This window comes from Macaca nemestrina, chromosome 6, assembly GCF_043159975.1.
Source record: "Macaca nemestrina isolate mMacNem1 chromosome 6, mMacNem.hap1, whole genome shotgun sequence".
Classification (NCBI taxonomy): Eukaryota; Metazoa; Chordata; class Mammalia; order Primates; family Cercopithecidae; genus Macaca; species Macaca nemestrina.
Window position 1 is genome coordinate 148,356,069 of NC_092130.1, and position 144,179 is coordinate 148,500,247.

At 40.7% G+C, this 144,179-nt stretch overlaps 1 protein-coding gene across 3 annotated transcripts; it reads left to right on the forward strand.

Moving 5' to 3' along the window:
- Positions 1-27,661: 27,661 nt before the first annotated feature.
- Positions 27,662-115,810, forward strand: LOC105473024 (zinc finger RNA binding protein). Of its 3 annotated transcripts, XM_011726588.3 has the most exons (20): positions 27,662-27,807; positions 28,099-28,198; positions 52,724-53,006; positions 55,027-55,171; positions 57,238-57,456; positions 64,955-65,202; positions 67,889-68,080; positions 68,592-68,883; positions 71,848-72,044; positions 74,712-74,831; positions 76,718-76,863; positions 81,965-82,127; positions 83,722-83,927; positions 84,698-84,848; positions 86,737-86,878; positions 92,239-92,336; positions 93,195-93,290; positions 105,665-105,776; positions 105,894-105,991; positions 114,209-115,810. In XM_011726588.3, the coding sequence occupies exons 1-20, from the start codon at positions 27,771-27,773 to the stop codon at positions 114,386-114,388; spliced, it is 3,225 nt and encodes a 1,074-aa protein (XP_011724890.1). In that variant the 5' UTR covers positions 27,662-27,770; the 3' UTR covers positions 114,389-115,810. The 3 variants fall into 3 exon arrangements, 2 of the variants coding, with proteins under 2 accessions (XP_011724890.1, XP_070955156.1); XR_011625097.1 differs by lacking the exon at positions 92,239-92,336; XM_071099055.1 differs by lacking the exon at positions 67,889-68,080.
- The last annotated feature ends 28,369 nt before the right edge of the window (positions 115,811-144,179 follow it).

Sequence of the window (144,179 nt, forward strand, 5' to 3'; positions counted from 1 at the left end):
CCAGGATGTCACTTCTGTTGTGTGGGAAGAGCAAAATTGGGATGAAGATTTGTTAGCATTTAAAGTTTTCAACTTATCTTTTCAGCGAACTACTAAGTTTTTAAATGAAGTCTTTCACAGTTGCTAGGGTAGAAATGGTCACTTGCAAATCAAATTGTGCTGCCATATCTTAATTTTTAAAATCTTTCCAATTATAGGGAATGTATAACTTACACAAAAGTAGACCAAATGGTACAATAAGTCCCCCGCACCATATTCATTATCTAACCTGCAAGACCATCAATCCATCAATCCATCAATCCATGGGACAATCCTGCCCCAACCAAACCCTCACCCACTTCTTCTCCTCCCAAACTATTTTGAAGTAAATTTCAGACATGGCATCACTTCATCCATGAATATGTGAGTATGTTTCTCTAAAAGACTAGGTATTTTTGGTTTTATTCGTTTGTTTTTAGAAGACCTGGCTATATTGTCCTGGCAGGTCTTGAACTCCTGGGCTCAAACAATCCTCCTGCCTCAGCTCCCAAGTAGCTGGGACTACAGGCATGCGCCACCATGCCTGGCTAAGATTAGTTTTTAAAATGTAACCACATACAGGCCTCCCCTGGCCTCAATTCCACCACTTTTAACCCTTGTTTTGAACAGTAAAGAGTATATGCAGGCTGGGCATGGTGGCTCATGCCCATAATCCCAGCATCTTGGGAGGCTGAGACGGGTGGATCATTTGAGGTCAGGAGTTCAACACCAGCTTGACCTAAGTGGCAAAAACCCATCTCTACTAAAAATATAAAAATTAGCCAGGCATGGTGGTGCACACCTGTAATCTCAGCTGCTCAGGAGGCTGAGGCATGAGAATCGCTTGAACCTGGGGGCGGAGGCTGCAGGGAGCAGTGATCGTGCCACTGCAGTCCAGCCTGGGTGACAGAGTGAGACTCTGTCTCAAAAAACAAGCAAACAAACAAACATATAATGGATTATTATTTAGCCTTTAAAAAAAAGTATAAAATCCTACAACATGTTACAATATGAATGAAACTTGAGGATATTATGCTAAGTGAAATAAGTCAGTCAGAGAAGGACAAATACTGCATGATTCCACTGCAGTGGTATTTTTAAATAGTCAAATTCATAGAATCAAAGAGTGGAATGGTGGTTGCCAAGGGCTGGGAGAAGGGAAATAAGGAGTTGCTAATCAACAAACAGAAAGTTTCAGCTAAGCAAGGTAAATAAGTTCTACAGATCTGCTATACAATTTTTTCCTTATAGTTAATTGCACTGTACATTTAAATATTTGTTAAAGAGAGTAGATCTCATGTTGTGTTCTTACCACAATAAAATCAAATTTTTTAAGAAGGATTTGCTGGGCCAGGTGCGATGGCTCATGCCTGTAATCCCAGTACTTCGGGAGGCCAAGACGGTTGGATCACCTGAGGTCAGGAGTTTGAGACTAGCCTGGCCAACGTGGTGAAACCACATCTCTACTAAAAATATAAAAATTAGCTAAGCATGGTGGTGGGAGGCTGTAATCCCAGCTACTTGGGAGGCTGAGGCAGGAGAATAGCTTGAACCCAGAAGATGGAGGTTGCAGTGTGCTGAGATCATGCCATTGCACTCCAGCCTGGGCAACAAGAGCAAGACTCCGTCTCAAAAAAAAAGAAGAAGACGGATTTGTTGTACAAGTTCATTGCGGGATTCTGAAGGAGTCTATGATTCTCATTATCAACCTGGTGTTAGAAGTCCTACATGACACCTCCAAAAGGAAAGCTGAAGATAAATGAAGGCTATACAAAATCACGTCTCCACGTAATCATGTGCTCACACCCTGACTCTTTGACATGCCCTCCTACTCTCCACCCGTACAATGTGCCTGTATCTGTCTCTTTGACTTCTGTTGCCTTTTTGATTGTGAGCCTTCGCTCAAAGAGTCTGCTTCAGGGTCTGTGTTTATCTGTCTGGCTTATATGAGAGGTAATGCCAATATTTAAATTGCCAACATTTAAATACCCGCTCTGTCTCTTTAAATTGCTGTGTTACCTGGGGCAAGTGCCTTAAACTTTCTGCACGTTAGCTTCCTCATCTGTAAAATGAGATAGTAACTCCCATAATGGAGTTATTAGGAGGATTAAATAAGATGGCACATGTAAAGTGATTAGAACAGGCTTGGCACAACAGTAGTTGTTGTTTTTTTATTAAAATATATACAAGGGAAAAGACTTTGTTTCCACTGCTCTATACTCTGTGGAGCTGTTGCAGTCATCAGTGGCCCTGAATTGCAGCCTCTTGGTCTTGTGGCTGTGCATTGCACATTTTCAGGTAGCTTCCCTTGGAGGACTGGATTTCCACACTGCTAAGTCCCCGGGCTGGTTCCTTATCCATTACACCCAGTTAGTTGGGCATCTTCACTGGGAGAAGAGATGCATGAACGCTTGCCTGTTCCCTGCTCAGCTGTGGGCCCTGAGGTCCTTTCTTAGCAGGCTAAGCTGACCTTGACCAAGAAGGGAGGTGCAATAGGCACACCTGAGGCACCACAGTGGGGATCTGGAATCAGTCAGGTTGCTGGGGGCGTAATGTCTGCTATGCTTGAACTTCTCAAAACCCTGAGCCACAGGAACGTGCCACCCTCCAAACCTCTAGGTTCTACCTCTGTTTCCCATTGCTGGTCTGGGCCAGGAGTTCTCCAGTCCACAGGCCCGGTTTGTGTTTGTCATCTTGCCCTGCTCTCTCTGGCCCAAAGGGTCTCTGCTCAGTCTTCCTCTAAAGGCTTTATTGGTTTTTCCTTTCACATTTAAATCTGTAATCTACCTGAAATTGATCATGTCTCTAGTTTGAATATTCTGCAGAGAATTGAAGTGACAATGGTTGGCATTCGTTCATTAGGCAATGGTGTCTGTCCAGACTGTTCCTCCAGGACCTGCTTTCTTACCCTGAAGAGCTGACTTTGTTCCTGCCCAATTCCAAGCCTGATCCCCCAGCATTCCCACTAAGTCTAGGCTCTCTATGTTCTCCCCTATAATCTCCTGTTTATAACATCAGCCAGAATTGGTTTCCATTCCTTGCAACCAAAGATCCCTAATTTTTATACCCCCAGAAAAGTGGATGGCTCAGCTCTAGCTGTCTTGGGTGAAGGTGCTGGAAAGAAAGACCTATTGGGATATCAAAGGAGTAAGTACATAAATTACTATTGGTAAAACTTAATTTGTCATATTTACTTCCTTTATGCAGGAGACTAGAAACATCCATCCTCAGGCTTTGCTTAGAAATTGGACAACATGGGTAGCCATGAAGTCATTCATGCTGGAGACACGGGGCATAGGCAGACAAAGGTTGCATGCATGGGGTATTCAGGAATCTGCCAGTAGGCTCTTATATATCTTCACAGATTCTAGATTATTTGAAATAAATCAAGTCTTGTTATGACAGAAGCAATGCCCTACCCATGCTCAGCCTGCCCCATAATGTCTGAGATGATCAAGGGCACCATTTGTGGACAGAGTCCATTAATCAGGAATCTCAAGCTCTGGAAATCTCTGAGGGAGAATGTGGGGGGGACCTTCTGGCTCTCAGGTCTGGGTGACTAGTGACATGTAATTTCACCATTACTAAGATTATCATAAGCATATCTTTTGTGTCCCTTGCAACCAACATAATTCCCAGGTTGCTACCCAAGCTGAGACTACCCAATCACCCCACAAAGAAATGGCAGATGTTGTTTTATTGGCTACTTGGCAACTGTTATGGACTGAATGTTTGTGTCCACTACAATTCATATATTGAAGGCCTAATCCCAGATATGATGATAATTGCAGATGGAGCCTTTTAGATGTAATTAAGGATCCAGAGCCTTAACCAAAAATTGAACCCTGCCAGACCTTGATCTTGAACTTTTCAACCTCTAGAACTGTGAGAAAATAAATGCCTGTTGTTTAAGCCACTCCATCTACGGGGCTTTGTTATGGCCAGCCCAAGCTAAGGTGCAGCCATCCCCTTTCTTTCCTAACAGCATCCTAATTTGGTAATGGTTGAAACCCCTGGCAACAGAACCCCAGGGAGAAATAGTGATTTGTCTAAGGCAATCATCATATTACCTCCTATTCCCCTTTTTCAGCAACAGGTTTAGGAGGAGGCATGTCAACCAGTCATAGTCAATGGAACCCAAAAGAAAGTTGGCTAGGGATAAAAAGCCATTAAAAGTCCTTTTTCCTCTGCTCCTTGCTCCTTCGTTTCTCTTGTGCAATTGGAACTGCAGCAGCCATCTCATGGCAAGGAAGTAACACATGAGAAGAAAAGCTAATATCCTGATGATGGTGAGGCCGAGAGTGCTTAACAACATTAGTGACCCATTCAACCAACCTTGGGGCTGCACATTGAATATGCAATAAATGTTCTTATTGTTCAGACTTGCTAGTCAGCTTTCTATTGCAACCTCACTGATAAAGGAATGCACCAGACTTCTCCTAGGCAGGCTGAATACCAAAAGGCCTTTATCCAATGTAAGGCTATACCATTTCTCTAGGCCCAAGATACAGCTTCTTGGCAAGTGTTTCCTTCTACATTGGAGGCAGAATCCCCTAATGGTTAAAAACTACAGTTTTGGAATCAGATGCCTGGGTTCAAATACTGGCTCTTTAGCTTATCAACTATGTGACCCTGATAATATTAGTTAACCGCTCTGTGCCTCAGTATCTTCATGAAAACCTTTCCCCCTGCCCCCACCAAGACAGAGTTTCGCTTTTGTCACCCAGGCTGGAGTGCAGTGGCACGATCTCGGCTCACTGCAACCTCCACATCCCAGGTTCAAGCGATTCTCTTGCCTCAGCTTCCCCAGTAGCTGGGATTACAGGAGCCCACCACCACACCTGGCTAATTTTTTGTATTTTTAGTAGAGATGGGGTTTCGCCATGTTGGCCAGGCTGGTCTCGAACTCCTGACCTCAGGTGATCCACCTACCTCGGCCTCCCGAAGTGCTGGAATTACAGGCGTAAGCCATCGCACCTGGCCAAAACCTTATAAACATCAAACGTGTGTTTATCATGGTCTGAGCCTAGAATCCAAGTCAGCATTGACATACAAACACAAAGTCTATTTGCCAAGTTTTAAGAATAATAATAGTATCTACCTTGTAAGGTTGTTCTGAGAATTAAATAACTCCTGTAAAATGCATAGCACTGGGTTGGTATACAGCCTAGCATATAATAATCACTCAAATGTTAGCTATATCCCATGACAGAAGATGAGGTACAAGGTCTCCAGTATTTAGTGGACAATAATGTCCAGCATGGATTCCAACCCTTGATTGTACAAATTGAGAAATCAATGGAGCCTTCTGCTCTAGTACATCTTTTTTTTTTTTTTCTTTTTGAGATGGAGTTTCATTTTTGTTGCCCAGGCTGGAGTGCAACGGCGCAATCTCGGCTCACCGCAACCTCCGTCTCCTGGGTTCAAGTGATTCTCCTGCCTCAGCCTCCCAAGTGCTAGGATTACAGGCATAAGCCGCCGCGCCAGGCCACTTTTTTTTTTTTTTTTTTTAAGATGGAATCTAACTCACCTAGGCTGGAGTGCAGTAGTGCAATCTCAGCTCACTGCAACCTCCGCCTCCTGGGTTTATGTGATTCTCCTGCCTCAGCCCCACTAGTAGCTGAGATTACAAGCATGCACCACCACGCCCAGGTAGTTTTTGTATTTTTAATAGAGATGGGGCTTCTCCAGTCTGGTCTCAAACTCCTGAGATCCTCCCACCTTGGCCTCCCAAAGTGCTGGCATTACAGGTGTGAGCCACTGTGCTTGGACCTGCTCTCAAACATCTGAGGAGTCTTATTTACAAAGGAAGTGAAAGCTCAAGGTAAAGATAGGAATATAGTTTGAAACATTCAGGCATAATTTCCACCTGTTTGTCCAGGAACATTACCCACCTCTTCTGATAGGTCAGTCACCAACCACAAATGTTCATTAAGCTGAGACTCTGGGGAGCCTAATTTGGAACAGATCTACAGTACAATGAGTAGAGAGGCCTTGAAGACCTGAGAGAGTTGGCTCAAATTATCAGGCCCATCAAATTACCTTGATGGCCATGGATCATCTAGGGTTTCATGAATGCAAACATAAATGGCTTATAGCCTGGAAGTTATCCTCTATATTGATGGTTCTTGACCAAAGTGACAGCACCTCCTAGAGGAATGTTGGAAATTTGTGGTGTTATTTTTGGTTGTCACAGTGACACTATTAGCATTTGATGGTCAGGGGCCATGAGTGTTAGACATCCTACAATGCACAGGACAGTCTTGCAAGACAACGGATTGTCCTACATCCCCCACGACTTTATAATATCAAAATGGACATTCATGTATAAGTAAGATATGTTTTTAACAATCTGAGCCTAGAATCTAAGTCTGCTTTGACATATAAACACAAAGTATTTTTACCCAGTTTTAACATACTCTAGATTTAAAAGGGATGTCATTATTGTATAAATGGAAGGGTGATTGTACTGTACTCTGTTTACCACTTTTAGCACATATTGTTTTACCACTTCAAAAAAATCACATCATCACTATCACTATGTAATTAAGAGCCTTCAGCCGGGTGCAGTGGCTCACACCTGTAATCCCAGCACTTAGGGAGGCCAAGGCGGGCAGATCACCTGAGGTCAGAAGTTCGAGACCAGCCTAACCAACATGGAGAAACCCTGTCTCTACTAAAAACACAAAATTAGCCGGCGTGGTGGCTCATGCCTGTAATTCCAGCTACCCAGGAGGCCAAGGCAGGAGAATCACTTGACCCTGGGAGGCAGAGGTTGCGGTGAGCTGAGATCGCGCCATTGCACTCCAGCCTGGACAACAAGAGCGAAACTCTGTCTCTGTCAAAAAAAGAGACAGAGTTTTGAGATGGAGTCTCACTCTGTCTCTCTGTCTCCCAGGCTGGAGTGCGGTGGCGCAATCTTGGCTCACCACAACCTCTACCTCCCAGATTCAAGCAATTCTCCTGACTCAGCCTCCCAAGTAGCTGGGATTACAGATGCCCGCCACCATGCCTGGCTAATTTTTATATTTTTAGTAGAGATGTGGGTTTCACCATATTGGCCAGGCTGGTCTTGAACTCTTGACCTCAGGTGATCCACCCACCTCAGGCTCCCAAAGTGCTGGGATTACAGGCATAAGCCACCATGGCCGGCCAGGGCTGTTTCTTTTTAAGTAAGCTTTAGGATGAAGTAAACACACATACAGAGAAATACACAAATCATGAGTGACTATTTAATGAATTTCTGTAAATTACCCATTTCTTACCCAATTTAGACATTTATAAATTAAATGTTATAAGTTACCCATCTCCTCGGTTGGACCCTAATATTATCATCCCCTTTCCAGCCACTTCCCACCCACTATCCTGACTTAAAACAACAGAGATTAATTTTGCTTAACTTTAGAACTTCATGTAAATAACCATCCATAATCTTTACTTATGTCTGGCTTATTTTTTTTTTTTTTGGCTGAACATTATATTTGCAAGAATCATCCATGCTGTTGCATGTAACAGTAATTCATTCATTTTCGTTGCCGATAATATTCTATTTTATGAAGAGAATAGCTTATTCATTTGACTATTGATGAATGTGTTAAGCTGTTTTCACATTGCTGTAAAGATACTACCTGAGGCCAGGCACAGTGGCTCATGCCTGTAATCTCAGCACTTTGGGAGGCCAAAGCTGGCGGGTCACTTGAGGTCAGAAATTCGAGACCAGCCTGGCCAATGTGGTGAAACCCTGTCTCTGATAAAAACACAAAAATTAGCCGGGTGTGGTGGTGCACACCTGTAATCCCAGCTGCTCGGAGGCTGAGGCACGAGAATTGCGTAAATCTGGGAAGTGGAGGTGGAGGTTGCAGTGAGCCAAGATCGCGCCACTGCACTCCAGCCTGGGCAACAGAGAGAGACTCCATCTCAAAAAAAAAAAAAAAAAAAAAAAAAAAAAGACTACCTGAGACTGGGTAATTCATAAACAAAAGAGGTTTAATTGACTTACAGTTCCACATGGCTGGGGAAGTCTCAGGAAACTTACAATTATGGCAGAAGGCAACAGGAAGTAAGCACCTTCTTTACAAGGTGGCAGGAGAGAGAGTGCGCTCAGGGGGAAACTGCCACATTTAAAACCATCAGATCTGGTGAGAACTCCCTCACTCTCACAAGAATGGCATGGGGAAACCACCCCATGATCCAATCACCTCCCACCAGGCAGCTCCCTCGACACATGGGGATTACAATTTGAGATGAGATTTGGTTGGGGACACCGAGCCAAACTGTGTCAATGAACATTTTGGTAGTTTCCAATTTTGAACTGATAGGAAGAGTTGCTCCCATGAATGTTTGTGCACTTATCCTTTGGTAAACATATATACACATTTCTGAGATAGACCCGAGAGTAGAATTGCTGGATCGTAAGTATGCACTGCTGAGCTTTAATGGACTCTGCCAAAGAGTTTTCCAGTGGTTGAAACAATTGGCACTCCCACCCCAGTAATAACTTGTTCCACACTTTTGTATTTAGACATTTAAATGTTTTTTTTTTCTAACACCATGTCATAAAGAATATTGTCTAAGTGACTTTGAGATGTTGCTATGTGAAACTACGAAGGTGGGAGTATGGCCACCCCAGCATAGAGTTCCTGTTCCACATCATGTATGAACGTACTCAAGGTTGGGTGCCACTTAGTGGAATTGGTGGCAAGTTCTAGGAGAAAGGCCTTGGCTGAGTCACAGCCAAGCCCAGCAGTCAGCTCTGGGGCTCTGTCTCATACAGAGGATGATTCACTCCATGCCCCTCCTGGTAGAAGGAGAGGTTGTTCAAGTGCTCCTTGCCTTCAGCCCAGTCAAGGCAGCTGGAGTAAGGCAGGGCTGAGTGTGCACAAGTGGAGGAGTCTGGAGTAGGCAGAGGAAAGGGAAATGAGGGGGCTGTCTGACAGCTAGAAAGCAGATTCAAGGTAGGTGGGAGTGGGGGAAGCTAGGGTACAATGACTATATTTCTAAGATGTATGCAAACCACACGTACTCAGAACTAGGTTTTTATTGAAAACTTGTTCATCATACAGGGAAAACGTTTCCCTAACCATCACAAAAGGGCACATAATGAAAAAATAAAGTCTTTTTTACCTCTTAGATTCACAGTTCTCCAGGCTGTTTCCCCTAAGACAGGCACAGTCCCTCCAGAAGCAGTCTGTATTTACACAAGCGTAAACACAGGTATCTTCAATAAGTTATTCAATTTCTTTAGGTGTCTTAGTCCCTTTTGTACTGTTATAACATAATATCACAAACTGGCTAATTTATTATAATGAGCAGAAATGTATTGGCTCACAGTTCTGAAGGCTGGGAAGTCCAAGATCAAGGTGCTGGCATCTGGGCTTCTTGCTGCGCCATCAAATGGTGGAAGGCAGTGTGCAAAGAGAAACTGTGTCTTCACATGGTAGAAATGTGGAAGAGAGAGAATCCACTCCCACAGGCTTTTTTTTATAGTGGCATTAATCTATTTATGAGGGTGGAGCCCTCAGGTGGGCTTAAACACCTCCGATTAGGCCCTACCTCCCTATACTGTTGCCTTGGGGATTAAGTTTCCAACACATGAGTTTTAGAAGGGACAAAAACTGGGCTTCAGCATCCTTATCCTTAGAATGATGAGGCTGGGCAGGACATTTCCCAAACTTACTTCCTGGTACGAATCACTTGGGAGGACTTGTTTAACATGTGATTTTTCCAACCAAAAGCCCTGGGATTCTGATTTAGTGAAAATGCAGTGGGATTTAGGAATTTGTATAATTGGAAGAATCTCTAGGTGATTATTATTATTAGGAATTTGGAGAAACACTGGATTTAGAGAGTCTCTAACAGTTAAAAATTTTCAAAAGCCTGTAATATTCTGCCCTTTAGAAATCCTAATGTGATATTATGTTGTAGAAATCAGAACTAATGAAGAAAGAAGAAAGGTGCCTTTATGGGAACATAGTAAAATGACTGAAAGCCATCATGTGGGCCCTTTTCCTGTAACAGTGGGGAATGTTGGCCCCTCTCCTTGGTCTTGTTGCTTCTGCATGCATGGAAGTTTGTAATGGTGATTTAGTTTGCTCTGATGACATGGACTCAAGGAAAGGAGCATCTTTTCCGGGCAATTCAGTGAAGATTAGAGAGACTGGATCAGTCCGGAGAGGAATGTACGGGACTTCTTCTATAAAAGCTGGGAAGTAAATGGAGATGGCTACAGACAACACAAGGCAGTTAAAGCCTTCCCCAGGGTTTGACTGGGTTTTAATCCAAATCTCAGCTTGAATGGATAACGTGACCCAAACACTTGGAACTTAGGACTAGAAATGTAGCCCACTACAAAAGGACTTCTTACAGCTGAAAAATCTCTCAAGTAGTGCAAACAATCTCTCACGTAGATGCATTCATTTCCCTACATGGACTGTACCTTTTGTAGGGCCTTCCCTGGCTTGAGTGTGTTTGTGGGCACAGGAACACATGTGTGCATGTGCACATCTGCATGCATGTGTATGCAGGCTGTGTTAGGCCATTCTTATGTTGCGATAAAGAAATACCTAAGCCTAGGTTATTTACAAAGAAAAGAGGTTTAACTGGCTGATGCTTCTGCAGGCTGTACAAGAAGTGTGGTGCTGGCACCTGCTTCTTGTAAGGCCCTCAGGAAGCTTTCAATCATGGTGGAAGGCAAAGGGGGAGCAGGCATGTCACATGGCGAGGGCAGGAGCAAGAGAGGGAGCAGGGAGGTGCCACACACTTTTAAACAACCAGATTTCGTGATAACTCCCCATCGTCAGGATAGCACCAAGCCACTCATGAAGGATCTGTCCCCATGACCCAAACACCTCCCACCAGGCTCCACCTCTGATATGGTTTGACTCTATGTCCCCACCCAAACCTCATCTTGAATTGTAATCCCTATGTGTCAGGGGAACCTGGTGGGAGGTGATTAAATCATGGGGCAGTTTCTCCCATGATGTTCTCCTGATAGTGAGGGAGTTATCATGAGATCTGATGGTTTAAAAGTAGTTTCCCCTGCTCTTTCTCTCTGTCCTGCTACCATGTAAGACGTGCCTTGCTTCCCCTTCACCTTCCGCCATGATTTTAAGTTTTCTGAGGCCTCTCCAGCCATGTGGAACTGTGAGTCAATTAAACCTCTTTCCTTTATAAATTACCCACTCTCAGACAGTTCTTTATAGCAGTATGAAAATGAACTAATACAGAAAATTGGTACTGGGATAGTGGGGTACTGCTATAAGGATAACCTGAAAATGTCAAAGTGACTTTGGAACTGGGTAAGAAAGAGGCAGAGGTTGGAACAGTTTGGAGGGCTTGGAAGAAGATAGGAAGATGCAGGAAAGTTTGGAATGTCCTAGAGACTTGTTGAATGGTTTTGACCAAAATACTGATAGTGATATGGAAGTCCAGGCTGAGGTTGTCTCAGATAGAGATGAGAAATTTATTGGGAACTGGAGCAAAGGTCACTCTTGCCATGCTTTAGCAAAAAGACTGGTGGCATTTTGCCACTTCCCTAGAGATCTGTGGAACATTGTTTTTTGTTTGTTTGTTTTGTTTTGAGACAAAGTCTTGCCCTGTCACCCAGGCTGGAGCACAGTGGCCCAATCTCAGCAAACTGCACCCTCTGCTTCCCAGTTTCAAGCTATTCTCCTGCCTCAGTCTCCTGCATAGCTAGGATTACAGGCGTGCACCACCACACCTGGCTAATTTTTTGTATTTTTAGTAGAGACAGGGTTTTGCCATATTGGTCAGGCTGCTCTCAAACTCCCAGCCTCAAGTGATCCACCTGCCTAAGCCTCCCAAATTGCTGGGTTTACAGGCATGAGCCACCATGCCCAGTCAAGATCTGTGAAACTTTGAACTTAAGAGAGATGATTTAGGGTATCTGGCAGAAGAAATTTTTTTTTCTTTTTCTTTTTTTTTTTTTTTTTTTTTTTTTGAGACAGAGTTTCGCTCTTGTTGCCCAGGCTGAAGTGCAATGGTGTGATCTCAGCTCACTGCAACCTCTGCCTCCCAGGTTCAATCAATTCTCCTGTCTCAGCCTCCTGAGTAGCTGGAATTATAGGCGCCCACCACTCCACCCAGCTAATTTTTTGTATTTTTAGCAGAGACGGGGTTTCACCACGTTGGCCAGGCTGGTCTTGAACTCCTGACCTCAGGTGATCTGCCCACCTCAACCTCTCAAAGTGCTGGGATTACAGGCATAACCCACCACTCCTGGCCAATTTAGGGTATCTGGCAGAAGAATTTCTAAGCAGCAAAGCATTCAAGAGATAACCTGGCTGATTCTGAAAGCATTCAGTCATATGTGTTCACAGAGAGTTTATCTGAAACTGAAACTTATGTTTAAAAGGGAAGCAGAGCATAAATGTTTGGAAAATTTGCAGCCTGACCATGTGGTAGAAAAGAAAAACACATTTTTCTGGGAAGAAATTCAAGCTGGCTGCAGAAATTTGCATAAGCAAGGAGGAGTCGAATGTTAATAGCCAAGACAATGGGGAAAATGTCTCCAGGGCATGTCAGAGACCTTCACAACAGCCCCACCCACATGCCTGGAAGCTTAGGAGGGAAAAATGGTTTCCTGGGCCACGGCTTGGCCCTGCTGCTCTGGGCAGACTCAGGACTTGGTACCCTGGGTCCTAGCTGCTCTAGCTCCAGCAGTGGCTAAAAGGGATCAAGGTACAGTTTGGGCTGTTGCTTCAGAGGGTACAAGCCCCAAGCCTTGGCAGCTTCCACATGGTATTGGGCCTGCAGGTGTGCAGAAATCAAGAGCTGAGGCTTGGCAGCCTCTGCTTAGATTTCAGAGGATTTATGGAAATGCCTGGATGTCCAGGCAGAAGTCTGCTGCAGGGTCAAAGCCTTCATGGAGGACCTCCACTAGTGCAATGCAGAGGGAAAATGTGGGATTGGAACCCCCACATAGAGTCCCCAGTGGGGCACTGCCTACTAGAGCTGTGAGAAGAGAGCTGCCGTCCTGCAGACCCCAGACTGGTAGATCCACCAAAGCTTGCACTGTGGGCCTGGAAAAGCTGTGGGCACACAATGCCAGCCCATGAAAGCAGCCACAGGAGCTATACCCTGCAGAGTCACAGGGGTGAAGCTGCCCAAGGCCTTGGGGACCCACCCCTTGCATCGGGTGCCCTGGATGTGAGACATGAAGCCAAAGGAGATCATTTCAGAGCTTTAAGATTTTGTGACTGCCCCATCAGGTTTCAGAATTGTAGGGGGCCTGTGGCCCCTTTGTTTCGGCCAATTTCTCTCATTTGGAACAGGAACATTTACCCAATGCCTGTGCCCCCATTGTATCTAGGAAGTAACTAACTTGTTTTTTGTTTTACCGGCTCATAGTGGAAAGGGCTTGCCTTGTCTCAGATGAGACTTTGGACTTTGACTTTTGGGTTAATGCTAGAATAAGTTAAGACTCTGGGGGACTGTTGGGAAGGTATGACTGGTTTTGAAATGTGAAAAGGACATGAGATTTGAGAGAGACCACAGGTGGAATGATATGGTTTGGCTCTGTGTCCCCACTCAAACCTCATCTGCAGTTGTAATCCCCACATGTTGTGCGTGTTGAGGGAGGGACCTGGTGGAAGGTGATTGGTTTCCCCCATGCCATTCTCATGATAGTGAGGGAGTTCTCAAAAGATCTGATGGTTTAAATGTGGCAGTTTCTCCTGCTGTCTCTCTCCTGTCACCATGTAAGATGTGCCTTGCTTCCCCTTCGCCTTCCACCATGATTGTAAGTTTCCTGAAGCCTCCCCAGCCATGCAGAACTGTGATTCAATTAAACCTCTTTCCTGTATAAATTACCCAGTCTCAGGCAGTTCTTCATAACAGTGTGAAAACAGACTAATACAACCTCCAACATTGGGGATTACATTTCCACATGAGAATTTTTTTTTTTTTTTTTTAAGATGGAGTCAGCCTGTCCCAGGCTGGAGTGCAGTGGCACGATCTCAACTCACTGCAAGCTCCACCTCCTGGGTTCACGCCATTCTCCTGCCTCAGCCTCCCGAGTAACTGGGACTACAGGCGCCCGCCACCACACCCGGCCAATTTTTTTGTATTTTTAGTAGAGACAGGGTTTCACTGTGTTAATCAGGATGGTCTCGATCTCCTGACCTCGTGATCTGCCTGCCTCGACCTCCCAAAGTGCTGGGATTACAGGTGTTAGCCAACACACCCAGCCCCATGAGATTTTGAGGAGACAAACATCCAAACTGTTTCACAAGCTAATTTCCACGATCATTACTGAAAGATTCTTGTATTTTTACTTAGTTTTGGTGGTGTTGGGGGAAGGCAGGGTGCAGGCTCTAAAGAACCAGCATCTATTTTTTCTGTTATTCCTGACATAAAGAGGAAGAAGGGCACTTAATTTAAGTTTATTTTGCCAAGTTGGGAGTTGTTATTACTCACACTGATCATCAATAATAAATACATATGATGAAATGAAATGGCTTTGGACTGGAAATCAGATATGTCTTGATGTGGCACTGCCACTAAGGAGCTATGTGACCTTAAGCAAGTAACTTACATCTCTAGACCTGATTCCTTGTGTAAATAATGAAAGTGTAGATTAGGTGGTACCTGATTTTGCTTATTCTAAGGTGTACTTTTTTCACATTTTAATATTTCTAAACTTGGGATGTATCTTATAATCAATGGGTGTCTCACAACAATTATTGGCAGACTTTTCTTCTTGGCTGCCTTTACAATCTACAGCATATTAGATTCAATTAAATACTCTACTTAGCTCTCTGAGTAGCTACATAATAAAGCCTTACGTTTGCGCATTAATATAATACTCAGCCGTCTTCCAGTTATGTTCTAAATACTCATTCATGTATTTCTAGAGGACCCCAGATTGGTGGTTTTCAACTTTGGCTTCCCAGAGAAAAGGTGAGCTGATTCTTAGAAAGGAAGTGTCACTTACCTGGCAGGCAGAAAGGAATGAACAGAAGAGGCAAAAGGAGGAAATAGGCGGGAAGTCACAAAGATGTAGAAAAACAAGGCACATTTGGAAAATGTCAAGTGTCTTGTATGGCTGGACAACAGAGTACACATTGCTAGCTAGCAGATGAGGCTTTAGGAGGACATAGGAACCAGATTGCAAGGGTGCTGGGTAACATCCTAAAAAGTTTGGATTTTTATCCTCAGGGTTAAGGGTGCTGAAGGTTTATAAACAACGAGGAAATCTATCTGGATTCACATTTGAAGTTCAGGAAAATCACTCTGGTGGTATGGTAGATTGTCATTTAAAAGGGTGAGGGAGGCCAGGCGCGGTGGCTCACGCTTGCAATCCCAGCACTTTGGGAGGCCGAGGCGGGTGGATCACAAGGTCCGGAGATTGAGACCATCCTGGCTAACATGGTGAAACCCTGTCTCTACTAAAAATACTAAAAAATTAGCCGGGCAGGGTGGTGGGTGCCTGTAGTACCAGCTACTTAGGAGGCTGAAGCAGGAGAATGGTGTGAACCCGGGAGGCGGAGCTTGCAGTGAGCCGAGATCGCGCCACTGCACTCCAGCCTGAACAACAGAGCGAGACTCCGTCTCAAAAAAAAAAAAAAAAAAAATGGTGAGGGAAATAAGATGAGTTAAGAGGTTATTGACATATTCAGATGAGAAATGATGACAGCTTTAACTGCCAACTGGTAGGAAAATGAAGGAGAAGAAATGAAGCTGAAAGATATTCATAGAATGTTGACCAAAGAGATGCAGAATATGAGGGAGGGATCAAGGATGATTTCCAAGGCCAAGCATGGGGGCTCACGCCTATAATCCCGTCACTTTGGGAGGTTGAGGTAGGAGGATCACTTGAGCCCAGGAGTTTCAGACCAGCCTGGACAACCTAGGGAGACCCTGTCTCTGCAAAAAAATTAAAAAATTAGCCGAGCATGGTGGCTGCACCTGTGGTCCCAGCTACTTGGGAGACTGAGATGGGAGGATGGCTTGACTCTGGGAAGTCAAGGCTGCAGGAAGTCCTGTTCACACCATTGCACTGCACTCTACTCCAGCCTAAGTGACAAAGACGGACCCTGTCTCCACCAAAAAAAAAAAAAAAAAGGAAAAAAGAAGTATAATTCCCGGGTTTCTGGACTAGCTGCCTAAATGAACAACAGTGCCATATAAAGTTGGGGCCTTGAGAAGAGGGTTTGAAAGGCCAGAGGAGTTGTGTTTTGCTTATGTTGATTTCGGGGTGCCTGAGAGAAATATGCAATTGAAGATGTTCACAAAATAAGTGAAAAATAAGTCTAGGTCTCAAACAAGTTTAACTCTTACGACATCTTTAGGTAAAAATACTTCTATTTATTTGCTCCTCAAAATCCACTTTTCACCATTCTCCACCCTTCTCTGTGTCCTGGGAGGCTGAATTGTATGGATTACAGAGGCTTCTTGTTAAGGTTGGCCAATCTGGAGCCCTGGCAGATCAGAGAGAGAGAGAAAGAGAGAGGAGAGTCAGCTTGAGGTATTTATTGTCTCCTGTCTCCCTCCCTCCCAGGTCAACAGCTCCTGTCTGGTGGCCTTCTCCACACAGCTCTCTCTCAAGAGTTCCTCAACTTATCCCTTCCCTTGATCGTTTAGGCCAAATTGCCCAATTTGAATATACTTTCTGTTTCCTTTTGGGGTCCTGGTTAGTACAGTATAATGTACCAGAAGCGGCTAAGGAAGAAGAAATGGAAAAATAAATTGGTTTGCACACATATTTAAGAAGTGCATGGCACTTCACCTTACCCAGGGGAACAGGAACATGAAGAGTGCCAGGCATTCAATGGTATCACAGTTTCTCACATATGACTGGTGGGTGATATGAGATGAAGCGAAGGGGTAGGACAAGGCATTGGGAAATCAACTGACTCCAACTGAGAAAATACGTTGTCATTCAGAAATCTTCAATGGCAGTTTTGATGAAGTCCCCCATCTCCTATGAGGTCACAGGGAAAGAATGGCTGAAGATCAGCTTTAGGGCCTAACGGTTAATGGTAAGAGTTGCAGAGTTTCAGCACTAATTAAAAGCTGAATGTTGACAAGTGTTTAACTAAGTCTAGGACACCAGTGGGGAAAGAGTGGAACCTTGAGACATGGGATGGGATGGGCCCTATGGGAAGAGATAATCAAGGCTAAGAATTCTGAACCCCAAGTCCCCCACACCACCCTTGGTTTCAGAGCCAGCCTTCCCTGCACAAAAGCCCTTTAATGCTATATTTTGGGACTGCTGCCTTATGAGCCAATGCCTCTTCTGAGGACCCACATCCACACACCTTATTGCTTCAAGGCACAGGGCTTGGTGGACATGTTTGGATTTTTAAAAAATCCTTCGGCCAGGCACAGTGGCTCATGCCTGTAATCCTAGCACTTTGGGAGGCTGAGGCTGGTGGATCATCTGAGGTCAGGAATTTGAGACCAGCCTGTCAACATGGCAAAACTTCATCTCTACCAAAACTACAAAAATGAGCTAGGCATGGTGGCACATGCCTGTAATCCCAGCTACTTGGGAGGCTGAGGCTGAGGCAGGAGAATAGTTTGAACCTGGGAGACGGGGGTTGCAGTGAGCTGAAATCGCACCATTATACTCCAGCCTGGGCAACAAGAGCGAAACTCCATCTCAAAAAAAAAAAAAAAAAAAAAAAAAAATTTTTGTCTCTCCCCTCCCTCTGATCTTTGGATTTTTGATGTAATATGGACCATATTTGGGCATGCTGCTCTAATGCACTTAGTGGGCAACTCATAAGGCTACAGATTTTGAGTGTAGTCAGTTAAACAAAGACTCTGAAGCAAGTCCAGGCTGTCATCCCAGCTTCCCTGTCACTGGGCTTTATAACCCAAGGATACAGTGGTCCTGGAAATTTCTGTGTCAGCCAAAAATGCTATACGTAGCCCCTAGCATGCCCCAACAGGAAAATCAAACACAAATCCCTAAGGTTTTGGAATTGGAGGACCATGTCTGCCAATGAATATTCTTCCACTTGAAAAGTAGCTTTTAAGAGGGTCCTGAGCCCTTGTAGAGACTTAACACCTGAATCTGGGACCCCATGTGCCTATGAAAACTGCCCATCATGAACTGAATATTCATGATGGGTAGTTAACTCACGTCCATCAAATCATATAATTAAACATGTACAGTAGCATTCCAAATAGAAGTGATCATGTATGAGACCAGACTGGAACAGTCCAGAAGGCACCATAAACTATCACAAGCAGGTGGCCCAGAAGCCCATGGTAGCTGTTCCTTGTACCTTCCTCCAGCCATCCTTACACCCTCATGGGGAGTTCCCTGTGGCCAGTTAATGAAAGAGGCAGACAAGGAAGAATCAAGAGCCTCCATCATTGATCAATCTGCATGGCATGTTGGTATGAGCTGAAATTAGACAACGGCTACCTTACTGCTCCACTCAAGGGGGCCCTGAAATATAGTGGTAAACGACAGGGTTGGGGGAGGACACTTTATTATCTACTTCATGTGTAAATAAAGACAGGCTGAGTACGGATTTGTACTTACAAATGGGGACTGGCTGGTGGGTTGTTTACTGATCAGTACCTGGGAAAGAATTAGGCTAGAAAATTGTGACAATAAGATCTGGAGGGTGGAAATACATGAATGGACCTTTCAGAATGGTCACAGAATGTGGAGCTATGTCTTACATATCTTAGGCCCTCAAACCTAAGAATATGTCATCTTACATGGCAGAAGGAACTTCGCAGATGTGACTAAGGATTTGAGATGGGAAGAGTATCCTAGATTATCCAGGTAGACCCAATGCAATCACAAGGATCCTTTTTTTTTTTTTTTTTTTTTTTCCAAGACACAGTCTCCCTCTGTCATCCAGGCAGGAGTGCAGTTGATGCAATCATAGCTCACTGCAGTCTCAAACTCCCAGGCTCAAGCAATCCTCCCACCTCAGTCTCCCATGTAGCTGGGACCACAGGCACATGCCACCATGCCAGGCTAGTTTTTTACTTTTTGTAGAGGCAAGATCTCACTATGTTGCTCTGGCTGGTCTTGAACTCCTGGGTTTAAGTGATCCTCCCGCCTCCGCCTCCCAAAGTGCTAGGATTACAGGCATGAGCCACTGTGCCTGGCCACAAGGATCCTTATAAGAAGAAGACAGGATTGTCAGAATCAGAGAGAGATTTGAAGATGCTATACTGCTAGCTTTAAAGAAAGGTTCATGGCTGAGCGCACTGGCTCACACCTGTAATGCCAGCACTTTGGGAGGCCAAGGCAGGTGGATCACCTGAGGTCAGGAGTTCAAGACCAGTCTGACCAACATGGTGAAACCCTGTCTCTACTAAAAATACAAAAAATTAGCCGGGCTTGGTGGCAGGCACCTGTAATCCCAGCTACTCAGGAGGCAGAGGTAGGAGAATTGCTTGAACCTGGGAGACGGAAGTTGCAGTGAGTGGAGATTGCGCCACTGCACTCCAGCCTGGGCAACAGAGCAATAGTCCATCTCAAAAATAAATAAATAAATAAATAAATAAATAAATAAATAAATAAGAGTTCATGAGCCAAGGAAGGTAGGCGATCTCTATAAGCTAGAAAAAACAAACAGACAAACATGCATCCCTGGGAGCAATTTGTTTGTTTGTTTGTTTTCCTGTTTTTTGAGATGGAGTCTCACTGTGTTGCCCAGGCTAGAGTGCAGTGGCACAGTCTCGGCTCACTGCAGCCTCCACTTCTCAGGTTCGAGCAATTCTCCTTGCCTCAGCCTCCTGAGTAGCTGGGATTACAGGCACCCACCACCACACCTGGCTAATTTTTGTATTTTTAGTAGAGAGGGGGTTTCTTCATGTTGGGCAGGGCTGGTCTTCAACTCTTGACCTCAAGTGATCCACGCCCCCCACCCCTCAGCTTCCCAAAGTGCTGGGATTACAGTGAGTCACCGTGCCCAGCCCCTGTTGCCAATTTGATTTTAGCCCAGTGAGGCTTCTAAACTACAAAATTGTAAGATAATAAATGTGTGCAGTTTCAAGCCAGGAATTCCGTGGTGATCTTTCACAGCAGCGATACGAAACTCATATGCCATGTAAATGCCCAACAGAGAGTGTTCCCAGTGGAGGGGGCACTCCATCAATCAGGTGGGCAGACGATTTGTTTTACAGATGGCAGTCAGCCTTCATTTTTTTCTCAATTAGCAATAATCGCTCCTCCGATAAACCCCATTGTCTATGATACTGCCACTGCATAAAGCTAGCCTTTTTTATTTTTTATTTTTATTTTTTTGAGACAGAGTCTCATTCTGTTGCCCAGGCTGGAGTGTAGTGGTATAATCTCTGCTCATTGCAATCTCTGCCTCCTGGGTTCAAGCAATTCTCATGCCTCAGCCTCCCAAGTAGCTGGAATTACAGGCATGCACCACCATGCCTGGCAGATTTTTAGTATTTTTTGTAGAGATGGGGTTTCACCATATTGGTCAGGTTGGTCTCAAACTCCTGGCCTCAAGTGATCTGCCCACCTTGGCCTCGCAAAGTGAGGTAGGATTACAGGTGTGAGCCACCACGCCTGGCTGCAGTCAGCCTTTTAAAAACAATTTTATTTTAAATAGAGACAGGGTCTCACTCTGTTGCCCAGGCTGGTCTTGAACTCCTCGGCTCAAGTGATCCACCCTCCTTGGCCTCCCGAAGCATTGGGATTACAGCTGAGCCACCATGCCTAGCAACAATCAGCCTTTTTCCCCAGCCACCTTGGTGCTAGCCTGATGGGTTCATGTACAAAATATGTATTTAGTTTTTAATCCTCTTGTCAAATTATGAAGTTAGTACTATTATTATTTTTCCTGTTTTGTAGATGAGACCAGGGCATGAGAAGGTTAAGTAAATTGGCCAAAGTCATATTGTCAGTAAGTAGTAAAACCAGGATTTGAACATAGGTCATCTGACTCTAGTACTATATTATCCAATATGGTAGCTGCTAGCCATGTATGGGTTTTTAAAATTAAATTGAATTAAAATTTAGTTGCTGTCACACTAGCCCCATTTCAAGTGTTCAATAGCTACATATGGCCAGTGGTTACCACATTGCACAGCGCAGAGAGAACATTTCTATCTTTGAAGAAAGTTCTATCGGATAGTGTTGATCTAGAGTGTGGGCTTTAAACCAATATGTTCTTCAGCATCTCCCATTGATAATCATATCAAACTCTAAATCAGGTCACAGTGTGGCTGAGACTCTTTTCCAAGCTACTAAACAGCTACTCCTATGGCTGCTTTGAGTCCTGTAGGTTCTTCAGGTTCCTATGAATATGTTACTGACACAAAGAAACCCTTATAACATTGGTGTTGGGGGTTCAAGCTTGGCAGCAAATAGCATGTGCTAGAATGTCAAGGGAGCTCCAAGGACTAAAATAGGTTGGCATCTGCATTTGTGCCTGGTACCATGTCAGATGGTACTTGGGGGAGGCAGAAGAAAGATATTAAAGACCTATATCATAAAACCGTTGCCCTCAAAATGTGGACACAAGACTAACTTCATTCATCCCCAAAATATTTATTAAGTGCACACTGTGTTCTAGGAATGGTTCTCTCTTTTTAATATTTTATTTTTTGACACAGCATCTCACCCTGTCACTCAGGCTGGAGTGCAGTGGCATGATCTTGGCTCACTCCAACCTCCACCTCCCAGGTTCAGGGGATCCTCTCACCTCAGCCTCCTGTAGCTGGGACTACAGGTGTGTGCCATCATGATCAGCTAGTCTTTGTATTTTCTGTAGAGACAGGGTTTCGCTATGTTGTCCAGGCTGGTCTCAAACTCCTGAGCTCAAGTGATCGGCCCATCTCGGCTTCCCAAAGTGCTGAGATTACAGGCATGAGCCACCATGCCCAGCCAGAATGGTTCTCGGCATTGGAAATTCACTGGCAGATAAAACAGACGTGGTTCCTGACTCTGTGGAGTTTATGTCCTTTCCTGGGGGAAGAGAGATATTGAGTAAGAAATGACCAGTCTGATGAGTGTTACAAAATGGGAACTATAGGATGCCTTGGAATGAAATAATTAAAGAGCCAATAATGTAAGTGCTCTAGGAGTTCATAAATGAAAAATAGCCATGTGCACTAAAACTGGAAACACAAAGGTGACTCCAGTGACCCACCAGTAATAGGACATGTTCTTACTTTAGGCAAGTGTGAATCTTCACAAGATTTTTAGCAGGGTAATGACATGTTCAGAAGTGTTTCAGGGAAGCAGTATGTCGCAAAGGTCAGGCATTCTGGAAACAGGTAGGTATAGTTTAAATCCTACATTTGCCACTTATTACCCTTGTGAACTCACTTTCACTATCTCTAAATGGGATAATCATAATAGTACCTACCTTGTAGGTTTTTGTAAAGAATAAATGAGACAATGCATTATAATGTACACTGTTATTACTACTACTTTTTTTGTTGTTGTTGTTACAGAGTCTCACTCTGTCGCCCAGGTTGGAGTACAGTGGCACAATCTTGGCTCACTGCAACCTCTGCCTCCTGGGTTGGAGCAATTCTCCTGCCTCAGCTTCCTGAGTAGCTGGGATTACAGGTGTGCGCCACCATGCCAGGCTAATTTTTGTATTTTTAGTAGAGATGGGGTTTTTCACCATGTTGGCCAGGCTGGTCTTGAACTACTGACCTCAGGTGATCCACCCTCTTCAGCCTCACAGAGCACTGCGATTACGGGCATGAGCCACCGTGCCCGGCCTTATTTATTTATTTTTTTAATCTTAGATCCTTGATCATTGTGTAGAGGATAGATTTGAGAGGATTAGATTCTTGGGAAGAGAGACCAATTAGTGGGCTGTTGAAGTAGACTTTGGCAAGAGATGAACTAGAGTGGTGGTTGTAGAGAGGAAAAGAATGTCAGATATTCAGAGAGTTTGGGGGAAAAAGGTATACCAGCAATTCCACTCCTAGGGATATACTCATGAGGACTGAAAACATCTGTCCACACAAAAACTTGTGTATCAATGTTCATAGTAACGTTATTCATAATAGCCCAATAATGGAAGCATCCCAAACATCCACCAACTTATGAATGAATAAATAAAATGTGGTATATCCAAACAATGGACAATGAAATTTGAAAACACTGAAAGAAGCCAGACACAAAAGGCCACATTATTGTATGATTCCATTTATATGTCCAGGATAGACAAATCCATAGAGAGACAAAGTAATTTTGCGGTTGTTAAGCATTGGGAAGAGGTAGAAATGGGGAGTGAGGGCTAACGGGTACAGGATTTATTATGAGATGATGAAAATGTGCTTACAATGAGCCAGGCTCTGATCTAAGAGCTTTACATCTAGGAAGTCTTTAACCCCTACCAACGATCCCCTGATGAAGATACTACTTTTACATCTCTATTTACAGAGGAAGAAGAAAAATGAAACAGAGAGATTGTGGCTGAGGTCACAGAGCAGAAAGTCACAGAGTGTGGATTTGAAGTCAGGTGTGTCCAGCTTTAGAGTCCTTGCTCTTATTCACCTCACTATACTCCTCTTGGTATAGAGTAGCTAGTATCATATCCTTTCTGGCTAATTTATCTGTATTTTATCAAGGTATTTCAGGATACCACACCTTGACTCAAAGGTGTGACAGAAGACAACTATTACAGATGTATTTTTGGTGAGTTTAGGGGCTGGCTTTCTCAGGCTAGCTCTACCTTGTGGCTAATTGACTGCCAATGACATTTCCTAGTTTACCTTCAGATCCTAATTGAGGTTCATAATTATGACTCTGAGGCACTACAGGTTCTTGAACTACCTTCTGAATCATGAAAGAAAGATTAAACTATGGGCAGCATGGTTCATTCATTCCATAAGTACTTACTGGGTGCCTACCACCAGGCACCCAATATTGGCAACCTGCCCTCATGAAGCTTATAGTTTGATGAGAGAGAGAAATATATATTAATCATATAATCACACAGTAAGTATAAGATTGCAACTGTGACAAGGACAACTAAGAAGAGATGTCTGCTGCTCTGAGAGCATAACAAGGGTTTGACCCATCAAGGTCACAAGGGGTTGACTGAGTTGTGATCCCCAAGAATGAGGGTAAACCAGGTAAAGGGAAGAAGGGAGAACATTGTAGGCAGGGAGAACATGCAAAGCCCCCTGGTGGGATGGAGCATGGTGAACAGGAGGCCAAGGTAGCTGCGATAGAGTGAACAAGGAGGAAGATGCTGAAAACACAGGTGAGCCAGGCCACAGGGTCTTGTGGGCCACATGGAAGAATTTGCTTTATCCTGGGAGATGAAAGCACAGAGGATTTGATCAGATTTGCATACCGAATCAGTTCTGGACATGAAGGATGACAATCCCTATGATAATCGGTTGCCTCTGGTCAAGTATTTCATCTTTAATTGTTGACCCAGAAGACTATATACAGCCATGTTGCCCACACCAGGAACTCTAGAACATAAACTCTTCCAGGGCAGAGCCACCTACTTTTGACTTGTAGGTGTGGCTTGCACAGGGCATTCACTTACTAGAAGGCTGATTTTAAAAGACTGACAATTGGCCTGGCATGGTGGCTCACACCTGTACTCCCAGCACTTTGGGAGGCCAAGGTGGGCAGATCACTTGAGGTCAGGAGTTTGAGAACAGCCTGGCCAACATGATGAAACCCTTCTCTACTAAAAATACAAAAATTAACTGGGTGTGGTGGCGCATGCCTGTAGTCCCAGCTACTTGGGAGGCTGAGGCAGGAGAACTGCTTGATCTTGAGAGGGGGAGTTTGTAGAAAGCTGAGATCGCGCCATTGCACTTCAGCCTGGGTGACAAAGCAAGACTCTATCTCAAATAAATAAATAAATAAATAAATAAATAAATAAATAAAGGACTGACAATCATCTAGCCTAGTTCTTTTTACATCAAAAAGCTAGGTGTTAGGCCAGGCATGGTGGCTCACTCTTACCAGTAATCCCAGCACATTGGGAGGCCGAGGTAAGCAGATCGCCTGAGCTCAGGAGCTGGAGACCAGCCTGGGCAATGTGGCGAAACTCCATCTCTACAAAAAATACAAAAATTAGCTGGGCATGGTGGCGTGTGCCTGTAGTCCCAGCTACTTGGGAGGCTGAGGTGGGAGGATTGCTTGAGCCCAGGAGGTTGAGGCTGCATTGAGCTGAGATCGCAACACTGCACTCACCCTGGGCGACAGAGTAAAATCCTATCTCAAAACAAAAAAGCTAGATGTCTTACATAAACGCTGCCTCATTTAAACCCCACCAGAGTCCCGTCAGGAAGATGTTATTGTTATTCTTGCCGTATGGGTTTAGATAGGTTAAATAACATGTTCAGGTTATTCCACTACTAGATGCCCAGGAAAAATACTCAAGACCCCTCCAAAACTCCTTCCTTAAAGAAGCCCAAGTCAGGGGCAAGTAGGCACTGTACTGAAAGGCTGTTTCTACCGGCTGCATCTTTGAGAGTGCTATTGTAAATAATTTTCACTACTGCCACACCTACTTTGACCCCTAAGAACCAGGAGAGAGGCCCCATCTTCCTCTTTCTAGTTATGTGCTTGCTCACTGGGGTGTGCCAGCAGCACGCCGGCCTCCAAAGGCCTGCCAAGCAACCAAGCATAAAACTGGCCTACACAGACTCTTTTTAGGCAAGTAATTAACACCTGTCTTTTCTCCTCCAGTTTTATTCAAATAGCCTAGTAATAGAGCCGGTTCATCAAAGCAGTTACAGTCAGTGTCTTGAAGCTTGACTGCTCAACGAAGTTCAACGCAAAGTACCTTTAAAATACAGTTCTAATGTCCTACGTGTAGGAGATATTTCTTCCAAGCAACATCCCTGGAGCACAAATAACTTTTGCCTGGGAAAATATCAGTATTCTCAAAAATAATGACACTGACTTTTCTCCAAGGTTCTACATTTTCTCTTTTTGAAATGAATAACAGGACAAATCAGACAGGTTCTGAGAGCCTGTACTTTTGTAGGAGGCGTGGGGAGCAAGGTTGGCACAAGAAAGAATTGAGGCATTGTTTCTGCTCTGGCACAAGAAAGTAGGACAAAGCCCTGAATTTCATGGGTAGGTTCTGATTCACCCTTTGCATTTCTTTTTCTTTTTTTTTTTCTTTTCCTTCTTTTTTGGTTTTGGTTTTTTTTTTTGTTGTTTTGTTTTGTTTTGTTTTTTTGAGACGGAATCTCACTCTGTCGCCCAGGATGGAGTGCAGTGGTGCGATCTCGGCTTACTGTAATCTCCACCTCCCGGGTTCAAGCGATTCTCCCGCCTCAGCCTTCTGAGTAGCTGGGGACTACAGGCGCGACGTTTTTTTTGTTGTTTTTTGTTTTTTTTCTTTTCTGAAACCGAGTTTCACCATGTTGGCCACTGACCTCACCTTGTGATCCACCCACTTCGGCCTCCCAAAGTGCTGGGATTACAGGTGTGAGCCACAGCGCCCGGCCAGCATTTATTTTTAACGTTCATATCCAACAATGAGGAGAGATGAGGAGCAGGGAGTCGGGGGGATGGGCATGGAGAAGGTAAGGAAGAGGTGAAATGCAGGCAGTGGGTATGCATTGATGGAAGACACGAAACAGAGAAGGCCAGAGAAACTAAACCATCAGAAGAGGAACTGGAAGAGGAAAGAGAATGGTTGAAAATGAACTGAGAAACTAAAGGAAAAACAGCGAGAAAACAGAGGGAAAGAAGAAATGCTTACATGGGAGCAAGTACTGTTATGTCCTTACCATGAAAGATCTGGCACGTGATCTGGTCTCGCTCTCACTTGACTCCAGCCAGACTGATCTCACTCTTGAACATTCCTGCATCTGGACCCTTCCAGCTGCCGCTCTTCCTGCAGGCATCTCCCAGGCCTGTCCTTCTTCCTTCAAGTGGTCTCCTTAACCACACTCTACATGAAATAGCACCTCCCTTATCCTTATTTTCCTTACTCTGCTTTATTTATGCTTGAAGCTCCAGTCACCATCAGACAGACTTTCTGTGTTTTGGCTACTGGCTGTTGTCTGACATATACCCGCTCCTAGAACGTAAACTCCACGGGAACAGGGACTTTGTTTTATTCCCTGCGGTATATCCAGCACCTACAACAGTGAATGACACCCTGTTGGGTGACCGATATACGCCGGATGGCTCAGGGCGTGGGTGCAGGTCGGGGAAAGGGTATAGCAAGAGGTGTGTCCGGGAGGGATGTTTGGGGTGTGCTTTTAGTCCAACAAAAAAGCACTTTCCATCCTTTTTCTATTTCTCTCCTCTCCTTCTCCCTCCCTCCGCACTTCAGAGGTTGGAGAAAAGCTGTGGGAAAGCAGGAAATAAGGAAAAATCCTAAATTGTCCAGCTCGAATTCCAATGAAAAATTCATGAGCGAGGAAGACAGGGAGACAGAGAATAAATGCACACGCAAAACTGAAGGAAACCAGTGGAAAGTAAGGAAAAAGGCGACAGACGTCACTCTCTCTGGTCACGCTCCCCGACTCCCCCGAGGCCGGGCGAGGCGCTCCTGGCACGCGCCCCAGTCGCCCGGCGGCCTCGCGGCGTCAGCACCACTTCAGAGAGGGCCAGGCCCCTCTTCCCCCGCGGGCTTACCCGCACCCGCACCGCCTAGGCCCCAGCAGCACGCGCCCAGGGCAGCCGCGAAGTCGGCGGGGACTACAGCTCCCAGGATGCCGAGCACGGGTGCGCCTGCGCAGTGCGGCCGGAGGCGGCGGTCTGTTCTCCGCTGAGGAGGAGCGGGGCAGAGGAGGGAGGCAGCGGGTGAGAGTTCAGAGTTCAGCAGCAGCAGCCCGAGCCCATGATTCCCATATGCCCTGTAGTTTCTTTTACCTATGGTGAGTCTAATGTGGCCCGCGAGGCCTCTGCCCGGCCCCCTCCCTGGCCCCGGGCAGCGGGGAGGCGCGGGGGTTGGGGCAGGCTCCGGGGAGGAGGCGGCGGCCGCCACCCGGGCGTGCGAGTGAGTGAGGGAGTGCGAGGCGGGAGGGGGAGGCGGCGCGGCCGCGGCCCAGGCCCCGCCAGGGCTGCTCTCACGGCGCCTCTCTCTCTCTCCCTGCGCTCCCTCGGCGTCTCGGCTTCTCTGCGTCTCTCCTCCCGCCATGGGACCCGACTCTCTGTGCCCGCCGCAGTGCCCAGCCGGCTGGGGGAAGATGCCAAAATGGCGACCGGCAACTACTTTGGATTCACCCACAGCGGGGCGGCGGCGGCGGCGGCTGCGGCCCAATATAGGTAACGGCACCCTGCCTTCTCCCTGCTCGCCCCTTGCTCGCCCCTCGGCCCTGATCCGGTCGACGCGACGCCCCCGCGTCCGCCCCCGGCCAGCCCAGAGCCCCGGCCCGCTGCAGGCCTGGCCCGGCCCAGCCCCGCGGCCTCTCCCGCGCAGCCCCGCCTTGCCCGGCTCGGCCCACGGCAGGGAGCGGCCCCCAGTAGGGGGGAGGTAGAGACGGCGGAGGTGTAGGGACGTGGAGGCCGCAGGGCCCTTCGGCGGCCCCTTAACTAAAATGGCCTCCTGCGGCCGCCGAGCGGAGCCGCCACCGCCGCCCGGCAGGCCCCCCGGTCCCCGCCTCCGCGCGTCCAGCCCCCACCTCCCATCTTCTTCCCACTTGGAGAATGGAGAGGGTGGCCGAAGGGACCTCACGGGGAGTGCCGTGTCGCAGGTCCACTGGCTTCTCCTGCGACGCTTCTCTGCGTCGTCGCCTGGTGCTTCAACCCCCGGAGCCCAGATAACGTGTCGTTGTCTCGGGTACCTTCTCCTCCGTCTTGGGGCTTCTTCCCCAGACGCTCCATTGCTAGCGAGTCCTGCTGACAAACTGCGGGTGTCACTGCTTTCATCGGGTTCCTTTAGTTTTTCCTGCAACGAGAGAGATTCACATACCAACCACCTGTACATTGTGTAGTTCTTAGACTGGAAAAGATGTGCGAAGTTTCTAGTGCTGGTAAATGAGTGCACAGCCTTGTTTGAGCTATGGAGTTTAGGCCCCAGGTGGGCCTGTCATTCTCCTTGCGGGGGTCTTTCCCCTGCGGGGAATGATGGGGAGGGAAGAAGATGAAAGTGAGATTGTACTGAGTCATTGTAATGCACCGGATGAAATCCCTACCTTAAGGGAAGCTCTCATTTCTGAAGTCTGTAGTTCGTTATACATCTTATCAAAGACAAACACATACACAACGCTGGATTTTTAAATTGTTACTTTTGAGTCAGTCTGAGACTTTTGGTTCAGGCCATAAGCGCACACGGCTCCTGCGTGATGTGCCTTTTATGTATATTAGATGTTGGTTAAACCCAGGCAGTTTTTTTCATCTGATTTTTTCAGGAGGCACATTGTTTAATGGAAAGGGCATCATTGGGAGCCAGAAGACCCGAGTTCAGTCTCTTTTGCTCTTGATTTTTTGTTGTTGTTGTTGTTGTTGTTGTTGAATAAATAATTTTTCTTACAGAGAAAGGGTATATCTTGAACTCTTGGGCTCAAGTCCTGCCTCAGTCTCCCAAAGTGCTAGGATTATAGGCATGAGCCACCACACCTGGCCTCTTTTGTTCTTGATTTTATGACGTTGGGAACATCATATAGTTGGGTTTTCATTTTCATATTCTGTAAAACGAGATGCTGGGCAAACTATCTTTTTGGGCTGAAACTTGTGGTTTTGAGAAACCAAGTTACTGTATTCCATGGCATCCTAAGATGCCATTTGTTGTAAAAGGTACCATTATTGTATGTATGTACTACTAAAAAAAAAAAATGCTGCCACTTAAGACACTGCTTGAGACTCCATTAAGAGATGTCAAAATGTATAAATGTGCATCATATTGGTGAAACTAGCTTTTACTAATTGTTTAATGCTATGTGGCATTTTACAAGTGTTTTTTCATGAGGCCTGCATTCCAGAAAAAGCACCGAGATGACAAATTATAGCAAAATCTTGGAGCATTTCAAGTATTCGCAAATCTTTTGCTTATAGTTTTTGATAATTAAACAACTGAAAAAGTTTCAGCTACTTTGATGAAACTTTTTAGGGCTTTTTAAAAATTCAACAGCTTTTGGGGTACAAGTGGTTTTTGGTTACATGGATGAATTATATAGTGGTGAATTCTGAGATTTTAGTAGGGCTAATAATTTTCAAGGAGAGAAAAAAACTATCTTTTTCTGAGAAGAAATAGCTAATCAGCATCTGTGCCATAAATCTGCTGGCAAGTACTAGTGTTCCACCTAGAAAATATTGTATTTAACCACTAAAATTTTACTTGTTTTACTCAGGTTTTTTCTGTTTTCCTAATATAGGCTGAGTGATAAGATTTGTTGGATTACTAACTTTATTTACTGTAAAGTGGTGGGTTCTTTGTGGCACTTCTGAAATATTTTTTTTCCTAAATGTAGACCTACAGATAGAAATGAAGGAAGGAAATGCTGATTTAAAGATAATAATTTTTTGATAAAGTATGTGATTGTTTTATCCCAATATAGGGAACGGTGACAGAATTTGTTTCTAATAATTTTTTTTTTTTGGCCTTGAAACTCAAAAGTTTAACAACAGTCCAGGTTACTAAATAGATTAAATGTACATCTGATGAGAAAAGACTGGTCTTTTGACATTACTTATATTGCTAAAACTTAGACTCTCTTGTACATAAGGACTTCTGTATAAACATAGTACATGAAAATATCGTTTGCATTTAATGGCAAGAAACCAGGCCCAATAATACTGGGAATTTTGGCAAGGAAGATGAATAAATAACATTAATAACAAAAGCACATGCACAAAGTATGGTGGTGATGCTAATATTTCTTCTGGCTGGAAATAATTATAATGGAACTTTTAGAGATGGAAGACTGAGGTCTGCTGTACTAATATTTTTTCAAATTTGAAGGATCTCAAACTCAGGAAAACCTTAAGTACAATTCACGCCTGAAAACATATGAAGATTTTTTTTTTTTTCCAGTCAAATTTGGATAGAAAATAGAGTATTCATGAAGGGCCAACTTCTTGTATTCGCAGGTTCCACAGGGCCTACTGTGGGACTTTATGTATGGAGTTTTGTATACATAGCGGTCCTGGAACCAATGCCCTGCTTATATTGAGGGATGACTGTATTTATGTGTGAATGATGTGATTTAATTGCTTCACCTATCACTGAATACAGATAAAGTAAACATCCTACACCTAAATGTAATTCCAGAGGCCAGGCGCAGTGGCTCACGCTCATAATCCCAGCACATTGGGAGGCTAAGGCAGGTGGATCACCAAAGGTCAGGAGTACGAGACCAGCCTGACCAACATGGCGAAACCTGGTCTCTACTACTAAAAATATGAAAGTTAGCTGGGTATGGTGGCAGATGCCTGTAATCCCAGCTACTCCAGAGGTTGAGGCAGGAGAATCGCTTGAACCCAGGAGGTGGAGGTTGCAGTGAGCCAAGATTGCCGCCATTACACTCTGGCTGGGTGACAGAGACAGACTCCATCTCAAAATAAAATAAAGTAAAAGTAATTCCAGCTCTTAGTTTTCTTGATTACAGCTCTGTAAGGTATTTGATTAAATTTATTTTAGATTTAGACTTTTTAGCTTGTTATATTTGAAATTCATAATGGCACACTAAAGATCAGGTTCTTGAAGATGTTATAAAGAACTGTAATAGTGAATTTGTCAAGTATGGCTACTGGTAACTTGTAGATTAGTTACCATGTTTTTCATTTGTGTTAATGCACATTAGACAATTTTGTGGTAAGCATTTCTCAGTCTTTGTGTTCTAAGTCCCATAAACTATGGAATGTTTTTTTTTCCCTATTCTGTATTTTTTGGTTTTTTTGTTTTTGTTTTTGAGACAGAGCCTCGCTCTGTCACCCAGGCTGTAGTGCAATGGTGCGATCTTGGCTCACTGCAACCTCTGCCTCTCAGATTCAAGTGATTCTCCTGCCTCAGCCTCCTGGGTAGCTGGGATTACAGGCATGCGCCACCACGCCTCACTAGTTTGTGTATTTTTAGTAGAGACAGAGTTTCACCATGTTGGCCAGGCTGGTCTCAAACTCCCAACCTCAGGTGCTCTGCCTGCCTCAGCCTCCCAAAGTGCTGGTATTACAGGCATGAGCCACCGTGCCTAGCCTTGTTTTGTATTTTTTTAAGTCAAGTAAATACGCCAGTTAAGTATGTTTACATGTGTACGTTTCTGATAGTGTATTAATTTGAGGGTACACAGGAGAAAGCAGATTTCAGACGTGGTGAAAATGTAAGGATGGCTTCATGGCCAGAAGGGTTAGGTAAATAACCTGTTAGAGTAGAGTACCTTTTTTGTTTGAGGAAATGTACTTACATAAATCTAGTTTTATTTTTAAATAAATCTTGGGGAAAAAACTATTATGACAGTTCTAAGGACTTTAGGGTAGCAAAGAATATGAGGAAAGATAATTCTCAGCAGAAAAAACTTCCTAATAATTTCATAGGATCAAAAATCATTTTTTCAAGTTCTTCATTGACAATGATAGAGAAGTTCTGATAGGAATTCTTCAGGTTTTGAGGAGAATTTGTGGCATATAATACATTTATAAAAGCGTATGTAATAAACATTATAAAATAATCCCATTATATCCCACCATTAATGGGACATTAACCCATTTCTTTGAGGGTGTTTTTTTTTTTTTTTTTTTTAAAGACATGGTCTTGCTCTCTCACCTAGGCTGCAGTGTAGTGGTGATAATAGCTCACTGCAGCTTGGAACCCCTGAGCTCAAATGATCCTCCTGTGATGGGCTTCCAAGGTGCTGGAATTACAGGTGTGAGCCACTATGCCCAGCCTCGTTGAGAGTTGTAAACAGCCACTTTTTCTTTACTTATACTTTAGAAAAACCTTGGACATAGCAGTAAGTAGATTTTGACTATTGCTGGACCTTAAGCATCTGCCAGTCAAAAGAAGGCATCTCATCTAAGGATTTTGAGATGTCTTAGGGACTTCTGTTCCTAAAGGAGGTGATAACTTGGGTAGGCTAACAGTAGCTTGGATAGGCTGATAAGCTAATGAGTTTTCCTTTTTTCCTTTTTCTTTTTTCCTTTTTATTTGAATGTAGTGTTAAGAATATTGTGTCTTGAATTTAGGAAAGAGTAAAAGTAACACTAGTAAGGCAGAAAAGGATTAAACACTGAGAAAGTTAAAAAACCAGGTGAACAGGTTTTTGAAACCAACCTTGGTGATGGAAATTTACTGGCTTTACAAAAAAAAGAAATACTGCAACGGCTAATAACATCAATCCTTCCATTGTTGAATCAGAGACCTTAGGATGTATACTGCATGGATAAGCTAGAAATAAGATAATTTTCTTTCCAAAAGGATTGTTACTATTACACTGATGATATAATGGCTATTACTCTTAATAGAGTAGGGTGAGCCAGAATATCGGTGTATAGAATAGGTATCTGCTTGAGTATGCTTTTGTAAACTGCCTTGTAGTACACTATGAACAAAAGGACATAACTTTGGAACTAGATAGTTCGAATCCCCAGCTCCATCCCTTCAGGCACCCTCAACTTCTCTAAGACTTGGTTTCCTCACCTAACTTGACTTAAGTTTAAATATAAAATTTTCTAGCCTAGTGCCTGATTATCAGTAGGCATTCCTACCAATACTGTTTCTGGTAGAGATTTAAGTAATAATAATTTAAGGGTTTTAGAAGGATTCCTTGGTTAATATCTATCATATATTTATGTAGAGAGTTTCATAATCTCACAGTAAAATGTTTTAAAAGTAAAACATTTGGGTCGGGCGTGGTGGCTCATCCCTGTAATCCCAGCACTTTGGGAGGCGAGGCGGGTAGATCACAAGGTCAGGAGATTGAGACCATCCTGGCTAACACGGTGAAAACCCATCTCTACTAAAAATACAAAAAAATTAGCCAGATGTCATGGTGGGTGCCTGTAGTACCAGCTCCTGGGGAGGCTGAGGCAGGAGAATGGCATGAACCCAGGAGGCGGAGCTTGCAGTGAGCCGAGATCACGCCACTGCACTCCAGCCTGGGCAACAGAGCAAGACTCCGTCTCAAAAAAAAAAAAAGTAAAACATTTGTAGTCCTCATTACTAATAGAAAAAGAAGGAAAGTTTCTATTTACAGGTAACATGATTTTTACGCTTGTCAGGCAAAAATGTGAGAACTAGTAAGAGTACAGCAAATTTTCTGGATCTACTATGATCAGGCAAAGGCCAGGTGCGGTGGATCACTCCTGTAATCCCAGCACTTTGGGAGGCCGAGGTGGGCGGATCACCTGAGGTCGGGAGTTTAAGACCAGCCTGACCAACATGGAGAAACCCTGTTTCTACTAAAACCACAAAATTAGGCAGGCGTGGTGGTGCATGCCTGTAATCCCAGCTTCTCGGGAGGCTGAGGCAGGAGAATCGCTTGAGAGCCAAGATCGCACTATTGCACTCCAGCCTGGGCGACAAGAGTAAAACTCCGTCTCAAAAGAAAAAAAAAAAAGAAAGAAAGAGGTAAAGTCAGTAGCATTCTTGTTTCATCAATATTGAATTAGATGGCCGGGCGCGGTGGCTCAAGCCTGTAATCCCAGCACTGTGGGAGGCCGAGACGGGCGGATCACAAGGTCAGGAGATCGAGACCATCCTGGCTAACACGGTGAAACCCCGTCTCTACTAAAAAATACAAAAACCTAGCCGGATGAGGTGGCGGGCGTCTGTAGTCCCAGCTACTCGGGAGGCTGAGGCAGGAGAATGGCGTGAACCCGGGAGGCGGAGCTTGCAGTGAGCTGAGATCCGGTCACTGCACTCCAGTCTGGGCGACAAAGCGAGACTCTGTCTCAACAAAAAAAAAAAAAATTGAATTAGATTATTAAATTTCAAATAAGTCCTGTTTATGTATAGCCACCAAACCTATTCGGTAAGCAGGAATAAAACAAATGAGATATTCAAAACACAGAGGAGAAAATGCAATAGGATAAAAAAGTCATAAAAGATGACAAAGATGGACTGTGTTCATGAGTGAAAAACCAATGCCATCAAATTATTATCTCCTAATCTCTGTATATTTAGTGTTACTCCAATAAAAATCTCATAGGATTTTTGCTATAACTTGATAAAGGGATTTTAATGTATATAGTGAGGAGAGTGATCAGCTAAAAATATCATGAAGGTCTTGCAAAAATAAGGAAGGACTTGTAATATCAGATACCAAAATATTATTAATAGAAAAATGTGCTATTGGTACAGGGATAGACAAATAGATCATTGAATTAAAGTAGACATCCCAGAGATAGACATGCTTATATAGGTAGTTGGATTAGAATATATATCTAATATATATCTGTTTAAATAGATATGTATATTTAAAAAAAATCAGCTGCATTATTACTCAGAGACATAGATCATCAGGTTAATCAAAAGACCATTCAGGCTTTTAAATGTTGTAATTGATGAAGTATATTAGAATTATTTGGATGGATCTTTAGTCTGCTTATTAAAGGTACTTGTCTATTAATTGTCCATGACACCACTCTGTCAGAATACAGGATTAGAGTGATTGTTCTGAGTGTATCATTTCTTAGTATTTCATGAAAGCCATGTACAGTACAGCTTTTATTCATACAAAGATAAAATGAATGAAATAAACTTTGGGCTTTTTTGTTTTATTTGAATATTAGTCTTGTATATTAAAGTGCATTTGTAGGGAGTAATTCACTTATTTAATATTTTATGAGCATCTACAATATGCATAGTCCCTGCTCTCAGGGAGTTTATACTTCTGGGGTATGAGGGTGGAGACAGATGCATCTACAAATAACTACGCCATTATAATAAAGTTTAATGAAATACTAAAATGGGAAATTGGAGGATTTTGACTATGGAGTTTGAGGTAGACTTCGTGTTCTTTCATTCTGAAAATCAAGGGAATGTCATTTTAGACAAAGGAAAAGTATTGAGCCAAGACAAATATCTGGATTGCGTGATATACTAGAGACTGGTTTGGCTCTGAAGTCAGACTACCAGAGCTGAATCTGGCTCCTCCTATTACCTGCCATGTGACCTTGGGCAAACAGTCTCTTGTTAGTTTTTTGTCTATAAATTGAAGATAATAAATTTTCTTTGCCTCATAGGAAAACTGCACATGTAGGAGGATAGTTCAATGAAATGTCGTAAACCCAATGTACCTGTGTAACTTGCACTTAAAAACAAAAACAGAACATTATCAGTATCCCAGTAGGTTTTTACATTCTCCATTGTATTGTTTTGAGGATTCAGTATTATTTGTAAAGCGGACCTGGCAGTGACTCACACCTGTAACCCTAGCACTTTGGTTGGCCTAGGCAGGAGGATTTTAATCCCAGGAGTTTGAGACTAGTGTAAACAGCAAAGCAAGACTCCGTCTCTATTATTAATAAAAGAAAGAAGAGAAGAAAACATTATTTTTGAAGTGTTCAGAACAGTATCTGGCATATATTATATCCCCACCATTATTCAGTAGGTGGCTGGTGAATATGGATGAAACCAGAGAAAGTACAGTGCCTGGCATATATCAAGCATTCAGTAGACATGTTTTGAATTATTTATAGAAAATAATACAACTGTGGGGCCGGGCACGGTGGTTCACACCTGTAATACCAGCACTTTGGGAGGCTGAGGCAGGCGGATCACAAGGTCAGAAGATCGAGACCATCCTGGCTGACACGGTGAAAGCATGTCTCTACTAAAAATACAAAAAAAAAAAATTAGGCAGGTGTGGTGGCGGGCTCCTGTAGTCCCAGCTACTACGGAGACTGAGGCAGGAGAATGGTATGAACCAGGGAGGTGGAGCTTGCAATGAGCCGAGATTGCACCACTGCACTCCAGCCTGGGCGACAGAGCGAGACTCCGTCTCAAAAAAAAAAAAAAAAAAAGGAATTCAACTGTGGTTACCAGCTTTAAGGTAGGACCAGGGAAAGAAAGAAATACTTGGTGAACAGAGAGCCAGGAAAATTGAGGGTCATGAAAACCAAAAGATGATAGCGAGGTCATCAGCTTTAGAGATGCTGGATTAGGGATTTAGTACGGTTACCAAATTACTGGTGTAATTTTAATGAGTAGCCTTTATAGGGAAACTAGAATCTCATCACTTGGAGCTACAGAAAAAATAGCATAAAATTTTACTTAAAATAAGTTTGTAGTCTAGTGTTCACATAGATACTTAAGAATTCCAGAGGTCACATGGGCTTAAAGTATTGGGAAGCACTGTGATTGAAATCAATCAAATGAAAATAAATTTTTGGAATTCATATTTCTGGGAAAAGCTATAGTATAAAATACACTACTAGTACGGTAGTCAGCATTAAATGGGCAAGGCATGTGTTTGAAAATAGATTTGAAGAAATATGACACTTTTTTTTATGGGAAAAACAATAAAACTGTTCAAACAATAACCATGTAGATGAAAGCAAAGAGTGCTGTGATTTATGAAAGTGGCTTTATAGCTTCTCTTACTTCCCCAATCCTGCCCATTCCCAGACCGTTTTATGCTATAAGCATAATGGTCTCTATGAAATGTAAATTTAATGATAACAGTCTTCTGTTTAAGTTACTATCAGAATATCTGGTTATCCTAGTTTTATAATTAGAAGTCTGTAATGCTTCACCCACATTTATGAAATTCACACACATCTGAAAATATTCGTAGTAAGCTTTTAAAATCTTGACAGTAAAAACTAAATTGACAGGTTAGCTTTTTTCCCATCTCACTCAGTGTGAATATTCATACCTTTCCTTGAAGAAATGTTAATACTTTTGAGAAATGATGAAGGATTTGTTTTTCGTGAGTATAAAAAGTTAAAGAGGTTGGATGTGGTGGTTCATGCCTATAATCCCAGCATTTTGGGAGGCTGATGTGGGTGGATTGCTTGAGCCCAGGAATTCAAGACCAGCCTGACCTCAAGCAATCCACCCGCCTTTCCAAAAGTTAGCCCCTTATCATGGTATACGCTTGTGGTCCCTGCTACTCAGAGGCTGAGGCAGAGCATCACTGGAGCCTGGGGAGGTCGAGGCTGCAGTGAGCCTTGATCAAGCCACTGCACTCCAGCCTGGGTGACAGAGTGAAACCCTATCTTTAAAAAAGAAAGAAGGAAAGTTATAGAGCACTTCATTTTAATTAATTTATGGTATCCGTCAGGGTTTATTGTACCCAATCAATAGTTAGTTTCTTTTTTGAGTAGTTCTAGTTACAAGAATTGACATTTCATGACCTTTATTCTTTCTTAGAGGCCTTCCAAAGAGCAAAGAAAACATTCCCCTTCTTTTTCAAAATGGAATAAAATTCATCCTATCTAACAAGATTTACATCATGGGATCTTAAACATTTTGCTGTTTTATCATTCTATGAATTATTTCCTCTATCACGTATTCCCAACTATGTTAAAGACAAATATAATTGGAAAATGAAAGAATGTTGGAATCACCTACAAGGGTGGTACAGTAGTGAAATAACTGGATGATACTGCATTGCCCAAGTATCATATCTTCTTTCAAGAAGCTAAGAAGAAAGTAGAGATACTAATTTCGTAGCTGGCTTTTAGTTTTCCTTCAACACAGTTGAGAGTGCAGAATTGTTCATTCTCTGCCCATACCAGCAAAGAAGAAAGTTGACACAGGAAGATGTTTCCCAGTTATCAGATATCATAAGATGAATGCCAAAAGCACCACTCTAGACTAATGATAATGTTGAAATTGTGTAAGCAAAAAATCTCGGTCTGCAAGTCTTCAGCTGATAATGTTCTACATGAATTTTTCAAACTCAATCAATAAATAATATATTTCTAAGGAATAAAAAAGAAATATGCCATTCTCATTCAGTTCGTCATTCACTAGAAGGGACTTCGTTATATAATATAATTGTGACAAGAACCAGAACATCCTATTTTGCTAAGCAGATACTTGGCAGAATTCTTTCATCTTTTTGTTGTTGTTTTGAGACAAGGATCTCGAACTCTAGCCCACGCTGGAGTGCAGTGGCACAATCTTGGCTCACTGCAGACCTCTGCCTCCCAGGCGCAAGTGATCCTCCCTCCTCAGCCTCCAAGCATGTGCCACCATACCCAGCTTATTTTTGTAGAGATGGGGTTTTTGCCATGTTGCCCAGGTTGGTCTCAAGCTCTTGGATTTAAGCAATCCGCCTGCTTGGCCTCCCAAAGTGCTGGGATTACAGGCCTGAACCACCATGCCTGGTGAATTCTTTCATCTTTTGTGAAGTTTGTGGAGTAAAATATACTTGATATGGTTCATTAGTGGACAAGTGCTGAAAACAGATGCTTTATACAAAAGTGATTGGAAAAAAGTAGTTGGTGTAGAAATGAGTTATTAGATTAAACATTCCAAATCTAAAATTGAAAACGTTTTGCAGTTATGGAGTAAAGAAGATGGTCATCTCTTTAACAAAATATGAGCCATCGGACGTTTCAGAAAAAAATTTTTATGTATTGTATTTTGACCCTGCAAGTGCAGGAAGAAGAACCAGAGGTAATGATGAACTGCAATAGAACATGTTAGAGATACATTTCAAATCTGGAGTCAGCATTTGTGAGATGGGCGTGTTCCAAGTTTGTGCATCAAAATTGAGCATTTAGCTGTGTTTAGAGAACATGGTCCATATACCTTTGAAATCAGGGCAATATGGAATAAAAATTTGGGCTTACTATAATTTTTTAACTACTGTAATTATTTATAAAAGTTTCTAATTTTCATTATGCTTTATTTTAATGGAAATTATTTGTTAAATGACTGTAATTAAAATAACTTGAAAGATCCAGTAGACGCAGATGGGAAATGGTGATAGCTGTCTCTCCTGGTGAGTTAAAGATCACAAGAAAATTAAGAACTTTCATACGACATTTAACCACCTCCCTCTCTTGTGGTCTACCATTCTCGTGAGTTGGTAGGAATTATAGGATAAGCTATCTTATTCTAGTTTTTAAGAAGAAAGCAAGCGACAGGGCACAGTGGTTCATGTCTGTAATCCCAGGACTTTGGGAGGCTGAGATGAGAAGATTACTTGAAGCTCGGGAGTTTGAGACCAGCCTCGGCAGCATAGCGAGACCTCATCTCTACAAAAAAAAAAAAATTAGCCAGGCATGGTGGAGTGCACCTGTGGTCCCAGCTACTTAGAAGGCTGAGTTAGGAGGATCACTTGAGCTGGGGATGAGGGTGCAGTGAGCTGTGATTGCACCACTGCACTCCTTCCTGGGCAACAGAGTGAAAAAATAAAATGAAGAAATGGAGCCTAAATTTAAATTTCTTCTAAAATTCTATGGTAATAAAATTATTATTATTATAACGTTGTAAAGATAATGGGAGCATGACATTACAATATCAAGAATAAGGAATAGCCAGGTGCTGTGGCTCACACCTGTAATCCCAACACTTTGGGAGACTGAAGGGAGAGGATTACTTGAGCTCAGGAGTTTGAGACCAGCAATATATAAAGAACTCTGAAAACTCAGCAAAAGTCAAATAACCCAGTTTAAAAATTGGCAAAAGACTTAAATAGAAACTTTACCAAAAATGACATACAGATGACCAAAAGGCATATGAAAAGACGCTCAACATCACTAATTATCAGAGAAATGCAAATCAAAACCACAATGAGCCATCACCTCACATTTAGTGAGCTATCACCTACATTATAGTAAACCCAAATTTTTATTCTGTATTGCCCTGAAGGATAAATGAACCATGTTCTCTAAATACAACTAACTGCTCAACTTTGATGCACAAACTTGCAGTGGTGCAATCACAGCTCACTGCACTCTCAACATCCCCAGCTCAACATAGCGAGACCCCCATCTCTACAAAAAATTACCCGGGTTTGATGGCAGGTGCCTGTGGTCCCAGCTACTCAGGAGGCTGAGGTGGGTGGATCACTTGAACATGGGAGGTTGAGGCTGCAGTGAGCCACTTTTATACCACTGCCCTCCAGCCTGGGTGACAAAGTGAGACCCTGTGTCAAAAAAAAAAAAAAATTGCTGGGCATGGTGGCACACATGTGTAGTCCCAGCTACTACTCAGAAGGCTGAGGTGGGAAGATCACCTGAGTCCAGTCTGCAGTGAGCCATGATCTTGCCACTGCAGTTACTGGGTAACAGTAAACCCTGTTGCATTAAAAACAAACAAAAAAAGGAATAATTAAAATTGCTTTGTCTTTGGGGTGATTCTGTGAGGAAGTTTGTCTTTTTTTTTTTTTTTCAATGTTACACCAAATTTAAAGACATTTAAATGTCAGTAATTTCGTAGATACGTAAAATGTCACAATTTGACCTAGAAAAGTCCAACACTGTTGAGCATTAAACTTGGACTAAAGGGAAGGTCAGATTGTGTTTTGTGTGCCATGAAAAAGAAAGAAATGTTTTATCAGTTACTTTGCTGTTTTACCCAAAATTGAAACATGCACACACACAGTATGTTTTCTAAGGTACGAAAAGCACATCTAATATGAGTAACAGAAGCTGTCTGTGTTTTCTTCAGATTTTTCCCACTTCATTCTTTATAACTGCAGAAATACAGTATTCTGTTTCTGCCTGGTAGTGGTTCCTCTAGAAATTTAACATGACTGTTTCACTTAGTCTAAAGTTAGTCATTAGTTTTATTCCCCTAACCAATAGACTTAAAATGCCTTAAACTTGATCAGTCCTCCTGATTTTGTGCTCTTGTTATATGATAGCTCAGATTTTTTTTTAAACCCCATGACCAATTACTGTTGGACACAATTATTTGTTTTATATAGTGATTATTTGTTTTATCAGTGATTATTTAAGTTTACCTTCATATTTACCACTCTTTTTGCTCAACATTCATTCATTCTGAAATCATTTTTATTCTTAATTAAATCTTTGAGAATTTCCATTAGCGTGAGTCTAAAAAACAGGTTTTTCTCTTTTTATCTTTTTTTGAGACAAGGTCTCACTGTGTTGCCCAGGCTGGAGTACAATGGTGCAATTTCAGCTCACTGCAGCTTCAACCTCCCGGACTTAAGCAATTCTCCCACCTCAGACCCCTGAGTAGCTAGGATGACAGGCAAGCCACCATGCCTGGCTAATTTTTGTATTTTTTAGTAGACAGAGTGTCACTGTGATGCCCAGGCTGGTCTCAAACTCCTGGACTCAAGAGATCTGCCTGCAATAGCCTCCCAAAGTACTGGATTACAGGTGTGAGACAACACAACCAGCCTGAGATTTTTTTTCTTAATCTTAAAATATCTTTGATTCTCCCTCTTGGAATAGTCATCACTTAATCTCTGTAGGCAGTTTTTTCCCTCTGGCTGCTTATAAGAGTGTTTCTTTATCTTTCATGTTTATGGTTTCATTTAGATATATCTTAGTGTGAATTCTCGTTTGCTAGGGTTTCTTGGGGCTCCTGAATCTGAACATTGTTATCTTTCATTAATTTTAGGGAATCTCTGACATTCTTTTTCTATATTCTCTCCTAGTCTTTCTCTCCATTTGTAATTCCAATTAGATGTAAGTTACCACTTTTTATTTTATCTTGCAAGTATTTTAGCCTCTTCAATATTTTTCATCTCTTCCTCTCTTTCTGCATTCTGGGTAACTTTTACAGATAATTTTCTCATTCACCAGTTTATTGCCAGCCATGTTTAATTAGTTATGCAATAACCTTTCTGAGTTTCTGACTATAATTTGTCAGTTGATTTAGTTTTAGAAGTTCATTTGGTTGTTTTTGACCCATCCATCTTGTTCCTTAGTCTGAGTTTTGACAATCTCTTTTACTTCAAGTGTGCTTACATTTTGTATCCAGTAATTCTAATGCCTGTGGTCTTAAAAAATTTTTTTTAATTCTGTAAATTTTTGCTTATAGTAGTGTATTTCGCTTGGGTTTTATCGTGATTTTTTTTTTTTTTTTTTTTTGAAATAGGGTCTCGTTCTGTCACCTAGGCTACATCCCAGTCAGCATCACCCAGGCTACACCACCCATGATTGCAGTGGTGCAGTCGTGGCTCACTGCAGCCTCAACCTCCTGGGCTCAAGCAGTTCTCCTGCCTCAGCCTTCAGGACCCCACCATACCTGGCTAATTAAGACCAAAAAAAATTTTTTTTAAAGGCAGGGCCTCCCTTTATTGACTAGCCTAGTGTCAAACTCCTGGCCTCAAGCGATTCTCCCCCTTTGACCTCCCAAAATGCCAGGGTTACAAGCATGAGCTACTGCGCCCGGCCTCTTAGGATTTTTTCGATTGAGGTTTCCTGTTTGTTGGGATGTTATTTGCAGCATTTGCAGAATAATATGTATTTTGTGCCACCTGGAAGCACTGTTAGCCTAGAGTTACACAGGTTGAGTATTTTCGGGTTAGACTTGCTCAGCGGGTAAGTGTAATGCAAATATTCCAAAATCAGAAACGTCTGGTCCCATGCATTTCAGATAGTAGATAGTCAGTCTGAATTAAACTAACTTCTTGGTTGGGAATTTGCCTGGTCAGATAATGTAAATTCTAGAGCCCAAACCTAGGGAAAGACTGTCTTGTACCTAAGAACTGTCAGGAAAGTCTTTTCTCTTCTTTACCCATGCCTGGCTAATTTTTGTATTTTTTAGTAGAGACAGGGTTTTACCGTGTCTTGTGCCTAAGAACTGTCAGGAAAGTCTTTTCTGTTCCTTACCCAGAGCCAAGACTGAGCTAGGAAAAAGTTTCCTTACAGTTCTCTCTTAAAGATGGAAGAAGAGCACAATGGCTCAAGCCTGTAATCCCAGCAATTTGGGAGGCCGAAGCAGGCGGATCACAAGGTCAGGAGATCGAGACAGTCCTGACTAACACGATGAAACCCCATGTCTACTAAAAATATAAAAAAATTAGCTGGGCGTGGTGGAGGGTCCCAGCTACTCAGGAGGCTGAGGCAGGAGAATGGCGTGAACCCGGGAGGCGGAGCTTGCAGTGAGCTGAGATTGTGACACTGGACTCCAGCCTGGGTGACAGAGCAAGACTTCGTCTCAAAAAAAAAAAAAGATGGAAGAAGACTTTTTTCTAATTCACTTACTGTGGTGGTTCGTTTGGGAGCCCCAAAGTTCTAAACTGTTGCTTCCCCAATTCTTCCATGTCTCTGCTGACACAGAAAGTGATATTTGTACGGTAGCTTGCTGTACAAACTGAGATTGGAGCCTTGGATAAGGGATATTGCAGCTGCAGGCAACAGAATCGGGGCCTCCCTCAGGTCACTCATGCACTGTGCATTCTCCCTGAGAACTAACACCAACATCTGGTGGGAATCTTTGCTTTTGTACTACTCAGAGTGTGGTAGGCAGAGTGATGCTGCTCTGTGACTTCTCTTGTTACTGCCTCATAAAAGGTATTTGTAGGATAATGTAAGTCAACCAATTGCTAAACATACTGTAATTGTTTGTTTTGAGACAGAGTCTCCCTCTTCACTCAGGTTGAAGTGTAGTGGTGCAGTCACAGCTCACTGAAGTCTCGAACTCCTCCTAGGCTCAAGTGATCCTCCTGTCTCAGCCTGTTGAGTAGCTGGGACTATAGGCATGTACCTACATGGTAGGCTAATTTCTTTTTTTTGAGACAGAATCTCGCTCTGTCGCCCAGGCTGGAGTGCAGTGGCGCGATCTTGGCTCACTGCAACCTTTGCCTCCTGGGTTCAAGCGATTCTCCTGCCTCAGCACCCCGAGTAGCCGGGACTACAGGCATGTGCCACCATGCCTGGCTAATTTTTGTATTTTTAGTGGAGACAGGGTTTCACCATGTTGGCCAGACTGGTCTCGAACTCCTGACTTCTGGTGATCAGCCCACCTTGGCCTCCCACAGTGCTGGGATTATAGGTATGAACCACTGCACTTGGCCACACAGAGGTTTTTAATTTTGATGTAGTCTCATTTGTCTATTTTAAATTTTTTGCCTGTGCTTTTGGTGTCACATCCAATAAATCATTGCCAAATTTAATGTCATGAAGCTTTTTCCCCTGTGTTTTCTACTGAGTTGTATTGTATAGTTTTAGCTTTTACATTTAGATCTTTCATCCATTTTGAGTTAGTTTTTGTATATTTTGTGAGGTGAAGCTCCAGCTTTTTTCCTTTTCATGTGGATATCCAGTTTCCTAACACCATTTGTTGAGAAGACAACTCATTGAATGGTCTTGGCATCCTTGTCAAAAATTATTTGACTGTATATGCAAGGCTGTATATCTGGGTCCTCTGTTATATTTCATTGGTCTATATGTCTGTATGTCAGTACCACACTGTTTTGATTATTATAGTTTGAAATTAGCGAGTGTGAGACTTCCAACTTTGTTCTAATATTTTAAGGTTGTTTTGGCTATTAGGGGTCTCCTGAGATTCCACAGGAATTTTAGGATAGATTTCTTTTCTGGCAAAAAAAAAAAAAATCACTGGGATTTTTATAGGAATTGCATTGAATCTTTAGATCACTTTGGGTAGTATTAACATCTTAACAGTAGTTTGCCTTCTAATCCATAAACATGGGATGTCTTTCCATTTATTTGTGTCTTTAAATCTTTCAGCAGTGTTTTGTAGTTTTTAATATACACATTTTTCAACTCCTTGGCTAGGTTTATTCATAAGGTTTTTTGTTTTGTTTTGTTTTGTTCATTTTTCTTTTCTTTTCCTTGTTTTGTTTTGGTTTTTTTTTTGGGGGGGGGGGGGTTTGTTTGTTTTTTGAGACAGAGTCTTGCTGTGTTGCCCAGACTGGCATGATCACAGCCAGCTGCAGCCCTGACCTCCTGGGCTCAAGTAATCCTCCCATCTCAGCCACCCAAGTAGCTGGGACTACATGCACGTGTCGTCATGCCCTACTAATTTTTTTTTGTATTTTTTGTACAGATGAGGTCTCACTATATTGTCCTCCCACCATAGCCTCCGAAAGTGCTAGGATTACAGGCGTGAGCCAGCCACAGTGCCTGGCCCAAGTTTTTTATTCTTTTTGATGCTATTGTAAGTGGAATTGTTTTCTTAATTGCCTGTGTATTGTTAACGTATAGGAATGCAACTGATTTTTGTATCCTATAACTTTGCTTATTTCATTTATTAGTTCTAACAGTTTTTTGTGGAGTGTTTAGTGTTGTCCATGTATAAAATGATGTCGTTTGTGAACAAATGGCTTGATCTTTTCAATTAGGATGCCCTTTTTTTTTTTGAAAGAGTGTTTCTTTGTTGTCCAAGCTGGAGTGCAGTGGCACAATCTCAGCTCACTGCAACCTCTGCCCCCTCGGTTTTTAAGCAGTTCTCATGCTTCAGCCTCCCAAGTAGCTGGGGCTACAGGTACATGCCAGCATATGTGGCTAATTTATTGTATTTTTATTAGAGACGGGGTTTCATTGAGTTGGCCAGGCTGGTCTCGAACTCCTGGACTGAAGTGATCCACCTGCCTTGGCCTCCCAAAGCGCCGTGATTACAGGCATGAGCCACCAGCACCTGGCCTAATTTGGATGCCTTTTGTTTTTCCTGCCTTATTGTTTTGGCTGGAACTTAAGTACTATGTTGAATAGAAGCAGTAAAAGCATGCAGCTTTGTCTTCTTCCTGATCTTAGAGGGAAAGCTTTCAGTGTGTCATCACTGAGTGTGAGGTTAGCTATGGGCTTTTCATAGTTTTTATTATATTGAGGTTACTTCCTTCAGTTCCTAGTTGGTTGAAGTTTTTTTGTTTGTTTGTTTTTAATCGTAAAAGGATGTTGACTCTTGTCAAGTGCTATTGAGATGATACTTGGGTTTTGTCCTTCATTTTATTAATGTGTACTACATTGATTTATATGTTGAACTTGTCACCATATTTTAAACTGTTCAAGAAAACAAGTGTTGTAGGGAGTGGATGTGATGGATAAGAGCACATACACACTGGGGCCACACTGCTTAGGTTCTGGCTTTTGCTCTGCCACTTACTAGTGGTTTCATGATATCTTGGGTTTAGATTAAATAATTTTCTGCTAGGTTTCTATTAATTATAAACCTTACTTTGCTGTAATTAGTAGTTTTTATCAATGAATTAAGCAATTTCATTTTCCTGTTGCAGGATAGAAACTTTTTGTGTAAAGGGATAATAAATAGATATCAAGAAAATGAATGGTGAATAACCATTATAGACTCCAGGTTAATGGTCTGCATCATGGAATGAAGATTCTCAAACTTTTGGGTTTCAGGATTCCTATAGCACTTCTAATTATTCAGAACCCCAGAGTTTTTGTTTATTTGGGTTATATCGATATTTACTGTATTAGAATTAGGCTTGGCGCAGTGGCTCACGCCTGTAATCCCAGCACTTTGGGAAGCCGAGGCGGGTGGATCACCTGAGGTCAGGAATTTGAGACCAGCCTGGCCAATGTGATGAAATCTGTCTCTACTAAAAATACAAAAATTAGCCAGAAGGTGGCAGCTGCCTGTAATCCCAGTTACTCAGGTGGCTGAGGCAGGGAGCACTGCTTGAACCCAGGAGGCGAAGGTTGCAGTGAGCTGAGATTGTGCCACTGCACTCCAGCCTGGGCAACAGAGTGAGATTCTGACTCAAAAAGAAAGAATAAAACTATTATACATTAAACAAAAATATGCTTATGAAAAATTAGTTTCAAAAACAGATGAGAGGCATTGTTTTACATTTTTACAAATCTTTTTAATGTGTTAAATTAAGAATATTGATTCTAAAAATTTGCTTTTGCATTCAGACTGTTGCAGTAAATTATATACGAAGGCAGCGTCGCTTCACACCAGTGTATAATTAAAAAGAGAACAACCTTGTGTGGACCTCCTGAAAGAGTCTCAGGAACCCTTAGGGGGGTCCCTGGATCACATTGAAAACCACTGTTGTATACAAGTTAAAAACTCTGACTTTCAAAGCATTCTGGTTTTATTTCTTTTGGTACTAACCTCCACATCACTGAATAGTATTCCTCTTTTGCTATTTTGTAATTTATCAACTTTATGCATATATTTTTATTTCCTACAATCACAGTTTAGGACTACATTGCATATGCTCTCTTCTCATTTCTTCTCTTCCCAAATTCAGACTATGTCTGTTAATTTAGACAGTATACTCCATTTCTAGTTCCATCAAAGCTAGACAGTATATCAGTACTCTGTACTTTTTAATAATTCTTGAAACTCTTGTGCTTCACTTCTCTTTCCCTACTTCACTCCCCAACTTAATGTATACTCTTATTTGTGATAACGTTTACATTATGTTCTATAATCATAGTTTATCTTCTCTAATTTAGATTGATTCTAAAACTTTACAGCAAAAAGTTTTATCAGTAGTAGTTATTGTGGAGCCTAGTACCATTCTATGATTATGATTTCTAATGTGTTCCATTTTACAATCCTATACCGCTTATTATAAAATCTTCCTAGGCTCAAGTTCAAATGGATTTTTTCCTTTTTTTCATACCATACTGATTACTTAACTATAAAGGCTTTTATTGGGATCATGTCTTTCTTGAGCAGTTTACATTTCCTGAATTCATTCATTACCTTTTTTTTCTTAATCATGTTGTCATTTATTAAAATTTGTCTTAGCCGGGCGAGGTGGCGGGCGCCTGTAGTCCCAGCTACTCGGGAGGCTGAGGCCAGAGAATGGCGTGAACCCGGGAGGCGGAGCTTGCAGTGAGCTGAGATCCGGCCACTGCACTCCTGCCTGGGCGACAGAGCGAGACTCCGTCTTAAAAAAAAAAAAAGAAAAATTTTGTCTAGGCTCCCTGTCTACTGGCTCTGTGCCCAGTCCCCTGTTTTTCTGGATATCTTTCTCTGAGAGGCTTCTGTCATTCCTCTAATTCCAGTCTATACTCACTGCTCTCTGGGCCTGCTGCCACAGCTGCTGACCTAGGCTTTCATCTTTTTGCAGGATCCCGTGTTTTCTTGGTTTACTTTTTGTTTTAGATGGGATACATCTTCAGGTAGCTTGCTAAGAAAAGATGTTATAGTAGGTAAACTCCTTCCATCCTTGAATGGTTAAAAAAATCTTTATTCTGCCTCCATAGTTTGGCTGGGTACAAAATTCTACATTAGTAATCATTTTCCCTTGAATTTTGAAGATAATACCTTGTCTTCTAGCTCTAGTGTTACCAGTAAGAAGTCTAATTTTCATTTAGTTGCTGGTGCCCAGTTTTTCCCTCTCTGGAGACAGGATATTTTTGTCTTGAAAAGTAAAATACTATGTCTCTAGGTTTAGTTTTTTCACTCTGTTTTGCTCTCTGTGAGCTTTTTGAATTTGAAAACATGGTTCCCCTCAGGAGTGGGAAATTTTATTTCTTAATTTTTTTGATCTGTTTTTTCTTTTCTATCATTCCTTCAGGCTGGACATTGGGCCTCCTAGACTTATCCTTTCTTTTACATTTTTCATATATTTATCTTGTCAATTTCCCAACTTTATCTTCTCTTCTAGGTAGTATAAAGTTCTTGTTTTATAGATACAAATTTGAGTTTTCGAAAATTCTCATCTGTTGCCTTCATGTGTTCATTTCCCACATGGTCATTGTTGCTTGTTTTGGCAGTTTATAATAGGCTTTCTTCAGATATGTGGTGATTTGTGTTGTCTGTTGATTTTTAAAAACTTTTTTTAAATTTAAAAAAAATTTTTTGAGACAGGGGTCTCACTCTGTTGTCCAGGCTGGAGTGCATTGGTGTGATCTCAGCTCACTGCAACCTCTGCCTCCTGGGCTTAAGTGATCCTCCTGCCTCAGCCACCCAAATACCTGGGACTACAGATGCATGCCACCACACGCAGCTGATTTTTGTATTTTTTGTAGAGATGGAGTCTCAAACTGTGTTGCCAAGTCTGGTCTCAAACTCTAGATCCAGCCTTTTTGGCCTCCCAGAGTGCTGGGATTACAGGTATTCCGTGGCCAACTTGACTGTTATTTTTTTAAGCAATAAGATTGCCTGGAAGTCTTGGAAGTCTTATTTTTTGTAGTGAGTCCCTGGCTCACTGTTTTGTTTGTTTGTTTGTTTGTTTGTTTGTAAATAGGTAAGGAGCTGGCCATTTCTTGAGTAAGAATGTAGGGTGTGTGTACTCTGTAATAATTGCTTTACATACTTTGTTTTCCTGTTTCTCCTCAGGGAAAGTACTCTTCCATTTATATCTGACGCTTGAAGTGTTTCTTGGCTTCTTTTTCTTTTTCTTTTCTTTTTTCTTTTTTTTTTTTTTTTTTTTTTTGAGACAGGTTGTACTCTGTCATCCAGGCTAGAGTGCAGAGGCACAATCATGGTTTACTGCAGCCTCAACCTCCTCTGCTCAAGTGATCCTCCCACCTCAGCCTTCTGACTAGCTAGGACTACAGGCACACACTACCATGTGTGGCTAATTTTTAAAAAATTTTCTGTAGAGATGGGGTCTTTCTACATTGCCCAGGCTGGTCTCAAACTCCTGACTTCAAGCAGTCCTCCTGCCTTGGCCTCCCAAAGTGCTGGGATTACAGGTGTCAGCTACCGTGCTCAGCCTTTCTCATGCTTTTGGTAGAAGATAAGGTTCCAGTCCAGATAATGAGTAGGGACCTGGCTATACAGAGCAGAGTTAGACAATGCCAGAGATGTGTAAATAGCAATTGCTAAATCCACTGGCATCTTTTTCATATGGTTCCTGGGACTGGTGACTGTATAATTTATTGTTCAAACTGAGACACATAGGAGAGTGAAAAGTGCTAAAAGTAATAATTCCACCAGCAGTAGGCATTAACCAGAACATACAGTCATTCCTTCTTGAGTCTATGGACATTTAGGGTGAGGATCAGAGGCAGTATAAGAAATTGCCTGCCTGCCTAGTTGACTCAACATTCGCATCCTATTCCCACCTGCTTTTTGTCTAATAGGACATGTTTTGGAGACAGATACTAAATAAGGAGCAGTGGGATGAATAGAAAGTCTTTTATATAACCAAAATTACTCTTGAGTGGTATAGTCTGGATGTATTTAATCTTATCCTATTAGTAAATGTTAAATACACGTTTCACAGACCTGTTGTATTTAAAAAAATTTTTTTTTCAGTTCTAGGAATTTGAAAAAGTGTGACATGTTACTGTCATTTTCATACGGATACGGAGTTGTTCCTAGAAAATGTTATTCCCAAACAAGTTTTTCACTGTTTTAATGTAAACTTTTCTTTTCCTGTCATATTGGCATATATGTAGAAAGTGTTAGTTTTATATCAAAATATGGAAACCTCATCCAGATAGAAATTATACGAGTTTCTTTGGACTCTGTTCTAAGTTTTTTTGTTTTTTGTTTTTTGTTTTCTTTTTCATATTGGACTGAAATCTGCCACCCTGTAACTTCCAACTATTGGTTCTAGTTCTGTTCTCTGGAGCAGCATGGAGTAAGTGTCTTCTATTAGAAGGCATCTATCACCTTTTCTAGACTGAATTTCTCCAGGTGTCCTCCCCTTTTTATATGAAGTTAAAATCCATATTTCTGACCTTCACATTGATTCCCTTTGGAATCTTCTAATCTAATATAAACATCCTAGTTTATCAGTGTTTTCCATAATACAGTTAAAATATAGCCCCAAATTTTAATTCTATACTGTATTTCTATGGCACTATGCACACCAGTGCAGAATACCTTGCACTGTAGCCCGTTAATCAGAGACTGAGTTAATTAGTGTAGCTTCAACATTTTTTTTTCTTTTTCTTAGCTATTCTCAGTTGTCGGCTCATGCTAAAATGTGGTCAGCTAAAACCTACCAGCTAAATAACTGTTGGGGCTGTCCTTTTTCTAGTAGGTGTTTCTGCCTTAGTAATATAGCTTTATCAAGTGGAATTGAGTGTATTATTCAGAAAACCTAGAACAAGAAATACACTTTTATATGTTAACGTCTGTAGGCCTTTGGTTTTAGTGATACAGGCTTTCAATTTAAAAGTTAAAATAAACATATTGCTCTAAGAACTTTAGCTAGAAATTCATTTGATTGCTGTTTTGGAAAATGTTTTTGTCTTTGAGGTTTAAATGGTTTTAATTGCAAAGCATCTGACTTATGTCTTCTTTTACAAAGCATGCTATTATATTTTTAGAAGTAACTTTGTATAATGAAATGCTCCCTGTAAGCTGGAACATGTATCTAAAATAATAGATATTCCATTGTAGGTTTTGTACCCTAGAACAGGACTTCTCAACCCTCAACACTATTGACATACTTTAAATAACTCTTTGTTATGCACGGCTGTCCTGTGCATTGTAGGATGTGTAACAGTATCCCTGGCCTCTATCCACTAGATGCCAGTAGCTCACATATCACCACTACCTCTGCAGTTTGATCATCCAGAATATATGCAGATATGGCCATACGTCCCCTGGGGGGAAAATTCCCCCAGTTGAATACCACTGTCCTAAAGCAACAGAAGTATTTTTTTAAACAGCTAGTCAGTAGTTTCTACCTTAAATTTCTTCTGTAATTGGGCTAGAATAGAATATTTTTCTTACAGTTTCTTTGTAGAGATTTGTAAAACTACAACATAATAAAGAACTTTACATGTAACGAACACCGAAGTTCCTAATTTGGTCAGTTTTTTCTTTTCTTCCTATTACTGTTTTTTATTCTAGTTTTTAATTCCTATTAATGTGATACAATCTATGATCTGAAATGTGTGACTATATAATGTATTGAGATTAAAGAATGAAAATTACAGAACAGTAATAAATATGATATTGAATAGGAAGTTTATTGAGTTCAAATACTTGACCTTTTGTGGTCCAAGATTAAATTACTTAAAAATGTGCTTTTTATTTCAGTTGATAAATAGCTTTTAATTGAAGTTGATTAACTCCTGGATATTAAAATTGTATTATATTTATTCTTGTACTCCACAATGTAGCCAGCAGCCAGCTTCGGGTGTAGCCTATTCTCATCCAACTACAGTTGCTAGCTACACTGTCCATCAGGCTCCAGTAGCTGCTCACACAGTTACTGCCGCCTATGCACCAGCAGCCGCCACAGTTGCAGTTGCCAGGCCTGCTCCAGTAGCTGTTGCAGCTGCTGCAACAGCTGCTGCTTATGGAGGCTACCCCACTGCACACACAGCAACTGACTACGGTTATACTCAGAGACAACAAGAAGCACCACCACCACCACCCCCAGCTACTACACAAAACTACCAGGTAAGAAAACTACTAGTTTTGGTAGCCTTATCGTGCGGGTTTCTTTGTCCTCAGTGTATAATGTAATGCCCTAGCCATTGCTTCTCAAACTCGGGGCTTCCAAAATACGCATGTACTGATAGAGAAAAGTAAATGAGTATTCCTTGGTAGTTTGGGGACATACCAACCATTAAGATTCCTTGCTGACCTGGCGCGGTGGCTCACACCTATAATCCCAGTACTTTGGGAGGCTGAGGCGGGCGGATCATCTGAGGTGAAGAGTTCAAGACCGGCGTGTCCAACATGACAAAACCCCATCTCTACTAAAAATACAAAAATTAGCCAGGTGCAGTGGTGCACACCTATAGTCCCAGCTACTCGGGAGACCGCAGCACGAGAATCGCTTGAATCCAGGAGGCAGAGGATACAGTGAGCCAAGATCATGCCATTGTATTCCAGCCTGGGCGACAGAGCAAGACCCTGTCTCAAGAAAAAAATATATATATTCCTGGCAATGAGCTTTGTATTAATAATCCTTCTTCCCACCCCCCGTCTATTTGACTCTATTATTTATAGCTGTCTGTTAAAAACTTTTACATTAATTGCTAATTAAATATTTCATAGTTTACCCCACGTTTGTTTGTTTGTTACTGTTTTAACTGAAGACATAGAAAAGATTCCCTTGTTTGTATTAGGGCATTATTCATCTGGAACACAGGTATGTCTCCTATTTTGAGAATATTTTGAGAACAGGACAAACATATTACATAGTTTCTTCTTGAAACTTAGCAAAGGTGGAAATTCTGTCCCCTTTACATTTATCCTGTAAAGATGTTCTTTTTTAATACACATTATAACAAAAATTGATCATGCTCTTATTCATCCAGTTGCCTCTTATTCAGTCTTATAGGAATTCTACATTCTCTTTATTATGTTTGAAAACAGTACTAGATTACTACTTGCTTTAATCTGTTTTTTTGCTTGTTTGCTTTCAGGATCTGTTTTTTAAACTTTGGTCTTTCTGAACTTTCCCTGGTTTTGCTATATTCTTTCTAAAGCATAGGAATTTATGCAGTAAAAAAAAAAAATTGAAATGTAAATCAACCATATTAGTATTTGCTATTAATTTTAGGCAGGTTACTAAATGAAATTCCTTTTGAGGTGTGATTGTTTATGCTCAGAGACAGAATATAATAAATTTTGTTGTTTTTAATAGTGTCTGTGAAACCCAGTGTTTTCTGGGCCCTGCCTGCTTCTTCAGCCATTTCACCTACATACCTTTCTACCCCTCTTTACTTCATGAACTGCCAGAATTCACTCAGCTCACCTTGATCTTTCTTGAAAAAGAAATACTGAAAAGAAAGCTGGAGCAATTACAAAGCTTAGTAATGCAAGTGTTCTTTTGTAGTATTGTGGGATCCATCTTTAAGGCAAAACTGCCATACATTTTTTAATAAAATTAATTTTTTCTTAAGTATTATTTTGAAATGTTTTGGTGATTGTTCTGATTGTAAAAGTTAAATGTGCTGCTTGAAATGCTTTTGATATTATTATTTTTTTTTTTCTTTTTTTTGAGACAGAATCTTGCTCTGTTGCCCAGGCTGGAGTGCAGTGGTGTGATCTCAGCCCACTGCAAGCTCCATCTCCCGGGTTCCTGCCATTCTCCTACCTCAGCCTCCCAAGCAGCTGGGACTACAGGCGCCTGCCACCACGCCCTGCTAATTTTTTGTATTTTTAGTAGAGATGGGGTTTCACCGTGTTAGCCTGGATGGTCTTGATCTGCTGACCTTGTGATCTGCCTGCTTTGGCCTCCCAAAGTGCTGGGATTACAGGCTTGACCCACCGCGCCCGGCCTTGATATTATTTTAATGAAGTACAAAATGAATCTTCTGTGTATTTAATTTGATTATTTTATGTTTAGGTCTGTCATGAAACTACGTATTTAGTGTTTTGTTTTCCTTTATTGCACTTTTATACAGTAAGTATATTTTTTCCTTCCTCTTGTCTCATAGCAAGATTTTCTTTCATTCCTTTTCTTTAGGATTCATACTCATATGTAAGGTCCACAGCTCCTGCTGTAGCTTATGATAGTAAGCAATACTACCAACAACCAACAGCAACTGCTGCTGCTGTAGCTGCCGCTGCCCAACCTCAGCCTTCTGTTGCTGAAACTTACTATCAGACAGGTGGGTTTTCTTAACTACATAGTTTCTTTGTAAACTATTGAAGTATATGACTTACTGTATTTTTTAATGAAGATAAGCTTTTGAGTGCATCTAAATTCGTATCACATCATCTTAGGAGGCAGGTTCTAGACATGTCCTACTAAATGCCTTAGAGTCACAATTCATAATCATGCCTTTCTCTCCTGGAAATGTACTCCATTTCTGGACTTTCAGCCCACAATTCCATTCCTGCTGAAATAAGGTGTACAAAAGAAGCTGTGATAACTTCTGAACACATTTTTATCTTTGCCAGAAATGCCCAGAATATATGATATTGCCAACAAACAGCCTTAGTAACCAGTGGAGACTCTTTAATGGGCCCATATTTTTAATTAATCTTCCTCTGATCTCTAATGACGGTTGGTTCTGTTATCAGCCACCAATCATGTTAAATACAGTATCTAGAATGGTTCAAATCTAGGAAGCGTTTTGTTTGCAAAGAAACTTGCGTATTTATAGACGTTAAAAGATGGATTTTTTTGAGAGAGAGAGATTTGATAATTTTTAAAACAAAGCTTTTGAAAAGCGGGCAATTCCTTCAATTTTTTTTTCCAAAGCTGTGAGGGTGTGGGTGGAGCCTTGGCTTGGAAGAGTAGAATTGGCTTCCAGTACTGGCTTTACTGCTAATGTGGGCAAGTGATTTTTTTCACCTCTTATATCTCTGTTATCTTATCTGTAAATTTTAACATGTTTTGAATTATAGTGACTCTCTGACTATTCCTGCGGTCTCTCTCTCTCTCTTTTTTTTTTTTTTTTGAGGTGGAGTTTTACTCTTGTCGCCTAGGCTGGAGTGCAATGGTGCGATCTTGGTTCACCGCAACCTCGGCCTTCTGGGCTCACATAGTTCTCCTGCCTCAGCCTCCTGAGTAGCTGGGATTACAGGCCTGAGCCACCGTGCCCGGCCTTGTGGTCTCTTCTCTATTGATTTCTGTGTATAATAATCTATAGTAAACTTCCTGTTGAATTACCAAGCTTAAGTTGTGCTTGAGTGCTGAATTATCTAAGAGAAGATCTTGATTTAGTCTAACTCTGGTATTGACTGTGACTTTTGTAAGTTATTTAGCTCTTGGATATTAGTGTCATCTCTATAAAGTATTATCTTTTTGTGTTACGTGGATCAAATTTCATAAGCAGGTAAGTTCTGCTTGAGATAAAAAATTCTACTTCGGAGGCTGAGGTGGGAGGATTGCTTGAGTCCAGGAGTTTGAAGTTGCAGTGAGCCATGATCACACCATCATAGTTCAGCCTGGGCAACAGAGTGGGACCCTGTCTCAAAAAAAAAAAAAAGTTCTAAGGTACCTTTACTTAACTGAACATAAAATGAGCTTAGCCCCTTGATTTTGGGCCTTTTTCATAAATAACATTTATGTCTAGTGATCATTTACAAGTGATTATTAATTTAGTGATAAGCCTTCTAAGACTCTTTCAGAATATACATTGTTTTGAGTATGTCAGGCAGCAAAGAAGTTCGACAGACATCAGTGGCAGCCATTTAGGAATAGCTGCATTCAAGTTACTGACATTTGAAAAATTATATAGTTCCTTATTAGATTGTAGTTCACTATGGAAAAATCAGTAAAAATGCAGTGAATGGTATATGAACAAATTTCATATGATTAAACATTGAAGTTTTCACTGTGAATTGAAATATGTACATTGTAACTCATTCTATCCTGTTTCCAGTGTTAAACCTAACTGAAGTAGACTGACTAGCGCGCGCACACACACACACATGCCTTTTCAGAAAACCTTGTTTACTGGTAACAGTGCTATTTCAGTTGTACATTTTGCCAAAATAATCATTTTGGAAATACATAGAAAGCATTTGGCAGAAGATAGTATATTAATTTATATATTCTGTTCGTATTGGTAATAAGAGTTTTATACCTTTTGCTAAGGAGAAATTGCTGGCATAAAATTTATAGTTAATGATGGTTGTACCTATTCTTTCCAGCTTTTAAGGATACTGGTACAGTAAATATAGTGGCTTGCTCTTCTAATTTTCTGGTGTCTCTTTCCCACTTCAGCCCCTAAAGCAGGTTATAGCCAAGGTGCAACTCAGTATACTCAAGCCCAGCAAACTCGACAAGTGACAGCCATAAAACCAGCCACACCAAGTCCAGCTACTACTACTTTCTCCATCTATCCTGTATCCTCCACCGTACAGCCAGTAGCAGCTGCGGCTACTGTGGTGCCATCCTATACTCAGAGTGCTACTTACAGTACCACCGCAGTTACTTATTCTGGTAAGACTGATAAACTGTGTTTAAATGAGTAAACAAATTAGGAAGAGACTTAGTAGAAACTCTCTTGTCTATGAAATTACCTTACTCCCAATAATAGAAATTAAATTAATTGATAGACATAAATATAGGTACATAATGTGACTGTACTGTAAATTGTATGCTTTTTTGGGGGGGTGGGGGTAAGAGAAGATCTTAGAATAATATAAATTGTTCTTGGGGAGTTTAAAGCTCATTATGAGTATGAGTCTTGGGCTTAGCATTGCAATTAAAGGAAGTAACACTCAGTGTTCTACAGGATTGTTTCCTGCTTTTCCAAATGAAATTGAAAACTCAAGGTTAATACCCAGAGAATACCACAGACAAATTATTTGTTTATTTTGGCCCTCGAAGAGCTATTTCTTTATTATCAGAAATAATTCATCATGGAAATGTTGGGTAGCCCTTTCTAAACATCCATAAGATGGTGGTTATGTAACACACCTCTCTTGGAAGAACAGAGTAGCTTTATTTTTCTTCAATAATTATATATTTCTCCCAGAAAGGTACAATGGCTAAAACCTTATTGTGTCCACTGCTGTTGCCAATTTCTAGCTGAGGAAGTTTGCATTATCACAGTGATTAAGATCACACATTGCCTTTTTTTGTAGACACTCAGCTTTTGTATTCCTCCCAGAAGATATGCTGTGAATGACTTTTTTATTTCTCAGGGATTTTTTATCTCTTACTCTAGGGTGCTAGGGATACATTGATGAATTAGGCATGCATGGAGTGTTTGGGAACTGCAGTTCATTGTGGCTGGAATACAGGATATACATGGGGTAAATATCAGTAGATGAGGTTAGAAGTGTCAGTATGTAAAGCCATGTGTGCTCTGTTATGGTGTGTGTCTTTATCTTGTGGGCAGAAAGCAGAGGCTATATTAAGAAATGGAGCGGTGTGAGCAGATTTGTAAGTTAACCAGACAACCACGTGGAAATGAATTGAATGAGGAGACATTATCGTCTGAGAACTCTGGCTGGAGTGGTGAATGATGATGCTCATCATTCACCAGTATGAATGATGGTAGAAAGACATTTTATAATCTATTAAAGGCATAGTAGAGGAGATTCCTTATTTAGGAAAGAAATCTTTTGTTAAGATCTCAAGAAAATACTGAATTTATTATTCCTAGATCTGTCATTTAAGATTTCTCGGCCGGGCACGGTGGTTTACGCCTGTAATCCCAGCACTTTGGGAGGCTGAGATGGGTGGATCATGAGGTCAGGAGATCGAGACCATTCTGGCTAACACAGTGAAACCCCATCTCTACTTAAAAAAAAAAAAAAAAATAGAAAAAATTAGCTGGATGTGGTGGCGGGCGCCTGTAATCCCAGCTACTCGGGAAGCTGAGGCAGGAGAATGGCGTGAACCCAGGAGGCGGAGCTTGCAGTGGGCCAAGGCGCCACTGCACTCCAGCCTAGGCAACAGAGCAAGACTATGTCTCAAAAAAAAAAAAAAAAAGATTTCTCAGATACGACTTATCTGTCTCTTCCTTTTTGGTTGACTAGTTATAATTGTAACTAGGATTATATTATTACAATGAAATCTGATTCGACACTTTTTTTTTTAAATGTCCACATTAGCTTCAACAAAATAGGAAGTTCCAGAGTAGCCTTTCCTATTCATTGTTTCTCTCTCACAAGTGCTTCCTTTCCTTTCTCTTTTCTCTCTCTGGTTGCTTATACAGTATGAAGATAGTTTTTATTTACATAAGTAGTATGTTATTATTTAAAAATTAGAAACTGTATTTTTTTAGAAAGAGAAAAAATGTTAAACCACTAGATTTCTACTTCTAGACACTAATTGTCATTAACGTTTTAGTGCATATCTCTGTCTACTTTCCTTCCATGGAATATACATGTATAAATAACGGTTTATAAAAATGCATTTTTCTTATACGTGCTATTCTGTAAACTGCTTTATTGTTACTGTGATTGCCTTTCATGTCACTAAGTATAGATATATACCTTTAATTAATGTTTTTTTCCCAACTTTTTATATCAGGTTTTTATTTTTATTTTTTTATTTTATTTTATTATTTTTTTTTTTTTGAGGTAGAGTCTCACTCTGTCGCCTAGGCTGGAGTGCAGTGGCGCAAGCTCAGCTCACTGCAACCTCCGCCTCTCGGATTTAAGTGATTCTTCTGCCTCAGCCTCCCAAGTAGCTGGGACTATAGGCGTGCGCCACCACGCCTGGCTAATTTTTGTATTTTTAGTAGAGACAGGGTTTCACCATGTTGGCCAGGCTGGTCTGGAACTCCTAACCTCAAGTGATCCACCCTTCTCGGCCTCACAAAGTGCTGGGATTACAGTACAGTCATGAGCCACCATGCCCGCCCCAGAAAATTTTAATTCTGCAGAAAAGTGGGAAAAAAAAGTTCCAATAACTACTTTTTATGCCATTCACCTAGGTTCACCAATTAATAATTTTTCAAATTTGCTTTATCTCTTCTTTCTCTTAAAGGCTATTTTCAAATGGCTCAGCAATATGTTTTATAAGCAATATGCTTTACAAGTTGTAGATGACATGGTACTTTGCCCTGAACTCTTCAGAAGGTATTTCTCAAGAATAAGGACATTCTTTTTATGTAGCCACAATGGCAACGTTATGAAAAGGAATTGAACGTGGATACTATACTGTTTAATACATAAATTTATCCAGTTGTCCAAAAATGTATTTTATGGCTGGGCTTTGTATGTATTTGGTGTATGTATGTATGTGCTTGTGCTTTATTTTGAAATTTAGAATCCAGTCAAGGATCATGGATTGTATTTGGTTGCCATTCTTTGTTAGTTTGCTTTAATGTAGAATAGTTCATTATTTTTATCTTGTCTCTCATGGTAGTGACATTTTTGAAGTGTTCAGGCCAGTTGTCTTGTAGAATGTCCCATATCTGGATTTATCTGATGATTTATGTTTAGATTCAGGTAACTTTTTAGACAAGAAAATTACTTGACCAGCCTTCCATTTCATCACATCAGAAGCATGTAATAAGTAATGTTCGTTTATTCCTTATTGATGCTGGCTTTACTGGTTAAAGCTGTGCCTATCAGATCTCTCCGTTACAAAGATACCTTTTTCCTTTGTAATGAACAAGTAATCTGTGGGCCTGTTGCTCAACTGTCTTTCACCCTGTGGTGGTAGATCCTTTGAAAACTGAACGAGTTTCTACAGTGGTAGTTGCAAAACCCTTTCACATTGATTCTTAGGCATTCTTCTCTAGAGTCCCCTCCTTCTACTACTTTTGTTGTTGTTACTATGAACTTGCTCATTTTTATTCAATGTACAGTCGTCCCTTATATCGATGGGAGATTGGTTCCAGAGCCCCGATTAATACCAAAATTTGTGGATGCCTTTCAAGTCCCATATATAAAATGACATAATATTTATCTCTAACATACATCCTCTTAAATATGTTAAATTATCTCTAGATTACTTACAATACCTAATACCATGTAAGTGCTATATAAATGGTTGTTAAGCTGTACTGAATTTAAGTAGCTGGGATTACAGGCATGTACCACCATACCTGGCTCATTTTTGTATTTTTAGTAGAGATAGGGTTTTGCCGTGGTGGCCAGACTGGTCTCAAACTCCTGACTTCAGGTGATCCACCTACCTCGGCCTCTCAAAAGTGACAGGATTACAGGGATGAGCCACCGTACCAGCCTCCAAATATTTTCGGTTCATGGTTGATTGAATCCATGATCGCTGAACCGATGGATACAGAGAGCAACTATATTATAATCTGTTACTCTCATTTCTCTCTTTGAGGCTCACACAGTTTTAAAGTGGGATCCACTCAAACCAGCTCCTGAGTCTTTTTGACATACTCTCATTCTTCTTTGAGCACATCTTTTCTTTTTGCCACTGAGGGTTATTACAGATACACTTTGAGCTTTCCCTGCCCTAGAGTCACAGTCAGCCATGTCACAAAGGAGCCATGACTTCTTGTAAATGCCAGGAGTATTTAGAAACGATTCTAATGGTCACAAAGTATTTTATTGTATGGATGTAATATATTTTAAAGTGTGTATTTGAGGACATTTAGTTGTATATGAGACAGAAACTGGAAACAGCACTAGGTAGAACATCCTTACATGTAAAGATTTGTACATTTGCCCACTTGTTTCCCTAGGATAAATTTCTAGTTGTGGAACTGTTAAAGAGTATCTGCTTTTTAAAGACTATGTGATACACAGTCCAGAGTTGCCAAATCAGAGAAACCATTGTTAAGGCTTCTGAGTTCTATATCTGCAATTTTTGGCAGCTACAATTTTGGTCAGCTATTCTCTTTATCTTAATAAAATGAGTTCTAGAATATTGCTACCTACTAAATGATGACTTGTAGCATGATGAATTTACTACTGAAATGTTGTTTTTTGTTGGTTTGTTTCTGGTATCATACATTTAGAAGCTATATGCCAGCTATTCTAATATCATAGCTTACTAATGGATTTTTTTTTTTTTTTTTTTTTTTTTTTTGAGACTACGTCTCATTCCATCACCCAGGCTAGAGTGCAGTGGCACCATCCAGCTCACTGCAACCTCCACCTCAAGCAATTCTCCCACCTCAGCCTCCCAGATAACTGGGACTGCAGACATGAGCCACCATGCCTGGTTAATTTTTTATTTTTGTATTTTTTGTAGAGATGGAGTTTTGCCATGTTGTACAGGCTGGTCTTGAACTCCTGAGCTCAAACAGTCTGCCCACCTCAGCCTCTCAAAGTGTTGGGATTACAGGTGTGAGCCACCACACCTGGCCTTGATAAACATTTTTAATGAAAGTACTTTTTTTTTTTTTTTTTTGGAGACAGTGTCTTGCTCTGTCACCCAGGCTTGGAGTAGAGTGGCACAATCGCAGCTTACTGCAACCGCCACCTCCTGCGCTCAAATGATCCATCCCGCCTCAGTGCACGCCACCACACCGGGCTAATTTTTTGTATTTTTAGTTGAGATGGGGTTTCACCACACTGCCTAGACTGGTCTTGAACTCCTGGGCTCAAGTGATCCACAAGCCTGGCCTAGTAAAAGTACTTTTTAAATGACACTATTTTAGTTTTCAAAAATTGTGCTTTTACTTAATTTATAGACACAGATTTCTTTTTTTTTTCTTTGAGACAGGGTCTCATTCTGTCACCCAGGCTAGAGTACAGTGGCACTATCATGGTTTACCGCAGCCTCAACCTCCTACCTCAGCCACCTGAGTAGCTGAGACTACAGACGCACAACCGCGCTTGGCTAATTTTTGTATTTCTTTGTGGAGATGGGGTTTCGCCATGTTGCCCAGGCCAGACACAGCCTTATATTTGTTTTCCTACAATGCTTTTTACAGGAAACGTACATTTGTTTGCCAATAGTTATAGGAGAATTTAAGATGCCCTTTAACAGAGTTCCAGAATCTTTAGCCCACCTTTCAGTACATGCTTTGATTTATTTTTACAGCCAAGTAGTAAGTTACAATTAAACTTGACTTTTATTAGTTTTAAACTACCTATGTGCAAGTAGAGATTATTTTATGAATATTAAGCTTAACTTGGTGATTTTTATGGTTAAGTTAGCTCAGTGTTTAAAGGATTCTCCAATTTCTAAACCCGACTTTTCTCATATTTAAGGATAGTGATACTTGCCTTATAGATCTGTTCTAAAAACTACATTGTGTCTGGCACACTGCTTCCTGTATTGTGAACTCTTGATTTAAAAAAAAAAAAAAAACTAGAAGACCTGTTCTTTCAGCACTGTTGGCCTCTATTGTCCTTATTCTGCTTCATGTTTTCTTAATACATAATTCATAAAGTTACATTTCTGTGGCATTTGTGTAGTTTCTATATAGAAGAACTGAAGTCATTTGGAAAATGTCTGTTATAAATTTTTTATGTAAAAATCATGATCCTACTTGGTAATAAACCTAAAAACATCTTTATTATTTGTAATTGGACAATTTTGTGGTATTTCTCTATAGTAAATTTTAAACTATACATGTTTTTGCCTGTAAGTTTGAAAACATTTGGCTGTGAGCTTATGTTCTTTTATCACATTCGTAAGTAACAGAGGACATTTGTAGGACTGCCCAGTAGAGTTTATTGGTTTATAGAAATTTTCCTTTAAGCAATTATGTCAATTGCTTTCTCAGTTTTATCTGATCATGTATATGCTTTATCATTGATAGCTACCTGTTTCTATTTTCATTTCAGATGTTTTCTTGTCTATTACCACACTTTCTGTCTTAAAACTTTATATACTGCAATTCTGGTTTTCCATGCATTTTAGTTCCTACCATTCCAATTTATTTTTCCTTCCCTATGTGTATAGACATACTGGAGTTAGGGAGTCCTAAGTCTTTCAGTATTGCAGTCTGCATTTGAGAGACCAAAAAGTTTAGTTCTCTGTAAGCAGTTCTTCTGTGCTATTCTGTCAACTAGGGATCTCTCTCAAGCTTTATATCACTCTTTGCCCATCCATTACCACTTAAAGGAATAAGGAAACTTAACTGAAATATGGTGAATAGGCAGTCTACCAAATTTCCAGAGATCTTAGTTTAGAAATGGTCAGTTTACCAGTTTTCAGGATAGGCTTATAATGTAAAATCCACAGCTTTCAAATTTAAAATGTTCACAGATTTAAAAATCTGTAAATCACTGAACATAAACAACATGTATGCATTATATAAATAGCTTGCATAATGTACTTATTCAGTAGAGTCTCTGAACAATGGAAATGGGTAGAATTCATACATTTAACCAGAAAACACAGTGCTTTTTCATCTTTTGGAAGATGAGAACCATTGTGTTGGTCCCTAATTCCTAAATCTTTTAACAGTTGTTCTATATTTTCATCTGAACTTCAGTTCCACATCACAAACTTCTGCTAAACTTTATTTACCTTGCCTCCCCAGACTAGCGTCTGTCAGCTTCTTGGTTCTAGCAGTTGCGCAACCCATCAGTTGATCTCTGGGGCTCCAGATTTTAGTGTCATATTTGTATGTTTTCCTCTTCTTTTATCTCGTTTGTCCTCTTAGCTACCAAGCATGTCGAATCTTACTTTGATGAGTTTTTGTTTTTCCTATCTAGTATCCTACTTCAGATTCTTCCTCAAATCCAACACTTCCTAAATTTTGTTCACAGGATTTTATTCGGGGACATACTACCAGATTCTGTAAACAGACAAGTTTGTGAAACACACTATCACATCTCTCCAATTAAACTATAAGCTTCTTCAAGGCAGGGACCAAATTTGACACTGTCTTTATACCTCTATAACACCTGGCATGTGTTGAGTAAATACTAGTTGATTACTTTCTTAGAAGGAAAATAAGCTTTTTTCTGGTTCTGTGAGATATACGTTTGTTAATATGCGCATGTAAATCTATCTTTATTGGCAGGATTAATTTAAATTTGTACATTTTAACTTGTCCTCCTATAAGTATGTAACATAATTTTTGTTTGATTTCATTTGTAAGGTACATCTTATTCAGGTTATGAAGCAGCAGTGTATTCAGCTGCATCCTCCTACTATCAACAGCAGCAGCAGCAACAGAAGCAGGCAGCAGCAGCAGCTGCTGCTGCTGCTGCAACAGCTGCCTGGACAGGGACCACCTTTACTAAAAAAGCACCATTCCAAAATAAACAACTGAAACCAAAACAGCCTCCCAAACCACCACAGATTCACTACTGTGATGTTTGTAAGATCAGCTGTGCTGGACCACAGGTACTTACGTTGTATGTTTTACCTTGAGTCTTCAGGGGTTATTAAGTGTAGTTGGTATTTTAACTCCTGAGCCTACAAAGAGGTTTACATTTTTTCTTGTTAGCTTTTAGCCAATGCATCTTTTAAAAGTTACTTGTATTGTGGCATGAGAATTTTCAGGAAAAAAAAAAAAACTGTAAAGATGATTGTGAATGTAAATGATAAATAGGCAAATTGAGCTTTTTTTCCGGAAGGAGACTTTGCTCTTTAAAATTTAAATTTAGTTTAAAAGTTTTGTAGTCAGATTGCGACTTGGGTAAGATTGAATTTTTATTTCATTTCATTTTTAGCATCTATAACTTACTTGCCAGAGCTTTTATTCAAAATTCTTCAACTTAATATAATGGGTTACTGATAATCTATAATTTTCAGTATTGCATTTCTAATGAGACTGACTTTGATACATACTTTATGGCATGTTACTTTTTTCTGTAATCTCTTTCATAAGGAGAGTAGGAACTTCGGGAACAAGGAAGGTGTAAGGAAGCGTGTTTTTCAAAAATACCAACTAATGAGGCATGTAAATGTAAAACCCTTATTCCTTTTTCGGTGCTGTATTGTTTCTGGTTGCTAAACGTTAAAATGGATGATTATGACATGATTCTATTTATTAAGATTAATGGATTCAACTCCCAGCCTTATTATTATGCTTAAGAGTGTTATTTTTATATTAAAATTTGGTAAACAGCTTGGCAGATAAAAGGCATGTTATTTGGAAACAACTAATTTTGACTCTCTACTAGTTTCTCCCAAGTTATATCCGTCTCTCATTTGCCCTACCTATGTAACATGTTTTTAACTTTACTGGATTAATTTTCTCTACTTCTGAATTTTGGGGAGTATTTTCAGTTACTAACATTCCCTGTGTTATACCAAATTACAGAACATTTTAATATATGTGGCTAGATATATAAAACCCTCTTTTCCCCTGTTTTGAGTATGGCAGGAAATAGTTTTGTTGTGGATTACATGGTTGGCAGGAGGTGATGGGAGGCAGGTGTGGCACAGGTGGGAAATGTTTGCAGGGACCTGTAAACATGAAAGGGAACAAGAATGGTGGGCGATCTTAGTATTTAAGGAGCATTTCCTACTCTGTGTTGACTGTTCAGAGGGGTTAGTGTCATGAGTGCCAGACTCGGACATAAGAAATTTATTACCTGGCTTATATGAAAGTATACAACGTGACACTTGGGTGATAGGTTAACAGCAGCAGGTGGAATGAGTGTATATGAGGCTGGCTGTTTTTGCTGTGCTGGGTGGTTACAAAAAGAACAGGCCACAGGTATTTCTGCAAGTCATCAGTGCCTTAAGGGGGTGGTTAATGAACCTTAGCGAAAAATGTCATTGAGATTGAATTAGAGTTCTAGATGTATACATAAGAAGGAAAAGAGTAAGTTGATTCAGCTTTTGGGGGCCAAGATTGCAGTCCTGGCTCTGCCACTAAGTTTGTAACCTTGGGCAATTTAGAGACCTGAACTTCTTTGGGCTTTTATTTCCTCGCTTTTCTGTAACAAGGACTTGCCTAAATAATTGAGGCTTAGACTGCTTGGTGGAGCTATTTCAGGCCACCGCAGATAATGAAAGGAAAGTCCCATCCAGCTCTGAAATTGTATGATGAACATATAATTTTATGCTAATTATTTGTCAGTTTACAACTGTCTTTTAAGAGGCAGTTTTAAAAAAGAGAGTTTGAGACCAGCCTGGGCAACATGGCAAAATCCCATCTTTACCAAAAATATGAAAAATGAGCTAGGCATGGTGGCAGGCACCTGTGGTCCCAGCTACTCAGGAGTCTAAGGTGGGAGGATCACATGAGCCTGGGAGGCAGAGATTGCAGTGACCCAAGATTGTGCCACTGCACTCAAGCCTGTGTAACAGAGTGAGACACATCTCAAAAATAAATAAATAAATAAATGTATGAGGGAGGAACCATTTGGTCCTACTCACGAAATGTCTAGTTGTTCTTACTAATTTCCTCTCATTTTAATTAACTGCCTTCCTCAATCATCTGCATTCACAATGATTTTTAATATATAATTTCACTATTTTATTGGCTAATATTGCTATAATACTATTTTTGCTTTCAAGTGTGTACAATATTGGCCCTTATGTATTTTAAATAAGCTTTCTTTTAGGGGTCATGGATTCTAATACAGATTCTATGTCAAAACGTATTCTGAATTAGAAAAGTCAGTTTTATAAACATAGCTGTTTGTAAAGAATCTTGTTACCATACAGTAACTTTTCCTTTCTTCTAATGATACAGGCACATCTCCCCCGCCTCATCTTAACCCTGTGACTAAATATAATTTCTTTATGGAATGATCACCGTCTATTATCATTCTCTGTCCAACATTTATATAAGCAACAAAAGATAAATTTTTAAAACTGAAAACCGTTGCCTTATATTATGGCTATGTATGAAGGTACTTTGTAACTCAGTGTTAGATAATATTCTTGATAAACAAGATACAGAGAACCATAAATATGTCACATATATAAGGAATGCCACATGCCCTTTTTCAATTTAAATTTGTTTTGGTCTCATTTTTAAACGAGTATTAGAGATTTCTTGAGAATTGAATAATCTTAAATTATGTATAAAGAAAATTAGTGAAGCAAAATGTTTGCTTTTTATTTGAAACAGACTTATAAAGAACATTTAGAAGGACAGAAACATAAAAAAAAAGAAGCTGCATTGAAAGCCTCACAAAATACCAGCAGCAGCAACAATTCTACTCGTGGGACTCAAAATCAGCTACGTTGTGAGCTCTGCGATGTGTCTTGTACAGGAGCAGATGCATATGCTGCCCACATTCGTGGTGCTAAGCATCAGAAAGTAGGTGTTTTTTTCCCACACACCCTTATGTCTTGATTCTGTTATCTTTTACTTTTTCAAAGGGAGTTAGGTAAAGGTAACTTCAAATTTTGAAAACTTTTAAGTGCATTATAAGCCTTGCTTATGTGCTAATAATACCTAAAGGTGACACCAAATAATCATTGCTAAAAGAGGGAAAGACTGGAGACCTTTCTTTAAATTGAACTAAACCATTTATTTCACTAACTGGGAATTGTCATGTGATTATTTTTAATGTAGCCAAGTCTGTTCATCTTTCTCTGCCTCCGTTTCCTCACCTAATAGTAGATGGAATATGTATCCATATTTGCTTCACAGAGATTACCTTGAAGGTAATGAGTTTTGTATATGTGTGTATATACAAAAACATATAGCAGAAAAAATACAACAAAGAAAAGCATGGTTTAGATTTTCATTTTATAATGTTCCAGGCAGACTTTTCAAAATCTACTATTTGAGTTTCCTGACAAATAAGTGTGCTTTTGTTTTATAGGTGGTTAAGTTACACACAAAACTTGGTAAACCCATTCCGTCAACAGAACCAAACGTTGTTAGCCAAGCTGCTTCTTCAACAGCTGTATCTGCTTCAAAGCCGACTGCCTCTCCTTCAAGCATTGCAGCAAACAATTGTACTGTGAATACATCATCAATTGCAACATCTTCAATGAAGGGTCTTACGACTACAGGAAACTCGTCTCTTAATAGCACATCTAACACTAAAGTATCAGCAGTGCCTACGAATATGGCTGCCAAGAAAACATCTACCCCCAAAATAAATTTTGTTGGCAAGTACTGATATTCTCTGTCCCTGCTGACTCTGTCAAAGTGGTGTTTCTCTATTGCAGCACTAACGCTTGTGCCTGTGTTCTTGGACCTGTCTCCTCCCTTCTCTCTGGGACCTTGTTTCTTCATATATCTGCCTCGTGTGTGTGTATTTTTAATATTTAGTCTATCGTCTACTGGTTTCTTCCCTTCAGTCATACAGATACATCTGTGTCTTAATCTAGTCATTTAAAAAAAAAAAAGATCTGCACACACAAAGACCCTTTCCCATTTCTGTAATCTTAAGGTAACCTGATTGGTTTTTTTGTTTGTTTGTTTGTTTGTTTAATTTTTGAGACAGAGCCCCCACTCTGTCACCAAGGCTGGAGTGCAGTAGCATGATCTTGGCTCACTGCAGCCTCAATCTCCAGGGCTCAAGTGATCCGCCCACCTCAGCCTCGTGAGTAGCTGTGACTATAGGCGTGCACCACCACACACAGCCAATTTTTTTTTTTTTTTTTTTGGTAGAGATGAGGTTTCACTATGTAGCCCAGACTGATCTCGAATTCTCCTGAGCTCAAGTGAGCTGCCCGCCTCAACTTCCAAAGTGCTTGGGTTATAAGCATGTACCACAACCCATGGCCCTGATTTTTTGTCTGCTTCTGTACTTCCTGCCCAATCCTCAGTCTGCTGTAGTGTTTCTACTCTACCTTTTTCTGAAGGTGCTTTCAGTAGTCACCAAAAACCTAATTGCCAATCCAGTGGCCAGTTCTCAGTTTCATCCTAGTGTCTCTCCTAATACTTGACACAGTTGACTGCTGTACCTTTAGGCTTAAGATACATCTCTGTCTCTCAATTATATGTCCACCCACCCCTTTCTCAGTTTTTGTTATTGGTTCTCCTGCCTATGTGTTCATTAAATGGTAGTGTTACTAAGATTATAACCCTGGCCCGCGTCTCACTGTTCGCCAGTCTTAATGGGTGATCTCATTCATTCCCATGTGGGCAGTGACTTTTAAATCTTTCCGGTGAATTCAAAACCCCCACCTGAGTTGGACAGCCACATTTTAAATATTCCCTGGTCATCTTCTGTATGGCTGTGTAGATGCCTCCCGGTGTGTCTCATTCTAACCCATTAATTCATAAGAAGAGTACCATGAAATAATGTCATAAAATTGTCGATTTCTCAAGTGGAAAATTCACTAACATTATTTCTTCGTATTTATTGCCTCCTCCAGCTGTTTACCTAGTCGTCTTGTTTCTATCTCTATAGTATTTCTACAAAACCTGTCTTTTTCATTGCCATTACCTTGTTTTTTAGGCCTTAAAAGTCTCCTTGGAGCTTTATTTCTTACTGTACCCAATCTCAACATGTTCTCCACACTCTTGTTATTTTATTAAAATACGTGTCTATTGTGTTAGTCTTCAGCTCAGCAGCCTTCCACTGTGATAGGATAAAATCTGTAGTCCTTATTTGTCATATAAGGCCCATCATTACCTGACCCGTGCCTACCTTTCCAGCCTCATAACTCATCCCTTCTACCTATGTAGTAATTCATATTGAATTACTGGCTCTTCCTTGAGTTTAGCATAGCCTTTTTCACACCATGTTGCTGTGCTTTTATGTACATGCTATTTTTTTCTTTTTAAACATCGTTCTTTTCTTTCTGACCAGTTCATATTCATTCTTCTTTCAAATCCCAGTTCAAATATCACACCCTTTGTGAAACCTTTCCTTACTGGATCATGTAAAAGGGCGGTGGCTCCTTTCTTCTAAATTTCCACAGTATTCAGTCCATACTTATTGTAGTGCTTATCACATTGTATTATCGTTATTTGTATCGTCCCGTAAATTGGACACTGGAAAGGCAGCTACATTGTCTTCTCTTTGCTGTATTACCAGAACTTAGTGCAGTATCCAGATTGTCATAGATACTTAAGAATATTTTTGAAAGAAAAGTTTAAAAGTAGGAGATTCACAATTAACATGGTATTCTCTTAGACAGTTAACTTGAAGTGTTAAGTTTAATTGATGATAAAAATGAAAACTATCGTTTATAGTCACTTCTGCGTCAGTTTCTGAGGTTCTTCATACTTTCAGTTTAGAACAATAATAGAAAATCTTTTGTAAATAACTCTTAGTGTAAATTTATGTCTCATTTCAGTAGACAATAAGTTAGAGGAAATAAACAATGATAAAACCTAAATTGGTTCTATTTCCTTCCCTAGTGGGAAACTTTATTTGGACTAAGTTTGCAAAGAGATCTAATCATTGAACTTACCTTTTTTTAATTTTTCTAAATTGTAGGGCATGACCTAGACATTACCCCCGACTTTTTTTGGAGACAGGGTCTGTCCAGGTCTGGAGTGCAGTAATGCGATCTCAGCTCACTGCAACCTCTGCCTCTTAGGCTCAAGCAGTCCTCCCATCTCAGCCCCACAAGTAGCTAGGACTACAGGCGTGCACCATTGCGTCCAGCTAATTTTTGTAGTGACCAGGTTTTCCATGTTGCCCAGGCTGGTCTCAAACTTCTGGGCTCAAACTCCTGGGCTCAAGTGATCCTCCTACCTCTGCCTCCCACAGTGCTGGGATCATAGGGCATAAGTCACCACACCCAACTGGAAGTTAGCATTTTTTAAAGGAATAAATACTACTCATTTCAGTCATTTGCCAAGAAACTCGGGCTACAAACATGAATTAGGCTTAGTCCTTACCATTTCAGGTACTTGCTATTCATTTTGAGGGGGAATGAGGAAGGTGTTGGGTGTTCCAAGATGGAAAAGAGAAAAATTCAGAAATGTATTTCACTAATAGGGTAAAAAAAAGCCAAGTAGTTTATGTAGTTCTTCAAAATTCTCATCTGTTGTATGTCAGATAGGAGTTTTGACTATTAGCAGAAAAGAACTTTATCTGAAGTTTTCGTCTTATCAGGTATATATGTTTATACGAAATTAAAATTTGTTATAACTTTTTGATGCTTTTCTAGGTGGTAATAAGCTGCAGTCAACAGGAAATAAAACAGAAGACATAAAAGGAACTGAATGTGTTAAAAGTACTCCTGTCACTTCTGCTGTGCAGATTCCTGAAGTAAAGCAAGACACAGTGTCAGAACCAGTCACACCTGCATCTCTTGCTGCCTTACAGAGTGATGTGCAGCCAGTGGGCCATGATTATGTGGAGGAGGTAATTGATTTGAGAATACCATTGCTGTGAAATTGGATAAAGGGAAGAAGTGCGTTACAAGTGTGTGTTACACATAAAAGTGAATATACTTTATTTTAGATTTAGCTTACTTAATGAAAGGATATTAAAGGAATCTTTGTTACAAGAAAGCATGTCCTGGGCCGGGCGCGGTGGCTCAAGCCTGTAATCCCAGCACTTTGGGAGGCCGAGACGGGCGGATCACGAGGTCAGGAGATCGAGACCATCCTGGCTGACATGGTGAAACCCCATCTCTACTAAAAAATACAAAAAACTAGCCGGGCGAGGTGGCGGGCGCCTGTAGTCCCAGCTACTCAGGAGGCTGAGGCAGGAGAATGGCGTGAACCCGGGAGGCAGAGCTTGCAGTGAGCCGAGATCTGGCCACTGCACTCCAGCCTGGGCGGCAGAGCGAGACTCCGTCTCAAAAAAAAAAAAAAAAAAAAAAGAAAGCATGTCCTTTAAGCCTGGCTAAGTGACATCACAATGATTTTTTTTTTGCTAACTTTTGTATTATTTTCCCTGTATATTGTCACTGTGGTGTGTAAAGTAACTTTCTATTTACTAGCAAGCATTCTTGTAATACATCCTTCAACTATCATAAAAGTTTAAAAGTTCTGAGAAGCAAAAATGTTGATGAAGAGAACCAATACATTTATTTTTGAATAGTCAGTTTTGTGATAAAATTAAGTTTGCTGATTTAACAGAATATATTCATTTGGTTTCTCAAGTGGAGTAGAAGACTGTTGCTGTTTTACAGGTAAAGTAAACTCAGTAAAATAAAGGAGTGAAGGGATATCAGAGCAGACTGGATAAATACCTGCTGTTAGCAGAAAGACATATATTGGCATATGACTACTATTTACTTTGACTTTAGAGCATATATATCTTTTGAGCTTCAGTGTCGATATCTATAAAATTGGAATATTCCTTAACAAAGTTGTGAAGAGTAGATGCCATGGTATCTGGCATCTAGGAAGGGTTTTGTTTTTGTTTTTGTTTTTTGTTTGTTTGTTTTGAGACTTGTCGCTCAGGCTGGAGTGCAGTGACACAGTCATGGCTCACTGCACCTTACCTCCTGGGTTCAAGCAACTTTCCTGCCTCAGCCTCCCAAGTAGCTGGGATTACAGGTGCATGCCACCACCCCCAGCTGATTTTTGTGTTTTTTTTTTAGTTGGTGGGGTTTCACTATGTTGGCCAGGCTGGTCTTGAACTCCTGACCTCATGATCCACCCTCCCCGGCCTCCCAAAGTGCTGTGATTACAGGCGTGAGCTGCTGCACCTGGCCTAGTAGGTTTTAAATAAATATTTGTTCTTGCATCCTTTTTCCTATCAAGAAAAATTATATATTGATGGCCAGGCACTGTGGCTCACACCTGTAATTGTTGCACTTTGGGAGGCCAAGGTGGGTGGATCACTTGAGGCCAGGAGTTCAAGGCCAGTGGTTGTGCACCCCTGTAATCCTAACTACTCAGGAGGCTGAGGCACAAGAATCACTTGAACCTGGGAGATGGAGGTTGCAGTGAGCCGAGATCACACAACTGTACTCCAACCTGGGCGACAGAGTGAGACTCTGTATCACAAAAAAGAAAAGAAAACAAGAAAAAGAAAAATTGTATATTGAATTCTTTGTTTACAAGGTGGACAGCTGGGTTATGGGATTTATAAGTAGTTCAGAAATAATTCTGACTTTTAAGTTTCATCTCTTACAGGAGTAAGATTTGGTTATCTCAAAAAAGCTCTCAACCAAAACACCTTAATTTTTTATGATACTGTTTAATCCTAAACTTCAGAGAATTACACTCAGAACATTTCTTAAAGCTTGCACAATTTGAACTTAATATTCATAATAGAGTTCATAGTAAGACTCAAGTTTACTTGTCCTCCTATAACTGTTCAGTTAGAAAAAAATTCATCTTAATTTTCCATAAAGTTACATACTATAAAACCTTGGGCTTTGAGAAATTTTGTATACCAAAATAATGCTACTAATCATCTTTATCTTCATTTTCAAGAACAGTACTTGGCCAGCAGCAATTATTCAGTAACTATTAGAAAATTTAAGGCATCTGGCTACATTTAAATGTGAATGCTTACATATAGACAAAAATATTAAATTGAAAGATAGTTATAAGAGCCAATATATGCTACCACATCTTGCATACTAAAATTCCAACTTTTCATTCCCATTTCTACAGTTTCTATCCTTTTAAAAAGTAATAGACCAGGCGCGGTGGCTCATGCTTGTAATCCCAGCACTTTGGGAGGCCAAGGTGAGCGGATCACGAGGTCAGGAGTTTGAGACCAGCCTGGCCAACATAGTGAAACCCTGTCTCTACTAAAAATAAAAAAAAAATTAGCTGGGCATGGTGGTACATGCCTGTAATCCCAGCTACTCGGGTGTCTGAGGCGGGAGAATCGCTTGAACCCAGGAGGCTGAGGTTGCAGTGAGCTGAGATCAAACCACTGCACTCCAGCATGGGTGACAGAGCAAGACTCCGTCTTGGGGAAAAAAAACAAAGTAGTAGACATTGCCACTTCTTTCTAACTGTGTACACAGCTTCATCAAATAATATGTGGGGGTTTATGAATGATATCATCTTCAACTATGACATTCCTGTTTTGATTCTTGAATTTTTTTTCCATGCCAAGGTACGAAACGATGAAGGAAAAGTAATTCGCTTCCATTGTAAATTATGTGAGTGCAGCTTTAATGATCCCAATGCTAAGGAGATGCACTTAAAAGGGCGAAGACACAGACTTCAATATAAAGTGAGTAAAATTTAAGCTATTACCTTCTTTAAAAAAAGAAAAAAAAAGAGCATTTTATATGCAAAATAAAGCATCTAAACACAACTTGCCAAGTCCATGATGTCCCATTCTAAGATTAGCATGTCATGTTGACAGACTCAGATGGATATTTGGTTTTTATTTATCCATTTTTATACTTAAATAAGAATAACATTCTCATCAGTTTTAGTAATTGTGGCAAAACTGAAGCATTGCCTGGACCAAGCAATCATATAAAGATAATTAATTCACATAAAATGTTTGAAAAAAGTCTCAACTCTTTATCCACCTTCTTCATCTTGGTACAATTCCCACCAAAATGAACTTCGAGATGAGTTGATATGTTGGAAAATCCCTTCACTTATCTTAGCATAGGAATTCTTCATTGAATACACTTCAAATGTTAAGATAAATCAGATACTGTATTTGAAGTTTTTTTTTTTATTTTGAGACGGAGTCTCGCTCTGTAGCCAAGGCTGGAGTGCAGTGGCATGATCTCGGCTCACTGTAGCCTCTGCCTCCTGGGTCCCTGTTCAGGCAATTCTCCTGCTTCAGCCTCCCGAGTAGCTGGGATTTACAGGCATGTTCCCCCAGGCCCAGCTAATTTTTGTATTTTTAGTAGAGATGGGGTTTCGCCATGTTGGCCAGTTTAGCTTGAACTCCTGACCTCATGATCCACCCTCCTTGGCCTCCCAAAGTGCTGGGATTACATGCGTGAGCCACTGTGCCCGGCCTGTATTTGAAGTTTTTAACTAGGCTGGATTAATGTACTAGATCCATGTTTTCTGTTTTAAACACAGAGGAGGTGAAAATTAAAACATTGTAAAAGGGTAGTGCTTAAATATGAAAAGAAACTTTTTAACCCCAACATAGACATTTAGAGTCATCTGTTTATAAACAGTTACAGTTGACCCTTGAACAACATGGAGGGCAGGGACCCCTCATGCAGTCATAAATTTGCCTATAACTTTTTTTTTTTTTTTTTTGAGATGGGGCCTTGCTCTGATGCCCAGGCTGGAGTACAGTGACATGAACATGGCTTACTGCAACCTCCCGGGCTCCAGGGATCCTCCCACCGCAGCCTCCCAAGTAGCTGGGTCTACAGCACGTGCCACCATGCCTGGCTAACTTTTGTATTTTTCTAGAGAGGAGGTTTCACAATGTTGGCCAGGCTAGTCTCAAACTCCTGGCCTCAAATGATCTGCCTGCCTTGGCCTCCCAAAGTGCTGAGATTCCAGGCTGCTTATAACTTTTGACTCCCTAAAAACTTCTAAAAACCTACTGTTGACCAGAAGCCTTACTGATAGAGTTATTGTTATATTAATACATATTTGGTATGTCATGTGTATATCATATGTACTGTATTCTTAAAGTGAGCTAGAGAAAAGAAAATGTTATTAAGAAAATCAGTGAAAAAATATATTTACTATTCATTAACTGGAAGTGGGTCATCATATAAAGGTCTTCATCCTCATCATCTTCAAGTTGAGTAGGCTGAGGAAGAAGAGGGTTGGTCTTACTCTCTCAGGGGAGGCAGAGGCAGAAGAAACTCAGCAGCATAGATCTAAGTGTACTCATACACTTCAAACCCTTGTTGTTCAAGTGTTAAATGTAAAGTAAAATTAAATATCCATTAGTCTTTCTAAGGATTTCATGACTTTTTGTTTGTCAGCACTAAGTTACATAATTTTTATTAATGTATTTTGAATCTTTGATTCACCTTAATTATATTGATTTTACTCTGTAGTGAAACTAAAACTGAAACTAAAAGCCTCCATGATTAAAGAATATGTGTAATTGTATGATTAAAAATACACGTAGATTGTTTCGGGGCTGCTATTTTTTTAATGTCTTATTTGTATTAATAGAAAAAAGTAAATCCAGATTTGCAAGTAGAAGTAAAGCCTAGTATTCGAGCAAGAAAGATTCAAGAAGAGAAAATGAGGAAGCAAATGCAGAAGGAGGAGTACTGGCGAAGGCGAGAAGAAGAGGAGCGTTGGAGAATGGAAATGAGGTAATACGTTTAACTTTTGATAGCCTCGTAAGTGGTTCAACCTTTCCTAAAAACTTAGCCATTCTGGGGATATGACTCCCATTCAAAGCAATCCAGATTTATTTACTTTCAATTTTCACTCAAGAAAGATCCTAGGTCTGGGAAAGACATACATTAAAATTGTTACTGGCTATACTAATATTTTACTGTGACCTTGGTATTAGAGTTACATGTTTAATTGGCATCTTTTATAAATTAAACATATGAAGAAATATTTCATTTTATAAGTAAGTGCTTCGGTTTCAAACAAGCAAAACAGACATACGTTACCTGATAGAAATATAAGATTTGATAGATTCTACACATTAATAATGTCCATTAAGAAGCTTTAGTGGTTATAGGGAAGGAGAATTGAGAAAACATATTTCAAATATTTGTTTTTATATATATATATACACATATTAAAAGATATAAAATAAATGTTAAGTTTTATTGAAATATATCTTCTAAACTTATACAGTTACAGAGTTGTGCAACAATCACCACAATCAATTTAAGACAGTTCATCACCCTCAAAAGAAATCACAAACCCATTAACAGTAATTCTCCATGTGTCCCCCATACCTAGTATCTCCCCCAGCCCCAGCCCTAGACAACCTCTAACCTTTCTGTCTCTGTAGATTTGCCTATTCTGGAGATTTCATATAAATGGAGTCATATTAGGTTAATGCAAAAGTAATCGCGGTTTGTGCCAAATGGCGATTTGAATTAATAAATTCATTTGGTACAAACCGCGATTACTTTTGCATCAGCTTAATGCAGTCTTTTGTGTCTGGCATCGTTCACTTAGCATAATGTTTTCATGGTTCATCCAGATCGTGGCATGTATCAGTATTCCATTTTCTTTTATGACTAAATGATGCTGAATAATACATCCTTATGTACCACATTTTGTGTTTTTGTTCATTAGTTGATGGACATGGAACTTGTTTCCACATTTTGGCTATTATGAATATTGCCACTGTGAATATTTTTGTACAACTTTTAAAATACAGTTTTAGCAGAAACATACCGTATACATATTTTCATAATCCATTTTTTTCATTTACATATCTTCAACTTTAAAACTAAATTTGGATTTTGTTTTTCATGAGGACATAGTATTTTTTGTGCATATGTAAAATTTTCTTTATAACCAGTCCTTCCTGTTATTGTTTAGATATTTAGGTAGTTTCCAGTATTTCCTTATTATAATTATTAATATATTGACCCTCCTTGAGGCAGTTTTTTGTTTCTTTCACCAAGTATGTGAACCTATTGAGGCGATATCAGTGCATACATTGTTGTTAGTTGCTGCTGATAATAGAATATTGGAAATATAAATGTTTGAAGGATACTCACCTGTCTGCCTATACTGGATAGCATAACTCAGTGGTTCTCAAACTTTTTGGTCTCAGGATCCTTTATCCTCAGTTATCAAGGACTCCAAAGAGTCCTTATGTGGGTTGTATCTGTCAAGACTTACTGTATTAAAAATTAAAACTGGCTGGGCACAGTTGCTCATGCCTGTAATCCCAGCATTTTGGGAGGGTGAAGCCGGGTGGGTCACCTGAGGTCGGGAGTTCAAGACCAGCCTGACCAACATGGAGAAATTCCCGTCTCTACTAAAAATACAAAATTAGCCAGCCGTGGTGGTGCATGCCTGTAATCCCAGCTACTCAGGAAGCTGAGGCAGGAGACTCGCTTGAACCCAGGAGGAGGAAGTTGTGGTGAGGTGAGATCACGCCATTGTACTCCAGCCTGGGCAACAAGAGCGAAACTCCGTCTCAAAAAAACAAAATTAAAAACTAAGAAATTTAAATATTTATTAATTCATTTTAAAATGACGTTTTATTTTTTGAAATATGGTTACATGTATATTTGTTTAAATATTACATGAAATAAATCAAGAAAATACAGTAAAAAAATTAATAACTATTTCTTCCACAGAATAGTAGAAAGAGTTACGCTGTTTTCCATTTTTATACATCTCTTTAATGTCTAGTTTTAGCGAAGGCAGCAAGATTCTCATGTTTGCTTTTGTGTTCATATGTGGTGAATAACACATGTTGCCTCTGGATAATTTCACTGTACACTTTGAGAATGAAAAAGCAAATACGTGTCTTAGTATTTATTATGAAAATATGAAAATAATTTTTTTTTAAAAAAAACAGAGTCTCACTCTTGCCCAGGCTGGAGTGCAATGGCACGATCTTGGCTCACTGCACCCTCTACCTCCTGGGTTTAAGTGATTCTCTTGCCTCAGCCTCCCAAGTAGTTGGGATTACAGGCACCTGCCACCACACCTGGCTGATTTTTGCATTTTTAGTAGGGATGGGGTTTCACCAGGTTGACCAGGCTGGTCTCAAACTCCTAGCCTCAAGTGATCTGCCCGCCTCGGTCTCCCAAAGTGCTGGAATTACGTGTATGAGCCACCACACCTGGCCTTATTGTAAAAATAATTTCAACCCCATGGATCTCCTGAAAGGGTCTCAGGGACCACTGGAGCCCTGGATCGCACCTAGAGAACCCCTGCTACAGCTTAATAAAATCTCTACCAATTAAATGTGATAGCCGTTTTGTTTCACTTTGAATTGTTTTCATGCTTGGCTGTTTATACTTCTTTTGTGGTAAATTGCTTGTTTTTTTCTTTTTTTTTTCTTTTTTGAGACGGAGTCTCGCTCTGTAGCCCAGGCTGGAGTGCAGTGGCCGGATCTCAGCTCACTGCAAGCTCCGCCTCCCGGGTTCACGCCATTCTCCGGCCTCAGCCTCCCGAGTAGCTGGGACTACAGGCGCCCGCCACCTCGCCCGGCTATTTTTTGTATTTCTTAGTAGAGACGGGGTTTCACCGTGTTAGCCAGGATGGTCTCAATCTCCTGACCTCGTGATCCGCCCATCTCGGCCTCCCAAAGTGCTGGGATTACAGGCTTGAGCCACCGCGCCCGGCCGCTTGTTTTTTTCTTACCTGTTGATTTGTACAGACATTTCTTACATTGTTATTAATCCTTTTTTATAGGTTACCTTTAAATAGTTTTTACTATTATGTATGTGTTGGTTTTGATTTTTATACATTTATCAGTTTTGTCCTTTATGAAGTTTCTGCCTTTGTAACATATTGGAAATTCTCCTCTATAGCTAGATTATACAGTGCTTTCCTCTTTCACCGATAATATCAACTATTTATTAAGCATCCACAATGTGCCAGGAACTGTATTAGGTAGTAAGCACAAATTGGTAAACAATGGATAAAGGTCCCTGCCCTCATTTGACTTAAACGTTGTTAGCAACAACAGTAAACTATTAGAAACTGGAATGCATAGGATTTTCCAGAACCTTTAAGCTATTTCATTCATTTTTTCCTCAAAACCTAAATAGCATAGATAGAAGAATGGTTTCTGTCAGTCCATAGTTGGTTGATCCTAAAAAGCACTGCTGGCTGGGCACGGTGGCTCACTGCCTGTAATCCCAGCACTTCGGGAGGCCAAGGCAGGCAATCACTTGAGCCCAGGAGTTTGAGACCAGCCTAGGCAACATGCAAGACCCCATCTCTACAAAAAATAGGAAAATTAGCCAGGCATGGTGGTGCACGCCTGTATTCCTATCTGCTTGGGAGGCTGAGGTGGGAGGATCACCTAATCGTGGGAGGTCAAGGCTGTAGAGACCGGTGATCATGCCACTCACTGCACTGGGCAACAGAGTGGGACTCTGCCAATTTAAGAAAGAAAAAAAAAAGCACTGCTTATTCCCAACCTGAGGAAATTGGTAATTTCTTTAATGGTACTCAGGAAGCACACTTGTTTCTTTTGTTTTAACAGATTACTTTGTAGTCAAACCTTAACCTAATTGTTAACAGAATTTGCTGTGGACACATGGTTTCCCTTGGGAATTATTGGTATCCTAGTTTGAAGTTGAAAGTGAGGAAAGAACTGGAAGGGCAGAGGGGAGGAGATTGTAAAAAAAAAAAAAAAAAAGAATAGATTCTACAAATGTTGGTCAGTAAAGAAGAGGCTATACACTAGCTCCTCACATTCTGAGTTCAGCTCAGAGGTGTTATATTTGGTATGCATAGTATTTTGTAATCTGAACCAGCAATCATGAAGTTTCACAAAAATCCTGGTGACCTCAGCAATACAGCCTGTACAGCAGTCCCCCCTTGTCCAAGGGGGTTACGTTCCAAGACCTCCAGTGGATACCGAAAATTGCACGTTGTACCAAACCCTGTATATACTATATGTTTTCCATCTGATAACAGTGATAGCTACTAAAGAACTCATAGGCTAGTAGGGTGTATACTGTGTGGATATGCTGGACAAAGGGATGATTCACAGGTGGGATGGAGCCGGACAACACAAGATTTCATCACACTGCTCAAAATGGCACAAGATTTAAAACCTATGAATCGTTTTTTTCTGGAGCGTTCTGTTCAATATTTGTATGCCGTGGTTGACCATAGGTAACTGAAACCACAGCGATGAGGATGGTGGGGACTATTTTATTCCCTTATGGCAACAATTAATAGGAGCTGAGTTGCAGCAGCTATTATCTCTAGCCAGAACATGCTCTTTCTATTTTACCATAATTCCGAACACCCTTAATTGTCCCCAACAATGAGACTGACTATGATTTGCCATTTATTACTGCCTTGCACTGTTTTTCTTCATAGTAGAGACATAGGAAAGAGCATGTTTCTTTGAGGACATGAAGAAAATTCCCAAATGTGATATGTGCACTTCAGGTCATTTACTCACAGTGTTGGCCTGCCTCCTTTAGGTGGCATTGGGTTTCCAGTTCATACTTAAAGCAGGAGAGAGACTATAAGAAACTGAGGTTTTTGATGCCTGTTCTTTTTACTTTTTCCTCAGGCTGAAATTTTCTTCGGCTTTTCTCTTTGTTCTCTCATGCTCTCTTTTCTCTTTCATTTACTTTGCAATGAAAGCAAACATGGAAAATTAGATATATTTGGGAAGAAATTTTAGCTAGGCTGATGTGGGTGGGGTTTTTTATTGCTTTTTATTGTCACTGTTGATGCAAGTTCTTGGGCTGTATTTTTCCTCATATGCTTATAATGTCATTTATGTTTCAGACGTTATGAAGAGGACATGTACTGGAGAAGAATGGAGGAAGAACAGCATCATTGGGATGATCGCCGCCGAATGCCTGATGGAGGTTATCCTCATGGTCCTCCAGGCCCATTAGGCCTTCTGGGAGTCCGACCAGGCATGCCTCCTCAGCCTCAGGGGCCTGCAGTGAGTATCCACATTGGTGATATAAGGGGTGAAAGTTTGACTGGTTCAGCATTAGAAGAAAACAATTTTGGAGGGGCTAATTTTTAGACTTAATAATCTTGTAATCTTGACAGTTTTTTTGAGACAGAGTCTTGCTCTGTCGCCCAGGCTGGAGTGCAATGGTGTGATCTCGGCTCACTGCATGCAACCTGCACTTCCCAGGTTCAAGCAATTCTCCTGCCTCAACCTCCCAAGTAACTGGGATTACAGGTGCTGACCACCACACCTGGCTAATTTTTGTATTTTTAGTGGAGACAGAGTTTCACCATGTTGGCCAGGCTGGTCTTGAACTCCTGAGCTCAGGAGATCGATCCACCTGGGCCTCCCAAAATTCTGGGATTACAGGCATGAGCCACTGCACCCAGCTTGATACAAGTTTTTAATGTGATTTAGGATCTTTCCTCCATTTTTTACAGGAAGGAAATATATGTTTCCTGTGTCTTCTGTATAAGGACCTCATAGAATTTCTGGGAATCTTTCTTATTTTCAGTATATGCTAAATGGGAACAGAGCTTTTTATGCCAACTGTTCTTTCACATGAGACTCTTGCCTTTGGTTTTCCTTACATTAGCAGGAACAACTAATTTTTTTTCTTGTTTCTTTTCTTATTTTTCCTCTGGAGTGCAGTGGCATGATCATAGCTCACCGCAGCCTCAGCTTCCCGAGTAGCTGGGACACAGGCATGAGTTGCTATACCTGTCAGGAACAACTGATGTCAAAGGCAACTGCTTTGTCTTTAGAGTTATTCTTACTGGTCTGGGTGCAGTGGCTCATGCCTATAACCCCAGTCTACTTTGGGAAGACCAAGGTAAAAGGATGGCTTGATGCCAGAAGTTCAAGACTAGCCTGGGCAACATGGTGAGACCCAGTGTCTATTTTTAATAAAAAGAAATGTATTCTTATTTTTCCATTACCAGTGGCTTAGAATCTTTTTTTCCTTCTTCCAGTTTTGACCATCTAAAACCTACTACTTCTAAATTGAGTGAAAAATAAGGGATAGATAAAATGGTTTAAGATAAGCCCCAGAGTTGATGTTATTAAGACTGTAGGAAAAATCTGCATCTTGAGAGTTTGTGTTGTACAGAAGCTGGGTAAAAGGGACATCTTGTGTAAGTTCAGTCTACCAAAAACAAGATTTGTTTCTCTGTAGAGCAGTTACAAGAAAAAAGTAGACTTCTCTTCTTTAACCTATTCTCATTTATCTTTGCTCAGAGGGTTGACAGTTGTAAGACTTGAACTACTAAAAGCAAAGTTTCAGAATCACTGGTTTTTAAAGTTGTGTAAAGAGCAGTTTCATAGCTTTAGGTTTATATGTATTATAATGTTACTTGTTTTGAGGCAAAGGCAAAGTGGGTATACATGCATGCATGCATACATACATATAGTCTTGATGGTATAACTTTCCATAGTTTGCATTTTCGTTTTTACTGAAATGGAAAAAGAAGATAAAACCTTTCTTATTGAGAAGATACAACAAATATGTATAGTTGAAAAATACCATTTGCTTTTGCTCAGGAAACATTTTTTTAAATTGAGCAACTTTGTTTCTCTGCAGCCCTTACGTCGTCCTGACTCATCTGATGACCGTTATGTAATGACAAAACATGCCACCATTTATCCAACTGAAGAAGAGTTACAGGCAGTTCAGAAAATTGTTTCTATTACTGAACGTGCTTTAAAACTGGTTTCAGACAGTTTGTCTGAACATGAGAAGAACAAGAACAAAGAGGGAGATGATAAGAAAGAGGGAGGTAAAGACAGGTGTGTTTTGAAAGTTATTTACCATGTCTATAATTTTGTTTTTTCTTATGTGGACTTCTTACATTTGAAATATAGCTTATGACTGATAACTCTGGTGTGAGTTCTATGTATTTTAGCCATGCCTGTGTTAGATATTTCGTGTATTCAGCTGCTGCTTGCAAAAATAGAAATACACAGTTCCATGAACACATGTGGTCTCTAAACTTGTAATTGTACTCATTTTAAGTTTATATAAACTATTTTGAGTATTTCAAAGCAGCCATTATAGTTTTACAGTTGTATTCAGCTGCGATTTTTCTGTTTTGATTTATTTGTTGCTTCTGCCCCACACTCAGTCTTTGTTTTAATAACTATTCCCTTAAAGCACTGACTGTAAAGCATGAGTAAGCCTAAGCTTTAGCAATGTCTGTATATCAAGTTTGCATTATTAGCTGTAGCTTTTTATTTTCCTTTTACCATTTGAAAATATTTTTGTATTACATTAAACATGGCTCTTATTATTCTGACTTGTGAAATAAGAAACAGAAGTGTTAATGTCCATTGCTTTGCAGTTATCTTTCTGTAAAGAACTTAGCTCTTTTTTTTTTTTTTTTTTTTAATCCACATTGCTTAAATGAAGTATAGTTCTAAAAATGCTGGATGTCTTTCTATTGCAGTTGATGGAAATTTTAATGGTATAAAAGTTATTTCACTTACTATTGTATGTTTACAGAATATTATGCTTCTGGTTAAGCAGAAAAATATCATAATATAATTTTATTTTACTGCAGAGCTTTGAAAGGAGTTTTGCGAGTGGGAGTATTGGCAAAAGGATTACTTCTCCGAGGAGATAGAAATGTCAACCTTGTTTTGCTGTGCTCAGAGAAACCTTCAAAGACATTATTAAGCCGTATTGCAGAAAACCTACCCAAACAGCTTGCTGTAAGTATTATGGAAATGTTAATTTTTACCCCTTGTCTGGTTCAGAAGTTTTTGGCAGGACTGACTGTGCTTCAGTTTAAACCTAAGCCAGCCTTTAAAATTTTGGCTTGACTTTCTGTATTGAGTTTTTTTGTTGGATTGTGCAAACTGATGAAACTATTTTCTACTTCATCTTTTTTAGGTTTTATAGTGATTGTATTTGGCATGAAGCCATCTTGCTGATATATTTAAAAATGTAAAATTGCAGCAAATGCCTTCCTTTTCTTGTTCTTTTTCCAAGACTTGGATCATAAGAAGGCAGTTGTTAGGACAAAGTGATTTTAAAAATAAAATCCCATGTGTAGCAAGGTTAAATTTTTTAAATTCATGGACCTCTTGTCTATTTGAATGCTTTTAATAAAATATAGTAACTAAAGTAGTCTTTCTGATTTGAATTTCCTCAGTTATATTGTGAATATTTTCAGTTTTCTGCATGTTTATAATGGTAGGAAATACTTCTCTTGTCTCCATCCAGCAAAACATGGCAATGCAAAACTAATAGAATATTTTATTTGGGTCCTACAAAAGCAAACTTTTTGTTAAGCTTAAATTTACAAAAATTTTATATATTAGTCTTGTCAGAATGAGATTTAAAGTAGTGATTCCTTTAATAATTGAGGGTATAAAACTTGCAATTTAATGAAGCATTCTAAATTCAAGGAATCAAATTTCATTGGTAATGTGTGTTCTGCAGTAGTGAATTAGAACAGTACCTTACTGTAGCAGAGCAGCCTATGACAAAAGGGACAGTGAAGCACACTATTAAACTTAAAACTCTGACAACTCTGGCACTTGCTGTTGCTTGTTTTATATTACTATTATTCCAGATGGGAAATTTTTTATTGTAGATGAGTCTTTTTTTAAATTATCAGGAGCCAGCAGCATTGGCTTTGTTGTGTGTTACTTCGTACTCCTGTTGAGGCTGCTAGGGCAATGAAGGGGGAAAAGAAAAGGTTTGGAGGCCTTGGAAGAATCATAGAATTTGCGATAAACATCTTGATCCTAATTGTGGTGCTTAGTAAAATTGCAAACCAGGGAATATATCATAACTAAATAACTAACAGCCAGTTAAGCTAGAAGTGAAATACTCTTCAAGTGGATAAGCAAGTGAACTAAAATTAATTTTTAGTTAATACTTACATAATACTATATTAAGTGCTTTATATAGTTGATTCATTTAATCTTCCAGCCACCCTATAGGTTAGGTACAATTATTTTCTCCATCTTACAGAAATAGATGCAGGGTAGTTAAATAATTTGTCTGTCATCGCATCACTGGTAAACTATTAGAACTAGGATTTAAACTTAGATACTATACTGTAAATACTGTATGTAGTTTTTGTAGAGTCTTCATTTGTTCATATAAAATGGAGCTTATGTGTCTACCAAATTACAGCAAATCCTGGTTTTTCTGGATATTGATTGACTGAGACTTTCTGCTCCCTGATAAAATGAGGATTTCACAGAAAAGGTACAATATGGCAATAGTTAAATTGTAGCTCCTTTTAAGGTCAGGTAGCTATTTTAGCTTCATTCAAATTATGCAAATATGTTATAAATATGACAGTGTTGCTTTTATCCAAGAATTTATCATCTAAGACATACGTATGTACAAATAACTCACAATAAAAACAATGGTAAATATTCAACACAGCATTCTGAAAGTTGAAAGTAAGACTAATAATACTGGCATGTATGGCAGGGCTTCCTAGAAGGAGCAGTATATGATCTAGTCCTCATATAGAATGGTTAGGCTAGTGAGAGAGTGAAAGAGCCATAATGAAACTGCTTTTGTTTGTTAATACAACAGATCCAATCCAATTTGTTTCTTATAATCTTCATTACACAGGTTATAAGCCCTGAGAAGTATGACATAAAATGTGCTGTATCTGAAGCGGCAATAATTTTGAATTCATGTGTGGAACCCAAAATGCAAGTCACTATCACCCTGACATCTCCAATTATTCGAGAAGAGAACATGAGGGAAGGAGGTTGGAAAGCCATTAAACTTTTTACTTTCTATTAACTTTTTTTTTAATTTATCTACTCTTTAAGATGGTATTAAGCCCTAGAAGGCAACATGCTGGCATTACATGTGAATTTGATAGATTTGACTTATTTAGCAACCGGTTTTGCCTAAGTTAATTTCCCACAGAGTAAATGCTCTTTTTAGTGATGTATTTTTATATAAAACACTATGGTATGATTGATTTTCTTGATTTCTTTCTTTTCTTGCTAACCTCAGATTTCTGGAAAAAAACTTCAAAATTATTTTTACTGGCATAGTCAATGCATGAAAAAATGGTTTTAAAATGTTGCTAGTGACTAGGGGGACACAACTTTAACTTGGCATTAAGAAGTTTTTGCTCTTGCCTTGCCTTACAAAAAAGACAAGAGTTTTCACAAACGAAATTGGCTAAGTATTCATAACACATGTTTTTAAGAGGCATTTTTAGATATGTGATAGTGGATTTGGCTTGTCCTGTGGTAAATATTTCTAGTTCTCTGAGGTTGCTCTTTGGCGTGGAGCACTTTCATAAATGCAGAACATCCTAATGCAGGAGGATTTGGACATTTGACCCTAATATCACACTTGAGATACTGAAAAATAAACTGTAAATGTAGATAGTGAGTCACAGCACAATTCAAGGTTTTTAAACTTAATTTACAACTATAGAATATGAAATCCTGCTGGTGCCAGCAATGTTGCTTTAGGGACTATTCTGTAACATTTTCAGAGCTTCAAAAGCTTTTAAGCTGAAAAGCATGATCAGTGTCTGCAGTATGTTGGTTCTGTTGTTTTATGGGTCAGATAAAATTTACTTTGTTTCCTTTCATGTTTTTATACATCTTGTTGAGTATGGAGTAACAGTCTACACTAATATTTCTTTGTGATACAGGTTGAGGAGGAAGAGGGTACTACATACTTAATATTAAAATTAATTTGTATAAAATAGCATCAGTAGTCTCTCAATTACTGTTTCTTTAAATTTGTTTTCTTAGAGCAATTTTTTTAAGACACTGGGCTTTTCACAACCCAGGAAAAGAACATTTTACCAAAAATGCCATTGGGAGATGTCTAATTTTACATACTTTGCATGTATACCATAATCAGATGATATTTATATCTTAAGCTTTGCATCTTAAATGAGTTTTGTGTAAAGGATTTTCTTATGTGAACATGAGTTTCTACTCAAGGTCTGGCCATGGGTGTCGCTGGAGAGACAGTTCCTGAGTCAATCTGGTCAGGTCATATACAGCATATGGGATTTGATAAAACTAATATGACATATTATAAATGTTGCTATATTTAGTGTAAAATTATAACCATTTAACTTTATTTCAGAATACATTTTGTTCAGTTATATTTATACTTAATTAAATTTGTACAGTATCAAGCCATTTTATGTTGTAAAAGTCTAAAGTGAATAGTATCATATTTGCAGTAAATTATTTGATAACCTATCCCTTCTAAAGGAAACAAAATTATATTTTTGTCTGACCCAGACTTGAGTTAGAATTATTGTTCTGAATTTCGTAAATATGACGAGGAAAATGGTCAGTCCAAAATGGAGAGATTTTGCTTCAAGACACTGAGCTGAAAAGTTGGATGTGTCAAAGTGTAGAAACATTGATAGTGTTCCTTGCTGCAGATAACTGCAGTAAACCATGTCTTTAGCTTCATTATGAAGATTGCTTCTTTCTTGCTGCAGAATAACGGTATGTATTCTCTCTCACTGCAGCTCCCAATGCTCTGTGTCTTAAAATCATTTAAAGCCTATAGCTTGCTTTGGGGAGTTAGTACAGGGGTTAAGGAAGGCTTTGCCGGAAGAACAATTGTGAATCATGAGAGTTACTACTTGCGCATTGTGTGGTAGCTTCTTTAATGCATAATGGTCCTTTTTAATACCAAAAATTATTTAATAAAGGAAATGATTACATTGTCCAAATAACTGTTAAACGCATGACAGATCTGTTTTATGATACTGTGTTTGACAGTTAAACATTAAGTAAACATTTAATTGACTTTAAGTTTGAAATGTTCAGAATGCTCTAACCCTTGCTACAGAATCTTTTCTGCAGCAAGTTAAGTATTGTGTGTGTTTTTTCCCACCTGTAGCTTATCAGGCCCGGTCCAAAGCCTTCTAACAGAGGGGATTGATCCTGTCAGGGGTTGCTGCCAAGACATCGGAAGGATTTTTGACCAAGGTTTTCAAAAGCTCAGTGTCACATCTGCCATTTGATAAAGGAGGGATTTTGGATGCAGAGCCTGGCATTTATTGTCCTTTGTGTGACTGTTTTGTTTGTTTTGTCTTCGTCTCTTCTAGAATTGAGCAGTGTTCACACTAGTTTTTAAATGGTTGAGTGGGTTATATATTTTACATGACCATGTTAATTTGAATTAATATATTCCCATTAACGTTTAATCATAAAATAGTGTGGACACAGCATGTCTTCTAATTGGTGATTAACCCCTTAAAATCTGTGAAATACATTCATGTAGAACAAGAATTAGCATTTTGTTTTTATAAATTAACTGGTTTTTGTTTTGCTTTGTTAACTGGGTGTTAGGCAACAAATATGATTTTAGCAGAATATATCTAAGGGGTTAATCTACTTGAAATAGAAAATGGGTACAAAAATCCACACTAAATTTAACAAAAATTTTCTACTTATAGCTGTAATTTGTTTTTAAATTGCAATAGGTATTAGCTGGGCGTGGTGGCAGGCGCCTGTAATCCCAGCTACTCGAGAGGCTGAGGCAGGAGAATTGCTTGAACCCGGGAGGTGTAGGTTGCAGTGAGCCGAGATCATGCCATTGCACTCTGGCCTGGGCGACAAGAGTGAAACTCCATCTCAAAGAAAAAAAATTGCAATAGGTGTCTTGGCATCTTTGAATTTATATCATGGATTAAAATTTCCAAAGTTATGAATGCTTATGTGCAAAACAAAATTTTCTTGCATATTGGAGGAAATAAAATTGTGAATTAACATTAGAAATTTAGAAACATTTTAGAAAGAGATTGCACATTGTCACCTATTTGTATTCTAGCTTTAGCAAATGTAAGTAAATAAGGGACATAGAAAGAGGTCCTTTAGCATGTTATGCTACTGCTTTGGGGAAGTCAGCTTTTTCTTTTTTGTGTGTGAGGGATTTTGTTTTGTTTTGCTTTGTTTTGTTTTGTTTTTGAGACAGTTGCTCTGTCACCCAGGCTGGAGTGCAGCAGCACAATCTCGGCTCACTGCAACCTCCACCTCCCAGATTCAAGCAATTCTCATGCCTCAGCCTCCCAAGTAGCTGAATAGCTGGGACCACAGGCACATGCCATCACGCCCAGCTAATTTTTGTATTTTTGAGTAGAGATGGAGTTTCACCATGTTGGCCAGACTAGTCTCGAACTCCTGACCTCAGATGATCCACTTGCCTCAGCCTCCTAAAGTGCTAGGATTACAGGTGTGAGCCACTGCGCCTGGCCTTTTTTTCTTTTTTAAAACTTCATAGTTAGCTGTGCTTTCTTATGTCCCTTTTCCTTATCTATTCCTAACAGAATAGTTCAGTTCTTATGTTCAGGTTATTTCTAGGTTCAATAGTTGGTCTTACAAGTTTTGAAAGTACTAATATTTTTGTCTTGATAGCTTCTTTTTAGCACCAAATTCCTCTTTTAGTGTTTATTCTCAAAATGCCACACAGTTTTCCTTGATTATCTGTAAGTCTTTCCTCTAAATATATCTTCTGAAAAATCTGTGGACACAGATTTTCATCTGATTACTTGAGGAGTAAAAAACTAAGAAAAAGAAACCTTAGAGAATGGAATTCTGTCAGTTTCAAAATATGTTTTTTATATGTCATCTACTCAAAATAAGAACAAGTTATCTTTTAAGATACCTGAATGCTTATAATGAGGTATGAGTAACTTGACCAGAACTGCAACTAGTACTCTTAAGATAATTCACTTTTTCTTCCTTTTATCATGCATTTTTTCTTTTGTCCATATTCATTTTATATACTCAATTATTAAACTGTATTCTAAACGCCTCATAATTTCCAAAGGACTATTATATTTAATAGATAATATAATTTTTCTATACTGAGAAAATATTCATACTATTTAAATCACTGAGAGCTGTGAGTTAGATTGGAATAATTGCCATTTCCTTATTAATAGCTTGATTAGCAGATTTGCTGTTAATATACACATTTTACAGATGTTTAGATGGATATAAAGATAGCCCTTTGTCTACTTTTATGAATGACTTATTAATGTAAAGTTAACTTCTTGTCCTGGTTTAGTTTCATATATTCTCAAGTTTTGTGTAGCTCATTTATGTTTTAATTAGCTTAAAGACCCTACACATCTATCATCACAGGATGCTGTTTGTTGCATCTTTTCCACTCTTAATTCTGTTTAACCATGCTAGTTCCTATTCCCTGTTCTGCTTGCCTATTGTTTCTCTTCTATCATTTTTTGAAATACTTTATGGGAACTTTAAATTTTAAAGGGCATTTCATACTCTGATAACTAAAATTTTCCTGTGGAAGGGAGAGCGTTAAACTTTTAGAAATGCCTGTTTTGGGCCGGGCGCAGTGGCTCACGCCTGTAATCCTAGCACTTTGGGAGGCCGAGGCGGGCGGATCACTTGAGGTCAGGAGTTAAAAAACAGCCTGGCCAACATGGTGAAACCTCGTCTCTATTAAAAATACAAAAAATTAGCCAGGTGTGGTGGTGCACACCTGTAATCCCAGCTACTTGGGAGGCTGAGACAGGAGAATCGCTTGAACCCAGGAGGCAGAGATTGCAATGATCTGAGATTGTGCACTCCAGCCTGGGCAACAGAGCGACACTCTGTTTCAAAAAAAAAAAGAAATGCCTCTTTTGGGTTCTTCATTTTTTTCTGTAACTACAACTATTAAGCATTCTGTATTTATCATCAGTTCTTTGTTATATTAGCTCCAGAATAACTTAGGACCATTTAGAGTACTGAACAAACTCAGTAGTTTATTGTACATTCTCATTTATTAAGGTGGATTTTTGTGTTCCCTCTTGTCTTGTTGTCTTTGTGCTAGTGCACTGTGTCCAGTAATCTTCCCTTCAGATTTCGTTTTGGTGGGTAGGGTTTATATTTCCAGAAATTGTTTATTATATTACTAAATTAAGAGTTTAAGTTAACCTTTCTTTTGTTCCTCATATTGGATTATGTAAATTTGTTGAAAATATCTCCGTGGGTATATTAAAGTGCTGACAAGCTCTCAAATGGCTCATGTGACACTGATGCTACCTTAAGGAAGTGTCTTGCTCACCTGGTCAAACACCCATTCCTCACTGCATTTTGCCAATTCAATCCATTTTAGATGTAACCTCGGGTATGGTGAAAGACCCACCGGACGTCTTGGACAGGCAAAAATGCCTTGACGCTCTGGCTGCTCTACGCCACGCTAAGTGGTTCCAGGTTCGGAACATCATTTTACTTTTTTCTTGTAGCCTTATGAGAGAGTAGTTCAGTACAACATGTTTAACTGTGCTTAAACATTTCAAAAGACTGCCCAAGCGATACTATTTTAAATACCAGAAAATATGTTAACATAGAAAGCTGGGTATGATGATCTGCATATTGCAGTTATTATTAATTTGACAATGAACCTAGGTTTGGGGAATGTTTTGTAGTTGGGGTTTTTTTATTTTTTATTTTTAGTGGCTATATTTAAAGTTGACTTGTTTAGGAACATCACATGTTTGTGTATATATATTATATTCCATAAGGCTGCAGATTAACTTTGCTTTAAATAATGGAATATGTGTTTAAAGCTTTGTGTATAGTTTTAAGATTTTTTTCCCCCTCTTTCTCTAAGTTAATAAGTGTAGGGAGTGAAAGGTGAGGAAGCAGCTGTTTGGTTTAGTGACTTTGCAGTCATGCAAAGGCACAGAAGGGAAACCAAACAGATTTCCTTAACCTTTCAGTCCCTAGACAAACTTTTTAGCTCTTTACTTTTTCTTTTATTTCTCATGTAGGTAGACTTTTTTTTTTTAAGTTTACTGTTTTAAATGAACACAGGTCAAGGTTCACAGGGGATCAAGAAATATTATTCTTGTATAATCTGTTTACTTTGACCTAAATACCAGCTTTTAAATACTAACCCTGGCATAAAATACTGCTGTAAATGGCAGCTCATTGAACCCAATTTTAAGTGTGATTGTTTTTGTTTTTATCTGAGCTTCCATTGAACGGTGGTATTTTAACTTTTTTTCATCAAGGGATATATTCAGTATTTCTAAGATTAATTCAATTGGTTTTTGTGTTGCTCTCAAGGCTAGAGCTAATGGTCTGCAGTCCTGTGTGATTATCATACGCATTCTTCGAGACCTCTGTCAGCGAGTTCCAACTTGGTCTGATTTTCCAAGCTGGGTAAGTAGTATGTAACTGTATAGTATAAAAACATATAGGAAATAATTCTGCAGTTTTTATCCTCTCAGTTTACATATGATTATCAGCCTTATTTGCATTTACTAAATATAGTTTTTCTCTTCGGATGAAAAGTCCTGGGGGAGTCTTAGAATGTTTAATTTTCTCAAATGTGATAAAGATTTTCATTGATGCTTCTTTTTGTGTTTTTTTCTTTTTGCTGTTTTCACAGTATTTTTTTAAAATATTACAGCATTTATTAGTTGGTTTTTACATATAATATACAAATGTATAAAGAAGACTGAAAAACTTAATCATCTTATGCAGGGACATTTTTAAAAATAGTTTATGTGGTTGGGAACTGTAAAAATTCAGAAATATATATAATTCAAAAATAATACAAAAAAATAGGAAATTCAGTAACACAGAAAGCTACAAAATAACCAAAAAACTTATTTAAAGGCAGATTATCTTAATCTCCTGTGATTTCTTCTAGGAGAAAAAAGTTATACCTATTACAGTATATATTTCTATCTTTATGTACACTACCTTTAGAAACTCTGATTCCTGAAGAGCAAGAATTCAGATAGGGATTCATAAAAAAAAAAAAAAAAAAAACAACCTATTGACTCCATAGTTGAATTAATGAGAGTGAATAGGCAAGATTACCTTAGTTCTCTCTCTCTTTTTTTAATCTCTTTTAACACAAGCATGGCCTTGCTATCACAGTTTAAAACTGTAGTTTAAAACTTTTAACAAAGCTCATCTTAGAGTTCTTTGAAAAGGCAGTCACATCTACTACATTCTTTCTATGGACATGCCCTACTCTATGGACATGCCATATTTTATTTAACTTATATTCATTTGATAGACATTTGGGTTTACAATCTTTTGCTATTAAATCCTTATTATACCTCATTGTATATATTGTCAAGCTTTTGAGGGCGAAATAAATTGCTAGGGCTGAAATTTCAAGGTCAAAGAACATGTACTAATTCTTCACCAGAAGGTTGGGTCATTGAAAATTTCAAAAAACTATTAGACTGATTATATTCTTTACACTCTCATAGGTCTGGGATATTATCACACTTCTTAGTTAACAATATGATAGGCAAAATATGGTGTTCGCCAAGCACAGTGGCACACGCCTGTAATCCCAACACTTTGGGAGGCCGAGTCGGGTGGATCACTGAGGTCAGGAGTTCAAGACTAGCCTGACCAACATAGTGAAACTCCATCTCTACTAATAATACAATTAGCTGGGCATGGTGGCAGGTGCCTGTAATCCCAGCTACTCGGGAGGCTGAGGCAAGAGAATTGCTTGAACTCAAAGGGCAGAGGTTGCAGTGAGCCGAGGTCACACCACTGCACTCCAGCCTGGGCGACAGAGTGAGACTCTGTCTCAAAAAAAAAACTAATTTAAAAACTATGGATAGATAGATCAAAGATCAACCAGTCGTGGTCTAGTGGCTCATGCTTGTAATCCCATTATTTGAGAGGCCCGAGGCAGGAGGATCACTTGAGTCCAGGAGTTGGAGACCAGCCTGGACAACAGGGTAAAACCCTTTCTCTAGAAAAGATGCAAAAATTAGCCAGGCATGGTAGCATGTGCTTGTGGTTTCAGCTACTGGAGAGACTGAAGTGGGAAGATCTGTTGAGCCCAGGTCAAGTCTACAGTGAGCCGTGACTGTGTGAGGGCACTCCAGCCTGGGTGACAGAATGAGACCTTATCTCTTTTTTTTTTTTCTTTGAGACATATCTACAAATGATATTTTGCCTTTCCAATACTTTTTTTTCTATTTTAATTAAAAAATAATTCTAGAGTAACAAATACGGAATAAAAGAAATACTGTTTGACATGTATGGTATGTTCCTGATTGTACTGAAAATGTTCTGGTCTATAAAGTATATTAAGCATAACGGTATATAGCCTTTTATTTGAGATATTTACTTGTCATGTTGAATTATCAGTCTTTTTCCAGTTTAAGTAAGTTTTGAATCAGTAAAGGAAGTTGAACTTTTATCACACAATTTTTTAAGTCTTATTAACATGAATGTATAGTTTTTCTCCTTCAACCTGTTAATACTGTGTAAATAGATTTCTTCATATTGAGCTACCTTTGCATTCTGGGAATGAGTCTTCATACATATGAGAAAAGTGTTTTAGTTTGTTTAGGAATTTCTCAGTGACATGAAATAAATATTTTAGGTTTTGTCTCTGTGCTCTTTGTCAAATTTAGAAGCAGTGATCATTAACTCTGTAAAAATAATTTAGAAGCTTTTCTTTAAACTCTGAAGCAGTTTTAGTAGCATCAAAACTTTGTTTCTTGAAAGTTTATAAAAATTGATATGACATCATCACTTCCCAATTCCTTTTAAGGGAATAGTGTTTTCTCAATTTCTTCTATTGTAATTAGTCTCTCTCTTGTGGTTAATTTTGGCAATTTATATTTCCCTTAAAAAAATCAACCCATTCAATAGAGTTACACTATTTTAGGATTTTTTTAAATGTTTTTGTATCTTTATTCTTTCTCTCTCTCTCTCTCTGGTTTGTTTGTTTTTGTTTTTTTGTTTTTTGCTTGTTTGCTTTTAATTCTTCTTTGTGTCATTGATTAGACTAGCCAGTAAAGCATTTGCCAGATGGGAGCAAAATTACAATGTGGGTGTTTTAGTATTTAGGTGTTTGGAATTTATTCGATTCTTAATAGATTTTAAATACAGTAATTTGTAGGCATTGTATAGCTTCAAATTTATTTTATTTATTTATTTATTTTATTTATTTTTGAAATGGAGTCTCTCGCTCTGTACCCCAGCCTGGAGTACAGCGGTGCTTTCTTGGCTCAATGCAACCTCCACCTCCTGGGTTCAAGCGATTCTCCTGCCTCAGCCTCCCACATAGCTGGGATTACAGGCATGCACCACCACGCCTGGCTGATGGTATTTTTAGTAGAGACGAGGTTTCACCATGTTGGCCAGGGTAGTCTAGAACTCCTGACCTCGAGTGATCCGCCCGCCTTGGCCTCCCAAGGTGCTGGGATTACAGGCGTGAGCCACCGCGCCTGTCCCAAATTTTAAAAATGTATGGAAATACAAGCATTGTACGTCATCATCCTGCTTCCTGCTTTCTTAGACTTTGGTTCCCTCTACCCACCCAGGGTGTCCTTGAAGCTATCTCTGTTGTTGTAAGTCCACGTTTTGTTACTTGTATGAATAGACTCTCAAGACCACTGCGTCTGGGCCACTCTTGCAGTCTGGATTTTCAGCACTGCAGATTGGTCCTACCCAGGCCTTCTTTGAGTCACCCATGCACTTCACAGGGTGTTTTCTTCTTTGAGGGTGGAAAGCCATAAGAACTGAGAAGAAAAGAGAATGCACAGGTCAAAGGAATTGAAGGAGCATTGACCATGGCAGGGGAAATGATTGTGAAGAAAGTCAAAAGTGAAAAAAGCTGCTGGCTGATCTTTGAAATCATTTACATATAACAACAAATACATTAGTATTTTGGTACTTTTTAAAAACACCAAAATGTCAGTATTTTGACATTTAAAATTCGCTCCTCGTATTGTATTCTTTAGGCAGTGCTTTATCTCTTTTACTGCTTTTTTGTCTCTTCAAAATCAGCTCTATTGTAATCCTCATTAATAATTTATTACTTTATGAGTTTATCTTTCTATATTTATTTTCCTCAGGATTTTCTGTTATTATTTTACAAACTTCTTGAGTTGGATGCTTGATTCACTGATGTATTCTGTAGTTATAGAGGTTTTAAAGCTGCAATTTAAAGATGAACACAAAGTTTTGGCTGTATAGGTAATGCTTTGTAATTTGTTTTCATACTATCTTTAAGCCAACAGTAGTTTTGAGGGAATTTTATTTTCCCACCCTCTCCCTGAGACAGAGTGTTGCTCTGTCTCCCATGCTGGAGTGCAGTGGCTCGACCTCAGCTCACTGCAGCCTCCACTTGCCGGGTTCAAACAATTCTCCTGTCTTAGCATCCTGAGCAGCTGGGATTACAGGCATGCGCCACCACACCCGGCTAATTTTTGTATTTTTTAGGTAGAGACGGGGTTTCACCATGTTGGCCAGGCTGGTCTTGAACTCCTCACCTCATGATCTGCCTGCCTCAGCCTCCCAAAGTGCTGGGATTACAGGCGTGAGCCACGGCGCCCAGCCCAGGGAATTTTTATATTCTGCTTGGTTGAAGGAGGTTTGCTTTTGTTTTTGTAAATAATATCTAGTTTTTATGGCATTGTGATTCAAGAAATGTAGTCTGCTATTTGCATTTTTTTAATTTGACGTGTTTTTTTGTTGCCTAATATATGTTCAATTTTTATAAACTATGGTTATTTAAGAGATCTGCTGTCAACAAGGTATAATGTATACCTCTTAATTTTTGAACTTCATCAGTCATTTTGTTCCTTTTTTTTTTTTTTTTTTTTTTTTTTTTTTTGAGACCGAGTCTCACTGTGTCACCCAGACTAGAGTACAGTGGTACGATCTCAACTCACTGCAACCTCCATCTCCTGGGTTCAAGCGATTTTCCTGCCTCAGCCTTTCAAGTAGCTGGGATTACAAGGGCGCACCACCATGTCTAGATAATTTTTGTATTTTTAGTAGAGACGGGGTTTCACCATGTTGGCCAGGTTGGTCTCAAACTCTTGACTTCAAGTGATCTGCTCCCCTCGGCCTCCCAAAGTGCTTGGATTATAGGTGTGAGCCACTGTGCCCAGCCCTCAGCTTCTTACTGAGTAAGCTGAGGGTGAGGAAGGAAGGTTGTTGCTGTCTCCAGTGGCAGAGATGGAAGATAACACCCGTGTAAGTGGATCTGTGCAGTTCAAACTCAAGGGTCACCAAATAGAGTCCCACATATCTCCTGCCGTCACACATAACAACAGCCTCCCCGACACTAAAGTAGTATGTTTGTTACAATTAATGAACCTACATTGACCTGTGACTATCACCCAGAGTCCCTACAGAATAGATTTTTATCTCTAGTTTTCATGCTACGTTCCACACAAGTACAAAGATGTCATGCAAATCTGTTCTCACCTTTTTTGATAACTCTTCTTTTCCTTCCCCTGTGAGAGATGATTGGATGATTGCTTATGAAAAGGAGTAGGATTTGGCTACCCGCAGCCTTGTTAGCAAATGTAGGCTGTACTCTCCTGTGTCTTTATCAGATAATACTATGGCACTCCAAATGTGATGGATTTTATTGCCACCCCTTCAGTTTCAAGTTTCAACCCAAGAATGGACTCCTAGAGCTTTTGTCTTTGCAGGATTTGCTCCATTTGTTTCCTGAACCTATTTTACCATTTCCTTTCACTAACAATTTATATTCCCCGGAACCAAGAGAGCATTTGGGTATGTGAAGTTAATTTGAGGTTCTATGAAGTTGTTTTTTTTTTCCTACCTCTTATTCCTTTGGAAGATCTTACCTTTATTTTTTCTTTAATCTGCATTTTAGCCAAACGCATTTATTATTGGAAATAATTAGATGTGAATAATTACCATTTTTCTGCTCTTTCCTGATTTCTTCTGTTCTTTCCTGGTTTTCAACGTCTTCAGGATAGCAAATTCTAGTGTTTTTCTTTTCTCTGCTGAGAGAGAAGATGGTCAGATGGAGTTTTTACTTTTAGGAAAATTTCTTCTGGAACTGCTTATAATGTGATTCATTTTACCTTTCTCCAAATTGAAAGTGATTGGTGAAATTTTGGGGATTTGTTGAATCAGCTGTCATCCCTACCCTCATCTCTCTGGAGAGCCAAGTTAGAGAGTTGCCTAAGCAGGGTAAACACTCTGTTCTTCAGGAATGTTCTCTGTCACTGGCCTTTTCCTCTGTTTGATTCAAGCTATTACGTTTTTTCTTGAAAGGCAGTAGTGTGTATATTGTATCATTCGTTTTTGAGACAGGGTCCCACTCTGTCACCTAAACTGGAGTGCAGTGGAGCAACCCTGGCTCACTGCAACTTTGAACTCCTGGGCTTAAGCATTCCTTCTGCCTGAACATTCCTAGTGCCTGTGACGACAGGCACATGCCACCACACCTGACTAATGTCTTTATTTTTAGTAGAGATGAGATCTCACTATGTTGCCCCATCTGGTCTTGAACTCCTGGGCTCAAGCAATCCTCTCACCACGGTCTTCCAAAGTGCTGGGATTATAGGCATGAGCCACCATGCCTGGCCCTAATATATTTCTTAATCATGTTTTGGAGGCAAGAGATCTTCAGGTTGGGTCTGTGCTATTGCCATAAACAGTAGTAACTTCTTTTCTTTTATCAAATAAATTTGAAATTCTTATGAACTGTATTATGTTTAATTTTATTTAGCATTCAGATTACTTACTTTGAACAAATCCTTAAGTAACAATACCTGCTTTTGTGGCCTTTCCTTTACCACTGCAATGAGGATTGAAAATGGTGTTCTGCCTTCAAATTAGTTGTTCTTTTGTCATGAATCCATGGTGATAAAATAAAGAAAATATAGGTAGAGTTCTGTTGTAATGTTGCTCTGACATCAGAATTGCTGTGTGCTATCTAAACCTTTACAATAGTATAATTGCAGTAACTTACAAAAGGCATGTAATTTTTAAAATGTTTATTACAGGCCTAGCACAATGGCTCCTACCTGTAATCCCAGCACTTTAGGAAGCTGAGGTGGGAAGGTCACTTGAGGCCAGGAGTTCAAAACCAGCCTTATTTGTATAGCAAGACCCTATGTCTACAAAAGACAAACTTAAAAATTAGCCGGATGAGATGGCGCATACCTGTAGTCCCAGCTACTCAGGAGACTGAGGTCAGAATGCAGTGAACTATGATTGCACCACTGCACTTCAGCCTGGGTGGGAGGGCAAAACCATGTTTGTCTGTGTGTCTGTCTGTCTCTTTCTCTCTCTCTCTCTCTCTCTCCCTCCCACCCCCCTCTGCCCCCCACCCCCTCTCCCTCCTCCCTCCCTCTCTCTTACACACAACACACACACACACACACACACACACAATGTTTATTATATATTTTATTTCTAAACAGTGTCTTATGATGAGTGTTTCAGCAAAAAAATCTGTTATTGAGGTGGGCACAGTGGCCCATGCCTGTAGTTCCAGGTACTCAAGAGACTAAGGCAAGAGGATCTTTTGAGGCCAGCCTGGGCACATAGCGAGACCCTATCTCAAAAAAAAACCAAATCTGCCACAGTATTGATGAACGTTGAAAACAGTATGCTAAGTGCAAGAATCCAGGCACGCAAAAGGTCCCATGTTGCGTGATTCCATTTATATGAAATACCAAGAATATATAAATCCATAGAGACAAGTTGCTTAATGGGTAAGGGGGTTTACTTTGGGGTAATGGAAATGTTTTGGAACTTGATATGCACAACATAGTATAATAATGCTGCTGAATTATTCACTTTAAAATGTTTAATGTTATCTTTTTTGAGACAGGGTTTCACTCTGTCACTCGGGCTGGAGTGCAGTGGCATGATCACGACTAACTGCACCCTCGACTTCCCAGGCTTAAGTGATCCTCCTAACTCAGCCTCCCACGTGCATAGGACTATAGGTGCATGCTACCATGCCTGGTTAGATTTTTTTTTTAATTTTTTGTAGAGGTAAGGTCTCACTATGTTGCCCAGCCTGGTCTGAAACCCCTGGATCCAAGGGATCCTCCCAACTTGGCCTCCAGAAGTGTTGGGTTTATAGGTGTGAGCCACCATGCTTGACCAGTTTTTTTGTTTTTTGTTTTAAGAATGGTATATCAAATGTAAAGGAATCATTCTCAAAGAAAGGTGGAGAAAACTGCTGTAATTATTCTTCCTGCCCAAATACCAGTTGAAATACATTAACATTTCTTTTCACATATTTTACTGGCTTTCAGAGGTATTTGTAAGTAATACAGATTTTAGTGGTGGCGGTTTGTACTAATAGTTCTCCTGGCTGTTGCTGATAGAACCAACAAAGAGTTCTAAAATGATAGGACACTGACATCGCAGGACAAAGAACAGTCTCAGCTTACAAAAAAATCCGCAAACGGCACATGAACTAACTCAGCCTTTAGATAACCCCTAACAAAAATCATCTATTTAACTGTATGCACACCCCCAAATCACTAAAAGCTGTAAGTAAACCTTTTCCCTCCAAGACGTGACCATTTTTATTAAGACTTTCATATATTTCACCATATAAAATAAAGTGCTGTGAGTAAATATATTACAAAAATGCAACAACCTGCAGATGGGCTTACAAATCAAAGTCTGTTGTGCATATATCAATAGTGATCCATGTCAACTGGACTATGTAAGTGGCTTTTGTATATACAATTGCCTATTGTTATGGTATTCATAAAATCCTATTTTAAGAGCATAAACATCTTAATTTGTACAATGGGAATGATAGTCATATCTACCTTCAGAATATGATAATAATGATTAGAATTGGTTAATATTTGTGAAGACTTAGAGCATCACTTAGCGAGGATAAGCACTCAGTAAGTGGTAGCTATAATGAAGAGGATAACTGCTACTACTGTTATTCAGCCAGAACTCCTAGTGCTAGTGATTGTTTCTAGTTTGTTACAAATTAAGAGCTGGGCAGAATATTTTTTTGTGCTTTCGTTATGTAGTAGTAGCCCTATTGTAAATCTTAGTACTGCCATTGCTGGGCTAATTAATGTGTATCTGAAAATTTTGTGGCCAGGTGCAGTGGCTCACACTTGTAATCTTAGCACTTGGGGAGACTGAGGTGGGCAGATGACCTGAGGTCGAGAGTTTGAGACCAGCCTGACCAACATGGAGAAACTCCTGTGTCTACTAAAAATACAAAATTAGCCGGGCGTGTGGTGGCTTATTCCTGTAATCCCAGCTACTTGGGAGGCGGAGGCAGGAGAATCGCTTGAACCGGGGAGGTGGAGGTTGCAGTGAGCTGAGATTGCGCCATTGCAGCCTGGACAACAAGAGTGAAACTCCGTCTCTTGTTGGGGGAAAAAAAAGTTTTGGTACAGTTTGTCACTTGTGCTTTAAAGGAAAATTTTACTGGTTTACACTCCCACCAATGAAAGTGCCTGTGTTACTGAAATCTCATCAAGTGGCTTTTTTGTGTTTTTAGTAGGGACAGGGTTTTGCCATGTTGGGCAGGCTGGTCTCAAACTCCTGACCCCAGGTGATCTGCCCACCTTGATCTCCCAGAGTGCTGGGATTACAGGCATGAGCCACCACACCCAGCCGGCTGCAGTGAATTATAATCACACCACTGCATTCCAGTCTAGGAAACAGAGTAAGACCCTGTCTCTCAAAAAATAAATAAAAAGCAAATATTACAGTGGAGTGCAGTGGCGTTCACTTGTAGTCTCAGCTACTGGGGAAACTGAGGTAGGATTACTTGACCCCAGGAGTTCACGCTCAGCTGCAGTGTGCTATGATCGTTCCTGCGAATAACTACTGCACTCCATCCTGGGCAACGTAGCGAGAATGTGTCTGTAAAAAAAAAATTAAAAAAATTTTTAAAGCAAATATTATAATCCTTGATTTTTTGAATCATTTAATATGGGGATCTTTTTCTATCTCCAGTTATATTAAATCTTAATAAGTTACTATCTTATATAATTATAGCTACCAAGACCCTTTACATTACAACCTGAAGTGTTGTAATCCTTAATTTGATTCTGTTTATTTCTGATATTATCTTTTTACTTTTGAATTATATTCTTCCATTTTCATTGCTCTTTTAACTATAGATATCTGCTTGGAGAACAGCTATGTTCTTTAGAAAATTAATATGTTTTAATTGCTTACTTCACAGCAAATGGTGTCAGAGACAGGTAGTTTACTTAGTTTTATTGTGTGTGTTTAAGTATATTGACTTTTGTGTTCCATGAATAATTCATTTCTTGACTTTTAATTAATTTCTGCTTTTACCTGCTGATATAAATCAGAAATGCCTCATTCTTAAAAGTCAGTCAATAAACAGATTTTGAAAAAGCTTTGAGTCACTTGAAACACATTTTTATGTCTTGACATACCTGAACTGTAGCTGATTATTTAATCTTCACTTTTCTCATAACATTTGCTAAAAGTACTCAGTAAAAATTTGAAGCATTTATCGAAAGTTGCGTATTTTATGACTTCAATTTTGTGTTTTAATCACAACATCAGTATTTTGCTAATTATTACTCTTGGTTTATTTTATCACTGAATTGTCAGGATTAATTCTCATATTCTTTCCAAAATCATTCCATGTCATAATCATTTACTAAGTATTTACAAAATTCTGGCTACTTGTACTAGGCAGGTGGATTCAAGATGAGTAACACTGACCTTATCCTCAAGGGTCACAGTCCTTTTGCGTCTTAAAATATTCCATACATAGGCCGGGCGCGGTGGCTCATGCCTGTAATCCCAGCACTTTGGGAGGCCGAAGTGGGTGGATCACGAGGTCAGGAGATTGAGACCGTCCTGGCTAACACGGTGAAACCCTGTCTCTACTGAAAATACAAAAAAATTAGCCGGGCGTGGTGGCGGGCGCCTGTAGTCCCAGCTACTTGGGAGGCTGAGGCAGGAATGGCTTGAACCCGGGAGGCGGAGCTTACAGTGAGCCAAGATGGCGCCACTGCACTCCAGCCTGGGCGACAGAGCGAGACTCCGTCTCAAAAAAAATATTGCATACACATGCATATTCCATACATATACATAGAGTTTTCTACATGACTGAAGCTTGTCCCTTAAAATATTAAAACTTCACTTTAAAATGAAAATCCATAAAAAATGAAAAATGTCTTGAGGGTCTGTGTGCTATAATGCCTGTAATCCCAAGGCTTTGGGAGGCCAAGGCAGTTGGTTTACATGAGTCCAGGAATCCAAAACCAGCCTGGACAGCATTGTGAGACTCCATCTCTGCATAAATTAGGCATGGTGGCTGCGCCTATTGTCCCAGTCGTACAGTGGCACGACAACAGCTCACTGCAACCTCAAGCTCTTGGGCTCAAGAGATCCTGAGTTGAGGTGGGAGGATCACTTGAGCCCAAGAGCTTGAGGCTGCAGTGAGCCATGATCCTGTCACTTCATTCTAGCCTGGGTGACAGAACAAGACCCTTTCTCAAAACAAAAAAGAATCTTGAACATCTTCCTGCTTTCTTCAATGGAATAAACTGAGCCGTCTTAACTTTTTAAATTGTGACTTACATTTATCATTATTAATATCCATTATTTTCAGGTTTTTTCCAGTCATGCTGGAAGCTATCATTTATTTTTCATAACTGTTACTGTGTACTGTTTCTTCACATTGTCATCTCTTGAAATGTAAAGTGTCTAAGAAATGGCCTTGGAGTGAATAGGTTGACATAGTTTTTGCCTCTGATAAGTCCATGAGCTTTTTTCGTGTGTAGCCAAAAGTATGGATTCTCATTCTCACTAATGTCTTTTCAGCTTTCATTATCATCTTAAGGATTTCATAGTGGTTCCAAACTAGTTTCTTTGAATTACTGTTAGTAGTCTTATTTAAACTTTAAGTAAAAGCTACAACATGGATAAACCTTAAATATTACGCTAAGTGAGAGAAGTCAAACACAAAGCCACGTATTACATGGTTCCACTTGTATAAAACGTCCAGAGTAGGCAAATCTGTATAAACTGGAAGCGATTTAGGGGTTGCCAAGGGCTAGAAGAAAGGGAGAATGGAGAATGACTACTAGTGGGTATGTGGTTTCTTTTGGAGATCATGAAAATGTTCTGGGATTAGGTAATGGTGATTATTGAACAACTTTGTGAATATGCTGAAAACTACTGAATTGTACAGTTTAAAAGGGTGAATCTTATATGTGAATTATATCTCAATTTTTAAAAATCTAAATACAAATGTTTCCCATGAGACCCTTCAAAACACCTCTCCCTGCATTGGGTTTTTGTTTTGTTTTTGTGTGTGTGAAGAGAGATGGTCTCACTCCATCACTCAGGCTGCTAGAGTGCAATGGCGCAATGTCAGCTTACTGCAGCCTCAACCTCCCAGGCTCAAGTGATCCTCCCGCCTCAGTCCCCCAAGTAGCTGGGGCCACCAGCACGTGCCACCACATCCAGCTAATTTTTGGGTTTTTTTGGTTTTTTTTTTTTGTAGAGATGGGGTTTTGCCATCTTGCCCAGGCTGGTCTTTAACTCCTGAGCTCAGGCAATCTGCCTCCCAAAATGTTGGGATTACAGATACGAGCCACTGTGCCCTGCCTATTCCTTAATTTTGAATGTTTTTACGTTATATGTGATATTTATTTTCTGTTTTTGTGACTTGTTCTATGTAGCTTTTTCAATCTTTAAAATTTTAGTTTGTCATTCTAGTGTTTGAAAATGAGTAATTCCTTTGGTAAGCTGTTAAACACATTTTTATGTTGTATTTTTAGGCTATGGAGTTGTTAGTAGAGAAAGCAATCAGCAGTGCTTCTAGCCCTCAGAGCCCTGGGGATGCACTGAGAAGAGTTTTTGAGTGCATTTCTTCAGGGATTATCCTTAAAGGTAACTTTTACTTTGTTTCTAATGAAGTAAAATGAAGTTTACTCATTTGCTGGTTGAGTAATTTTTTTATAAGTGGACAATGCAGATGATTTCCTCTCCCTGTGATGATTGCTATAGGTAGTCCTGGACTTCTGGATCCTTGTGAAAAGGATCCCTTTGATACCTTGGCAACAATGACTGACCAGCAGCGTGAAGACATCACGTCCAGTGCACAGGTACTAGTATTCCTAAATCCAGAGCCCTATTGGGTTACTCCATTAAGGTTTTATTTTTCTGTTATTGTCTTAATATTATAAGTCACTATATAATATTCATTCTTCTTCTTCTGTAGTAAGCAAGCCCTTAGGATATTAAAATAGCTTGCCCAAAACTAGATTTCACTAATAGAATTTAAAATTTTATTATTTAATTCTGTGGGCATTTCTAAGTGTATTATACAAATACAGCAGTATTTTCAGTGTCTCATTAAATCTGGCTAATAGATTATATATCAAAATCAACAGAAATTCTTATGTCCTCTGGTTGTACAAAAGTAATTTGCTGTGGTGTTTATGGTCATTATTGTTATAATTTAACCTTTCCTGCCACTGTCAAAGTAAATAAAAATGTTGGCTCTGGAGACAGACTCCCTGGATTTGATTACCAGCTCTGCCATCTCATCTATAATATGGATATAAAAGCAATATATGTCTCAGACAGGATTGTTGAGGAGATTAAATGAGTTAATATGTGTAACCATCTTAGCACCTGGTATATGGAAGGATATTAAATGTTAGCTAGTATTATCATCATCTTATTAACCCTATTGAATAATTATGAAAAGGAAAAAAACATTGACCTCAATGAATGAATGGAAAAAAATTTTCCTTTGTTGATTCCAGAAATGTGCTGAGTAGGGGAAAAAAACATACTAGCTATGAACAGTAATCCACTCTAAGATGCTTGGGAGTTGTTGGATTTAAGATCTTCATTGGTTATCTTGAATAATTTGGAATTTGAAAGATGTCAGGATCAAAGTAAATTGTTATGCCAGAAATGGTATTGGGGGAGAGAGATTAGTAATAGAACATTATGAATATCTTACAGACTCACAACATGACCAAATTCTTATGCATTCGATGTTTTTATTTCTTTCATTTTATATTCTAGGGAAGAAGATAGTTGCCTTAAGTGTCTGTTCTTTTTCCCTTTAATACTTAAAGGAATTAGTTATAAATTTAAGGGAAAAGAAATTCAGGAGGAAACACACGAAAACTAACAAAATTCATCATTAAGAAGAATGCTTACTTTTCTAAAAATGTGACCTTAAAGAAAGTGGTCTGGTTTTAGGAGGACGTTTAGGAGAACATTTAGAAATGTTCTTAATAAAAGTGAAGGAGTTACATAACATGTAATGCATTTATGTAGCACTCATGACAGAATAGTTGCATGAGAAGGAAAACAGTGTTTCCTACGAGTTAAGGATAGGAAGAAGGAATGGCATGGCTCTAAAGGGGGTCTTGTGGCAACAGAACAGTTAACCATCTTGATTGTGATGGTAGTTACATAAGGCGGCACGTGTGATAAAATCGCATCGAGCTATTATGCATGCACACATAAATTAGTGCATATGTAACTGGTGAAATCTGAAGTTCCAATGTCAATTTCAGTTTGTTTTTGGGGGGCCTGTAGTGCCCATGTTAATGTCCCTCTTCCTTCCTTTGTCTCTGGAATGATTCCATATTTCCTTCCACAATGTCTACCTTTATTCTTGTATGCCACTGTATGTCTTTTCTCCAGTGATCCTTTTCAAGTTGCTTCTCCCAGATACAGCCTTTGTCATTTATTAAAATTCCTTCCTATAGGTAGGTATACATAGTTTGACATACCTTTAAAAGGGCAAAATTTATAGGGTTAATCATCCTTTCCCAAGAAGGAAATGGATTATAAAATAAACCTTTAATCCTCGATGATGATTAAAATTCCAAAATGTCTTTGTATGGGAATAATTTGTATCAATCTTCAAATTTAGTTTGATGCTAAATAATTGCTAGTAATATGGTAGAATTTTCTCTTTGTCAGACTTTAGAAATACCTACAAACTACACGCAGAACAAGAGATTGTAGGGTGCTCACTCAAACCTCAAATGCTATGTTGGTTTTACTTACTGGAGTATTCCTTCATTTAGAAACTCATAATAGGCCGGGCGCGGTGGCTCAAGCCTGTAATCCCAGCACTTTGGGAGGCCGAGACGGGCGGATCACGAGTTCAGGAGATCGAGACCATCCTGGCTAACACAGTGAAACCCCGTCTCTACTAAAATACAAAAAAAATTAGCCGGGCGAGGTGGCGGGCGCCTGTACTCCCAGCTACTCGGGAGGCTGAGGCAGGAGAATGGCGTGAACCCGGGAGGCGGGGCTTGCAGTGAGCTGAGATCCGGCCACTGCACTCCAGCCTGGGCAACAGAGCTAGACTCCGTCTCAAAAAAAAAAAAAAAAAAAGAAACTCATAATATATTAGCATAGGCTGGGCTGGGTGCAGTGGCTTACGCCTGTAATCCCAGCACTTAAAGAGGTTGCGGTGGGCGAGCCACCTGAGGTCGGGAGTTCAAGACCAACGTGGCAAAACCCTGTCTCTACTAAAAATACAAGAATTAGCCGGGCGTGGTGGCATGAGTGCCTGTAGTCCCAGCTACTTGGAAGGCTAAGGCACGAGAATCGCTTGAACCCAGGAGACACAGGTTGCAGTGAGCTGAAATCGCACCATTGCACTCCAGGCTGGGCAACAGAGTGAGACTCCATCTCAAAACTAATAATAGTTTTATTATATATTATTATATATAATATAATAATATATATTATTATAAACAATAATAGGCTGATGCTTAGTAAGAATACCTCTGGTAAAAATATATAAATATTCATTATTATAGATGAGTTATCTTTAGATAATTTCTATTAATGTAGAAGAAAACCCTATTCTGTTATCTTTAGGAAGGACCTTTCATAAGTCTCTCTCAATAAAGAATTAGTATATTGTGATAAATAATAGTAAATTATGACGATAAATATTCGTAGTTCTCACTTAAGTAGAGAAACACTCAGTACTGGCAAAAGTCCCTAGTAATTGTAGACTAAGTAGAATGCTGTATCGAGTCCTGACTGCAGATGACTTTGAGACTTTCAGGATTTTCCAAGCAGGTGTATGAGCCAGAATTCTTAGGAACTAGAATTATCTAACTTAGGGGAAAAGTTTTGGAGCAATAAATTCCCATGTGGATGACTACAACCAGTAACTATCCTTTATCTCAAAATCAGAGGAGGGATTTAAAATAGTGTGAACAACAGTCACTTTGAAAAACAGGTTAGGGCCAGGCACAGTGGCTCACGCCTGTAATCTCAACACGTTGGGAGGCTGAGGCAAGAGGATCGGTTGAGCCCATGAGTTCAAGAAAGACCTGGCAACATAGCATAACCATATATCTATAAAAAAAATGTTTAATTAGCTCTAGGCATGGTGGCATGCACCTGTGATCCCAGCTACTTAGGAGGCTTGAGGTGGGAGGATCACTTAAGCCCAGGAAGTTGAAGGTTCAGTGAGCAACGGCTCATGCCTATAATCCGAACACTTTGCAAGGCTGAGGTGGGAGGATCTCTTGAGCCCAGGAGTGCATTACCAGCCTGAGCAACATAGCAAGACCTCATCACTTAAAAAAAGGAAAAGGAAAACAGGTTAGCAGCTCCTCAGTAAGTTAAACATGGATTGCTATATGCCTCAGCAACTCTTTGATACCTGGATATATACTCAACTGAAAAAAATATGTCCCCGCAAAAACTCGTACACAAATGTTCAAAACAGCATTATGTGTGATAGTCAAAAAGTAGCAACAACCTAAATGTCCATCAATTGATGAATGGGTAAATAAACAAATACAGTCACACATTAGAATATTATTCAGCCAGCCATTAAAAGAAATAAAGTACTGACACATGCTATGATGTGAATGAACCTTAAAAAGTTTATCCTCATTATCTCATTTATATGAAATACTCATAATAGGCAATGGTAGTTCTTAGGACCTGAGGATAGAGGGGTTGGGGAGTAACTGCTGTTGGGCTTGGGGTTTCCATTTAGGGTAATGAAAATGTTCTAGGATAAGATAATAGTGATAGTTGAGTAACTTTGTAAGTATTCTGAAAACTTCTGAATTTTACATTTTTAAGGCATACATTTTAAAGGTATGTGAATTTTACCAGAAAAAAAGTCTAGTTACATTGAAGGCTATAACTATGTAGAGAAAGTTGCTGTTTAATCAAGTGACTGTAACATTTCCTTGAATTAGGTTAAGTGGGTATATCCCTAGAAATGGAGGGATAGATTAAATCATGTCTCTGAAGTCCTCCTAGTTTCAAGATTTTAAGAAATCTTTTGAAATTGGTGCCAAAGATATTCTTACATAGACATGGTCATGTAGTGAAAAATTATTTTTATTCATGAAGTAACAAGGAATTTCTTTTCTTTCTTTTTTTTTTTTTTTTTTTTTCTTGAAACTGAGTCTCGCTCTGTCACCCAGGCTGGAGTGCAATGGCGTGATCTCAGCTCACCTCCGCCTCTTGAGTTCAAGCGGTTTTCCTGCCTCAGCCTCCTGAGTAGCTGGGATTACAGGCACGCGCCACCACCCCCCGGCTAATTTTTGTATTTTTAGTAGAGACCGGATTTCACCATGTTGGCCGGGCTGGTGTGGAGCTCCTGACCTCGTGATCACCTTGGTCTCCCAAAGTGCTGGAATTACAGGCGTGAGCCACCGCACCGGTCAAGGATTTTCTTTACTGATCATAGTGATTTCAGTCATACACAATGTTTCTGTACTGATGCAAATATTTTTTTGTGTTCTAAGGAAGGAATCTTTTGGCATTGGCTACTATTAGGGAGCAACTTACACTCATTGAAAACCAGCTGCACTTTGGGAGGCCGAGACGGGTGGATCACGAGGTCAGGAGATCGTGACCATCCTGGCTAACACGGTGAAACCCCGTCTCTACTAAAAAATACAAAAAACTAGCCGGGCGAGGTGGCGGGCACCTGTAGTCCCAGCTACTCGGGAGGCTGAGGCAGGAGAATGGCGTAAACCCGGCAGGCGGAGCTTGCAGTGAGCTGAGATCCGGCCACTGCACTCCAGCCTGGGCGACAGAGTGAGATTCCGTCTCAAAAACAAAAAAAAAAAAAAAGAAAACCAGCTGCAGTATCAGTACATTTTTAAGATTGCATAGTGAATGGCACATTCTTCTGGCTGAAAGTAAACAACCCATTAAATAGATGTTAGCATGTCTTTAAACTTTAGGGCAGGGGTATCCAGTCTTTTGGCTTCCCTGGGCCACATTGTAGGAAGAATTGTCTTGGGCCATGCATAAAATACACTAACACTAGTAATAGCTGATGGGCTAAAAAGAAAAAAAAAATCTCATAATGTTTTTAAAAAGTTTATGAATTTGTGTTGGGCCACATTCAACGCTGAGGGCCACAGATTGGACAAACTTGCTTTAGGGGTTTTTTGGTTTTGTTTGTGCTGTTTATTGAGACAGTCTCACTCTGTCACACAGGCTGTAGTGCAGTGGCACCATCTGGGCCCACTGCAGCCTCAACCTCCCTGTCTCACACCATCCTGCCTCAGCCTTGCAAGTAGTTGGAATCACAGGTGTGTGACACCATGCCCAGCTAATTATTTGTAGAGACAGGGTCTCCCTGTGTTTCCCAGGCTGGGCTCAAGTGATCTTCCCCCCTCCACCTCCCGAAGTGCTTAGCCACCATGCCTGGCTAAGCTTTAGAATTTTAATAAATTTATTTTAATAAATTTTAATAAAAGAAAAAAGTAAAAACACAAGATGATATGATTCAGTGCCAAAGTTTGCCTTCTCTTCCCTTATCTTGGAAAACAATAGGCTCTTTTTGGCTCTCAGTTCTGCTGATAGTTCAATATGCCCTTCAGCCAAGAGCATTAATTAACATTTGATCTGAACTTTCCCATCTCCCTTTTTTTTTTAATTTAAAAAAAGTTAATTAAAATTTCAGAGGGAGAAGAGGATAGAACTTTAAAAATTGATTAAAATTTTCTTTTTTTTTTTTTTTTTCTTTTTCTTTCTTTTTTGTTTTTTTTGAGGTGGAGTCTCACTCTGTCCACTCAGGCTGGAGTGCAACCGCCTCCCAAGTAGCTGGGACTACAGGCACCCGCCACCACGCCTGGCGAATTTTTTGTATTTTTAGTAGAGACAGGGTTTCACCGTGTTAGCCAGGATGGTCTGGATCTCCTGACCGCGTGAGCCACCACGCCCAGCCTTAAATTTTCCTTTTTTTATTTTTTGAGACAGAGTCTCTCTCTGTCACCCAGGCTAGATTGCAGTGGCACAATTTTGACTCTCACTGCAACCTCTGCCTCCCAGGTTCAAGCAATACTCCTGCCTCAGCCTCCCGAGTAGCTGGGGCTACAGGTGCACGCCACCATACCCGACTAATGTTTGTGTTTTTAGTAGAGATGGGGTTGCACCATGTTGGCCAGGCTGGTCTCAAACTCCTGACTTAAGTGATCCGCCCACCGTGGCCTCCCAAAGTGCTGAGATTACAGGCATGAGCCTCCACACTCAGCCGTTTTAATTTTCATTTGGAATTGGAAATACAAGAGAATTGCTAAGAAAAGTTCAACTCTACCAGATAGCAAAACATCCTAGAAAGCAACAGAAATTTAAACAATGTAGTTATGGCACAGAAGTAAACAGATAAACCTTTGGAATGGAAGAGCCTTGAAGTAGACCATTAGATATAAGGGAATTAATGTATGACAGACCTGATGCTTCAAATCAGTGGAAAAAGATGAATCATCAGCAAAGTGGTATTGAGATAACTGGCTAATCATCTAAGGAAAACACTGAACTATACATATATACAAGTAAATACCAAATGACTTAAGGAGCCACACATAAATTATCAAAGTATTAAGAAAAATAATTTTCACATAGGCAAGATCTTTTTAAGAAGTCTGTAAATACAAGAAGCCATGAAGGATATTATTGGAAATTTCATGTGCTATCTTTAAGCTTAAGCAAATGAGCCAGTAAAAATATGCTGCACCTCACTGATTGATTAAAAAATACAACTTGGCTGGCCCTGGTGGCTCACACCTATAATCCCAGCACTTTGGGAGGCCGAGGCAGGCAGATCTCCTGAGGTCAGGAGTTCAAGACCAGCATGGTCAACATGGTGAAACCCCATCTCTACTAAAAATACAAAAGTTAGCCTGGAGTGGTGGCACACGCCTGTAATCCCAGCTACTTTGGAGGATGAGGCAGGAGAATCGCTTGAACCCGAGAGGTGGAGGTTGCAGTGAGCCGAGATAGCGCCACTGCACTCCAACCTGGGCAACAGAGCAAGACTCTATCTCAAAAATAAATAAAAAAATAAATACAAGGTATAGCCAGGCATGAAGGCATATGCCTGTAATGTTGGCAGGTGCGCAGAGTTTGAGACCAGCCTGGGCAACATGGCGAAAATACCCCATCTCTGTGGAAAATACAAAAATGAGCCAGATGTGTTGGTGTGAGCCTGTGTTCCTGGCTACTTGGGAGGCTGAATGAGATCTGAGCCCAGGGAGGTCGAGGTTGCAGTGAGCTGTGATGGCACCACTGCACTCCAGCCTGGGCGACAGAGTGAGACCCTGTCTCAAAACTGTTGTGAATAACAATTAGATACTGTTTTGCCCATCATACTTGTGAGAATATTTTTCCGTTTATAGTATCCAGAAGGGGGAAGCAGACTTGCATACATGTTACTAGTGGATATATTAATCAGTATAAACTTGGGGGAGCTTCATTTGTTAGTATTCACCACTTTTATATGTTTAGCGGTCCCACTGATTAATAATAGTTCTTTCTCCAGGACTTGTCACGTAAGTGCACAGAAACATCTTAAAACAGGCATTCATTGTAATACAGTAATGAAAATACTGAAACCAGCCTAGGGTTTACCAGTAGAAAATTAGGTAAATAAGTTTAGTACATCCACATGAGTATAATTACAGTTCTTAAATTGTATGCTGTCTACCAAATGCCTAGGAAGGCCATCAGCAACCATTCTGTTAAAGCAGGTAGCTGCCATTTTTCTTTGTTTTCAACATCCTGCTTGTTTCTTTGATGTCACTTCTCATAATTTTTGTAATTTCGTGTGTGTTAAAGATTTTTTTTTTTACTTAATGTTTAAGAAAACAAAATGGCATGCACACAGAAAAGCTAGGAAATAAAAACATGAGAACATACAGATTATTTCAGTTGTATAAGTAATTCCTTTAAATGTCTCTTTCATTACACATGCTTTTTTACGTTGCATTTGGAGGGAGGTAAATGTAATAAGTATTGCTACTTGGGGTTTTTCAGTTAACTCAAAATTCTGACTCTTTTTGTTGCAGTTTGCATTGAGACTCCTTGCATTCCGCCAGATACACAAAGTTCTAGGCATGGATCCATTACCGCAAATGAGCCAACGTTTTAACATCCACAACAACAGGAAACGAAGAAGGGATAGTGATGGAGTTGATGGATTTGAAGCTGAGGGGAAAAAAGACAAAAAAGATTATGATAACTTTTAAAAAGTGTCTGTAAATCTTCAGTGTTAAAAAAACAGGTGCCCATTCGTTGGCTGTTTTTCATTCATAATAATGTCTACATTGAAAAATTTATCAAGAATTTAAAGGATTTCATGGAAGAACCAAGTTTTTCTATGACATTAAAAAATGTACGGTGTTAGGTATTATTTGAATGGAAAGACACCCAAAAAAAAAAAAAAGTGCTCCGACTAGGGGGAAAACAGTAGTTCTGATTTTTTTCCCATTATTTTGATTTTGTTTTCTGGTTGCCCTAGCTTCCCCCCCTATTTTTGTGTCTTTTATTAACTAGTGCGTTGTCTTATTAAATCTTCACTGTATTTAATGCAGGATTTGTGCTTCAGTTGCTCTGTGTATTTTGATATTTTTATTTAGAGGTTTTGTTTGCTTTTTGACACTAGTTGTAAGTTACTTTGTGTTATAGATGATATCCTTTACCCCATCTTAATATTTTACAGCAGTACGTTTTTTTGTAACGTGAGACTGCAGAGTTTGTTTTTCTATATGTGAAGGATTACAACACAAAAAGTTACCCTGCCATTCGAGTGCTCAGAACTGAATGTTTCTGCAGATCTTGTGGCATTTGTCTCTAGTGTGATATATAAAGGTGTAATTAAGACAGATTTCTGTTAATCTAATCAAGTTGGCTGTTAGTTGTGCATTAGCAGTATAAAAGCTAATATATACTATATGGTCTTGCAACAGTTTTAAAGCTTCTGCATAATAATAAAAATGCATGACATTTTTGTTTTTAATAGACTTTTAAAATTATAATTTTAGGTTTAACACGTAGATCTTTGTACAGTTGACTTTTTGACATAGCAAGGCCAAAAATAACTTTCTGAATATTTTTTTCTTGTGTATAAGTGGAAAGGGCATTTTTCACATATAAGTGGGCTAACCAATATTTTCAAAAGAACTTTATCATTGTGCAACTAACAACAGTAACTAGCCCTTAATTATGGTGACAGTTCCTTATTGGTGTGTGTGAGATTACTCTAGCAACTATTTACAGTATAACACAGATGATCTTCTCCACACATCCCATCACCCAGATAATTTACAGTTCTGTTAACGGTGAGGTTGATAAAGTATTACTGATAAAAAATTAAAATTAAGATTATCTAAGGAAAAAAACAAAATTATTTGGTGTGGCCATCTTACATGCTTATGTCTCCTACACAAAGCTAAATATTCTAGCAGTGATGTAATGAAAAATTACATCTTACTGTTGATGTATGTATGCTCTGGTACACAGATGTCATTTTGTTGTTACAGCACTACAGTGAAATACACAAAAAATGAAATTCATATAATGACTTAAATGTATTATATGTTAGAATTGACAACATAAACTACTTTTGCTTTGAAATGATGTATGCTTCAGTAAAATCATATTCAAATTTATTGAGTACTACATCTTGTTATTCCTGACAAATGTTTGTTGCCTAAGCACATAATTTTCAGAAAATTTTGTAATTCAATACTATATTGGCTTAATTTCTTTCTAGGGTCAGAATCTTCCCCCAAAGTCTTAGAGGGCCAGGAAACCATTGGAGACCACAAGGGAAACAGAACAGGAGACTCAGCCTTTTCTCCCGGATTCATAACATATAGATTATCTAATCTAAAAATCTGAAAAGATCAAAATCTGAAACTTTTTGAGGGCCTACATGACGTTCAAAGGAAATATTCATTGGACCATTTCCGATTTTCAGATTAGGGATACTCAACTGATATAAATATTCCAAAATCCAAAACAGTTCTGGTCCCAAGCATTTCAGCTAAGATATACTCAACCTGTACTATCTGTTTAACTTGGACAAAACTTTTTTTCCCTTTTTAAATTTTTCTGGGTCTCATTTTACTCTTCTTTAGAGTTTTGTTTCTCACAGTTCTCTTGGAAGAATGCTGACCTGGCACGATGGCTCACGCCTGTAATCCTAACACTTTTGGAAGCCGAGGCAGGCAGATCTGCTTGAGCTCGGGAGTTTGAGACCAGCCTGGGCAACATGACACAACCGCGCCTCTACTGAAAGTACAAAAATACTGGCTGAGCGTGGTGGTACATGCCTGTAGTCTCAGCTGCTCGGGAGGCTGAGGCAGAAGGATTGCTTGAGCCTGGGAGGTCAAGGCTGCAGTGAGATCACGCCACTGCACTCCAGCCTGAGGGACAGAGTGAGATCCTGTCTTGAAAAAAAAAAAAGGAATGGGAACTGACCTTTACTACATGTTGATTCTAGACCTTTACTACACATTGATTCTAGGCACCATGCTAGGTTTTTTTTATGTATTTTTGCATTTAAATCCCATTTAAAACTATCATAAATAAATTGTAGGCAGTATACGTCATAATTTTTTAGATGAGGAAACAAGCCCAGAATGGCTAAGTGAAGATTATACACCTTACGTCACTGTTTAAGTGACAGTTTCAAAGTTCATGGTCAGCACTTTGCCAGGCTGCTTCCTTCACCCTGCAATTACGTACTAAAGATGTTTTCAGCCCATCTGGGACCAAAATTTTGCATTTGGTTTGAGTGTCTTCATCCAAAAATACAATTGGTACCATTTAAATTTTTTACTAAAATAATTATTTCTGTGTTTTTTACATAGCTTGTTTCCATAGCTGTTGCTAGACCCACATTAGTTATATGAAAGAGTAACTTGGATTGAATATTCCTTAGTATCCTCTGCTTTGACAGTTCTTTTGTTTTGTTGTTTTGTTTTTTGAGACAGGGTCACGCTGTGTCCCCCAGGCTGGAATGCAGTAGCACGATCGTAGTTCACAGCAGCCTCGAACTCCTGGGCTCAAGCAATTCTCCTGCTTAAGCCTCCCAAGTAGCTAGGACTACAGGTGTGCGCCACTACACCCAGCTTTTTTTTTGTAGAAATGGAGGCCTTGCTATATTGCCCAGGCTGGTCTTGAACTTGTAGTCTTAAGCAGTCCTTACCCACCTTGGCCTCCCAAAGCACTGGGATTACAGGCATGAGCCACCACACCTGGCCTGACTTTTTTGTTGTTGTTTGAGACAGTTTCACTCTTGTCACCCAGGTTGGAGTTGAGTGGCGCTATCGTGGCTCACTGCAACCTCCACCTTCCAGGTTCAAGTGATTCTCATGCCTCAGCCTCCCAAGTAGCTGATATTACAGATGTGCACCACCACACCTGGCTAATTTTTGTATTTTTTGTAGTGACAGGGTTTTGCCATGTTGGGCAGGCTGCTCTTGTGAACTCCTGGCCTCAAGTGATCCACCTGCCTTGTTCTTCCAAAGTGCTGGGATTACAGGCTGGCCTGATTTTTTTTAAGTCAACAGTATTGTAAATAATTTTTCTGCTTCCTGAAAAAAGCAGAAGTCTTGTTTTTGCATGGTCATTACATTATTATGTGTTACGAATTTAAGCCGGGCGCGGTGGCTCACGCCTGTAATCCCAGCACTTTGGGAGGCCGAGGCGGGCGGGTCACAAGGTCAGGAGATCGAGACCACGGTGAAACCCCGTCTCTACTAAAAATACAAAAAATTAGCCGGGCGCGGTTGTGGGCGCCTGTAGTCCCAGCTACTCGGGAGGCTGAGGCAGGAGAATGGCGTGAACCCGGGAGGCGGAGCTTGCAGTGAGCCGAGATCGCGCCACTGCACTCCAACCTGGGTGACAGAGCGAGACTCCGTCTCAAAAAAAAAAAAAAAAAAGAAAAAAGCAGAAGTCTTGTTTTTGCATGGTCATTACATTATTATGTGTTACGAATTTATAAGCAGTTCCTTTAGAGGAGCCACCATTTTTTGAATTTGACAAAGCCATTTTATTTTTAAAAATTTCCCAATAAAGGACAAATACTGGCTGGGTGCGGTGGCTCATGCCTGTAATCTCAGCACTCTAGGAGGCCAAGGTGGGCGGATCACCTGAGGTCAGGAGTTCAATGCCAGCCTGGCCATGGTGAAACCCTGTCTCTACTGAAAATACAAAAATTAGACGGGCGTGGTGGTGTGCACCTGTAATCCCAGCTACTCGGGAGGCTGAGGCAGGAGAATTGCTTGAACCCGGGAGGCGGAGGTTGCAGTGAGCCGAGATCATGCCACTGCACTCCAGCCTGGGCAACAAGAGTAAAATTCCATCTCAAAAAAAAAAAGCACAAAGGACAAATATACAAAGATGATAATGTTCATAGCAGTGGGCTGAAACTTGATTGTTCATGAGTCATCTGAGGAACATTCTAAAAGTTAAGATTTCCAGCCAGGCATGCCTGTAATCCTAACAGTTTGGGAGGCCAAGGCAGGCAGATTGCTTGAGCCCAAGAGTTCAAGACTAGCCTGGAAAACGTGCAAAACCCTGTTCTAAAAAGTTAAGAGTTCTAAACCCGAACTGCAGAGATTCTTACTGAGACAGGCCAGAAAAGCCTGAGAATCTGCCGTTTAAGATGACTTTATATTAGGTAATTTATTTGAATGGGTGGTTCATACACATGATACTTAAAAAGTTGACAGGTATAAAGTGGTACATAGCATAAAGCAAGTAGTTTCGTTTACCTTACCTTCCAATTATGTTATTTCCCTTCCAAGAGGGAGTGTTGGCTCTTTGTGTGTCCTTCCACAGGTGATCACTGTATGTGTTAGCATGAATGGATGCATCGTGTTTGTTGTTTACAAAAATGATAGCATACTGTGTATGAGCTATACCTTGCTGCTTTTTATTTAATGTATCTAGGAGTCTTGGAGGTTATTATGTATCAGTACACATAGAGAAACTGCATTTTTAACAATTACTATAGGATTGTTCCAAATTAGATTTTTTTTTTTTCCTTAAATTTTATGTGGGAGACCACGCCATTGCACTCCAGCCTGGGCGACAAGAGCAAATAATCCATCACAAAAAGAAAAAAAGAAAAGCTGGGCACGGTGGCTCACGTCTATAATCTCAGCACTTTGGGAGGCTGAGGCGGGTGGATCTCCTGAGGTCAGGAGTTTGAGACCAGTCTGGCCGACATGGTGAAACCCCATCTCTACTAAAGATACAAAAATTAGCCGGACGTGGTGGCAGGCACCTGTAATCCCAGCTACTCAGGAGGCTGAGGCAGGAGAATGGCGTGAACCCAGGAAGCGGAGCTTGCAGTGAGCCAAGATCGTGCCACTGCACTCCAGCCTGGGTGACAGCAAGACTCCGTCTCAAAAAAAAAAAAAAAAAAGCCAGGCCACGGTGGCTCACACCTGAAATCTCAACACTTTGGGAGGCTGAGGCGGGCAGATCACAAGGTCAGGAGTTCAAGACCAGCCTGACCAACATGGTGAAACCCCGTCTCTACTAAAGATACAAAAAGTAGCCGGCTGTGGTGGCACACACCACTAATCCCAGCTACTCAGAAGGCTGAGACAGGAGAAAGCTTTAACCCAGGAGATGGAGGTTGCAGTGAGCTGAGATCGCACCACTGCACTCCAGTCTGGGCGACAGGGCGAGACTCCATCTAAAAAAAATTTTTTTAAATGTACATGGTTCTGATACAAATTGTGGATCATGCTTTAATAAATGCTGTATAGCAATGACCATAATGTACTCTACAGTGCAAAACTAAACTATATTTTAAATTTAGTATTAAGGGTATTTTGTTATCAGCCAAATCGTGTATATGTAGTTATCAATATGTTAATTGGAACATTAAGCAAATCATAATATCCCTAAGGAATTTTATTGATTACCTGTAGTCTAGGTAATTTTAGTCTTCCTTTATCTTGCTTAGTGTAATAATATTGGGTGTAAAATAAAATCTGGACATATGAAACAGTTATATTACTTAAAGTCTGAATTTTTTTTTTTTTTTTTTTTTTTGAGAGAGTTTTGCTGTGTCCACCAAGCTGGAGTGCAGTGGTGCAATCATGGCTCACTGCAACCTCCACCTCCCAGGTTCAAGCCATTCTCCTGCTTCAGCCTCCCAAGTAGCTGGAGTTACAGGCAGGTGCCACCACGCCTGGCTGATTTTTGTATTTTTAGTAGAGACAGGGTTTCACCATGTTGTCCAGGCTGGTCTCCAGCTCCTGACCTCAAGTGATCTGCCGGCCTTGGCCTCCCAAAGTGCTGGGATTACAGGTGTGAACCATGGTGCCTGGCCTGAAACATATTTTTTAACATTAATTAAGCTGATTCTATGTTAAATACAAAGCTAATATATTCACCTCATTCTAATCCCAAGTGAGACATGCTACTTAATATTAAAGAAATTGGGTCTTTAGTTTGGAAAGGACTATCCAGTTTAGCAACAAACCTAATGTGAAAGCCTTTTTCTAAAAAAAGGAAGCAACCTATTGAATAAAAGTATGAAAAGGTGATTAAATTGATTGTAGGAACTGATTACTCTAAAAATACATGAAGATTAAGAGTTCAGGCTGAGTACACTGGCTCATGCCTGTAATCTCAACACTTTGGGAGGCCCAGCCGGGCAGATCACCTGAGGTCAGGAGTTCGAGAACAGCCTGGCCACCATGACAAAACCTTGTCTCTACTAAAAATACAAAAATTAGCCAGCGTGGTGGTGCATGCCTGTAGGCCCAGCTACTCGGGACGCTGAGGGAAGAGAATCTCTTTAACCAAGGGGGTGGAGGTTGCAGTGAGCCAAGATCATGCCACTGCACTCCAGCCTGGGCAACAGAGCAAGACTCCATCTCAAAAAAAGAAAAATAAAAATGAGAAAACTTGATGACACAGGGCTTGTGTTTCTACATGGTAACAATTAGCTAAAGCTGAGAGTAGGAGCCACTCCCTTTAGAAGATAAATTTTAGGGCCGGGCGCGGTGGCTCAAGCCTGTAATCCCAGCACTTTGGGAGGCCGAGACGGGTGGATCACAATGTCAGGAGATCGAGACCATCCTGCCTAACACGGTGAAACCCCGTCTCTACTAAAAAATACAAAAAACTAGCCGGGCAAGGTGGCGGGCGCCTGTAGTCCCAGCTACTCGGGAAGCTGAGGCAGGAGAATGGCTTGAACCCGGGAGGCAGAGCTTGCAGTGAGCTGAGATCCGGCCACTGCACTCCAGCCTGGGCGACAGAGCAAGACTCCGTCTCAAAAAAAAAAAAAAAAAAAAAGAAGATAAATTTTAGACAAAACCTGTTCTGAACAGTTTACCACAGCCTCCATCATTTCCTATTTGTCTACCAGGCTAACCCTGTTGGCATTTGATTTTATTATATCTCAGACCCCAGACATTTTACCTATGTGTTTTTCCAATTTAAACATGGAACCATATCTGTTAAGCTTGGGAACAATCTCTAGTTATTTTCAGTTCTAAATTTTTAAATTCTGTAATCAGGTATTTCCTATACATTAGGATATTTAATGCTCCTCCACTTAATGTAACAGCCACAGAGAAACACTTGATGCACTTTCTTCACTGATTTTTTTCAAAAGAAATATCAGGAAGGCCTGAAATGTAAGCAAGCTACAACCTTAAGGAAATCCATCCTTTCATTGGAGAGACCAAATCCATTTACCTTTTGAAAATCTCAGTCACATTGGAGTAGCCTGCCTTTCATCCTGTCTGCTCTCTGGACTGAGAGAAAGAGGTAGAAGAAAGGGCACTGGGAGTTGAAGAAAAAGAAAACATGGATGAACTAAAAGGAAAATAAGATGTTTCTAGATGACAAAATTTTTATTGTATTGTTACTGAAAAGGGGTCCCAATTTCTTGAATCTCACGCAAGAAAGAATTTGGGGCAAGTCCATAGAGTAAGGTAAAAACAAGTTTATTAGGAAAGTAAAGGAATAAAGAATGGCTACTCCATAGGCAGAGCAGCAACCTGGGCTGTTCAACTGCTTACACTTATTGTTACTTCTTGATTATATGCTAAACAAAGGGTGGATTATTCATGAGTCTTCTGGGAAACGGGTGAGCAATTCCTGGAACTGAGGGTTTCTTCCCTTTTTAGACCATGTAGTGTAACTTCCTGACATTGCCATGGCATTTGTAAACTGTCATGGTGCTGGTAGGAGTGCCTTTTAGCATGCTAATGCATTATAATTGACGTATAATGAGCAGTGAGGATGACCAAAGGTCACTTTCATCACCATCTTGGTTTTGGTAGGATTTGGCCAGCTTCTTTACTGCATGCTGTTTTATCAGCAAGGTCTTTGTTACCTGTATCTTGTGCCAACCTCCTGTCTCTTCCTGTGACTACAAATACCTAACCTCCTGAAAATGCAGGCCCAGAGGTCTCAGCCTTATTTTACCCAGCTTCTATTCAAGATGGAGTTGCTCTAGTTTGAATGCCTCTGACATATTTCCCCTCTCCCTTTTATAAGAAAACCCTTAATCCTGAGTTCTAGAGGGACAAAGCTCCATCTTCTGTAACTTCTTCAGGGTGAATAAGGGCAATGATATTCCTGCCTAACAAATTAGGATCTCTTGTATTTGTGGTAGAGAGGCACTCAGTCAGAAAGCATCAGTGTGGTGAGGGCCATTCATAAATTTGAGTTCCAACAAAAGGTGATATCTAGAAGATTAATAAGTGTTCAATTTAAGAAACCATTCAGTAAGCTTATCCTGCACTCCTACACACAAAGAATACAACAGCAATATATTCCACAACAGTAAAGCAAAATAAGTAAAATTATCCCAAGTAAACTAAATAGAAGGCTTTCCATGAACTGGGCAACTGTTGGAACCAAGCTGATACAGGGTCGCCAACTGATTCCAATATGTGCCTAGAATTGGAATACTTATCCAGACTTTTTTATGGTACCCATCCATCTCTCTTGTTTCTTCTAAGCTGTAGCCAAAGATCACTGGTTGGTTCACAGGAATAAGCAGTCGGTCTAAATTGCAGAAAAATTAAAAACTTAAAAACTACTAGAATCTAATCACAGGTGTACCATAGTTATTGAAACATAATTTTTTCACTTTCTAGTCTCCCATTTTTACTAAAGACAAATCATACTAAGACGGGTTTGCTTGCAAAAATAAGCTTTTTTTGAAAAGATAAATCAGAGTAATTTGGAGAAAACAAATATACTCCAAATTTTGTTCACGGGAATATACTTTACTCAATTGTTAAAAGCTGTAAATAGTTCAAAAGAAAAGTTGCCTTGACTCTGGAAAAACAAAACAAAGGGTTACCAACATTTTAAGCAAAAGGTTAAAAAAAAAAAAAGATTACTTCCGTCTTCTATTAGTTCAGTACATGTAGTTAACTCCTGTTGATACTCATGAACATTTCAACTCTCCATGAGAGTCCTATTTTTCCTCTATTCTAATGTCACAATCTTCAAAGTTGTCAGAAACCTGCATTCAACTTTTTGAAGAGGATTAAAACAAAACAACAATAGTCTGTGGATGACAAAAACTCTTAGAACAGTCATAATTTAAGCCACAGTGGATTAGGAATTTTGGTTACCTCTGTGGCACACAATAATTTTACATAACAATTATGATTATTAATAACATACACTAAGTCATATCAGAATTTTAGGAGTTTCCCATAATTTTGGAATGCATACCAATAATGTATTTATACAAATATAGTTCAAAGAAAGCTACCATTTCATATTTGGCAATGCTTCCTATTTTTATACCAAATAAGTCAGTTTCACCTTTGCATTAATGTACTGTTAATGTTAAGCCCAATTCTATTTTTTTTTTTTTTTTGAGATGGAGTCTTGCTCTGTTCCCCAGGCTGGAGTGCTGGAGTGCAGTGATGCGATCTCAGCTCACTGCAAGCTCTGCCTCCCAGGTTCACGCCATTCTCCTGCCTCAGCCTCCCGAGTAGCTGGGACTACAGGGGCCCGCCACTATGCCCGGCTAATATTTTGTATTTTTTAGTAGAGACGGGGTTTCACCATGTTAGCCAGGATGGTCTCGATCTCCTGACCTCATGATCCACCCACCTGGGCCTCCCAGAGGGCTGGGATTACAGGCATGAGCCACTGCGCCCGGCCAGGCCCAGTTCTTAATAAAACCTTGGCTGGGCACGGTGGCTCATGCATGTAATCCCAGCACTTTGGGAGGGATCCTGGCTAACATGGTGAAACCCCATCTCCACTAAAAATACAAAAAATTAGCCGGGCGTGGTGGTGGATGCCTGTAGTCCCAGCTACTCAGGAGGCTGAGGCAGAAGAATGACATGAACCCAGGAGGCAGAGCTTGCAGTGAGCGGAGATCACACCACTGCACTTCAGCCTGGGCCTGGGTGACAAAGCAAGACTCCATCTCAAAAAATATGTGGCCGGGCGCGGTGGCTCAAGCCTGTAATCCCAGCACTTTGGGAGGCCGAGACGGGTGGATCACGAGGTCAGGAGATCGAGACCATCCTGGCTAACACGGTGAAACCCCGTCTCTACTAAAAATACAAAAAAAAAAAAACTAGCCAGGCGAGGTGGCGGGCGCCTGTAGTCCCAGCTACTCCGGAGGCTGAGGCAGGAGAATGGCGTGAACCCGGGAGGCGGAGCTTGCAGTGAGCTGAGATCCGGCCACTGCACTTCAGCCTGGGCGACAGAGCGAGACTCCGTCTCAAAAAAAAAAAAAAAAAGTGTATGTATATATATACATATATATATACACACACACACACACATATATATATATATTTTTTTTACCAAAACCACATTTCACTATTCTTATACACCTTGCATGTAAAACTCTTTTTACTTCCCGAAAATTACTTAAGTCATGTGAACTAAAAGACATAACACTTTTTACTTTTCTGACAAAATATTTTAATTCAGCTCTCATTTTACAAGCCAATTAATCAGAGCTCTTTCATATATAAACATCACACACAACACATATAAATAAGCAGACAGAAGAAGACCCAGTAGTTGTAAGATTTTTGATTTGCAAGTTTCTTTTTTTCCTTTTTTTTTTTTTTTTTTTTTGAGACAGAGTCTTGCTCTGTCACCAGGCTGGAATGCAATGGCACAATCTTGGCTCACTGCAGCCTCCACCTCCCGGGTTCAAGCGATTCTCCTGCCTCAGCCTCTCAAGTAGTTGGGATTACAGGCACACGCCAACACGCCCAGCTAATTCTTGTATTTTTAGTAGAGATGGGTTTCACCATGTTGGCCAGGATGGTCTTGATCTTTTGACCTCATGATCTGACCACCTTGGTCACCCAAAGTGCTGGGATTATAGGTGTAAGCCACTGTGCTCGACCGTTTTTTTGAGACAGAGCCTCGCTCTGTTCCCAGGCTGGAGTGCAGTGGCACCATCTCAGCTCACTGCAACCTTTACCTCCCAACTTCAAGCGATTCTCATGCCCCAGCCTCCTGAGTAGCTGGAATTACAGGTACGCGCCACCATGCCTGGCTAATTTTTTTTTTTTCTTTGAGACAGAGTTCTGCTCTGTTGCCAGGCTAGAGAGCAGTAGTGCAATCTCAGCTCACTGCAACCTCCACCTCCCGGGTTCAAGCAATTCTCCAGCCTTAGCCTCCCAAGCAGCTAGGACTACACGCATGTGCCACTACTCCCAGCTAGTTTTTGTATTTTTAGTAGAGACATGGTTTCGTCATGTTGGCCAGGCTGGTCTCAATCTCCTGACCTCATGATCTGCCTGCCTCAGCCTGCCAAAGTGCTAGGATTACAGGCATGAGCCACCACGCCTGGCCAATTTTTTGTATTTTTAGTAGAGACAAGGTTTCACCATGTTGGCCAGGCTGGTCTCAAACTCCTGGCCTTAAATGATCTACCTGCCTTGGCCTCCCAAAGTGCTAGGATTACTGGTATAAGCCACCTCACCCAGCCTCATTTGCCAGTTTCTTAATTGGATTATGGGCTTCAGGGTAGAGCCCTTGGAGGGGAAGTCCAGGAAAGCATACAGTTTCTATGACATGCACAGCTGGAAGACAAAAGCATATCCCCAAAATGAAGGGTCCCATTTTTATACTGAATCCTGGATCCCCAAAAGAGAAACGCAACAGAACAAGACAGTGCAAAGATTTTAGCATGCATTTCTTTGAGTCTCACTCTGTCGCCCAGGCTGGATTGCAGTAGCATGACTTCAGCTCACTGCAACCTCCACCTCCCAGATTCAAGCAATTCTCATGCCTTAGTAACTGAGATTACAGGCGTGCACCACCATGCCTGGCTAATTTTTGTATTTTTAGTAGAGATGGCATTTTACCGTGTTGGCCAGGCTGGTCTCCAACTCTTGACCTCAAGCAATCTGCCTGCCTTGGCTTCCCAAAGTGCTACAATTAGCAGGTGTGAGCCACCACACTTGGCAACTTACATTTCATTGCAAAACAATCCAAAGCCAATTAGCCCATTCCCCATGGGAGTCTTATCTCTCAGTTTTGGGGTTGGGATATTGTCCTACCTTCCAGGTGGCCAAGAGCATGCTTCTCTAATCCAAATGTACAAAGAGCTGAGTATCCTCCCATAACTGCCATTAGCCATTCCCAAAGTAAATGTCCTACCTAGCTATTACGCAGCAAAGCACTCTCATAAAATAATTTCTGATACCCCCAAAAATAAAAAACGACAGATAATACAATGCAAAGCAGAACAGAGCCTTAGATTTTGAAAAGGATCTATTCACTTCTAATTCCTGCGATCTCATGAGGAAAACAGATGTTTTTCCCAAAGCAGGGTCCGTAGTGCCTCCTCTGTTTTTCCCAAGGAGTCCCAGACTGTTACAGCTTGAATAAGCTGACTTTTATCCATAGAGCTCTTAAAAAAAAAAGAGAGAGAGAAAAAAAAAAGTCCTTTTAAATATCTTACTGCCCGAATTTAGCCAGACCAACCTGCCAATATTTCTGGCTTTTGAATTTTACCAAAAGTAACCTCACAGGTTACAGCATTGGGCAGTTTCCATTACTCTTTCCAGAAGGGGCTTAGAGCAATCAATTTTGAGCTTGCAATGGCTTTTAACTGCTCAAGATAATTTTTAGAGCTTACTATGACATGAATTCCAAATTTGTGGTCTACTGAATGGCAGAGACCAAAAGAAAGTACTGCCACATGGTTACAAACTCAAGCCACTCAGAGTGGGGTGGAATGATCCTCTGACCAGGAATTTCAACATGTGGCTGTGGGTAAGATCAAAGAGTGGACAGTTGCCCTGAGTAATAGAAAAAATAGAGAAAGGGAAAAAAGCATTTCCTGCAGCAGGGTGGGGAAGGCAAGGTCAGAGAAACACCCACCCACTGCAGCAACACTGAATCAAGTCAGGCAGCCACTTGTCACTAGCAAAGAGATCTTCTCTAGCATCCCATTAGCTCTCAAGTTTCCCTCTTTGGGAAGAAAAAGGTTCTCTATGTCCCGTGATCCTGAACATGCCTAGTCCCATCACCCACAGGTGTCACTTCCCTTTTTTGTCTATAAATCTTCCACCACTTGGCTGTGCTGGAGTCTCTCTGAATCTGCTGTGATTCTACCTGATGGGTTATTTAAACATTTATAAAGAGATTTCCTTCGATCGTCATTTTCAATACATGTTTTCTGGTTATATAAAAGCTTTCCCATACAAGAGGACTGATCTTATAACACTAAATTATTACGCCACAGTATATTTTCACCAGGTAAAGAAAACTTTTTATGGTTCACTGAGGACAATCAACTCCTTCACAATCTAGAACCCAAAGATTGATTCTTCTGAGAATATCAAAGAAAGACCCTCCTTGCCATTGAGGACTAAGCTCTGATTTTTTTTATCTTGCCCAAATTCTTATCCAAGGGATCTGAGGAGTCATGCCCTACAAACCATAAATTCTCATCAGATGGGTTTTATTTAACCCTATATATCATGACTAACTTTCCAACCTGACTCTGGCATTACAAGACAAACAAGAAAATCAAAATATTGTACCCCAAAACATGTTTATTTGCCATATCTTGAAATGGCCCTGAAAATCTGTCCTTTGTGGGGGAAAATTTGCATCTGTAAAGAATCACTATTAATATAGCTAAACTTTTTTCTTCCAGGCCCTCCCAATCCTAAAGAGATTAACTGAAAGTCTAGCACCTTTTAAAGATCTGAATAGGAAACACTTGTCATCTATTGTCTCTAAGGGCAGCCACTATAAGACTTCAAAAGAACCTTGGTCTTCACAATCTTTTATCTTAACCTGAACATTTCTTTTCTACTGATCCTAGGTCTTTAGACAAACTCAACCAATTGTTAACCAGAAAATGTTTAAATTTACCTATAGCCTGGAAGCCCCCCGCTTTGAGTTGTCCCACCTTTCTGGATCAAACCAATGTATTTCTTAAATGTATTTAATTGATGTCTCATGCCTCCCTAAAATGTATGAAACCAAGCTGCTCCCCGACCACCTTGGGCACATGTTCTCAGGACCTCCTGAAGGCTGTGCACAGGCCATGGTCACTCATATTTGGCTCAGAATAAATCTTTTCAAATATTTTACAGAGTTATGGCCGGGCGCGGTGGCTCAAGCCTGTAATCCCAGCACTTTGGGAGGCCGAGACGGGCGGATCACGAAGTCAGGGGATCGAGACCATCCTGGCTAACCCGGTGAAACCCCGTCTCTACTAAAAATACAAAAAAACTAGCCGGGCGAGGTGGTGGGCGCCTGTAGTCCCAACTACTTGGGAGGCTGAGGCAGGAGAATGGCGTGAACCCGGGAGGCGGAGCTTGCAGTGAGCTGAGATCCGGCCACTGCACTCCAGCCTGGGCGGCAGAGCGAGACTCTGTCTCAAAAAAAAAAAAAATATATATATATATATATATTTTACAGAGTTAGACTCTTTTCATTGACACCATCTACACTGCAACAAAACTTCAAGACCTTGAACTTTGAGTTTATAATCTCACAACTGAGAAGAGTTCCTCCACACTCTCAGAACTGTACACTCATTAGAACCCTGAAGGTAAAACTAACCTGGGAAATTTCTCCCCAGAAAAAGATGAAATCCTTGATGTAAACAACTTTTCCCAAGATCACAGATCAAGACTTCTACTATCATGAGACTCTTATCTTTGAATACTTTTTCCTTGTTTATGCCTCTGTGAACAATAGAAATGAAAAGGGGGTCTGTTATGCACACTTACGGGATATACATTTATTTGTAAATGATTTTACAGCCAGCCTTATATACAGATAACCTTATACCTTGGTAGATAAAAGATAAAGACCCAAGGTATGGCCGGGCACGGTGGCTCAAGCCTGTAATCCCAGCACTTTGGGAGGCCGAGACGGGCAGATCACGAGGTCAGGAGATCGAGACCATCCTGGCTAACACGGTGAAACCCCGTCTCTACTAAAAATACAAAAAACTAGCCGGGCCAGGTGGCGGGCGCCTGTAGTCCCAGCTACTCGGGAGGCTGAGCCAGGAGAATGGCGTAAACCTGGGAGGCGGAGCTTGCAGTGAGCTGAGATCTGGCCACTGCACTCCAGCCCCGGCTACAGAGCAAGACTCCGTCTCAAAAAAAAAAAAAAAAAAAAAAAAAAAAAAAAAGCCGGGCGCGGTGGCTCACGCCTGTAATCCCAACACTTTGGGAGGCCGACGCGGGCGTATCACAAGGTCAGGAGATCGAGACCACGGTGAAACCCCGTCTCTACTAAAAATACAAAAAATTAGCCGGGCGGGGTGGCGGGCGCCTGTAGTCCCAGCTACTCAGGAGGCTGAGGCAGGAGAGTGGCGTAAACCCAGGAGGCGGAGCTTGCAGTGAGCCGAGATCGCGCCACTGCACTCCAGCCTGGGCGACAGAGCGAGACTCAGTCTCAAAAAAAAAAAAAAAAAAAAAAAAAAAAAAGACCCAAGGGTAGGTGAAAAACTTTAATGGTACATATGTTGCCTCATTATCAGTCAGAAACAGAACATTGATTCACTCCTGTTAATCCATATCATGGGTTAAAGATAACATTGCCAAGAGGCCTTCACTCTTCTAAAAATACAACATTTGTTAGGTTCTTTTTCCATGGTTTGGAATAAAAGAAACAATGATTAGAAATCTATCCCTTATGATAGGCTCTATAACGAGTTCTACTGTAAAGAGTATAGTTACCCAACAGAGTTTAAACTCTCTTGTAAAAGTTATACTAAATTGGCCGGGCACGGTGGCTCAAGCCTGTAATCCCAGCACTTTGGGAGGCCGAGACGGGTGGATCACGAGGTCAGGAGATCGAGACCATCCTGGCTAACATGGTGAAACCCCGTCTCTACTAAAAAGTACAAAAAACTAGCCGGGCGAGGTGGCGGGCGCCTGTAGTCCCAGCTACTCGGGAGGCTGAGCCAGGAGAATGGCGTAAAACCCGGGAGGCGGAGCTTGCAGTGAGCAGAGATCCGGCCACCGCACTCCAGCCTGGGTGACAGAGCGAGACTCCGTCTCAAAAAATAAATAAATAAATAAAAATTTAAAAAGTTATACTAAATTGTAGAACTGACTAAACAGGAAAGTATCTGTATGGCTACTGGCACTTGTGGACTATACAGAAATACATTAAATGTAAATTATCAAAATTCAATTGTAGGGAATTAATGAAAAGACCACTTAGATGAGTAGACTCTTCATGTAACTCATTCTTTGATCTATTTGATTTTAGCTGGTTTCATTTATAGAGACCCTGAATAAAGAACATACTCCAAACTTTTGGTATTATCCTCCCAGTAGTCATAATAATAGTCTCCCTGGTAGATTGTATTCTCTCAAAGGTTTTAAATGTTTACATACAGCCATCTCTAAAATGTGAAATAGTCTCTCTTCAACTGGAATGACAAAAACTGAAAGAAGTGGCCATGAGGACACTGTAACCTATGAATGACATACTGAGATCAGAAACGCAAAATGGTAGTAACTGAGAGTGACACTGAGGCCCTAAATTGTGGTCACACTCTCACCTAAGTGAGAACCTGACCAAAAAGGTGGAATTTTTAAACAAAATTATGGGAGGCCATTGTTTTGGACTGAACTCATATACTAGACCCCAAACAGACCAAACTAAACAAAAATGGAGTCACTCATGCTAAATGTGACATACTCAAACTAAAATTTTAAGGAAACACATAAACACAAAACCAGAACACACCAGGTTTTGTTTTTCTTCTAAAAACAGGAATTTTCAACATAAGGAGGTACCCTCTACTCAGTCCTTGCTCCTACCTTTGCAAAATTCACTGTTCTCTTTCCCAGTGGGTTTCAAAATAAAATAAATACATTCACGATGGTGATAGTGATATCAATAACTAAAGTTTTAGTCAATCTCTTAAAATTGAGAAAATGACCAAAAGGAGGGAATTGTTAAAGCAAACTAAATATGACCTGAGAAGCACTCCATACTTCTATATTTGAGTCCTTGCAGACGTACTGTTACCTAGCTTAATAGATAGACAAGATTGAAAATCTAATTCAGAAGCATGAGTGCTTGTAACAGTAGCTGAGTCTTGGCCAATTCCAGTGGCCACACTTCAACCCCTCATTGACTGCTGCATGGTCAAACTATGTTCAAATAAGACAAACGCCAACCTGTAACCATTCCAGCTGCTGCTTTTTTTTTTTTTTTTTGATAGAGTCTTGCTCTGTCGCCGAGGCTGGAGTGCAGTGGCACAATCTCTGCTCACTGCAAGCTCTGCCTCCCAGGTTCACACCGTTCTCCTGCCTCAGCCTCCCGAGTAGCTGGGACTACAGGTGCCCGCCACCATGGCCGGCTAATTTTTTGTATATTTAGTAGAGACGGGGTTTCACCGTGTTAGCCAGGATGGTCTCAATCTCCTGACCTTGTGATCCACCTGCCTCGGCCTCCCAAAGTGCTGGGATTACAGGATTACAGGCCTCCCAAAGTGCTGAGGCCCCGCGCCTGGCCCAGTCCAGCTGTTTCTGTCCTTCACTTCCCATTCGTGTATGTCATTTCCCTTTTATTGTCTATCAATCTTTTCCCACCACTTGGCTGTGCTGGAGTCTCTCTGAATCTACTGTAATTCTGGGAGCTGCCCAATTTGCAAATTGTTTGTTGCTCAATTAAACTCTTTTAAATTTAATTCCGCTGAAGTTTTTCTTTTAACAGTGTACAGAATTATACATTCCTATATATTTACTGAAGCATTATTGGCAAGTGGGCAGCATTAACAACAATTGAAATTGTCCCATAAGGACTTTAATGAAATACAGCCCAACCATCTAAATTAATATATAGACCAGTAAGTCAAAAGGGGAGTGCTGGCTGGATGTGGTGGCTCACACTTGTAATCCCAGCACTTTGGGAGACTAAGGGAGGATCACTTGAGCCCAGGAGTTCGAGACCACCCTGGGGACACAGTGAGATGTCATCTCTGCAAAAAATTTTAAAAGTTATCTGGGCATGGTGGTATGAACGTGTAGTCCTAATTACTGGGGGACTGAGGTGTGAGGATCCCTTGAGCCTGAGAGGTCGGGGCTGCAGTGAGTCATGATTGTACCACTGCACTCCAGCCTGGGTGACAGAGTGAGGCCCTGTGTATATATTAATTAATTAATTAAAGAGGAGTGTCTCATTTTTAAATATCACTCCTTTTTCAACCCCTGTTACTCATGAGAGGTGTCAACTCCTCAGGAACGTGAGGTCAGGAAAAGACAAAATAACCATGTAGGAGAAAAACACATGAAGAAATCTACTTTATAATGTTTGATGAAAAAAAATTTGGTCATAAAACCAGGTATAGGCTGGGCGCGGTGGCTCACGCCTGTAATCCCAATACTTTGAGAGGTCAAAGTGGGTGGATTGCTTGAGATCAGGAGTTTAAGATCAGCCTGGCCAACATGGCAAAACCCTGTCTCTATTAAAAATAAAAAAATTAGCCGGGTGTGGTGGCGTATGCCTGTAATTCCAGCTACTCAGGAGGCTGAGGCAGGAGAATTGCTTGAACCTGGGAGGCAGAGGTTTCAGTGAGCCAAGTTCGCACCAGCGCACGCCAGCCTGGGCGACAGAGCCAGACTCCATCTCAAAACAAACAAACAAGCAGGTGTAAATCATTATTCTTTTTTGTTTGAATAGATATGAATATACATATAGACCACTTTTCCCCAAAATATTCTCGTGGTTACCCTGTGTAGTATGATTATGGCTTGTTTTGTTTGGGGTTTTGATTTCTATTTGATTAAAATTGCTAATTTCTAGTTTCTAGTATTTCTGTGATTATTTTTCCTACTTAATAGTGAATTAATTACTTAATAATTCTTAAATAATGACAACTTAATAATTCTCTTTTTTTTTAAGCTGTAAGCTTGGCATGGTAGTGCATGCCTATAAGGCCCATCCACTCGGAAGACTTAGGCAGGAGGATGGCTTGAGGCCAGGAGTTCAAGACCAGCCTGGGCAACATAGTGAGACATTGTCTCAAAATAAAATATAAAATAAAATTTAAATTTAAAAGGTGTAAAAAATATCCTAAGGACAAATTGCAAATTTTTTAGCATGGTATTCAAAGCCCCATCAACTGTGGCTCCAACCTGTCCTTCTCGTCTTGTCTTTGACTTCTCCCTGTGTTATAACCAACAGTAATCTCCCGAGCAAAGTCCTTGCTCTCACCTCCCCATATATGTGCATGTCCTGCTTTCTCTCCGAGTTCAGCCTCACAGACCTTTGTGAGATGCTTCTTCTCTGACCGAGTGTGACAGGGTCTTTCCTTTGGGATGGGGAAAGGTCCTGGTGACATGAAGAGACCAGTAAAAAAGTAGAACAGAGCTTTCTAAAATGAATGGATTACTTCTCTGCCCTTTTGTGGTTCCAAACTGAGTTTCTCTTGTTATTTTCTTTTCAGTTGATGTCATCTCATGTGAGGTGAGAAAATAAATGGACTCCCCACCGCCCTGCCCCCTTTCTGGACTCCCAGTTCAGCTAAGCCATAAAACTTCTTTTCAGACAACTTAAACGTGTGTAAGACATTTGCAGCATCTGAGGTTGCCTTGTTTGGTGCTGTACTTGGCCGCTCTCAGAAGCCATTCCAGAGGCCAGGTGAATGAATGGTGAATAGACTCCAGTGTTCTGGAGGGAGGTAGGGGGACAGGGAAATGGCTGATCATGAACAATGCCCGAGCAGAAAAGTTACTCTGTAAAATACGGAGATGTTTCTTTGCAGCTTAACAATTTCTATTCCTTATGTTCTCTTTTTTACCTTTGGACAAAAAGGATTTTTTAAAAATGTGTTTGATTACATTTTAACCCTGAGACAGATGACCTTTTCAAATATTAACCAGTGGGCCTTTCACAACTTCTGGGTTCTTTTACAGCCACCTGAACAATAAGCCTTTCAGCTCTTCAGTGAGTGGGAACGGTTAGCCAAGCTCAAAACAGGTCTGACTGCACTTGGAGCAAAGATCAAATATCCCAGCAGGGAGGCACACCTGGCCTGTTTTTATTTGAGAAGGTTTTCCCAGCCCCTAAGTCAGCAACAGCTTCCTTCTTTCTAAGATCATTAGGCTCCAAACCCCAGCAGCCCTCCTCTGTGGAAAAGAGGTGTCCTCTCATTGTTCTTCCAGATGTTCACACCCTATTCAGCCCTGAACAAAACTTGGAAGGAAGAGAAGATTGTCTCAGTGTCATCTTCCTTCAACCTGAAGAACAGACAGCCTGGTGGTTCTCACCTTTCCCTGATCAGCTCAGTCCAACCAGAAATTCTCAGATCTAAACGTAATGCTTTCATTTCAGGTAAAATCCAGAAGGAAGAACAGATTGTGTTTATTTGTGATGCACAGCCTTTCTTTGATTGAATGACATGTAAAGCATTTAATTGTGTCAATCTTAGTAATTTGAGACATCAACGAGCTTCTTCATTCCTCCCTCCTGGATGGAGATCATCCCTAAGTCAGATGCCTGTACTTGACCTCTATTATCCTGGAATGAGTCAAGAGAAATTTAAACGGGGAGCACAACAGGTTTTTCTGGCTGCTACTTCCCTCGCCCACAGCCCAACTCTCCTTCCCTCCCAACATGACCGCGCACACATACACATACACGCGCCATGAGGGCTCTGAGCCAGCAGAGAGGCAGGTCTGGAAGGAGCAGAGGGAGAAGGAGGTGGTGTCGTTGCACTTACCGCCTCCCCACAGTTTGCCTATCATTTGGGGGATATGAGAGAAGAATGGGCCTGAGTCCCGCACCTCTGTCTGCCAGTTTTGTAGCTGGTGGACGTGCTGACCAACTCCCTCGACCCTGCCACATACGCACACACACACATACTTGCATGCACACACGCACACACGCACACACGTGCACACATGCACACGCATGGTATAGAGTGGTTGAAATGGAGCCATGGCCTTTCCAGGTGCTGCAGAGCTTGTCTCTATGTCTTCCAAGTTTTCCATGGCCCTCAAGTAAGACACAGCAAGTAATTAGGAGAGAGAGCCAAGTTGTGACTGGGAGGCCGCCCTGCAAAGGAAATGGGCACACCAGTTCAAGGACATGGCATAAGCCAGCCAAAGGGTGAGAAAGGACTTAGCTGCATCTCTGAGGAATCACCGAGCCAGCGAGCTGCACAGGAGCAGGAAGGAGTGACGGCAGACCCGAGTTAGCACCCTCTGAGCCAAGCACCTTCCCTGCCAAGGCACAGACAAGCCCAGCCCTGGGACCCAAGTCAGGGAGATGGGCAACCCCACCCATCCCACCTCAGATAGAGGCTCTGTGCACTCCTAGAGCCTTCAGTTCAGCCCAGAGGGGAGAGGGAGGAAAACAGAGAGAAGAGAGGAGCTGGAAATGAACTGGTTCATAAGGCCTGGATTGACAAAGAAAAAGCTCAGAAATAACCGCATTCAGTTGCCTGCATCAGACCACTTGGCTTAGAATCAGAGTTCAGAAGTCACATGGTCAGAGTAAGTGTCAGGGTGGCACTGACCAGCACTGTGATCCTGGGCGAGTTGTTTTACTTCTCCAGGCCCTGTGACCCAGCCTTCAAAATGAGTTTTCTCTCAGCCCTGGGAGTGTACAGTTCTATAGCCCCCAGGGCAGCCCGCAGCTGGCTCAGGCCGAGCTTCTACTCCATGCCTCGTGGTTGTGGGCCCAGAGGAGGCCTGGCGACAGAGGGCAGGGAAGGACCGGGCCCAGCCTCCTTTGTCATTTTCCTTTATCCTGTGCAGCTACATGGGAGAATTTGCCAGTCTGTGCTGAGAATACCTCCCTTGTCCCCACTTTTGAAATCGTCCGGTAGAGGGCACAATGTCCTCATCCCGGCAGCTTCCATGGTTAGTCAAGTCCTGAAGGCTTTTCTGTCCATCTGCTGATCTACACAAAGCACTGAGGACAGCACTTTGGGAACAGGCATATCAGGGAGCACAGGAGGGGCCTTTGACTGTGAGGAGCTCACAGTAGCTCTCAAGAAGAAAAGATACGGACCTATTCCAGTCAACCAGAGACATATTCACGTGGACAGGCTAAGAGAGCAAACAGATTCTAGATGCTTAAGAATTCAGAAGGAGGCCAAGCATGGTGGCTCAGGCCTATAATCCCAGCACTTTGGGAGGCCGAGGCGGGCGGATCACCTGAGGTCAGGAGTTCAAGACCAGCCTGGCCAACATGGTAAAACCCCGTCTCTACAAAAATACAAAAATTAGTTGGGCATGATGGTGGGTGCCTGTAATCCCGGCTACTCGGGAGGCTGAGGCAGGAGAATCGCTTGAACCAGGGAGGCAGAGGTTGCAGTGAGCTGAGATCATGCCACTGCACTCCCGCCTGAGCGACAAGACTGTCTCAATTAAAAAAAAAAAAATTGGAAAGAGGGCTGGACACGGTGGCTCACACCTGTAATCCCAGCACTTTGGGAGGCCAAGGCGGGTGGGTTACTTGAGGCCAGGAGTTCGAGACCAGCCTGGCCAACATAGTAAAACCCTGTGTCTGCTAAAAATACAAAAATTAGCCAGGTGTGGTGGTGCACGTCTGTAATCCCAGCTACTTGGGAGGCTGAGGTGGGAGGATCACTTAAACCTGAGAGGCGGAGGTTGCAGTGAGCCAAGATCATGCCACTGCACTCCAGCCTGGGCAACAGAGCGAGATTCCATCTTAAAAAAAAAAAAAAAAAAAGAATTCAGAAAGAGTCTAACTCTAGAGCATTTCCAGCAGTCTCTAATGAAGATATTAAAAGAGCTGGTAGCACTGGGAGTAGACCTTTTTGATGGGATGACTTGGTGACCCACACCAAGACAGGCAGAAACAGAAAATGGTAAAGTTCTTGGTAAAGGCTCTTGTTTTTATGTTAAAATTTAGATTATTTTAATTCCAACTATAAAATGGCTAATATTATCTTACACAATTTTTACCTCAGTTTAAAAAAGCTACATTGAGATAGCAAAAAAATATTTATTTATTTATTGTTGGGGCTAGCTAATAATTCTCATGGCTCAAAATCCAAAAGTTAAAAAAGGGCATACATTTTCTTTTCCAATAATTTCTCCAAACATCCAGTTTCCTTTGTTTGTTTGTTTGTTTGTTTTGAGAGAGAGGCTCACTCTGTCACCCAGGCTAGAGTGCAGTAGTGTGATCTAAGCTCATTGCAACCTCCACCTCCTGGGCTCAAGCAGTCCTCCCACCCCAGCCTCCCAAGTAGCTAAGACTACAAGCATGTGCCACCATGCCAGGCTAATTTTTATATTTTTTGTAGAGACAGGGTTTCACAATGTTGGCCAGACTGGTCTTGAACTTCTTTGTTTGTTTTTTTAGATGGAGTCTCACTCTGTCTCTCAGGCTGGAGTGCAGTGGTGCAATCTCAGCTCTCTGCAACCTCCACCTTCTGGGTTCACACTGTTCTCCTGTCTCAGCCTTCCGAGTAGCTGGGACTACAGGCGCCCGCTACCACACCCGGCTAATTTTTTCTATTTGTAGTAGAGACGGGGTTTCACCGTGTTAGCCAGGATGGTCTCGATCTCCTGACCTTATGTTCTACCTGCCTCAGCCTCCCAAAGTGCTGGGATTACAGGTGTGAGCCACCACGCCTGGCCTCGTCTTGAACTTCTGAGCTCAACCCATCCACCCACCTCAGCCTCCCAAAGTGCTGGGACTACAGGCGTGAGCCACCGGGGCTGGCCCAGTTTCCCTTTCTAAAAGCAGTGAATGTCATAGTTCCCTTTGCATCTATCCAAAGAAGTTCTATGCAAATATGAAGAGATAGGTACCACTGTGGGAGGCCGAGGTGGGAGGATCACCTGAGGTCAGGAGTTTGAGACTAGCCTGGCCAACATGGTGAAACCCCGTCTCTACTGAAAAATACAAAAATTAGCCAGGTGTGGTGGTGAGTGCCGTAATCCCAGCTACTTGGAAGGTTGAGACAGGAGAATCATTTGAACCCGGTAGGTGAAGGTTGCAGTGAGCCAAGATCGTGCCATTGCACTCCAACCTGGGCAACAGAGTGAGACTCTGTCTCAAAAAAAAACAAACAAGGGGCCGGGCGCGGTGGCTCAAGCCTGTAATCCCAGCACTTTGGGAGGCTGAGACGGGTGGATCACGAGGTCAGGAGATCGAGACCATCCTGGCTAACACGGTGAAACCCCGTCTCTACTAAGAAATACAAAAAACTAGCTGGGCGAGGTGGCGGGCGCCTGTAGTCCCAGCTACTCGGGAGGCTGAGGCAGGAGAATGGCGTGAACCCGGGAGGCGGAGCTTGCAGTGAGCTGAGATCCGGCCACTGCACTCCAGCCTGAGCTACAGAGCGAGACTCCATCTCAAAAAAAAAAAAAAAAAAAACAAACAAACAAACAAAAAAAACAAAAAAGAAAAACGAGATAGACATGTAGTCTATAATCTACCCGTTTTTACAAACGCATACTGCTCTGCACCTTGCTTTAATCACTCACTATATCTTGGCTCTCATATCATATAGTCAACACTCTAAATACTTTATACTTATTAACTCATTCAGTCCTGTGAGGTAGTTGCTGTTATCATCCTCACAACCATCATTTTTATAGGTGAGAAAATTGAGGTCCAAGAAGATAAATGCATCATTAAGGGTCACATATCTAGTAATTGATGGAGGCAGGACTTGAACCTGGGCAATCTGAATCCAGAATATCTGCCTTCAACCATGAAACTTTACAAGCTTTACACAGGTATATCTGTAGGCTAAACTTTCAGAAGTCAAAACCCTGAGACGATTTATTTATTTATTTATTTATTTATTTTGAGACAGAGTCTTGCTCTGTCGCCCAGGCTGGAGTGCAGTGGCCCAATCTCAGCTCACTACAACCTCAGCCTCCTGGGTTCAAGCGATTCTCCTGCCTCAGCCTCCCAAATACCTGGGATTACAGGCACACGCCACCACACCTGGCTAATTTTTATGTTGTCCAGGCTGGTCTCAAACTCCTCACCTCAAGTGTTCCCCCCAACCTTGGCTTCCCAAAGTGCTGGTATTACAGGCATGAGCCACTGCTCTGGGCCGTGAGATAATTTTTGATGGACATTGCAAAACTACCTTTCCTCTTGCCCCGTCAGTTGACACTCACACCCTAATGGATGAGAGTCCTCATTTCTACAGTCCTCACTGAGGGCTCACTTAATATGTTAGTGTCAGTGGTTGGTTATGTGCTCGTGATAAAGGAGACCAGCCCTGCTCTTGAAAACTTCCAGTCTTATTAGGAGAGGCTAAGAGGTGAGTCACAGTGACCACTGGTAACCCCTACTTAATGAATAAACCAACCAGGTCATTAACGGGTGCTTTGAAGAAGGCAGAATACAGATCACAAAGAGTAGGCTCCTCAAGTCGCCGACCATGTGACCAGCTTAGGTTGTGTGTTTTGTGAAATAGCAAAAAAATAAAAACAAACAAAAATAAATAAATCACCACAAAGTCTTCCCAGCAGGCCCTCATATTACGACACCACAAGATTAAGAATAATCCAAATGCTTTTTCATCCAGGTCTGCTCCTTTCCATTTTCAGAGGAAGGCTGAAAGACCCTTTGTTGCAGCAAGAGACTAAGAAATTTTCTAGTTCCAGTGAAAGAAGAGAGAAGTCTGCAGACACCACACCATTTGCTAAAGGTGAATTTTGGCAAGAGGCATTTTAGTCCTTGAATATATACACAAATTATATATACATAAAAACAGGTCCTAGTTTGTATCCACTTAAAAGTGCAGGCAGGAGGTCCCATGCAGTGGCTCACGCCTGTGATCTCTACACTTTGGGAAGCCAAGATCAACAGATTGCTTGGGCCTAGGAGTTTGAGACCAGCCTGGCCAACATCCTAAAACCCTGTCTCTATAAAAATTAAAAGAAAAGAAAACTGCAGGTCTAACCAGGGTGCTAGAGTTTTGGTTTCTGGGTTTTTTTTCTTTTCTTTTCTTTTCTTTTTTTTTTTTGAGATGGAGTTTCGCTCTTGTTGCCCAGGCTGGAGTGCAATGGCACAATCTCGGCTCACCACAACCTCCACCTCCCAAGTTCAAGCGATTCTCCTGCCTCAGCCTCCTGAGTAGCTGGGATTACAGGCATGAGCCACCACGCCCAGCTAATTTTTGTGTTTTTAGTAGAGACAGGGTTTCTCCATGTTAGTCAGGCTGGTCTTGAACTGCCGACCTCAGGTGATCCACCTGCCTCCGTCTCCCAAAGTGCTGGGATTACAGGCGTGAGCCACTGCACCCACCTAGAGTTTTAATTCTTGCTTCTGTGCTGAGTCAGTCACTGACCTCTCTGCTTTTCATCTAGTGAATGCCATTTCACTCACTCAGGTGAAAATATTTATTAAATTCCTGCTATGTGCTAGGCACCTGTTAGATACATATGAGTAAGACACAAAAAGGCTGCTTCAAGTGACTCCCAATAGGAGGAAATGCAACTGGCTACGCTTCAACCATCTGCCACAGTACAATGCTCTCCCCCACAGCTGGGAGTGTGCTGTTGCCTGTCAGTGTTAGTTGTCCATGGGAAGAAATGGGGCTGCCTTTGGTCTGGCATACATTTCTACGTGAGCTAAGATTTGCTCCTATTTATAATTCTCCAAGAAAGCTTAGGTAAGCATTAGGAGAAAGAAATGTTCATGAAGTATTTTGTGTAAAGTAAATTATTTCAAAATCTAGGGGCTTCCATCTGTGTTTGTGAATAGATGGAAAATTATTTGACCTCAGCATACAGGAATTTGTCAATCAGTTTGGAGATTCTCCCAAGGAGATTTGACCTCACACTCTAAAGACCAAGTAAAAATATGCTGATAGTTGGAGAACCTTAAAAGCAAGATGGAAAATAAATAATTAAATAAATAAATAAATTTTAAAAAGCAAGATGGAAGCAGATTTTAGCTTGTCCTCTGTACTCATTCCCTTTCTGCTCTTTAAAGAAAGTGTGCGAGGCAGGCGCGGTGGCTCATACCTGTAATCCCAGCACCTTGGGAGGCTGAAGAGGGTGGAACACCTGACGTCAGGAGTTCAAGACCAGCTTGGACAATGTGGTGAAACCCCATCTCTACCAAAAATACAAAAATTGGGGGGGCGTAGTGGCGCATGCCTGTAATCTTGGCTACTCGGGAGGCTGAGGCAGGGGAATGGCTTAAACCCTGGAGGCAGAGGTAGTAGTGAGCCGAGACTGAGATCGCGCTGCTGCACTCCAGCCTGGGCGACAGAGCAACTCTCCGTCTCAAAAAAGAAAAACAAACAAACAACAACAAAAAAAGCATGGGTTTTCATTACTGCATCAAAACTGATTCTGGAAGTGAAATGGAAAAGTTCCCTTGTCTCCCTCGAAGTACATGCGATGGGGGTGTGGCTGGTCTCTTTGGTGCCCCACTGCTCAAACCCCTAGGGGGAGCATGCAGATAGGCAGGCTATGGGGCTCCGACCCCGCGACAGTGCCTAGGGGTGAATGCTTACAGCTCCTGAAGCCCTGGTGGGCATGTGTTACAGGGTGCTCCTTTAGTTTAGCCGTCCATAAGTGGCTAAGTCAGCTCAGTTAGACCCCCTGCCTTATCGCAAGGACAGACGGCTTTCTGTATCTCAGGGTTTCTTGCCTTGGTGTACCAGAAGAATCAGATCACAGGTAGGCTTTGAGAATGAGCGCAAGGTTTTATTGAGTGGAAATAGCTCTCAGAAGACGGGGGAGCCAGAAGGGGATGGAGTGGGAAGGTGGTTTTCCGTGGAGTCTGGCCACTCAGTGGCCTGGGCTGTCCTCTGACCGCCCCTGTCAAACCCCGCGTCAGGCGGGTTGCTGGCTTGCTGGCTTGCCGGCGTCTGTCGGTGTGCTCTTACGCGGATGCGTTCCTCTCAGCGTCCAGCCGCTTGTGTTTTCTTCCACTGGTGTGTTCCTCTCGATGTCCAGCCACTTTTTTTTTTTTTTTAAAGACAAGAGTCTCACTCTGTGGCTCAGGCTGGAGGGCAGTGGCCCGATCTTGGCTCACTGAAACCTCCGCCTCCCGCGTTCACACCATTCTCCTGCCTCAGCCTCCCGAGTAGCTGGGACTATGGGCGCCTGCCACCACGCCTGGCTAATTTTTTGGTATTTTTAGTAGAGCTGAGGTTTCACCATATTGGCCAGGCCGGTCGGATCTCCTGACCTTGTGATCCGCCTGCCTTGGCTTCCCAAAGTGCTAGGATTACGGGTGTGAGCTGCCAAGCCCGGCCGATGTCCATCCACTTATGTGCAAGCTCACTAGGGTCTTGGGGCCTTTATAGGCACAGGACGTGGGCATGGCGGGCCAGGGTGATCTTGGGAAATGCAACATTTGGGCACAAAAACAGAAATGCCTGTCCTCACCTATGTCCATGGGCACAGGCTCAGGGTGGAGCCCTCACAAGCATGCCTTAGTCCATTCCTACTGCTCTACCAAAATGCCTTCGACCGGGAATTTATAAATATTAGAAATTTATTGGCTGGGCGCAGTGGCTCACGCCTATAAAACCAGCACTTTGGGAGGCCTAGGTGGGTGGATCACTTGAGGTCAGGAGTTTGAGACCATCCTGGCCAACATGGTGAAACCCCCTCTCTACTAAAAATACAAAAATTAGCTGGGTGTGGTGGTGGGCACCTGTAGTCCCAGCTACTCGGAAGGCTGAGGCAGGAGAATAGCTTGAACCCTGGAGGCAGAGGTTGCAGTGAGCTGAGATGGCGCCACAGCCCTCCAGCCTGGGACAGAGAGAGACTCCGTCTCAAAAAACAAAAGAAAAGAAAAGAAGTTTATTTCACGTTGTTCTGGAAGCTGAAACTCCATGATCAAGGTGCCAGCAGATTTGGTGTCTGGTAAGGGATGCTCTGCTTCTGAAACTGGCCCAAATGTCCTATAACACTGATGTTTATGGTTTCTTTGAATAAACATAGAAATTGCTCTTCTCAGTCTTTTTTTTTTTTTTTTTGAGACACGGGATCTCTCTGTTGCCCAGGCTGAAGGCTGAAGTGCTGAAGTGCAGTGACACGATCATGGCTCACTGCAGCCTTGATCTCCCAGGCTCAAGTGATCCTCCCACCTCAGCCTCCAGAGTAGCCAGGACTATAGGTATGTGCCACCATGCCTGGCTATTTTTTGTATTTTTCTAGACAAGGGGTTGTACCATGTTGTTTGGACTGGTCTTAAACTCCTGCCTTGGATCTGCCTGCCTTGGCCTCCCAAAGTGCTGGGATTATAGGCCTGAGCCACGGCATGGCCACATCCTCCCAGTCTTAAAACTTGAGAAAGTTACATTTGTCTTATCTGAGTTCCTTTCTCAGGAAACCAGCCATCAGTCCTCCCAGACAGTAACAAGGAACTGAAACTTACCAGATCACCACATCTGGACAATGAGATGCCAAACTCCTCACCTATCATGATTGCCTAACTGACCACTTGCTTCCTCTTGACCAACTTCTTTTTCTTACCCCTCCCTAATTCCTATTTTCCCACACGTGGTCACATTTTTTCCCCACTATGTAAGCCCCTAATTTTAGTTGGTCAGGGACATAGATTTGAGACTGATCTCCCTCTCCTTGGCTG

What these genes read in the sequence shown, in the direction of transcription:
- LOC105473024 (XM_011726588.3), top strand. Translation starts at nt 27,771, where the DNA reads ATGATTCCCATATGCCCTGTAGTTTCTTTTACCTATG. An exon ending in CACCGCAGTTACTTATTCTG is followed by an intron (nt 57,457 to 64,954) that starts GTAAGACTGATA and finishes TTCATTTGTAAG; the next exon opens with GTACATCTTATTCAGGTTAT. An exon ending in CTCAGCCTCAGGGGCCTGCA is followed by an intron (nt 82,128 to 83,721) that starts GTGAGTATCCAC and finishes GTTTCTCTGCAG; the next exon opens with CCCTTACGTCGTCCTGACTC.